We start from the raw sequence: 121896 nt of genomic DNA, 5'->3' as shown, positions 1-121896 counted from the left end.
AGACAGTCTTTCAGCAGGCTGTTCGAAGACATGTGACCACACAAGTATTTCTAAAGCAGTCCGGTTGAATGCAAGTGGTCAAAAGTGGACAAGTATATTTAGTGTTGTCCACTTGCAATCAGATCGATGAAAACGTATCTTAATACCAGGTGTACATGGGGCCTGAGACATTTCTCAAAATATCTTCAGAATTTTGATGAAATCACAATTATCAAATCTTAACAAAAAAAACAAATAATAAACCTGATTCTAGTTGAAATAAATTTATATATTTATTCATATAAAAAATTAGTTTTAACTACTAACTGAGGTTTAGTATGTAAAAAAGAAAAAAGTAAAAATAAAAGTCAGTCAGTAAAAAAGTGACAGTGTCTGTATATATACAGTGCCCTCCATCAGTATTGGAACAGTAAGGACAAAATTGTTCTGTTTGCTGTGGAGTCATGAAATCTGTAAATATGATTAAAAGATGAATATGAGACAAAACTACAGAATGTCACATTTTATTATTGGGTGATTCAACACAAGGATGTTTTACCAGCTAAGAAGATCAGCACTTTTAGGGTTTCATCTCCCTATCTGATGTGAGCATATGTATTGGAACAGTTGCCTCACAGGTCTTTCTAAATGATCAGCTGTGTCCTGTTGCATTAATTCTTCAGATATTAAAAGCAGGGAATGTGTCTTATCAGTTATATCCATCGCTTCTGCATTCTGAGTCTTGCATTCGATGATGACACACACAAACCAGGATGAAGACGAGGAAGCTGACTCTGAAAGAAAAGCAAGCAATTTGGATGCTAAAAGAAAAGAGGAAGTCAATTAGAACTACACTGTAAAAAGTGATTTTTTGAACTTGTAAATAAAGATAGCATCAGTTAAGTAAATTTTACAAACAAATCCTATTTTGTCTTTTTACTTCAAAATATCACGTTTAATTCAATAAGCCACTTGAGGTTTCGTTTTTATTTATTTTACTTAAAATACATAAGTAAATTCAAATGGAACTGCCTAAGTAGAAAATTAAAGTAAAAAAAACTCAAGTATATTTTACTTAGAACCGTTTGTTATGTTTACAAGGACTCTTTAAGTAAATATCAAAGTTATGATCCCATATTTCCCATCATGCAGTGGGGCATGAATAATTAAAAATGTACACTGTTTTATATGGTTGCTTTTTTGTTGTTAGTTGTATAGTTTAGTTGTTAGTTGTTGTTTGTTTTAGGAACATACTGTTTTGTGACACCTGGAGTTCATTTTTTCTACTCAAAATGACCCATTCATACTCAAACACTATTCACTGATTGTTACCGTCATTGTGTGTGATGTACCAAGTATTGAGGTCTCTGTGTTCATTTGACTATTCATTTTATAGAGTAGGTACAGTATATTATCTTAAAAGGATGACAGCCTGTCTACATGCTTACTTGCATGTTTGCAAGTGAATCACATGCTGTAGTAGAATGGTGGTTTTCAAGTGTTGCCTTGTTAAAGTAAATTGTAAAAACTTGCAGATTTTATTTAATTCAATGTTTGAGTTTTACTTAAAATATATGAGTGCAAAAAAAGAAGGAAAAATTTGTTACACTTTTTTACAATGATAAGCATTACATAATGTAAAATTTACAAACAAAGAGTCAACAAAATTAACTGGGAATTTCCAAGTAAACTTAACTTAAATATGTCTAATTAAACCTACTAATAATTATGTTTAGGCTTTTACTTGGCAAATGTTTGTAAATTTTCTTGCCTTTTCTGAGTGAAAAAAATTTGCAAAGATTTTTCAAGTAAATCCTACTCCACATTTTTTACAGTGTATAGGAAAAACAAAGGGCATAGAGAAATCAAGAGTTTGGAAACTACCGGCGACATCAGCAACCAACGACGACGTGATCGGCTGAGAAAACAACAGTAGTTGATGACAGACAAATCATAAAAGCTGTGAAAATGAACCCTAAAATACATGTCTGTAAAATCACCAACAACCTCCAGAAAGCTGGGGGGTAATGCTCTGTCCATCTACAGTCCGCAGGAGAATTTGACACAGAATTACAGAAGCTACACAGCAAGATGCAAACCTCTGATCAGCACCAAAAATAAGGCAAGATTCTTCACAAATGTGAGCCAGTAGAGTTTTGGAACTGAGTTGATGGACCGATGAGACAAAGATTATCTAAGTGATTGGAAACCAAAAGTGTGGAGAAAAAAGAGAACTGCAAATGATCCTAAGCATACAGCCTCATCTGTAAAGCTTGGTGGAGGTGGTGTCATGGCATGGGCATGCATGGCTGTCTCTAGAACATTTTAATGATGACTTAATGTACTGTATGATGGCAGTAGCAGAATGAAATTGGAAGGGTACAAAATCATCTTGGCTACCAATATTCAAGGAAATGCCACCAAACTCATTTGAAACCACTTCATATTGGATCAGGACAATGACCCAAAACACCCTGCCAGTTCAGTCAAGGACTTTATCAGGGCAAAGAAAATGTAAAGTCTTAGATTGCCCAAATCAATCTCCAGATTTAAATCCAATTGAACTTTAATTTCACCAGCTGAAGAGGAGACTAAATACAGAAACTTCCCAAAACAAGCAACAGTTGGAACTGGCTGCATTAAAGGCTGGGGAAAAGCATTTCAAAGCATAAGACCAAGAGTCTGGTGATGTCTATGGGTTGCAGACTCACTGCTCTGATTGCATGCAAGGGTTCTGCAACTAAATATTAGCTTTTAATCTTTTACATCTGCCTTAAATTCAACTGTTCCAATACTTATGCTCACATCAAATAGTGGGATGAACACTACAAGTGCTATTTTATTTGGTAAACATGTATGTGTCGAAAGACCTAATATAAAATGTGAAATTCTGTAGTTTTGCCGCATATTCATCTTTTAATCATATTTGCAAATATATTGACTCCACAGCAGAGAAAGCAATTTTGTCTTTACTGTTCCAATACTTATGGAGGGCACTGTATATGTGACCCTGGACCACAAAACCAGTCATAAGGGTCAAATTTTCGAAATTGAGATGTATACATCATCTGAAAGCTGAATAAATAGATTTCCATTGATGTATGGTTTGTTAGGATAGAATAATATTTGGCCGAGGTACAACTATTTAAAAATCTGGAATCTGAAGGTGCAAAAAAATCTAAATATTGAGAAAATCGCCTTTAAAATTTTCCAAATTAAGTTCTAGCAAGGCATATTACTAATCAAAAATTAAGTTTTAATACAGTATATATACAGAAGGAAATGTACAAAATATCTTCATGGAACGTGATCTTTGCTTAATATCCTAATTTAGCATAAAAGAAAAATCTATAATTTTGACCCATACAATATAGTTTTGGCTATTGCTACAAATATACCCCAGTGACTTAAGACTGGTTTTGTGCTCCAGGATCACATATATTATATATATTCAAAGTTGATTAAAAAATGTGGGTTCAGCAAAAACCTGACAGTAAAGACATTTAAAATGTTACAAAAGTTTGTGATTTTAAATAAATGCTATTCTTTTGAACTTTATATGCATCAAAGAATCCTGAAAAAAAAATTATCACCTATTTTTTTATAAAAATATTAAGCATCACAACTGTTTTTTAACATTGATAATAATACCAAATATTTCTTGAACACCAAGTAAGCATATAAGAATGATTTCTTAAGGATCGTGTGACACCGAACACTGGAAATTCAGTGATGACATCACAGAAATAAGCTACATTTTAAAGTAAATTAAAATAAAAAACAGTTATTTGTAATTGTAATAATATTTCAAAATATTACCGTTACTACTGAATTTATAATCAAACGAATGCAGCCTTGGTCAACAAGAGACTTATTTAAAAAAAAAAAAAAAAAAAAAAAAAATATATATATATATATATATATATATATATATTATATATATATATATATATATACATATTAAAAAGTCTTCACTACCCCAAAACTTTATAATAGTTATATAATAATAATAACAACTATATAATAATAGCTGTTAATATAAAAATGTGCTTTTTGTAGCCATAAGGTTTAGTTTTGGGGACCAGTGGGACATACTAACCAGACAAACCTTGAACTCTTGGTTACAATAAACGGTGTAGTGGTCATATTATGCCTGAAATGTCAGTTACTTAACTTATATATTTATAGAATTGTTGTAGGGAAAGAAATATCACACGAGCAAGAGCACTGTTGTCCTGTAAACCAACGTTTAAATGAATCACGCATGTTCAAACCCCACAATGGGGAGATCTATGAACAGAAAGCATTGTGCTCTTGATCAAAGCACTCCACCTCAGGTTACTCCAGAGGGACTGACCCTGTAATAAGGTTAGGTACTGCAAGTCAGTTTGGATCAAAGCGTCAGCTAAATTACAAAATGTAACATGCCAGTGACTACAATCTGCACTCAGTTTTAAGAATTTATTTGATTGCTGCATTACTCCATTGTGTTCCTGTGGGCCTTAAGTGTTGTTACCCAAAGGAGAGCTCTTAATAACACAGAAAATCTACTGAAACAATGAATCCCATAATGCACTGAACGCATTCCACACTCCATCAGTCTTTTGACCACCGTGGCTCGAATCCAACGCAGCTTCACAGTCTATTTCAGAGCATGTTGCCATGACGAGAACCTACTTGTTACTAAGGATCACTCAGGAAGAGAAGAAAACGAGGAAAAAAGAAAGAAAGAAAGAAAGAAAGAAAGAAAGAAAGAAAGAAAGAAAGAAAGAAAGGAGACAATGAGAGAGAATGGTTGTAATTAAGGGCAAATTACAATGTTGAGTGTCTTTTTCTCTCTTCCTTTTTGTGTGTGAGTGTGCATGTAAATGTGTATTTAAAGGTTGCACTTGAAAGTCCAAGGCTGTAAAATATTCCTCCTCGTTTCATGGACCAAGTTGAAATTGCATAATCTTAATTCAGTCACATAAAATGCAGCTGCACAACTGCAGTTCATGATAAGAACTTGATCTTTACTGTAAAATTCAGAGAATCTTCAGCAGTATTTGGGACAACAGCATTAAAACAAACTTCTAGGCAACCTTCTCTCAGTTGCCAACTGCTCTTGATTAATTAGATATGGCTTTAGAGGATTTCTGCAAAATCATTTCCATCTTTGGTCAACTACAAGTGATCTCTGTGTTGATGAACAGCCTGTGAAGTTGCTTTCAGTGCTGTACGCTGAAGGGAAACAGATTTTTAATTCATGTTTGTGATTAATTAATAATTGCGTGCGCGTTCTTGTGTGTGTTTGTGTGTGTGTGTGTGTGTGTGCGTGCGTGCGTGCGCTTGGAATGGAATGGAATGGAACGAGAAAGGAGGAATTAGAGTTATGACCAGTCAAACAAGTGTGAGGGAAAGTGGAACAAACGAACACACACACACTTAAATGATCCTTCCCCGTCCAACATTCACACACACACATTCATACTCAGAGAGAGAGAGAGAGAGAGAGAGAGAGAGAGAGAGAGAGAGAGAGAGAGAGACAGAGAGAGAGAGAGAGAGAGAGAGAGAGAGAGAGAGAGAGAGAGAGTAAACGTCCTGCAGAGTGATAATTATAATTTTATAGGACTCAGCGCCGCCTAGTGGTTCAGACTTAGTTAATCTGAATACCGCATGTAACTAAACTACTCGAAAATAAATAACAAATAAAAACCACACTGTCTCGGTTACTTTTACATGTATTTTGGGTTAAAAATTAAAATCCCAAATTAAGTAGTACTCAAATGTTTTGTTGTTGTTGGTGTTTTTTTTTTGCTTCGAAATAATACGAAAATCATTTTATTTGACGGTCGTTTTTTTTTTTTCATTCGTTCGTTCGTTTCTTTTTTTGTTATTGTTCATTTTGTTTTTGTCGGTAGATTCGCGAAGTTTTTCTGCCTAGGCGAATCTGCCGTGCGCAAACTCCAGGCATGCGATTGCGGTTTGAGCGTTTGAGACATGGCTGATGATTTGGGAGACGAGTGGTGGACCCAGGGCGACAATTCAGGTAGCAAACATCTACATTATTTGAAATTTCAGCTATACTTTGTAGCGTACTGTTTGTCTCATGTACTTTTTGCTCTGCGCGTGTCGGTTTTAAACTGCCTGCTGTGCCAGTGCGCTCTGAAGTATTCTCCCTAACGAGGTCCTGTTAGATCTGTTAAAATTCAGCTGTAACTTACATGAAACTCCTGCCAGTAAAAGGGCATCATCTGGAACTTGATTAGTTGTTTATTGACAGATCCATGGCTAAACATCTCTTACTAGATTCAGACTACTCCAAACACGTGTTTACCCTGCTCACAGAGCATCATGGGATATGTAGTTTTCTTCCATGTAAATAATTGCAGTTCCTAATTTTTGTATTTTAGTTCCAGAACTGGATAGATTACTTACAAATTGTAGTCCATTATTAATTCCAAATTACATGACAAAAATTGTAGCCTAGTTAGTAATGCACTCCGTTACATTACACCTTTTAGGTGATATATAATCTACTTTTTGATTACTTACTTTTGACCAAATTTATTTATCACATGGTTTTTATTTAGTATAATCTTGTACCATATTCATATAAAAATACAAAAAATAAGGAAATATATTCCATTGATTGTTATTAACAACATGAAAAGCAAGTTTTTCTGAGCAATGTTGCTTGGGCACTTTCCCATTGAGCATGGGTAACACATTTTAATCTGGGATTCTGGATACTTTAGATTGGTCGTGTCTCACCTGGTTGCCTGTTGACGGCAACATTGCCCAAAGTTGCCCCATGTATAATCAGCCTAAAGCCTTCCAAAGACAAAGTGATACATGGTTAAATAACCCGCTGAGTGATTGAATAAAAAGTAATGTGTTTATCAGTACTTGATACAAGGTTTAAACACTTCTTAAACCTGAAATGCTTTTTGTTAGTCCAGTGGTCAAATGCTGTGTAGCCACCTGACTATTGACTGCTCTTTGTGTGAATATCCACAAAACTGGAAGACCTTCTGAGGCTTCATAAGCATTAGGCTATTTTAGAAAGGAGCATTTAAAAGATGAAACAGAGCAATTAGGGAGAATCAATAAATAATAATATGAATAATATGTAGGCTAATCAATAAAAGTAACTGTAGTCTGATTATGAGTATGTTAAAATGTAATTTAATCTAATTACAAGTACTTCATTTTTGGAATCAGATTACGTAACCCAGCTTTGGTTAGTTCTTATATTAATTGGGCGTTATTAATGTGCATTGTGACTTATTTGTAGTCTTCAGTCAGAGACTTTGCTTTCTCACAGGTGTGTCAGAGGTAGAGGAGGACACACAGCCACTTGCAGAAGAACAACCAAAGAAATCTCCAGCAAAGAAAAGGAAGGGTGAAAAACAGGTTCAAGACAACACCAAGAAAAAGAAGAGGAAGAAAACGGAAAAGGTAATACAAACAAATGTACTGGCGGTGATGATTGTGAAGCCATTAAAAATATTTTCTGTCAGAATAGTGTGTGATAGTTTGGTTCCGGAAGTAAAAATCCCATTCATTTTCACCACAGGAGAATTAATTATGAACAATAACTTAGCCAAAAGAAACCCATTTGAAGCACTCTGAATTACATAATCATGTTAGTCTCCTTGTGCTCTCAAACTATTTAAATATTTGTATATATGCATATTTTGCATTAAACTTGCATTTTATATTTTGTATTTGACTGTCAGTTGCAATTGTAGTTTTTTTTCCCCTTATTATAGTCATTAAGTACACTTATTTTCATATAAGTTTGTAATGTTTTGACTTACGTCTTAGTTGGTTAGTATAGTTTATGGCTTATAACCCCTTTAACAGTCTTTTTTTTTTTTTTTAAAATCCCAATAGGAAAAATGAATGGGAAAATTTCAGAATGAAGGCCACTGAAAAAGTGTGGCTTCACCAATGCCGTTGGTTTTGTTGTTGACATATGCAATAAAAATAATAACAAATTGCAATTCTGTTTAGTGATACTAGAGTGACAGAAATGACACCGGAGTTAAAGATTCATAATTCAAGCTTGCTTAAAATGGTTTTGCTTGTAGGTTGCAAATGGAGCTTTTTGCCAAATGAAAAGTCCCTCAAATATGTTCAAATAAAAAGAGCTCACTTTGTCAAGCACTAAAGCTCTATGCAGTTGACCAACCACAACAAAATGGGCCAGCTGACCAATTAGAGCAGACTGGGTATTTTAGAAAGGCAGGCTTTAAAGAGACAGAAACTGAGAAAAACAATGTGTTTTTTGAACTTTAAATCATGTAAATGTATTCTCTCAGACCCCAAAAAAATAAAATTATGAAGTTGTAAATGAGCATAACATGGCATTTCAAGATGTAGAAACCTTGACTTTGTGAGTCATTTTTTTCTTGGGTTGAGGCATTTAAGTTTTTCATCAAAGAGATGTCTTTGAGACAAAAGGTCTTGTGAGCAAAAACAGAACCAGGGCATCTTTAAGTAAAGAGTGTCTTACTTTCCCTGCAGAAAGAATGTTTCATCACACAGGAGAGATCAGAGGAAAAAGGCGATAAGGAGTCCAACAAAAACAAGAAGAGAAGAAAGGTAAGAATTATGATTCACATGTCGGTTAATGTTTCTGTAGATGTCAAACTCTTCTGCCCAGTTCAGTATGCTGCTTCGCAATAGTTTTCACTTTATGCTTGATAAAAAGGGACAAAAAGACATGATAAAACGAGCAAACTTTCTGCAGAAATGCTTTGATTTCACTAAACATCATTTTACTTCTCATTTCTCATTTTGGTTAACATTTACATGCAGACAGAGAAACACGCCTCTTAAATTATATTAGAGGACAAAGCTTATCTGAATTCATTCATACATTTTCTAGTCACTGTCTTTGCCCCTGATGTATGTGCTGTAAAACATGCTATTGTTGCATAATTCTCCTTTGTCTTTAGGAAGAAAACTATCACAGATGTGCTGACGAGCTCCGAGCCTGTGCCAGGCTCTCCAGCTGACCTTGTGAGCCTTTTGAAGAGTCACCACAGCCAGACCCGCTCTGTTATTGAGCAGGAGGAACTGATGCTAAGCGGTGAGTCGATTAATGCATGTTTGTGTGTGGTTGCATTTGAATCTGGATAAGGAAGTTGATTTTGTTTGTCTTCTTTTCTGTTTCAGAGTCTTGTTTCCTCAGCTCTAATGACCTTACACATAGCTTGTCTTCCTACCTCAAAGAAGGTGAAGTGCCTTTTTATGCACTGTTTCAGTTTATGACCCACCCACCCCGCCCCCTTATATAAGGAGATTTCCTTATTGCAGAATTTACAACTACATTAAAAAGTTTGGAAATCTCTTACACAAATATTGTTAAATACAAATAATAATAATGGTAAAAGGTTTTAAATGTAATTTATTCCTGTATTGATAAAGCTGAATTTTCAGCAGATAATACTCCAGTCCATGTCATATGATCCTTCAGAAATCAGTATAATACGCTGATTTGGAGCTCAAGGAACATTTTGGTAACACTTTATTGTAAGGTGTTCTTGTTACATGTTACATGTACTTACTATTATAAAAACAATTAATTATGCATAATTACATGAAAGTAACCCTAAGCCAAACCCTAATCCTAACAAATTATTAAAGGGATGCTTCACCCCAAAATGAAAATTTTGTCATTAATCACCTACCCCCATATCGTTCCAAACCCGTAAAAGCTCTGTTCGTCTTCAGAACTCAATGTAAGATATTTTGGATGAAAACCTGGAGGCTTGAGACTGTCCCATAGACTGCCAAATAAATAACAGTGTCAAGGTCCAGGAAAAGGTATGAAAGTCGTTGTCAGAATACTCCCTCTGCCATCAGACAAGCAATCTGGGTTATATGAAGCGACGGGAACACTTTTTGTAAGCAAAGAAAACAAAAATAATGACTTTATTCAATAATTCCTTTGTCAGCGGTCTCCTCTGTGTCTCTTCACATCACTATATGCTGTGTATGCTCTTCTGTATCATCCATGCCACAAGAATGCACTGTTTTTACGTGTATTTAGCTTTGATTTGAAATAAAACAGCGCATCCTTGTGGCGCGGATGATACAGAAGAGCATACGCAGCACACGGTTATATGGACAGACACAGAGGAGACCGTTGACAAAGGAATTATTGAATAAAGTCATTATTTTAGTTTTCTTCGCTTACAAAAAGTGTATTAAAAAGTGTAATAAATGTTAGTGTTATTTACTTGGCAGTTTATCGGTCAGTCTCAAGCCTCCCAGTTTTCATCCAAAACATCTTAAATTGTGTTCCGAGGACAAACGGAGCTTTTACGGGTTTGGAACGACATGGGGGTAAGTGATTAATAACAAAATTTTCATTTTGTGATGGAGTATCCCTTTAAGAACATGTACATGTTCATATTATTCAGTACTTGAATATATAATTACACCGTAACAAGGACACCACAAAATGAAGTGTAACTAACATTTCTTATTATTATCAATGTCGTCAATGTTGTAGATGGGATAGTTCACACAAATCTGAAAATTCTGTCATTATTTACTCACTCTGTTGAACACAAAAGAAGATATTTTGATGAATGTTTTCAAACTGTTTCTGGTTAGCCATAGACTTCCATAGATTTTATTTTGAATTTTTTATTCAACTGATGAACGAGTTTGGGGCATCTTGAGTGTTAGTAAATGATGACTGAATTTTCAGTTTTGAATGAAGTATACATTTAATATTTTTGTGGTAACTGTGATAAATTTTGTTCAGGATTCGTTCGTGAATAGTAAGTTCAGATAAACAGCATTTGTTTATTTTACTGTCATGTATGGTCAATTTAATTCATTCTTGCTGAATAAAAATAATTATTTATTTCAGAAGAATCCATCTGACCCCAAACTTTTAAATGATATTGTACAGACACCTCAGAGGGCTTTATTATTGTGTAATTGTGTTTTATTGCATTCTTTTTTATTAATTAACACATTAATCAACAATTTTTGAACAATTTGTTCTCTTATTTTTTTTACTAATTTTTTTTCAGTTTGTCCAAAGTGGGCCAAAATACAGAAGCAGCACACCCAGACCCGGTCAGTGGTGTTGCTGATCGTTTGCGGATCTGCTCTAAGGACGATTGATCTCATTAAGTGAGTCTCAGATGTCCCGTTTTGAATAATACAGCGTTGCCTTCTTAACCATTAGACTTTTTTTTTGTTGCTCTCTTTGTGTTTAAGGCAGCTGATAGCATTCAAAGGACAAGCTAAAGTGCTAAAGCTTTTCGCAAAACACATCAAGGTGGATGAACAGATAAAATTACTGAGTAAAGGTGTGACCCATATTGCTGTTGGAACTCCTGGGAGAATTTGTGCTCTGTTAGAGAAAGGTTTGCTTTGATGCACATTTCTTGAAAATCTGTTATTTTAACCTACTTTTACATGTTTTTTATTTTATTTTATTACTTGACTTGACTTGTGATCCTTCTGCTCTAGAGGGTTTGACTACACAAGGACTAAGATATCTGGTTCTGGACTGGAATTACAGAGACCAGAAGCACAGGAGAATGGTGGATATACCAGAGGTAACATTGATATGTGCTGCTTTCAGATGGGACAGACTTGTTTATAATTGAATTACAAAGATATTTTTAAAGAATTGTAATCCTGATAGCAATGAATATGTAATGAACTAATAATGTAATGAGATCTGAGAACTGAATAGTTTTTTTTTTTGTTTCTGTTTAGTTTTTTTTTTTTTAAACACAATACTCATTAGTTTCAAGGAAAAAATGTTTTGCTATTTGTTATTTTTTAGTCGTGTGCACAAGAATATATTTTTTTGTCAATATTCCAGGAAAATAAAGACTAAGTTAAATGTTCATATCTGAAAAACTAAACTTTATTTTGATTTAATTCACCTTACACCTTAACTATTTTGTGATAACTTGGAAAAAAGAAGCTAGAATTATTTTTGTTGTTGTTTCAGGTGAAAGGAGACTTGCTGAAAATGATGGACCATGGTCTTATTCAGAGCTGCAGGCAAGGAACAGTTAAAATAGGACTCTTTTAAACTGATACTCTGTTCTCTGTTACTTACACATTCATGTTCATTTACTTGTTCAACGTGTAATAGAGCTATTGCAAATGTATTGTAGTGCCATATGTCTGCTGCAAGAGAAAAATATTGTGTGTGAATGTTTTTATGATTATAAATAAAACAATCTGATTGGCCAAAAACATATATCCTTTTTTTTTGTCTTGTACACCAGGAGCCCCTCCCATAATAGACTGTTGATATTTTATTCAGGATATAGGTCTACTGCTTTTTGTAATATTCTGTTGAAACACACAAACTCAGGGACCAAGCACACACACATTCACCCAGATGCTGCTCCCACATATTACAGCAGAGTCCAGGAATGAGGAGAGACTCCGTTCTGATGGAAAAGAATGTGTGGAGCGGTGGGGAAGTTTAACAGTCAGAACTAAGGACAGGGAGAACAGCTCTGTGTGTGTATAAGGTGGAGTGGTTGTAGTTAATAAGTAACAGTCACTTCAGGTTCAAAGGTTCAGTCACACTGGGAACTGGGAACACTTACTTCGGTGGCAGTTAAAGATAACACTTGCATATTTGAAGTTGTGTTTTTAGTAGTTCTAGAGAATCTGAGATGGGAAAGAAGCAGGCAGGTACAGGGCCACTGTCGAGGCGTCCGGATAACTCGGCGTTCAAACAGCAGAGGTTACCCGCCTGGTCTCCATCTCTCACGCCACAGACCGTCCTGCCAACCTTCTACATCCTCTCTCTTGTGTGCTTGTTACTGGGCATATGGCTTCTCATCACTGTTGAGTACACTTACGAACTGAAGGTTAGACATGTTTTTATCATCTGCCAGTTTGCAAGACAGCAGGAAGTGGAGAAATAGACCAGGAATATGTGTCCAAATCGACGCGACACACAAATCCATCAGAGAGTGAACCTAGAGTGTTTTTTATCATGTGTTGGTCAAGTTCTTTTGCTATTTTTACTTGTAATAGACCTAACATGTAATTTGATACATTTAACATCTTGTGGTCAAAAGTCAACTTAATAATACACTGATAACAACTAAAGCCATTGCAACCTAAATAATTTGAATTAGTTGTTTAATTTAAGTAGCTGACTCACTACAATAGACCATGAGTTATTTGTATTGTTTGTTATTAGCACTGCTTGCTAGGGAAGCAATATGTTGAGACCAGAATGTCGTAGCTTTGGGGTGAACTTTTTATGAACTATAAAAATATGATAAAAATAGTTTATGAGTCTATAAAAATACAAAAGATAACAAGAAATTATAAATAAATAAATAAACAATATTGAACCCTACCTTGCTAAAGCTTAGCAACTGCATACCAATATAATATACAATACAATATTGTACAATATACAATGACTACAATATTTTACTTTTTATATAGAAATAGTATTACACTGATGAAATATAGGCCTAACTTGTAACCAGTAGTTGTTTTATTGAGAAATATTGTTTTTACACTTTATTACGGATGTGAAATATCCTAAATTAAAGAATGACTCGTATATGAATTATAGAATGACTGAGGGCCGCTCAACATGCTGAAGTATGTGTTGCCACGACTTCAACAAGCCACATTTTACATTCATATTGTATGAATTTTTTTTGCTGGATAGGTAGACTACACCGATGCTGGGACATGTGAACAGTGCTTCAATTTGAGGAAGCATGCCATCGACTCCTCAACACCCTGCAAATGCACAGTCAGCTTCCACGTACCAAAAACCTTTCCGGTGGGTCTGACTGTATACAATACCTTTCAAAGTATTGGGTCAAGATTTTTTTAAAGAATTTAATATTTTTTTTTTTTTATAATAACTTTTATTCAGCAAAGATAAATTTAATTTTCAAAAGTGACAATAAAAACATTTGTAATGTTACTAAACATTTTTATTAAAAGAAATATAGATTTTTTTTTTCAACTTTCTATTCATGAAATCATTCTGAAAAAAATGTGTATCATGGTTTCCACAAAATTATTAAGCAGCACAGCTGTTTTTAACATTAATAATAATGTCCCTTGAGCACCAAATCAGAATATTAGAATGATTTCTGAAGGATCATGTAACACTAAAGACTGGAGTAGCCTAATGGTGCTGCAAATTCAGCTTTCTCTTCAGAGGAATAAATTATATATATATATATATATATATATATATATATATATATATATATATATATATATATATATATATATATATATATATTAAAATAGAAAACAGTTATTTAAAATTGTAATATAATATTTCACAATATTACATATATTTTACAAATAACTTAAATAGAAGAAGAAAAACTTACAGACCCCCAAATTTTGAACGGTAGGCCTATTGTTTGTAAAAAAAAAAAAAAAAAAAAAAACGCATATGCATGTTAACATAAGACCTTGTCTGAGCAAAGCTACATAGGCCTACATTTTATAATATTTTCAGTCTGCCTAGTACAGTACAGCTAAAACCTGATTTACATAAATTCATGTAACACATTGTTTTATTACTGAATACATAAGCATTTAAATAAGAGCTGTATTCTGCCCAGTAGATGTCCATTGTAGTTTTCGTATAAACGATTTCCACCCATCATTTTCTTTGGCAAGTTTGTATGCTTCAGTTTTTAGATCATTCAAAACACAGCTTTTTATGAAATGAAAAGACGTCCTAGATTAAAGTCATCAAAAAAAGTCTGTTGCCTAATTTAAACGAGACAACCTCATGAACCTCATAATTTGTCATCAGCGTGTTTCCTTTCAACATGATGTAGTTCGTCTGAGCGCGCGCTGTCTCCCTCAGGGCGATGTTTTCTTTTACTACGGTCTGAGGAACTTTCATCAGAACCTGCGGAGGTACATGGACTCCCGCGATGATGCACAGATGGTGGGGAGGAAGAACAACCTGAAGGTGCTCGACGTCTCTTTCACTCCCCTTCTGTTTGCACTCCTTTTTCACGCTCTTTCCTCATCCCTCCCACTCACTGATTAAAATAACGTCTGTCTTTATTTGATCTCTCACTACGCTTCACATTAGTAGCGCTGTTGTCACATTCAAGATGCTGTTATTGCTCTCGTAGGCTCCGAGTTCATACTGCGCTCCGTTCGATTATGACGCGAACGGAAAACCCATTGCCCCCTGCGGTGCCGTGGCCAACAGCATGTTCAATGGTAAGACCCATGACACAATTATGCCAATAAGCCGTCCGTTATAATCGCTGTTTGTGCTTGTATATAGACACAACACCTTCACATTTCTCACATTATCACAGTTTATTCGCTATAGTTTAGAAAATGGTAATACAATACGACAATACAAGATCAGTTAAACTGTGTCAGAACAAATTCATTTGATAATGTCAGATAACTTTGATAGAAGTAATGAATTAGGTTGAATAGCTGTCAGCTATCAGATTTTGTTCAGTCTGGTGTAAAAAAGGTCGCATTAGCAGTTAAAGAAAGTACACTTAAGCAAAACATGGTCCGGTCAAAGTGTCTGATTAATTTTTGGTCCCAAATGATCAATTTTACTGCTAGTCCACTGTATGAAGTTTTGAGTATAACATGTCAGTTTATTTTGCTGTCGTCACTTACATAAATGAAATATGGTGTCCTGCACCCACTAGTAAACAAATAAAAATCAATTATATCTGGTGTCTGAATAATTTTTGGTATGTGTGTGTGTGTATATAATATATGTGTGTGTGTGATGTGTGTATGTATATATATATATATATATATATATATATATATATATATATATATATATATTTTTTATTTTAGACTCATTAACAGTGATGTATAATCCAACGGATGGGTCAAAAATACAAGTTCCACTGTATAGGAAGGGCATCGCTTGGTACACAGACAAAAACGTCAAGTTCCGTAACCCTCCGACCAACAACACATTCAGTCTCCAACAAGCCTTTGAAGGTAGGCTACACACCATACACCACATGTTTCTGAACATATGTGTCAGTCTCATTGTTGTCTCTCTGTTTGTTCTCAGGCACGACTAGGCCCTTGTATTGGCAGCGTCCGGTTTATGAGCTGGATGACATAGACTCCAACAACAATGGCTTTATAAATGACGACCTGATTGTTTGGATGAGAGAGGCGGCCTTCCCTAATTTCAAAAAGCTTTATGGGGTTCTCAATCGTGCTCAAGGGCCTTTCACTGAAGGCCTGCCTGCTGGCAACTACACCCTCTCTATAAATTACAGTATCCTTGCTTGATGGAGAACAGAATTGGTTGTAAATGGAAGGAAATTGTTCAGCAGCACTGACAGGCTTTCAGTTTGGTGAAAAAACCTATTTAAACAGCTGACAAATTTACTAAGTCACAATGTGCCTTTTTTTTGTTTAAAGGGATGGTTCCTCAAAAAATTACAATTCTGTTATCATTTACTCACTTTCATGTAATTTTAAACCTCTATGACTTACTTTACTCTGAAGAACACAAAATGTTTTGAAGTATATTGTTATGGTGACCATTGACTTATAATGCATGGAACAAAAACTGAGACATGTCTCAAAATATCTTCTTTTCATATTGCAGAGAAAGTAAGTCACACAGGGTTGGAACAAGAAGACTAAGTAAATGATGACAGAATTGTTATTTTTGGGTGAACTATCTCGTAGGAGATTCAGTTACATTTGTTTGTTTGTTTGTTTGTTTTTCTTGAATTAGGTTTTGCCTTGACCAATAACTCCAGATTTTCCTGTCGAGCCATTTAGAGGTCGGAAGGAGCTGGTGATCTCAATGGTGACCTGGTTTGGTGGGCAGAATTACTTCCTGCCCATAGCATACCTGGTCACCAGTGGACTGATCTTGGTGACGGCTGTCGTACTCACAACGGTGTTTGTGAAAGTGGGCAAAAAGGGCAAGAACATGGAGGAATAAACCAAACGATGGAAATGTACATCAGAAAAACGATGATGTAAACATTGCACTTAAGACGAGTCATTATTAGGCACACTGAAAGCAGTTAAAATGTATTATTTAAGTGAACTTTATATTGGCTTTTCTAATTTTGAGAATAAATTATTTACCAAAACCTATTTGATACGATTCTATAATAATATTTATAGTCGGATACACAGTGGAAAATATACAGTGAAAATCTAAGATTCAGAATACCAGTCAAGTGTGCAATTTGTGGTAATTTTTACTGAAATTATTTTGCTTAAAATATAATCTCTAATTGAAACAAACAAACCTGTATAAAAGCAGAACATTGTAAAATAGAAACATTCTCACAAGTGGATTTTTGAACCCCACTGTACGCTACTTGATTATATCCTGATGAAATGTAAAAACTGGCCTGCATTTCCAGACAGGAAATGAGTAATGGATAATTATAATTTCCAGCTGTCTTGAATCATTGCACTGGGGTCTCTTCTCACATTTGGCATATTCCAAGTTTGGAATAGCATACTACTAATTTATGTATGTTGTATGTATATTGTGCATAGTATGCAAATTTACTTTCTACAGTACATACCCATATGACTTACAATGTGTAAATGTGCAGTAGACAAAGGGCACACTTGACTTGATCTAGTTACAGTGCGATGAATGAGCCAACAGCAACTGTATACTGTTTTAAATCAATTTATTAAAATTAATTATAAATAATAATAGCATTAAGTGTGTCCTGCATATATGCAGTAAGGAGTGTACCAGTAATGTGTACTAACTGCCAGCAAGGGGCGTCTTTGGCAATTTACGAAATCTTGCTCTGTGAACACACAATTACAAACCACCTGTGTTAACTGAACTCTGCTTTTACTTGTTATATACAACATACAACAGTGTGTGGTCATTTTTCATTTAAAAGTTGCAGAAGAATACACTAGTTTACACACTTGGCTTATGTATTTGTTATGCGCTGAATAGTTGCAAAGTGACTCTTTTGTCAGTTTGGTATAATGCAGTGTCACTCAGACGCTAGAATATTATTTGCAGGAAATTTTAGGACTTTTGTCAGTCTAAATGTTTTTGATTGTTTAATAATTGTTACTGATAAAATTATTTAGCAGATGACATACCAAGGTGAGACATAAGTGTTTTCTAGTTCTTTTATAATTATTACACATGTATTATATCCATATATTATTCAGGGACTATGTTGAATTTTTTAATTTAAAAATCTTTTGTCATTGCAAGACTACTTGAATGAACTACAGTGTGTATTTAAAATATTGAAAAATAACATGTCTTTGTGTAAAAATATAATTTTTATATACATTTTAAAATGAAATTTTAATATAGAAAAAAAGAAGAAATTTTAAAGCTCAAATCTGTTAATATGCTTTGGGATTTCAGCTGCTTGGATCACATTAATAGATGTGTTTATATTTAAATATATTAATGTGAATAGTAAAATAAGAAATAGCACTGCTGAATAAATCTGAAGGTTAGGATACAGAGCTATGAATTAATCCAGCTGCCTGATTTTTGTAATTAAATTTTGTTTTTTAATAAAACTTCAATTTAACATTTTAAAATGTTTTTTTTTTTTTTTACAATCAATCTACAGTACCAATCATCATTTAGAGACAGATGTACAGTGAACGGCAGACACACGAACACACACACAGGCTTGTGGATACAGTGCACAGAAACACATTACATAGAACAGATTTCAAGAACTACAAGCAGACATGCACATACACGACTGAATCTGGTACACTTTAAAACACACATAGACACTGAAACATACATGCATGTCCATAGCACCACCACTGTGGACATTTCTTTGCTTTAAGCCAGTAAACTAAGGTAAGTACCGAAATATGTCTTATAATGTTGTAGTAAATGACAAACATAACAGTGTACTATTTTGACTTTGAACATGCAACATCCTGGTATCCAAAATCCATAGCGTGAGGCAATGTTTGGTCTGATAACATTAAATCAAATGGATAATATGCTTGGATTGATTATCCATCAGGTTGTTTGGTCTTCAAGTCAACTATAATAATAATAAAAAAAGATATATAAAAGACAACTTGGCACAGAGTGAATCCTGTTATAGGCAAGAATGTTGGCATCCTGTGTTTTGCTCTTTAACCTTTGACCGCTAAAGGGTCACATTTGGTAAAGTATCCATTAGCACAGTGTTACTATAGAAGCAGTGCATGCTTGGTAGCTTAAACTCGACCTGTTAGTGGTTTGGGAGTATTAATATTAGTATTAAGACACATCAGCAGGAAAAATAAAATGGATTTTTGCGTGGCACAGGTTTTGACGTGCATGACTAATAATATATTTGGCATGAATGTCTATGTGCAGTCATGCATGGATGACTTTTCCATGGAAATTGAAAATGCAGCACCAGCACCATTGCTGTACCATTATTTTTAAGAAAGGCCTTGCTAGTTCCTGCGCTGAATAAATGTTTGTCAGCCTGTCCTACTTAAATTTATTCATACTTAACTGAACAATGCACACAACCATCATCTGTTCCAAAACCTTGTGAGCTACCTAGCAAGACAGCATTTTAAGGCATCAAATGTTCTCCCCCCAAAAGCAGACTGCATTGCAATGAGTTCAGTGAAAAAATTCATCCAAGTGGAGACAAATACTTTGATGATTATAAATAACCACGTCATTCAATAATGAAAACTATAGTCTAGCTAGCTCAATATATATGTAAAAACTGACTGTTTTGCCCAATATTTGTGTAAAATGTATTTTTGTGCTTAGGTGTTAGCTTAGCAACATGCTAACCATTAGCTGGTCACATGCTAGCTGGGTAAGACTATAAGACTTTTCAAATCTAAACAGATTTTTAAACACTAGGCATCATACATTTGCTAACTTCGGTTACAGAGTAAAAACTGTGCATCCCTGGCAGGCTGTGGTCATCGTACACTATGATGTTATGTGAAATCAGTCACCTCAAATCTGCAGGCAGACTTTCAGCAACTAGCATGGATTTGTTCAGACGGTAAATTGGGGCAAAAATTAAGACAAAAGTTTTAAGTCAGTCACTAATGATATGGTGCATCGATGCAACACAGGAAAAAAAAAACATATATATATATATCTATAAGATTTACTAGAAAACTTGTTTGACTTAAAAATACATCAAACTGTATTTTTGACCTTTTTTTCAGTACAAGTACATTGTTTCAACAACTAAGTACCTAATTTAGAATTTAGAACATAATTTCTAATTTGGATTTGCACAGAAGACTGAAAGACTTTCTTGACTGTTGTCATGGTTTACATCATTGCACAAGCCAATGATGAACTGTCATCAGATGACTGATGATCTCATGCGAGACTTGATTTTTTTGTTATAGATACAGAATTGCCATTGTTAGAGTTCAATTATTATATTTTGGCTGCATTTGTGAGAAAATTAAAATGGGCACATAATATCATACTATTGATAGATCACCCGCAGGCCCCTGAATCTATTAAACTGTAACCAGATCAAAAATATTGTATCTCTGGCTAAGAAAACCAATGTCAGATGTGCACCCCTATAAGTTAGTATGCTGCAGGGAGTCTATGTAGGCAGTATCAATAGCAAGTTAACTCACCAGGTTTTGGAACAGAACTAGAGAAACCAGCACAGGCCTGTGTTGCTTTGTCACAAAGAAGGCACCTATGTAACAGCAGAATAAAATACAACAGTGCAAAATGACAGTGAATCACAGTGTTATGAGAGTGTTTGTCTATTCATTTGAAATGCGATCATTTGTTATTCTGCGTTAGGGTGATTTTGTTGAAAATATCTTTGCCTAAAGGGAAAAATGTGCCTTACAACGAGCGATCGAGTCGCATACATCTCCGCTCTCAGAAAAATGCACAGATATCTAAGGACTCACAGTTTGATAGCAGAGCACAGTCACATATATGCACTCGTACAAACACATTTAGACATATGAACACACAAAACACAGTAGTGTAACGAGATCTCTGCTGTTCTCTCTCTCCTGACATTCCTGTGTGTTATTTCAGTGATAGGACTTGCGCGGCATACAATTTGAGACGGCACATTCTGATCTGATCTGCAGATTTCTGGGAAAGGTAATGTTCAGCAGTGGGCTTCCAAAAGGGTCGGCTCTTCTGCGACTGGTCAGTCTTTTTTCTGACATGGTGCATTGTGGGTATTCTGTGGCACTTGGTACAACTGTCCCTCTGTGTGTGTGGCTTGATCAGATGTGCTCTTGGGTGTGTCATAGGCTGAGCCTGCTGATTGGCTGCTGTCTGTCTGAGCCACTAAACCACGCCCCCTGAATGGTAACGTGCCTCCTGATAGGTGGTTAGCCCTGTCAATCATGATTGGCATGGCATATTCAGAGCCAGATGCAGGAAGGGGTTCAGCGTAAGCATGGTAATGTTCAGGGGGAATAGGAGCATCATACTCGGGGGTATCAGCTTCTTCGGGCTTAAACGTTGACCTTTGTCCAAGAGAGGCCATTGTACCGGTGACAAGTGGTTGGGCGTATTCTACACAGATAGGAAAGGCAGAAAATAGATTGTTCAAGTGTTTGCTGGAGAAGATAAAACTAATTTGAACGGTGTGTTTGTATGTGTACCTGCAGGCTCCACCCGGGGTCTCTGGTGGTCTACTCTTGCCGTGGAACTGTAACGAACACAGTCTTCTCCATCCAACTTAGAGGGCAGCAACTGTTTCATACTCTTCCACCACACTAAAGCACACATTCACGCACATTTAATAATTCATGTAGGTGGAAATGCAAAAGAGTAATCAACTGAGAACAGACGCACCTGTGCGCTCCCAGTGTGGAAGGTCATAAGTCACCTCTGGGCTTTTTCTGTAGGTTTGAATACAGACGGTGATCATTATCATCTCAAATGGCTCGTCATTTAAGCCTATTTGCATTAAAGGTCTTTGCACAATGTGTCCGAAATTTTCACACTTTAAAAAAAAAAAAATATTACCTCATGTTGTGTCAATCATTTTTACACACTACCGCCAAAACTTTCGACCGATTCAACCGAGATTTCCTACGTTTTTTCATCTGTAGCAAGCATTTTGACAGGAAAGAATGACGAATACGAAAAAAAAAAAAAAAAAAAAAAAAAAACCTGCATACAAAAATTTCAGACTCAGTGTGCAAGGACCTTTAGTTTAAATTTTCATGAATAACAAGGTTTTAATATTAGGCTAAAATAAAGTAGTCAACGTTTGAATTGGATCAAAACATTTTATCAGAGTTGTCGTAAAACCAAAACAATACCCGTTCTTGACAACTTTGATGAACTTTTTTGATCCACTTCAAATGTTGACTACTTTATTATAGCGTAATGATCTATTGGTGATTTTTTTCAACTATTTGGATCAAACAATTTGTTGAGATATCGAAATGTTTTTACTGACCTGTTCTTCCACAGCCACAAGCACACCATGACTAACACAGACGTTGTCAGAACCACCACCAACACAGGAACCAACACTGCCACCAGCGCCACCTCTGTTACATCCACACAGCACATTAATAACATTAATCTAGTGTCAATTAATACGGTTTTGTCTAAATAAATAAAACATTTAAAACTAAATTCAAAATGCTGCAAATAATACTAATAATAAATACTGTATTCAGTACTAAACAGTAATGAAAGATGGATTAAACTAATTAAAATTTGGCTATTTTTGCATGTGATTTGTATTTTTTAATAATTGTTAACTTAGCAACATGCTAAAATGAGAATCCTAAATGAGTGCACTTCATATGAGAATCAAATGAAAAGAGAGTTTGCTGCCTACATAAAACAAAACAAAAAAAATAATTTATGAGGTTACAGTTCACAAAGATTGTTGCCTGAGGGGCCGTTCACACAGAATATGCTTTAGCCTTCCAGTGTGCTGTTTTTCATTGTTTTTTATGTAAAAGTGCTAAACAGAAGTGTTTGACCATTGCATTCACTGCTTGCTTATGACAGGATTCTAATCTGCCTATATAGACAGCAAGGCTCACTAAGGTTTATAACAAAGCTCATTTGTTAAATAACTGAATGAAGTAAGTTCTTACCATCGTGAGAGTGCGGAGGCATGGTGGTGTTTCGGATGTTGGGTGTGTGTGTCGTCCTCTCCTGTAGGGGGGGCACTGTGCTTTTTCTGCGAGGGGGAGGAGCTGCTGGATGGAAGATTCTTGGCCTCGCTGACCAACAGAAAGAGATCCAATTATGTTTAGCATGGCTAACTGGCCAAATCAGAGTCCGATTTCTCACCTGCATGAGGTTGGCAGCCCAGCAGCTCCATTTTAAGGGCGATCCTCTGGTGCCACTGCAAGGGACATATTCGTATGAAGCGTGCTTCAATTGGAGGAATAAAGTTGTTCCGCACTTCCTGAAGATAGTTGGTGTTGCCTTGGAAAATCTGTTACAGAGACACAAGGACACAATGCCTTGGCAAAAAAGAACATTTGGCCTCAGACCAAGGTCCATCTTATTTACGCCTAATCAATGCGCTTCTCGTTAAGCTCCCTGACAGTCGATGGACATTCATTATTAATGACCACAGAGTGCACTTTAATTTCAGGCCCCTTAAACCTCAGGAATGTAAAATCATTTTTCAGCACCAAATACCCACCAAACACAAAAGAAGAACAGACAGCACAACATATGCTCTGCTTCAAAACCTACAGAGCTGGATATGCTAGTCAATGTATGGTGCCTTTCGAGATGTCTTGTTTTGGCCTAATTCAATTGCAATAAATAAAACTGTATAAAATTACATAGAATATAAATGCATAAAATAAAATAAAAGATGGTGGATAGGGCAAAAGAAATTGTAAACCTAGATTTCATTTAATACTTGAAAAAAAAAAAAAAAAAAAAAACAATTTAATCCAAACTTTTGCACAATATTTGTATTTTTAGGTACTAGGTCTTAGCATCAGGTTAACATCAAACATCATCTTTTGAAATTATTATTATTATGAAATGCTGCTTCCAGTGCAGAGCATTCCAAATCAGTCATTAATAAAGTTAAAGTTGGTTAGAATGCTGTCTTAAAAGATTATGGAACACAGCTAAACAAACACGATACAAACAATCCTCCATACCTTATTTTTATCTGATCCAATGTCTTGATAGGGTTTCCACTGCTGTCCGTCATGGCTATATAATACCTCATAGGCTGAGATGTAAAACTGATATTCTTGGAGGGTGGAGCCAGTGGTGGTAATACCTGAAAAGCAGAGTCAAATGAATGACCAATCAAGATACAGACGCAAACACACTGATGCTTCTTTCTTTCTCACAAACAAACTCTACCTGATATTTTTTTCTCCTTCTTTAAGTCCACTTGAATCCATTCTTTTATGTCACTGTTGGCTGCTGCCCACGGACGTCCTGGTGTTTTGAGGCGAGCCCCCGTGGGGCTCCAGACAGAGGGCTCCTTTCCGTGACCGCCCCATTCCCACTCTGAGGAGGCTGTGATCTGAGAGTCACTGATCACCCCCGACTCCAAACCCAAAGTGCCATAGCAACCGAGAGAGAGAAAATGAAAGCTTCTATTATTAGATCATCAAGGTGTTGGGAATTTCTGTAGAACTGACAGGAATAAAGAACAAACGTCTTTATTAAATCAAGTTATTTTTTTTTTTTTAATTTGTGCAGAACAAAGCATTCTATAAGATACTCCACAACCAAGAGATACTCCAAATAGCAGAGACAATAGGTTTGATACATGACTGATTCACTTACCACTAGTCTTGAAAGTAAAGAGGCTTGGGGAGAGATTTCCACTGTAAGAGGGAGAGAGAAGCAGAGTTATCAATCCGTCTACCAATCAATCAGTTTATTACATAGAAGGAAAAAAAACTCAACCAAAGAGCGGAATCAAATCTAACTAGATTTGCATTTCCAGAAAGATATACCAGTGCTTGCAAGGCAGCAAAATGCTTTAATAAGTTGAAGTTTTGGGCTTTGATTCTGAGTAAATGAAATGCAGCATCAGAGATGTTTTGCACACAGCATGCATCTAGTTTTCCGCCAGCTGCGCATGAGAATCAACACTCAACGCAAGATCATCTTCACAGTGTAGACAATCATAGATAGCTGCAAATAAATGCATCCAGTATGCAAATGTTAAGCTGTCGCTTAAGCTGTGTTCACGTCATGTCGGAATTACCATAATTACCAGATGACAATTTAGAGCAGTTCAGGTCCCGTTTCTATGGCAACACACGATTCATAATGAAAAGACAGATCCATGTGTTGCTTTGTTGTTTATGACAGTACTTAATTCAATACATTAATTCACCTCTGTATGCTCTTGTGAAATACTGAAGAACAAAAAAACAACCATAATAACTATAATATATTTAAGCCAAAGTTCAAGAAAAATAGAGATGGTTTTTACTTGCTGGAAGACTAATTCCATACTTGCTACAAAAACTATAATAAATATGTATAAAAATATACATACATACATACATAAACACTATATATATATATATATATATATATATATATATATATATATATATATATATATATATATATATATATATATATATATATATATATATATAAAACATTTTAGAAATGGTATTCCTTGCAATATTTGGAGGGTCTTTGGCAAAAAAATTGGAAAACCACTGCATTGCACAGTTAAAGGGAATTAATTCGCAGAAAAGACTAAGAAAATGTTATTAAGAGCGATTTCAATACTGCACTGCCTTGAAATCCCTGTAATCAAATGAAATAGATTTTCCCATGAAGAAAGCAAGCAAGAATGTAAATGGGTTACTCACGGCACAGATGTCACATTGTTGGCCAGCGAGCTTTCGTAGTGTGGGATGCCTTTGCTGCTGACCACACTGATTTGCCCCCCCAGAGTGTTGGAGACCACACCCGCATGAACACCGGCCAGACAGAGAGGAGAAGACTGCAGAAAGAGACGGTGAGACATTAAGACAGCTGACACTGACTCACTCACCTAAAACCCACAAGCTGTGACTTGGCATGATGAGGTCACATCCTTGAAGCAGAATTGCAGTGGTATCATTTATGCCACTGTGATAAAGAATGATGGATGACTCATTTGACTAACTTCTTCCAGGGTTTAGACTGAGACAGACACACACACATAGACTTCTCACAGGCCACGTACACATCGCAAATTTTTGGGAAACACAAATGGGTCACTATTCACACTATTCAAAAGTTTGGGCTCAGTAAGATAAAAAAATAAATAAAAAAATACTACTTTTATTCAGCAAGGACACATTAGATATCGGTAATGTTACAAAAGATTTCTATTTTAAATAAGTGCTGTTTTTTCCTAAAACAAAAACTTAAAAAAAAAAAAAAATAATACTATCACTTCTACAAAAAAAGCACAATGTTTTTCACATTATTAAATTAGTAATTGGTCCTGTAATTAATTGTAGCCTTGGTAAGCATAAGAGACTTGTTTCAAAAACACTAAATCTTACTGAAGAGTAATTTATTTGTGGGAATGAATCTCTTAAATGATCTTTTGTGTACAGTCAATCCTATAACCTTAAACTCAGCATATAGTGATAACGTTCCCGGTTACTTAGCTGTAACCTTGTTCCCTGAGAAAGCGGAACGAGATGCTGCGCTGCTCAGCGCATTGGGAAACGTCTTGTTCGTGACCAGCTGTGAATAATGTGTGTAACACGTCGATAGAATTGACCCGGCGGTAATATAGCCTCGGTTGATGACGTCATCTGAGCGCGCCCGCAACACGGGGCTATAAAAAGATACGCCACAGGTGCATCAACAGGACATTTTGTCTGAAGAGCAGTCCTGGGACATATTTCAGTACGGCAATGCAGCGCAGCATCTCGTTCCGCTTTCTCAGGGAACAAGGTTACAGCTAAGTAACCGGGAACGTTCCCTTTCGAAAGCTTCAGTCGATGCTGCGCTGCTCAGCGCATTGGGAACGAGAATACCCACGCCGCCGTGCTTGAAAATGTCTGGACCCCTAAGGTTGTGCAGGTGTGCTACCAAACCACAAGAAGGCCTCAGACATTAGCTTGTGATGTTGACTCAAGGACATGAGAGCCCGGAGTAGCATGGACATCCAAACTATAAAATCTTATGAATGTGTGCGGAGAGGACCAACCTGCCGCATCACAAACCCGTTGTAAGGGGGCACCCCTTGCTAAAGCACTAGAGGAGGCGACCCCCCTTGTGGAGTGAGCTCTAAGACCTATAGGCGAAGCTTGACCGCGCGCCTCATAAGCCAAAGCAATAGCATCCCTGACCCAGTGAGACATGGTCTGCCTGGTGGCAGCTGCTCCTCTGTTACCACCACCATAACAGACGAACAGTCGCTGCCCGACTTACGCCACTGGCTAGTGCGGTGGACGTAAGTCTGAAGAGCACGGACTGGACACAGTCTATAAGATTTCTCCTGCTCCGGCGTTGCGAACGGCGGAGGACAGAAGGCCTCTAGAATGACCGGATGTACAGCCGAAAACGGAACCTTAGGCAGGTAATCAGGATGAGGATGCAGAATCACTTTCACGCTCCCTGGGGCAAAGTCTAAGCATGATGGTGAGATAGACAGAGCCTGCATATCCCCAATCCTCTTCAAAGAAGTTATTGCCATGAGAAAAACCATTTTTAGAGTTAGAAGTCTATCAGACGCTGACTCTAAAGGTTCAAAGGGGGTTTCAACCAGACCCTCGAGAACTATAGCTAAGTCCCAAGAAGGCATCTTGGTCTTTACTGTAGGCCTCAGTCGTCTGGCCCCACGAAGAAAGCGAGAGAGCAGAGGGTGTCTCCCGAGTGGCACCCCCGTCAATCAAGGCGTGGCAAGCCGAAAGAGCGGCCACATAAACCTTAAGAGTAGCAGGGCATGTGCCTGTTGACAACTTCTCTTGCATGAAGTCCAGAACTGAAGCAATATGGCAGTGTACCGGATCTACATTGCGTACCACACACCACCTGTCAAAGACACCCCATTTACTGGCATAACGCCGTCTGGTGGAGGAAGCCCTAGCACTAAGGATGGTATCAATAACACCCGGCGACAGCCCTGTGTTCCTCAGCTGGTACCCTTCAGGGGCCAAACATGAAGATTCCACAGGTCGGGCCTGGGATGGAATATCGTACCCCCTGCCTGAGACAGAAGGTCCCTCCTCTCCGGAATCGCCCAAGGCGAGCCGTCGAGGAGAGAAATTATCTCCGAGAACCATACCCTGTTCGGCCCAACGTGGCGCTATCAGCAAGAGGCAAGACCCTTGTTGGCGAACTCTGGCTAGGACTCCCGGGAGCAGAGAAACTGGAGGAAATGCATACAGGCGCATTCTGGGCCATGTGTGTGCCATCGCATCCAGACCCAGGGGGGCTGGGTGACTCAGAGAGAAGTAGAGGGGACATTGCGCTGTCTGAAGGGAGGCGAAGAGGTCCACCTCTGCTTCGTAAAATTTTTCCCAAATCTGCTCCACTACCTCTGGGTGGAGTTTCCATTCCCCTGTCGGAAGTGTCTGTCTGGACAGTAAATCCGCTCCCACATTCAAACGCCCCGGAATGTAAACTGCCCTGAGTGACAGGAGCTTGTCCTGGGCCCAAAGAAAAATCTGCCTCGCTATCTTGTTCAGATTGCGTGAGCACAGACCCCCCTGGTGATTATATATATGAGACTGTTGCTGTGTTGTCCACCCGTACTAGAACATGACATTCTCTCAAATGATGGAGGAAATATTTCAGAGCCAGAAATACGGCCATCAGCTCGAGGCAATTGATGTGCCAATCGAGCTGACGACCCCCCCATTCCCCTTGAGCTGGGTGGCCATCCAAAACTGCTCCCCAGCCCAACAGGGAGGCATCTGTCGTTAGCAGTCTGCGACGACACGGTGCCCCTAGAGTGGGACCCAAGGCAAGGAACCGGGGTCTGATCCACAGAGATAGTGTACGAAGCCCGCGGCGCGTCACTTTTATTTGCCTTTGAGGATTGGCTCTCGGATGAAATGAACAACTGAAACGGTCTCATGTGCAACAGCCCCAAAGGAATCACCGTGGATGCTGAAGCCATGAAACCTAACATCTTTTGATACTGACAGTGCGATCCTGGCCTAGCCTGACCTTTTTGCTCATGGTCTGCTGAATGGTCTCGATCCGAGCGGGAGACAGTTGTGCCCGCATCGTGATCGAATCCCAAACGATCCCGAGATAAGTCGTTCTCTGAGTCGGACAGAGAACACTCTTCTCGGTGTTGAGTCTCAACCCCAGAGAAACTAGATGAGCTAACACGATGTCCCTGTGTTGTAGCACCATCTCTCGCGATTGCGCTAGTATAAGCCAATCGTCGATATAATTCAAAATGCGAATGCCCTGGAGTCGTAATGGAGCCAGCGCTGCATCCATGCATTTTGTGTATGTGCGGGGTGATAAGGCTAGGCCGAAAGGAAGAACCCAAAACTGGTATGCTTCGCCCCCGAAAGCGAACCTCAGGAATTTCCTGTGTTGTGGCAAAATCTCTATATGAAAATATGCGTCCTTCAGATCGATCGTGATAAACCAATCGCGATGCCGAATTTGCGACACGACCGTCTTGACGGTTAACATCTTGAACTTGAGTGCTCTGATTGTACGGTTTAAGCCTCGAAGATCCAAGATTGGACGCACTCCCCCACCTTTTTTGGGAACTAGGAAGTATCTGCTGTAATAGCCCGACTCTCTCTGTGGAAGAGGAACATGTTCTATGGCCTCTTTGCCCAGTTTGTAGCTCTTGAGACAGTACCTGCATCAGCTCCGGTTTCACGGAAGTGGAAACCACGCCGTTGAAACGTGGAGGATGACGAATAAATTGGATCCTGTATCCTACCCGTACTGTGCTCAATACCCATGCAGAAATGCCTGGCAGAAGTTTCCACGCTGCCAGACTCTCTGAGAGTGGTACCAATTTCAATACTTCCTTTTGAGGGGATGTTAGATGTTCCGTGTCCAGAATGATGGCAGGAAGTACTGGAACATCTAAAATCTCGCTGGAAACCCCCGCCCCCCGAGACACCAGAAGCGGCGGGGATGGAGGGGTTTTGTGAGGGTAACGGGGCGGGGCGAAAAGCTCTCGAGCGCGCCCCACCCCGTGAGGGGACTACCCCCACCAGCACGGGTGCCATGGCGTCAGGACTTCTTCTTCCTATTAATAAAAGTCCTGAGGTCTGGCTTGGGAGGTTGCTGAGCACGGCGAACCTGTCCCCAATCCCTACGAGGGGGAGCACGGTCTGCCACGCTCTGCTTTTTAACCTCCCTGGTTTTTGAAGGACCGGGGCGAGGCTGGGTTGCTGATGGCCCCTCCCCTTGAGTGCGGCGAGGAAGAAACTGAACGAACGCTTCTTCATGTTTCTTTACTTCCCTAAACCTGTCGACGACCGAATTAACTGAATCGCCAAACAGGCCACATGGAGAGATAGGGGAGTCTAAAAGAAACAAACGTTCCTTCTCTTTAATGCCCGTCAAATTAAGCCACAGATGCCTCTCCGTGCTGACTAAAGCTGACATCGACCGGCCAATGGCACGAGCCGTCTGCTTGGTCGCCCGGAGAGACAAATCTGTGGCCCGACGAAGCTCAGCGAATGCTTCCTCGTCGATTGTACTGCCCACACTCAAGTCCTTCAATAGGTCAGCCTGGTATGCCTGTAACACTGCCATAGTGTGCAGCGCAGCACCAGCCTGACCTGCAGCTTGATAAGCTTTACCCACTAGCGATGATGTAATTCTACAAGGTTTAGTGGGGAGAGTAGGTTTCTTCACCGAGGATGCAGATTCAGGTGAGAGATAGCTCGCAAGCGACTCTTCAACCCGAGGCATCTCCGAATATCCCCGCGATTTTGCATCCACGATAGTTGAAAAAGTCAACGTCGAGGGCACAAAGATGCGGGAAGTATATGGTTTGCTCCATGACTTCGACAGTTCATCATGGAGGTCCTCGAAAAAAGGGGAGAGACTGATGTTGCGGTCTCTCTCTCCTACCACCCGACAGAAACCTATCCTCCAGCTTACTACGTTTGGGGGTCTCTTGGTCGCGTGGCCAGTCAAGCTGCAGCCTGTCCACCGCGCGAGTAACCCACCTCGAGCAGCTCCTCGACCGATTTCCTCTCGCGAGAGGAGCGTTCAGAGGCCTGCTCATCGCCCGAAGACTCAAGAGATATATCATCCTCCTCGTGAATCGAAGAAGCACCGGAGCGCGCTTCGAGATCACGAGAGAGGATGCGTGGATCTGGTGACACTGCAAGCGAAAGGGACGGGCCCGTCGCTCGCTCGTCACGCAGACCCGCACGAGAGCCCTCCGACGAAAAGGTGGGTGCGGTCTGAAAATAGTTCAGACGAGCACGAAGCATCTTCACTGAGAACAGTTCACAATGCTCGCACTCGCCCGTCTCTAAAGCCAGAACCGCGTGCTCTTCCCCCAAACAAACAAAACAGTAATCATGCGTATCCAGCTCATACATAGGACGAGAGCATGGAGGAACACAACACTTACTGTTTCGTTGGGTCATCGTACGAAGATCTGTAGTAGACAAAAAGAATCTTCCTGACGCACACATGCACAGAATGATCTGAAGACAAAAGACCTGTTGATGCACCTGTGGCTTATCTATTTATAGCCCCGTGTTGCGGGCGCGCTCAGATGACGTCATCAACCGAGGCTATATTACCGCCGGGTCAATTCTATCGACGTGTTACACACATTATTCACAGCTGGTCACGAACAAGACGTTTCCCAATGCGCTGAGCAGCGCAGCATCGACTGAAGCTTTCGAAAGGGAACCATAGCAACATAAGTTGTGTTTCAAGAAACTAACATTAGCTACCAGAAATGTATTATTATCATCCTGTAAATCTTGGTAAACTACAGCTGACAGACGTCCACCATTTAATTTGCTAATTAAAGGGATAATTTACCCAAAAACGCCCATCCTTTAATCACCCTCATGTTGCTCCAAACTTTGTATGATTTTTTGGTTTGATGAACTGTTTTGGCCATAGAATGAATGTCAAAAGGGTCCAATAAATAAATAAAATATATATATATATATATATATATATATATATATATATATATATATATATATATACATATGTATATATATGTATCTCACTGTAAACACTTTTTCAAAATATCATCTTTTTTCTGAGGAGAGAGTAAGCCATGCAGGTTACGTTTGACACAAGGGTGAAAAAAATTATTACAGATATGCTTCTGCTTTTTCCTGCTCTACTTTTGAACATTTGAAACCAACTCTCAGTGAATTCAGTTGTCAGTTGCAGTTGTCATTCAAATAAATAACCAAATCTGTTTGTGTTCATTAAAAGAATCAGGTCAGATGCAACTTGGTTTTGATTCATTTTCAATTGTGAATGTTGACTATACAACGTTATTCTGCATGCATTCTGTGGACTACTGATGAAGAACAGCGATAAAGCTTGCCAGAAAATACAACTCATTTAGCAGCTTATGAGGTGACAGGAAATGTACCACATTTGCCATCTGCTGTGGCAGCACATAAAGGACGAAACGCAAGTATCATTTACACACCTAATGTGCATCCTACCCTCTATTTTGTTGAATTAAGGCCTTTAAAAGCTCCTTGTCTTTCTTAATACATTCCCTAATGTGTCCAAGAGCTGGACAATTAATCAAATAAACAAATCAAGATTATGTTTACAACAGATATGTCTGCAGTGCATGTGAACGCAACATAATCAGACGCAGTTAAATCAGTCTTATAAGCCTGTCAGCAAGAAAAACAGTCCTAATAAACAAGTTTTAAACAATCTGATCCACAGACGCATGTTTTACAGTGTACTTATATTTGCAGTGGCACTCGAATGCACATCATGCTGAAATCAAGACTTCCAAACTTCCCAGAAGGACTTCAAGCACTCAGGAGAAAATAACAACCATGGTTATTATTTTCTCCTGTGCACATCTAACTGCAATGTGTACATGGCCAGAGCCACTTGGTGCCCAACACTGGAATAATAGCAAAATTGCTAGTTTAAACAGAAAAAAAAATGACAGTTCTGATTAAACATACACACACAGATGGGACTCCAAAACAAAAAGAGACCACAAGCACTAGACAAACTCTCAACACCCACACACATCGACACCGCAAACATATAAAACTTCCTCTGGGCAAAATAAAACACCGCTCTTGCCACAAACTACACGTACACACGCACAATCGTAAAGGCGTCATATGGGCCCCACACTAATTCTGAGGGTGTATCTGAGCTGAGAAACAAGACTGTTGTCAGCTGGTCTGCATTAGAAAACCATTCAGCCAAACCTGATCTAACATCTCCCCGAGAAACACGCTGTCATACATAAAAACACACACACACATACATCCAAACACACAGACGCACATACCAACACGCCCCTAGGAGACCAAGAGCTCCAAAACTGACACGCAGAATCATTTACAATGACTCAACTTCAGAAGAACGTCTGCTTCACGCTCTGTCTTTCCCTCAAACTCATATTCATACACCCTAAAGTTTGAAACACGCTCTCAAGAAAAAAAACTGCCTATTGTTTTCAAACAGACAAAATGAAGCAGAAAGCATTAAAGCGGTGATGAGGTCATCAGCAATGACCTAATGTACAGCTAAGACAGTGTGCGGTCGTGCTAAAAGAAAAATACAGCTGACGACATCTGTGACATGCTTTTCATCACCATGGACAGTCATTTTGACTTATACCTTAATCTGTAAAAACATCAGTTGATGCACTTATACAGTGTTTTAAATATGCTATTGCTTTGAAAACACAAGCAAACAGTTAAACAACATGTGTTAAAAAAATAAAAATAGTAAAAAATAGTATAGCTGAGTGATATAATCATTTATTTGTGAACCTGTGCAATTTCAAGAGCCTGTAAGACAGTTTTCTTTGTTTCTTAATAACCAACTTTCAAAAAAGATGCAATTAACTGAAAAAATGATTTCTGTGTGAATGCCTCCTCTCTTGTATTACATCAGTACATATATATTCCTTATCGAACGAAGTACAGTTTTTATAAACATTTCTTAAGAATGTAAAGTGTTCACATAGAACATCTCAAACATGAAGCCATAAGAGAATATATTCCTTTGAAGAGCTGAATCCCTGCAGTTAAAGAGGATAAACAAATCATATAATGCAGAAGCAACAGCGCCCGCACTTCCTGTGTCCCTGAGCATGTCTGGTTTGTTTGAGTCAGATCTTTTCAGTGATCTCAAGCATTCAGTGTGGTCACAGTGGTTCTCAAGTAGAGAGCTCACTGGAGAAGAAGATAATCAGTGAATAATGACTTAAATGTCGGTCAAATTCTTCATACAGGGTAAAAAGACTTGAAATATATAAGTCATATTGACCACTTTTAAGATGTTTTTGCTTTGTTTTTTTTAAGCTTGAAAGCTTCAGTCCCTGTTCAATGTAACTGCACGGAATAGAGCGACTAAAGCTCAAAGTATGCTTCAGTTTTTATGTGGACATTAGGGTATGTTCACAGTGCACGTGATGTAAATGTTATTATCAGCGTAATATGTGCAGCCTGATTTTTTATAATTGCACATACTCAGTTCCTTAGTTTGCATGTTTACCTTGACATTTTTGCACTAATAGTTAATCCACAAGGTGTCAACGCCTTGGACCTTGCCATTGTTTCACAAATGAAAAAAAAAAAAAATGTTTGCATAATCATGATTTTTAAAGTTCATTACCAAACATATATTTAGAGATGTTTACATTGCTGCTGATAACATAAAATAAATATTCTTTTCATTAGGTTAGATAATGAGTATTAATCACTCAAATCATTTTATCTAAACATTTCTACTTAACAATCTGTCTAGCATATGCGTCATGTTTGTAGTTTTTTAATACTTTTTATTTATGTTAACGCAATGGGTTGTGTGGAATATTAGCCTTTAGAGTGTCTATGGATCTGCACTTCGTCTTTCCACCGGAAACAGTAAACCAAGTCAAGATACTAATTTCAACATAAATTTCTACTATTTAGGACACAATTATTCTATGTGAATATGCAAATGGAGACGCAGCATACGTGTTCGGCTGTATGCTTGCACTGACATTCGCATAAAAATCAAAGTATACCTCGAGCTTAACACATTAGGAACAATGTCTCCTTTTGCATTCTTTAAATAAAGTCATACAAGTTTGGATCAACACGAGGGTGAGTGAATAATAAGAGAATTTTCAATTATGACTAAACTAACCCTTCAATCTAACATCCAGTCAATAGTGGCATACTTACATCTCTGTATCCATGCGGTATGGTTCCCGAAACCTCTCCGAAATCAGTCAGGCATCCAGCAGGACAGAATTTACTGCAAATGCAGGACGGGTATATGAGACACAGACACACATATATGCAAGAACATGAAAACACACACCCCAGACAACTGTAAACGTGAGTACCTGAACTCCGCTTCACTGAAGTGCTCTCCTTTTTCCAGACAGGTGATGAGGTCTGAAGGATGAGAAAGGGGACACGTTTTCTTTGAACCCTCTTGAAACTTATTTACCTCTGGCAGATAAAGCAGCACATCTGATGGTTGCCATGGTGAGACTATTGATTAATGTCCTCCTTCCACACAAAGATAATACACAAGCATGTATGTATGTGTGTGTGTTGTGTGCGCACTGGCCATTCAGTAAGTAAGTGGTGTAACAGACTGGTGTATTGCGTTTCATTTTTGTGGATAAAAGCCTCCATCTGAATGAACAGATCAATACCAACTAGATTTACATCCGCTACTTTTTTCCTTAGTAAATGTGAGTGGTACTCACCCGTGCAAAACTTCCTGCCACAATGCTGGAATGTGTATGACTGTGTGTGCGCATTTCTGGTTCAAGGTATTTTGTGGTGTTATTGTACCCATTACTCACACCCACAGCATGGATTCATCTGTCTCTTTCCTGACTCATGGGAAATATGATCTCTCTCTCTGTCTCTCTCGCTCTCTCTCTCTCACACACACACACACACACACAGTCTCGCAGTACTTGGGTAAACAGGTGCAGCTCCCACATGGCAGAGTGAACTCCTGACCTCAGACAGCTCCAGAGATCAAAGGCCAAATGTCATTGTTAAGACACATCGAACACAGAAGTGCGCAGCTGTGATTCCACAGATTTGGAGGCTCAGGATGTGCCATGGTGTACAGAGCACCTCCACAAATGTGCTTACACTGCAGTTTGAAACTTTCCCTGCAGCATTTGACATTATTACAAAAATAACTAGTACTTTTTCATATGCATTGGGCATTAGAATTAGTTATTTGAACAAACCCCTAACACCATGCAAATAAATTTTTTCTACAAATCTTTTGTACTAATTAGTAAAACTGTCCTGGTTTGTTGTTTCACAGTAGAAAAAGAAATGGAACATCTATGTAATTTAAATCTATGTAACAAACCATGTCATTTGAGTAACCAGACATAACTACAACTAAACAAGCAATGCAAATATATCAATAAGAAACCTGTATTTTATTTAGAGAGACATTAGATAGTTATCGAACTCTGTACTAGCTACATTCAACTGTACTGTATGTCTTTTGGTTAATTTTCCATTATTAAGACATTGGACACTCAACTATATGAATTATTTAACAGAAATATTACAAAATAACTGCTTAACTACATTTTACTGTTGAAGATGCTGTCATTTTGAGTGTTACCACACAGTGATGCAGAGGTCAGGTGATACAAGTCAGAGCTTTCAGAAAATTTAGGTTTACAAGTTGTAATGACAAGTTCCACAAGGATTAATTACCTTGTAATTATGGTCATTTTACATGCCATGAACACATGTATGCATTCATAAGTGTCAAAACTGAAGTATACTTAAGTATCTAGCAATGCTATGTTTATGTTATGGACATGAATGATCATTTTTAATCATGCAGTGTATTTAGCACAGGTATGCTGCTATAACTTAATATGAATAAGCTTCTACAAGTTATTTTTGAAATAGTCACACTGATTTTTACTGTAAAGCTGGTTGGTTGGAAGCAATTTGTTTTGAACAAATCGCTAAATAAATGACTTTGGCTTGACCTTCTAAGCAATCTGACTTGCAATGTAAATCCAACAGACATTGAAGGAGTGGCCCGAGCTACAACTTGGGACAAGAATATAGATTTGGTCCATAAGTGATCACCAAGCATTAGCCCACAACCCTCTAGCAACATGATGTATTTTGAACTCTGTGACATTTTTGTACTGTATGACACAAGAACCAACAGCCATTACATAATTTCCTCTCATTTTAAATGAATTTAAACTATTGACTCATCTGTTAAATGAACTGCCTTTCATGCATAAGCTCTCTGGACACACCCTGGAACCAGGAAAAACCCCTAACACCCTTACTGTCAGAAACATACTCCTGAAATAATCTTTGTAATCAGGTTCACATGTCTTCCTCAGTCTCATCTGAACAAACACACAGTTACCACAGTAGCTCCTTTATGCATCTTGAGACACATCCAACCCTGCTTCAACACTAATTCATACAAACACAAGCTTTCACACATACAGGACAATAAGTACACTACCGTTTAAAAGTTCTTCTATGAAATTAATAATTTTGTTCAGCAAGGATGTGTTAAATTGATCAAAAGTAACAGTAAATACATTTATAATGTCACAAAATACTTCTATTTTAAATGCATGCTGTTCTTTTGAACTGTCTATTTACAGATTCCACTAAAAAAATATAAAGCAGCTGTTTTCAACACTGATAATAGTGAGAAGTGTTTCTTGACTGCTTACCTGTGTGCTGACTTTTGGTGTAGGAGAGGAAGAGGCCTCGGCCGTTGTTGTGTGGTCCACTCATGAACTGCACTGTGACCTGATGCCCCTCCGACGGTATGACAGCGTCTCGCCGTTCTTTCCCTCCACAAAACTTCACTGCAGAAAGAGAAACCGAAATCATTTTCAATTCTTTTCCATTTACTCATCAGCACTCTGTACATTAGTGGGTGGTTTTACTGGCATAAAACGGCATAAAACAGAAATTGCAATGTCTTATCTTCTCATTGTGACATATATACATCACTTCATAACTCACAATTTTGAGTTTATATCTCGCAATTTTGACTTTATATCTAGCAATTGTGAGTGTATTTCTCAGAACTGCAAGTTTATATCTCGCAATTGTGAGTTTATATCTCGCAACTGTGAGTTTATTTCTCAGAATTGCGAGTTTATATCATGCAATTGCGAGAAATAAAAGTCAGATTTGTGAGATTATAAAGTCACAATTATATTTTTTATTCAGTGGCAGAAACGGGCTTCCATAGTTTATAATGTTTATTACTCTTATTTTTAATTCATTTGGTTTATTAGAAATTATTTATAGTTTTTATGGTATTGTGTAAGGGATAATAACTGCTCTCATACAATGACAATAAAGATATTTCATTCAGTGAAACACTGCAGTATAGTGACTTTCACTTTTCACAGTTTTTGGCAACTTTTGGACAACAGATTCTATTAATACCAGGTGTAAATAAGGCCATAGATTACAAAAGTTTTGAAAAGAAAATACTTTTTTGCAAACTTAAAAGTTTTTTCAATTTATATTAGAAGTATAAATGTGACTAAAGTCTAGAGAAAAAAAAGTGCACTGCGTTCAGAAGTGTTTCTCACCAATTTCCGTTCTCCCCGGTCCATGGCCATTATAGAGTCGCAGGTAAGAAACTTGGCAGTTGTTTGTGTCTATATCAAGATCCGCAATGCGCACAAGGATTGTGTGTCCGGTGTTCACGCTGATCTCCCATTCACACACAGAGTTTGAGGGATAGGACAGAGGATACCCCAGAGACGCCAGGCTCCCACTGCCCACACCCAGCACTGTGTGTCCACAGCCGTCCCCTGAAAAACATTCAGAAATAATCATACATTTAACAACATAACAGCATGGAATTCTTTTTAGTTTAATGGAAAGTACAGTCTAAACTGGATGCGGTACACTCACCAAAATTTGATATTTGCATGACCCATTAAGGCAGGGGTTCTGAACTCTGGCCCTTGAGGTCCACTTTCCTGCAGAGATTATCTCCAACCTTGATCAAACTCACCTGCCTTTAACTTTCTAGTTATCCTAAAGACCTTGATTGGCTTGTTCAGTTGTTTGTTAAAAGTTGCATTTAAACTCCGCAGGAAAACGGACCTCAAGGGCCAGAGTTGAGAACTCCAAACAAAGTGCCCAAATTTTTTCTTAATTATGCACAGAATGTTTTGTCACTTAAAATTAAATTTCATTTGGTGAAATGTTTTGCTTAAAAGTTGTGCAAAAGAGCTCCTTGTTGAATCTTTAGAGGTGGAGAAAGAGACAGAGAGAGAGAGAGAGAGAGAGAGAGAGAGAGAGAGAGAGAGAGAGAGAGAGAGAGAGAGAGAGAGAGAGAGAGAGAGAGAGAGAGAGAGAGAGAGATGAGATCGCATTGCATTGCAGCTGCTTGCGCTGCCTGTCACGCGTTTACAGACCGAATGAAACTCAGCTTGCGCTGTTGTTACGTAATCCTTGCTGGACAATATTCAGACCCCCGGAGCAAAAAACAACAGCCCCATCCTAACACACACACACACACACCTCTATTCTCAATGTTTCCCCTAGCTTTACTACACCCACACAAAGCTTACATTTCCAAAGTTTTATGCACAGAAAGTACTGTCAGCTATTTCAGATAACATTCACTATGAGAAACTGGTGCTAGTTTTCACTCGTTTCACTGAATTTTTTCTACTTTTATTCAGAAAGGATGCAGTAAACTGATCAGCAAAAACATTTATAATGTTACAAAAAGATTTATATTTCAAAGCTGTGCTTGTGAACTTTCTATTCTGAAAAGATTACAATTTCTTAAATTAAACTGCATAACTGTTTTTAACATTGATTTTAATAAAAGTTGTTAAATAGGATATTAGAATGATTTCTGAAAGATGAAGTCACACCGAAGACTATTTCAGACACCGTCAGCTATATATTTCAGATAATGATCTGTATCACACACTTTATATTAGGTGGCCTTAACTACTATGTACTTGCATCAAAAATAAGTACAATGGACTTATTGTGTTCATATTGTATTGCAAAACACATTTGCTGCTATTGAGGTTGGATTAAGGGTAGGGACAGGTTTGGTGGTATGGGTAGGTTTAAGGGAGTGTTAAGGTTAAAGGGATGGGTCAACAGTGTAATTATAAATGTAATTACTTGAACTTAAACCTTTTGTGACAACATGCCCCTATAAAATTATACTGGAATTTTTATTATGTCCTTGGAGGATAAAATTCACAATAGGTACTCATTTATGATGATTTTGAACTCATTGGTCATGATATTATCAACATGGCTGCACCCATTGGGGGCACCTTACTTCATGCAGAATCAAATGTTTTTTTTTCTCGTAGACTGACATAGGCCTATATGATGTCTTCATCTCATGTGAGTGGACATAAATTATGTGATATTTCTCAAAAGTGCTGTGTCCTTATGTGTAAAACTACTTTACTGAGTTAAGCTCAGATTGCTTGAGAAATACTATATCCACAATAAGTGTGCTGTTAGTTTCGCTGTTTAGATGCAACAGCTTGACACTGGACAGCACGTGAACTCACGACATATTTGGGAAAGCAGCGTTGCGTCATCACGTTCCACTGCTGATCCAGCTGGAGCACAGCATCAGTGTAAGTATACAACACACACTCCGTTATTGAGCTGAGGTGTCTACCCAGTGAACCAATTACAGATTCACTTCTCGTTACGTGTATTGTTGAGCTGGTGTCTTGATGATGTGTGATATTAATGAACCGAGCCCGGATTTGAACCAATAAACTTTCAATTACCAGTCTGGTCTCTAACCGCTACACCACACCACCCCAAGAGTTTGTTGTGAAACCACAATCAGTCCTGAACCCAAGGGTGGTTAAGCAGTTCACGAGAAGTTTAGCAACTCCTAAAAAGGTTAACCCCCTTTAAAGATAACGTACCCTTCTGCGCCCGCGAGCTTCTGGCACCGAGGAGTAAGATGAAGACGATCAGGATGAAGACCGCAGCCCCTCCGGTCCCTCTGCCCACCATTAGCGACGCGTCCATCCCAGCAGCCTGCAGTCCGAATGCATAATGCAGAAGAGTCCTGATCCAGTCTCGAGTCACAGTCCGGATGAGCGCGTGTGTTTAGTGTCAGGGTGGTTTTATTGAGGCTTCCTGAACTCTGGAGCGGCGCACCGTTGGAACAAACACGGTCTCTTCATTCCACGATCTATTACACGACTTCCTCAACTTCCGCTCCTCCCACCACACAGCGGCCCCTAGATGGGAATTCTGCGGTATTCCATACATTGTTGTGGAAGTGATAAGGAGAAACCAGTGATTTGTTTTTGCCTTACGGGAAGACATGTTTGGAACAAAATGTCAACATGACAGGAAGAAACACGAGTGAAAATATATTATTAATATTATTATTATTATACTAGCTGACGTTTTATAGGCTATTAAGACTGTAAAAGCTGTGCATAATAATGACATTTAATACATTTTCTTCTTTTTCTTCTTCTTCTTCTTATGACAAACAGACTACAGAACTGCAAAAAGGCTATTTATTGTAAATATAGACGAAGGGCGAATCTATTGAACTGTCCCCTCAGTCAGATATAAAATATATCTTAACATATTATGAATATAACACAGCCCACATGAAAAAAAAAAAAAAACTATAGTAATTTATAGTAAATACTATAGTTTTTTTTAACCATACTATAGTAAAGTTCTTGAATTAATTTGTTGTGGTAATTCTATAGTTGCTGTGGTAATATAACAACTAGTAATATAAACAAATTAATTTACCCAATACTGTATTAAGTTTTCTACAACTATAGGGTATAATATACTAAAATACACTACAGTTTACTGTAGTAAAAACTAAAGTATATTACAGTATTTATTAGTTTATCAGTTCACTATAGTTAATACAGTATGCTGTAGCATTCATTTACAAAGTGTTGTAAATACTATAATATATACAGTATTATACACTTTACTATAGTATGGTTCAAAAACACTATAGTATTTACTATAAATTAATATAGTGTTTTTTCATGTGGGTAGCTATTTCATTTTTCTGGTTGATATATAATGTTTGTATGATAAACAAATTTACCTAAAACTTAAAAACTCATCAGACTCTGTGTGGCCTTGTTGAACTCGTTGGTAAGATACAGAACGAGGACCTTCGAGATGAAGGCTGACTTTGAATTAGCTGTTTTTTGAATGAGTTTGTATTTATTAGAAATGTAATTAAAAATGTCCCTTTCAAAGATACTTGTTTATACTTCTGTGTAATGCAGGTCTGTTGAAGCACTGAGCTCAGTCACTTGGCTGGAAGCTTTATAATGTCCAATTTCTCAAAGAACCACTGATGCTCACATCTGTGAATCTGAAATTTTATTCAAATAATTATAAGATCAATTATATATGAAGTCAGTGGTTTGGAGGTTTTATGTCACATTCTCTTGCAGATGAAAACATGTAGGCTAGATGTTATAGAGTTTAACTGAGTGAAAAGCATATTTTACACTACATTTCAAGCTTTCATTTTCTACTAGCCTACCTTTTGGTAGTTTTAATACATGCACATGGACTTTGATTGTTATCACAAGCATAAATTTAGTGCAAATTCTAAGTTACTTTCCACTTTAATATAAAAACTGTCAAACAGCACAGATACAGATACCATAAAGAAGCATATGCTTCTACAAAGACAAGTTAAAAATGTAAGCAAAACTGTCATGAGTATTTGCTGACGATCAATATTTTTTATAATAATAATAATAATAATAAACTGGACTTCTATGATGTAAATAATATTTTTTCTCTGTTAGATGCCTCAGACTAAATTAGCTAATTTTGGTCAAAATATCTAAGAAAGGTTTAGGTTTTGTTTGTTTTTCTCATCTCCCTCCCTCTCTCTCTCTCTCTCTCTCTCTCTCTCTCTCTCATTCAGTGTTTGTCGCTATATCTAATTTCCTTTCTCTCTGTCCTTGGGATAGTTCAGTGGTGAATCAGCGTCCCTCAGCCAAGGCTGTTATCTTTTATCTCGCTACAATGTCTACTCTGCACGTCCACGTTCTCTGTGTGTGGGACTTCAGGAATAGCAGAGAATCATAAATTCTAACGCTATGTCTCCACCTAGTGGTAAAGTACTCCTTGTCGTCTTGTTAAATTAGGAACACGATTGCCACACCGTGGTAATACGAGGTAATGCAATGCCCCAAAATTACTTATTATTATTTTTATTTTTTTTACTAATTAGAACACATGCAGTTATGAATATCGTTGTATAAAATATGAAAAACACACGATATTGATAATAACATGCAATATTGTTTATAATAAGTAATTTCATTAGCATCAAATGATCATATTAGAATGAAGGATCATGTGATACTGGAGACCAGAGTAATTGCTGCTAAAAATTCAGCTTTGCCATTCACCGGAATAAATAACATTTTATGATAGTAAAATAGAAAACAGTTTGAATCTAATTAATCTGATGCAATAATATTTTTAAGTGTGGCGTAAATGTCCAGATATACTTTTTTGGGCACTGTATCAAAGATAAATCTTCCACAGCACCAATCATATACATTGACAGACTGATGCTATAATCGTTGTGCTGTTCAGTAGTCTGTTGGAGGCATATTGTTGGACTTAAAGCTTGTGTTTGAGTCTCTGTTCTTTTAAGTCTGATTTTGGGTTCATGTGGGTCAGAGATGTCTGCTATGAAGTTGAAAAAAGCACAGGCGTGTCACACTATTCTGTCCTGCCGTGTTTGTCAAACACAGATGAACAAACTTCACATCTCATTTTTTCTTTTGTTCTTTCCATCACTTTTTTGTTTGATTTTTTATTTCTTTTTGTCTAGCTTACTAGATATTTCTGCCATTCTTTGACTTCACACTTCAGTAGCTCCAAAAAAAGTACAACGTCACTTTTACATAACATTTTGGAAGTCATGCTGTATTTATGCCATGGTATTCTATGAAGGATCTTATGAGTATCATGTATATTTATTGTTAGAATCTAAAAATGAACCTGCTTATTAATCCAAATTGTTCTGTTTTCTTTCTTCATCTGTTTAAATTGACTTGGCATGGATTTTGACATTGATGGGTTGATGTTTTTTTTTTTTTTTTTTTCTGGGTCCTTAGAAAATCTTAAGCTTGGTCTGGATCTCTAACTCTGATAGCTATATGCATGTGTAATACCATACATATCATATTACTTGTTACTCAAACGGAATTAAAAGATACTGTGTTACCACAATACTGTGGGGTTTTTTTTGCCTTAAAGCACAAGACTTGATAAACTGCTTTCGGATCTGTTTAAGGCACTCCACCTCATTAGCAAAGAAGAGACAGAGTGAATCTCCTCTGCCTCCCTGACCTCTGAGAGTCGACATTGATCATCAGCACCACGGTGGCCAATTCAGACAGTCTATCAAAACAAAGAGCTCAGCAGAGCTGCACAGAAGACGTAGATCACACTGTCTGTGTTTCAGCACTGCTCTGCAGCTGGGAGACATGAGCACATCAGTCACAATACTCAGAGCTTTGAGCGTTTCCTCAAATAGTAGACAGAGGGACCTAGACTATTTAATAGGGTCCTGCTGTGCTCAATACAGTTGACTTTTTGCCCACCTTTAAATATTTTGGTAATATTCTAGATGACAGTTTGCCTTTTAAACCCTATATTAATAATTTAGTTTAAAAAATGAGCAAGGTTTCTATTTTAAAAATAGGTCCCAGCAACAAGGAATTTTGTGGTAATACTGCTTCTTCATTACTGATGCTTGACAAAAGTTATTAGCTGTATTATGATTTATTTCTGACTACAGGTTTAACTCATCTTAATAATGGTATGCGGAGGTGGATTGACCATTTTGGCTGTTTAATTGCTAAATTTATTAAAAATACTAATTGCAGTTCATATCTTACAATATATAAAACTTTTAGTGCAGTTTAAATTGCAACTTACAGTAACATTATGAGCTTTCAGTGCATACGTAGACCTGCTGAGTTTGGAAAGAAATAACCCTTTCTTTTTTAAACAGATTTTTAAAGACATTTAATAGTTAATAGTTTTATGACGTTTTTTTTTTTTTAATGTAGGCTAGTCATTTGAATGTCATTTAAATGTTAATCATGTTTTTTTTTTTGTGTGTGTTTTGTTAATAGTTCTTGGCCCAGTTTCATAGACAGGGCTTAGCCTAAACCAGGATTAGGCCATAGTTCAATTAGGACATTTAAGTAATTTTTATAAACATTATTGGTGTGCATCTTAAGACAAAACAAAGGCACTGACATGTTTTAAGATCAGTCAGTGCTAGTTTCTTTCAGTTGAAACAGCTCAGATTTACATTTTAGTCTAGGACTAGGCTTGTCTGTGAATCCGGGGGCTTATGTTTTATAATGCTATTTTGTTCTATAGACCCATTTTGTGTGTGTGTGAAAATGCATGAGATGTATGCTAATGTATAAGCAATGTGTAAAAAGTTTTCCATGATACTGTAGCAGTGCTGAACAGAACATTGAATCTAGATTTTAATTTGGTTACTGTAGGGCCAGGCTATATGTAGGCTAAACCAATTCACTTTCAATTTCAGCACTTAAAAAAAAAAATCAAATAGATTTTGCAAGCAATTTTTATTATTATTAATAATAATAATAATAGGCTGTAAAAACTACACAAACAAACACCAAAGACCAAATGAAGCATCGCTATTTATCGATTGCGTCACACGTATGAAGTTGAACTGCCAAATGAGAACGAATCAGAAGAATGAATCGGACTCTTCATCGATTAACTGTTTCGTTTTACTAGAATGAAAGCGAGGGAAATGTTTGGAATCAACCAGTTACTTTTAGACTGTAATATGGTCATGGTCACACAGCTCAGTTAGTGATAATGGGATTGATATACTAGTTAACTAGATTAGCTAATTAAATAGCTAAAAAGGTCCAGTCACGTTTGCCTTTGTGCGGCGAATTTTCACGGGCGAAATCAGTCATTTCAACTGGAATCCAAGCAATCTTGAATTTCTCTGGAAGACTTCCCCTCTTAATTTAGTTTCAATTTGATCGAAATGTGATTTTGCCCCTCAGGCCATGTCATAAGGGACAAAATGAAATGAAATGCATCAGCCGCCACCCCGAGCCACCCAATTCCCCCACTCTATACACACCTGTTGGGTGAGGGCAAAGGAAAAAGTTTTTTTTTTACTGCAAATATAGAGAACACATAGGACACTAATATAAATACAAAAACACACACACACACAAATTTCCTGGAAGATCATAAAAAAACAAGCAATATTCTATGATGATATTTTTCTTTTCCAACTGAATGTGTGAGGTATATGGAACAGAATTTACTCCCAACATCATGGCACAGTTGTGTTTGTGTGTGTGTCCCACCTGAATGTGTCCCTGTCACTCACAGCTAAAAATGACTCCTCAACTGTCACTCACTCACTCACAGAGTGTGGTCCAGTGGTCCATCTCATAAGTTCATGTGTCACAGTATCTTCCTGTCCTCTTGAGGAGAATATTTATTGATTCTGTCTGTTCTGGACGATAAACTACAGCATGAGTTCAGATGATGTCTAAAACCCTTTTGTAGATACTCTAACTCAAATGGTATAGATGAGACACCCCACGTGGAGTTAGATGCCATAGTTAATATATGAATTAAAAGTGTGTAAAAGTATTCTATCTTATCCAGACTGTTTGTGACAGATTTTACAGAATAACAGGTCGATTTTTTTTTTCCACCAGTCAACATGCAGGATTGATGGAGAAATGTCCAAATGAAATACCTGAACTGAAGATCTGCCCAGAAAACGGGACAAACTGTCTTAAACCAGGTATGTGGAGCAAATCTAAGATATTCTTAGAATAAAAAAGTGGTAATTTATTTATTTGGTTTTGCTTATGGGCTGATGGGAAAACCATTTTTAAGTATTAAAACATTGTAGAATAATTTGGGAACATACTCCAAGTACTGTACATGCATCTGTGGATTTACAGATAAATGTACAGTTGAGATATAGACCATCTGTGACCCTGGACCACAAAACTGGTCAGATTTATACATCATCTGAATAAATAAGCTTTCCATTGATGTATGGTTTGTTAGGATATGACAATATTTGGCTGAGATACAACTATTTAAAAATCTGGTATCTGAGAGAGTACAAAAAAAAAACAAAAACAATATTGCTTAGCAATATATAAGTCCTTAGCAATGCATATTACTAATAAAAATTAACTATTGATAAATTCAAGGTAGTAAATTCACAAAATATACTCATGGAACATGATCTTTATTTAATTTCCTAATGATGTTTGGCATAAAAGAAAAACAATAATATGATCATTTTGACCCATGCAATGTATAGGTGTTTTTGTGTTTTGTGGTCCAGGGTCACATTTACTCTGAATGCTTGTCCTGCTTAATAAGAATTTTGTATAGACTTGGATGAAGCAAATAGACTTGTTGAAGTCCCCTTGGTCCATCTGGTTTCTCCCCTTCTCTCTTTCTCTGTATGATGTCTCAGTACTCTCTCATTCCTACTTCACGTGTATTTTCCTTTCCAGCTAGCATGGATTCCCACTGTAAACTCAGCCCTCTGAACACACATGTCTTCCTTGATTCCTTCAACTCCAACTCACATATACACATCTATACACACACGTCCCTTCATTCCAATAAACAGTATGCCTGTTTAACCTTAAGGTCAGAGAGTCTCCACCAGTCAGTCACATTCACTGTGGAAGCATTTGTTTAATTTGTGGGGAGATTTGGTTGGATTCAGACTTGGTGGGTTGCAGAAGAGAAGAGCTTGACCATCATGCTGTAACATTTCCTTCACAGCTGAAGTCTAAGCAGACCACAGAGAGGAACTTTATTATATTATATTATATTATATTATATTATATTATATTATATTATATTATATTATATTATGTAAAATGTATGAACAAAAGATCAAACCAAGGGGTGTTTGCAAACACATTTTCTCAGAACTTGATTTTTCACTCTTGTTTGTCAACTACATTGTGTCCACTATGTGTCATTTAAAAAGTAAGATTTGTTTTATAGTTTATCAGTTTGCTGAAAATAGTTTGCTTAAATGTGTATTTGAGTGTGAAACATGAATTATGATCGAGAGAGCACTTATGGTCGATGGTTTATAGCGGTCACAGAGGTTATGTCTGACTGTTTATAGGGACGTGCATATATAAAAGTGTGTATCCAAAAGCCGTTTTCAGGGTGATTAAATTAAAGGCTGAAAAAATAACTAAACTGTACAAAAAGGTCAAAGGTTGTTTCTCTGCAGCACAGTATATCTAGTCTCACAGAGTCAGAATAGTTGCCCGGCAACATTGCTCAAAAAGTTGTCCCATGTCTAAACAGCCCAAGTCTGGTCATGACTGGAAAATGACCAACTGGAGTTTATTTTGTTTTTATGTTAGGTTAACACTATGTCTACATGCTTTCATCCAGTGTGGGATTATATGAAAAAGATTATAATACAATACTGTGGCATACATAAAGGCGAGACAAAATGTTCTAAGCATGTATTGTTTCATATATAACTGACAAAATTCCCTGGTGATCTAAAAACTGTATGATCAACTTTAGTTTTATAGTTCTTACCGGTCTTAATGTACAGTATACCCACAGTTGTCTCTTTTGTGTTTTCATTAAGTTTATGAGAGAAAGTTGATATGTGCTGTAAATGAAATATAACTGAGAACTCTTTGAAAGAGCGACATCTGAGCAAATATTTTTTTCTGGGCAACATTCTCAAGAACTAGAGACAAAGATAACAATTGACCCCGTCATATAAACACACTAACAAAGAGGGCTGATAAGGCCAAACACGTCACTCTCCTTTATATTCTTTACACACACACACACACACACACACACACAGTTGTAAACCAGTTTCGGTATCACAATGTTCGTAACAGGTTCTGTATTTTGATTTGTGGTTATATTGCCATTGCAGTCCAGTATTTTGGTGAAATATTCTGTCAATCACTAATCTTTGACTGTATATTAATCCCACAGATAGGGTGACTGTGTGTATGTGTGCATGTTTGTCCCAGGTAAACATGCTAGACATTCTCCACATTTCTGCACCTCAGTGTTACTCACAATCCTCCTTCTTTTCCAAGTGAACATGTTTATTATCCACTGTATATGTGTGTGTATGTGTGTGTGTGTGTGTGGCACGTGGGTTGGTGGTTGTGTGTATGTGTAAATTAAAATGATTAATAAGTGTGTCATTGAAAATAAATACAATTATTTACAGAAACATATCATTTACTAAACTACGTCCATTTGTTACAATAAAAATATTCTATTTTCAACACTACATATAATGGTTTAATTAGGTCATATATTTATTTATGTACTTTTAAAAAGGTAGACATGCATATTTTATTTTTTATTTTATTTTATGTTTATTATTTATATAAAAAAAATCTTTATGTTTTTTTTTTTTTGTTTATTTTATGTTTTTTTTTTTTTTTTTCAGGGTCACCATCATAAATTGCATCATGTTTTTGGACCAATTGGGCCATTCTGTTTAATTTCCTACTTTCTGCAGTAAAGATTAAGGTAAAGTTGGATTAAATTAATCAAGACATACATGCAGATATATGAATGCACTAGCATTCAGTTCTAATGCCATTCAAGTTTCGTGTCAGTGAGATTTTGTTTTCTGAAAGACACTTTTAATGATGAAAAAACTTTTAATGATAAAAAAACTTTTAATGATACATTGTTACAAAAAAAAGATTAAAAGAAGAAAAAAATTTCCATTTTAGGGCCACTGTATTAAAAAACTTCTACAAAAATATTAAGCAGCATTCATTTTCAGCATTAATCATAATAATAAGAAATGTTTGTTCAGTGCTAAATCAACCTATTAGAATGATTTCTGAAGAATCATGTGAAACTGAAAACTGGAGTAACGGCTGCTGGTTTTAAAGAAACTTTTTACAAAAACATTTTTAAAATCTTACTGAACTCAGAAGTATACAGTCAGGTCCATATATATTTGGACACAGACACAATTTTTATTATTTTAGCTGCTGACCAAAACATATTCAAGTTACAGTTATATAATGAATATGGGCTTAAAGGGCACAGCTTTAATTTGAGGGCATTCTCATCACAATTGTAGGAAAGGGACCATAATTAATTGGACAGTTGACTCAAAAGCTATTTCATGGACAGATGTGGGCTATTCCTTAATTATTTCTCCATCAATTAAGCAGGTAAAAGATCTGGAGTTGATTCTAAGTGTGCCATTTGCATTTGGAAGCTGTTGCTGCGGTCAAAGGATCTCTCCATACAAGTGACACAGAATTGTTAGGTTTCAAAAACAAAACAAATCCATTAGAGAGATAGCAGGAACATTAGGAGTGGCCAAATCAACAATTTGGTACATTCTGAGAAAAAAGAACGCACTGGTGAGCTCAGCAACATAAAAATGCCTGGACGTCCAAGGAGGACAACAGTGATGGAGGATCGGAGAATCATATCCACGGTAAAGATAAACCATTTCACAACATCCAGCCAAGTGAAGAACACTCTCCAGGAGGTAGACATGTCACTGTCAAAGTCTACAATCAAGAGAAGACTTCACGAGAACAAATACAAAGGTTTCACCACAAGGTGCAAACAAGGCCAGATTAGACTTTGCCAAAAAACATCTAAAAAAGCCAGACCATTTCTGGAAATCTTTCTTTAGATGGGTGAAATTAAGATCAACCTGAACCAGAATGATGAGAAGAAAAAAGTATGGAGAAGGCTTAGAGCAGCTCATGATCCAAAGCATACAACATCATCAACATCACGTTTCACACATGGTGGAGCAGTGCGTGGCTTCCAGTAGCACTGGGTTACTGGTGTTTATTGATGGTGTGACAGAGGACAGAAGCAGCCGTAAGAATTCTGAAGTGTGTAGGGATATACTGTCGGCCCAGATTCAGTCAAATGGTGCTTCATAATACAAATAGACAAAGACCCAAAACATACAGAGAAAGCAACCCAGGAATTTAAAGGTAAAGAAGTGGATTATTCTGCAATGACCAAGTCAATCTCCTGATCTCAAGCCAATTGAGCATGCATTTCACTTGCTGAAGACAAACCTAAAGGCAGAAAAACCCACAAACAAACAACAACTGAATTCAGCTGCAGTAAAGGCTTGGCAAAACATCACAAAGGAGGAAACCCAGTCTCTGATGATGTCCATGTGTTCCAGACTTAAGGCAGTCATTGCCTGCAAAGGATTCTCAACATTTTATTTATGATTACATTTATTTGTCCAATTACATTTGAGCCCCTGAAAATGGGGGGCTGTGGATAAAAATGGTTGTAATTCCTAAGCATTTTAAGTTTTATTTTTGTTCAACCCCTTGAATTAAAGCTTAAAGTCTGCACTTCAATCACATCTTGATTGTTTTATTTCAAATCCATTGTAATGGTGTATAAAGGCAAAAGCACATAAACTGTGATTCCTTCCGGAGCTGACTGCGTAAGTCTTAAACTGGGTGTTTCTGCATATTCAAAGTTACTCTCTGTCTATACTGAGAGTAAGTTACACAAGGAAGCCAACCTAGGATGCTCTCATTGTCATCAACAAAGCTGTGTATCACAAACTTGCATTATAGACAGCTTTGTTCATCATAAAAACAAAGGTTTGTTGAAAAACCTTAGATTCCTTGAGAACCGTTCTTGAGTTCTTCAGTTGGTTCTTTTGAGATTCTTGATGTTACATTATGAGTTCTTCTGATCAGTGATTTGGTTGTGTGTTCTTTAAAGCATAAACTTTAAAAGGCTTTCTTTACACTGTAACTTTTACTTTTAAGCATGTAATGGGAGTGTTCTAGTGTGAAACACATTATGTGTGAACTGGGCCTGAGGAAAAGAAAAACATTCTGAGCACATTTAAAAGTCAAATGCATTAGTTAAGACTAAGAGTTCATGAAGGTAAAACTCCCCCGTCACGTCAAAATGCCAGATCTGTCACACACCTACCAAAACAGTGAATCAGAAAAGTTGAGCAAACATTTCACATTTTAAATCTGACATCAACCATGTACTCAGAGACCATAACACCCCCCTCAACAGACATAATGTACAACTAGACAGACGACAAGGAGCCCAAGGTGTACAGGTATAGTTCAGCTTGGGAGAGGTCATTCATGTTGTTGCAAATGGCTATAGGGTGTGAAAGTACAGCAGAGTGTTCTAGCTATAGTTTTGAGCCATATTTAACATCAACAGTCAAAAGGTAACACCATATAGTTTTTACCTCAGCTGCTTCTTCTAACATGCATGAAAATGCATCACACTCACTGACAATGTTTTGCAAGGTCAGTGAACATTAGAGGGAAGCTAAATATTATATCCCTGGATCTACGCTTTAAAATAATGACATCTGTGATTTGTTTTGCTCTGTATTTTTGCAGAAAAGGGACGATTTAAGTGGTTAAAAATATTAATATGTATTATTTTAATGTTAGATTGTAATAGAAATATAAAATCAATATACTGATTATAATTAACATATCAGTTTTAATATTAAAATTATATACATCAAAAGTTCGGGGTCAGTGAAAACAGTACTATTGTGAAATATTACAATTTATAATAACTATTTTATTACGTTTTTTTTTAAATATAATTTATTCCTGCGATGGCAAAGCTGAATTGTCTTCGGTGTCATGCGATCCTTCAGAAATCATTCTAATATACTGATTTGGTTCTCAATAAATATTTCTTACTTCTAATTCAGTGAAAATATGAAAACAGTGAAACATTATATGTTCAGGATTTTTTTGATGAATAGAAAGTTCAAAAGAATAGCTTAGTTGTTTATTTAAAAGAATAGAATAGTTTGTGACTTTTAGATAACATATAATAAATATTAAATATATTACATTAATGAAAAAAAAACATTAACAATATTTGAGAGATTGGTGTTTTGTCTTTAGGTAGCTGTCATTTGTTATCTTTCGTGTTGTTATTCTATATTCACTTGTTGATATTGAATACAACGTCTGGCAGTGTTGCAACTTCACATATTTTTGTCTGTATTTGGGAGGCGTGTGGGGTCGGGGCCCTTATAGAGAGGGGTTTGCCTGTCCACTCTAAATGAAGCTTGCAGCCAGTTCCACGGTTCCCTGAGAACCGTCAGGCCACACACATGCATGCAAACACAAAGTCACAAGCTTAGGAGGTGTGTGCTGCTTTTAACATGAACATGTTATTTGCCTTTCTGGATTTCTTTGTCAAAATATATTCTGATGACTTTGTCATTTATCTTGTGTCGAGCAAAATGGCTCCAGCACTATTAGTAATAGGTTTTCACACATGTGTGAGCACAGACACATGGACAGTAATGTCTCAGAGGCAAAGGTGACAGACTGTCAGCCATCAGCTGAAAAATTCCCGCCAGGTGGTTTATTTTGGCTCCATTTTAGGCCCACTGTATTAAAGCTTTTTTTTAAAATGCAGAAATGCCAGTATTCATAATGCCATCTGACTTTTGCAGAACGATGATGTCATCTTCCCCACGACAGTTCACGGTGCTGGAATGTTACAGGCTGTTGACCGAGGCAAAGGATTGTGGGTATTGTGTACGGAGGAACATGGAGGTGTAAGGGGTGAGCCATCTGCCTCACACACTCATAGTAAACTCCTTCAGCTAAACACACAAGCCACCCACCCACTGCACACACTCTCACACACAGCAGGTCAAACATGATGGCACCCTCAATACTGTATGCAGGACATTTAGACAAGTTCACACACACAGAGTCAGATAGTTTTGCGATAACTTACTGACAAGAAGGTATGCTGGTACTAAACTGACTGTATGTCCACTGCGAGATAGACAGACAGTGAGTATGTGTGCATGGTGGGAGACAGTAACACGGTAATGTGAAGTACACTGCACACATGCACAAATACACACAGTCACACAGACACATTATTACAACATTAATCGTCCACAGTGACCTTTTCTTGTAGCTCTTTCAGACACAACACACAAAAAACATCATTTGTGTGTGTTAGCTCTTTAGTATTTGGTATTGTGTTGGGTTAATTTAAATAAAACTTCCAGTTAGAGTAACTAATAATAAACAAAGAAATCCAGTGAACTGACTATGGATATATTGGTGTTGGAAAAATTAAAACAATTTGTTTGAATTTGAAAATCTTCTCTGTTACAGGGTGATCATTTACAGTAGAATGTAAAGAGACAACCAGAGACATTTTATCTTTTTTTATTTAATATGGGCTTCCATATAACATGCAGAATTTTTCCCTTTCTTCTTCTTCTTCATCTTAATCATCTTCTTCTTCTTATATAATATATAATATAATAATATAATATATATAAAATAGCAGTTTTCTATTTAAATTTTTATTATTTATCCAGTTTGTATTGTTACATGATCCTTAATAAATAAATATTTCTTAAAAATGTTATTTAAAATTAAAGATTCCAAAAGAGAGTTTCCACAGTGATTCCATAGTACAACCATTTTTGGTTCTCCAAAGAACCTTGCGGTGAACAGTTCTTAAAAGAACCAATTTCCCTTAGTGTAAAGAACCCTTTTCCATGATGCCTATAAAGAACCCAAAAGCATTCAAATGGATTATTATTTTTTTAGCTGTACAGCCCACAAACTTTGTACCTAATAGTATCTTAGTATCTAATCTGATGACAACATGTGTACAGTGCAATAAGAAGTTATTTCAGAGAAACAGACTTTTGCTGCCTGCTGTCAGACTGAAACATTTAAACCAACCTCTGGGACCCCTAAATCTTACCGTGACAGGTTTAGGTCTCCATGGCGATGGCTTTACAAGTCCCTGAAGGAACAGCCAATCTGCCGCAGGTCTCCACAGCGAGAACAGATTCCAGTCAGGTCAGCATCTTAGAACCAAGGGGGGGTTCAGACCTCACACACACTCGTTCAAACACACACTTCCACACACACACTGAAAATGTGCCGATGCATGATTAGTAGTTCATTACATTTTTTTCCCAGTAAAAAAAAGGGCCTGAACCACCTGGACTGGAGTGATTTTGATGATGTGTGCAGTGTTTGTACATTAACAAGAATGATTTGAGATACTTTTGATTTGCCCTTTGTGGGTTGGTGTCCCGTGATAGGTTTCCGTAGTAATGATTGCATGCTTTCTGCATTCCAAGGCCTTAATACCGAACAACAGCAGCTGTGGGAATGTAGCATTTTTACTGCCATTGTTGACTATACAATCTACGAAGACCCTGTCACCTAGACAACCCAGCTTACCAACACATTAAACATCGCTAATCGTAAACTGTACAAATATTTACAGATAATATGACGCTAACCAGCTGCAGTGGCAACCTACACCTTTTAAGAATGTTAAAGATTTTTTGTTTGTATAATTGAACATTATGCTTAATAACATCCTTTCAGCATAAAAAGGAATCTTAATTTATTCATTAAAATATTTATTTCAATAATATTATTATTTGTTAAATAATATAATTATTTGTCAAAAACAGGGCAGCGTTATATTTTTTATATACTAGTAAAACTTTTAGCAATATTTTGAATTTGTTTTTATTATTATATTTTCACTTTTAAGTAATTTTGTTATATGTTTTAATAGTATATATATTACTATTTAGGTTTAATGTGTTTAGTAACACTTTACAATAAGATTGCATTAATGAACAATAGTTAATAATGAGCAATACATTTGTTTGAGTATTTATTAATAATTGTTAAAGTTAGTTAATACAAATGCAACTGATTATTGTTATGCTCATGTCCAAAAAATGATATTAACAGATACAACTTTTTAAATAATGTATAAGTAAATTTTGAAATTAGCTAACTAATACTAATATATGGTGTAAAAGTATGTTTTGTTGTTAATTCATTTGAACTAATGAAGTTAATGTTAACAAATGGAACCTTATTGTTTTTTTTTTTCCTGCTTTAGTTTTTATTTATTTCCAGTTAGTAATTTTGGTCACATAAGAGTTCTGACAGATACATCTGTCAGCAAAATACATATTTAATAATGAAAGGCTACAACAGTAGTAATAAGGGAGAGTGCAAATTTATTTTATGTGCAAACATATTTGGTGACTTCTGACTTCTTCTAACAACGGATACTGAGAAACTTTTAATCTTATTCATGTCAGTATTAATTTCCTTTCCAAAACTTTTTTCTTTCCTGGGGGTGGGGGGGGTGACCCTGCAACAGATGCCATGACAGTGTGTGGAATTAGCAAACATGCTTACAGCTAATTGAGTTTTGTGCCTTTGTGAAAAAGTGTGTGAATGCCCACAGCATTAGGGAGAGTCCTATCCTTAGGGTGCTATTTTAGCTAAGTGGTTGTGATAAAACTTTAAGATCATTAGCTTGGGTTAACACAAGATTTGTAATCAGTTTTGATTTTGAAGTCATCCACTTGAATAGACTTGAACATCGATTTCTGAAAGGGTTGTAAATGATCTGTATATCTGATCTTCTGCATGTGCACAACGTCAGCACTTCATAACACATTTCCCTGTGGGTTTGCTTCATACAGCTGTCGCTGCAAAGGTTAATGATGTGTTAGTTGAACACATTCTTGGTACTGAATGACTGGAAAAGCAGGCATGAATGAAATACCCAATGAGTAATTACAGTTGATTTTGTTATAACAGACTAAAGAAACATTTTCGTTTCACATGTTGGCGTCGCAGTGGACACACTCTACCCCCACTTCAGTCCGCAAAGCCCCGTAATTGACTGTTCATTAACACAGGGTTGAGGGCAATATCAGCCTATTTCCCACACTGATTACCAAAGGCTAAGCACACTGATTGTACCTGTCCCCATAGCGACCCTTTACTCCTCTTCTCAAACTAATATGCTTGGGCTGTTATGTCCCAAACTTTCAGATCTCATATCTGCTCTAATGAGCTCTGTTCACTTGAGATTGTGTACAGCATAAGTCTAGTATCAATTTAAATGATAAATCACAATAATATGAAACCATTTTCCTTTTTTTCTATTAAAGCACAATACATAAAATCAGAATTAAAAAAATAAATAAATGGAAGACTGTATAACACTATGTACAGTGTTAGAGTTCAGTATAGTTTTTGTAATTAATACTTTTATCTAGCAAGGATGCATTAAATTGATGAAAAGACAAATATAAAGGTAGTTAAAAAGCTACATAAGATTTCTATTTCTAATAAATGCTGTTCTTTTGAACCTTCTATTCATGAAAGAATCCTGAATAAAATGTATCATGGTTTCTGCAAAAATAATAAGCTGCAGAACTGTTTTAAAAAATGATTATAACATAAAAAACTGATCATTTCTTGAGCACCAAATCAGAATATTTTAATGATTTCTGAAGAATAATGTATCACTGAAGACTGAAAAAAAATGGCTGCTGAAAATTCAGCTTCGCCATCACAAGAATAAAATAAATTTTAAAATATGCTAAAATAGAAAACAGATATCTAAAACCAATAATATTTCACAATATTGCTGTTTTTACTGTACTTTTGATCAAATAAATGCAACCATGGTGCGCATAAGAGGCTTTCAAAAATATATTAAAAGTTTTGCCAACCCCAAACACTCTAAACACTACATATCATATCACATCATATCATCATATCATATCATATCATATCATATCATATCATATCATATCATATCATATCATATCATATTTAATACTTGAAAATATTCAATAAGTTTAAATATAATTTCAGGTTCATTTTTGTGGATTACTATTGTTGATGCACCAAACTCAATATTTAACTTATCTCAAGTGGAAATGTTTTTTTCCCACATTTTGAGTAAGGAGTCTTATAACTTTCCAGTTCTAACCCTAACAGTGCAGCTCTACCTCATTTGAGAATGTGGTGACTAATCAGTGAGCAGGAAAGTCTATAGACATCTTGCACCACAGTACGGGCGTAGCTCCCCATCACTAGACAGCGATTTTGGAAAACCAAACAAATCTCAGTGTCTACTCTGAAAACACTGCACCTTTATACTGTCACATATGTTCATCCATACTGTAGCAATCTCTCTCTATCACTTCTCTTCTCCCTCCCCTGCTCTCTGACTCCACCCTGCTGTGGATAAAAGGTCGCCGTCTTCAGACTGTTTCTTGTTTAAGTCCAGTTCGCATTGGTCAGTTGGTCAAGGTGTGTGTTTCAGGGTCTTTCTGAGTGTGAGCTTGAGAATCTTTGAGATTATCTCCTCCTACGGTTGTTCAAAGGAAAGGTAAGGAAATACACTTATATATTCATCATTTCATTTGTCTGCAAATGCTTTTTGATGCTCACTATAATTTGCAAAACTGTTGCAAAATGATGATCAAGCAGACAAGTAATGACAAATGAGGAAATTGTTGTTTAATGATTATAGATATACACCAAAATACATATTTTGCTTATTTTATTTAGCCTATTTCTGTATCAGTGTCAGGTAGTGAGTGTTGAAAATCAAAATGAAACTTTATTTAGAAGCTGCCTGCACTGATTGTAACAGGCAAAGATATTAAATTGTGTTTCATTTTTGAGGGTAGTAAACTACTTATCTCTGTGTGATATGAAGCTGATGAAGTTTACTTCATGAAATGTGATGTATATAATCTTGTAGCTTGTTAAATCATTTATGGTGGTTAAACACTGCATAAAACACTCATGAATGTGTACAGGAAACAGCTATACAGACAACTTTATATCCATATTTTATTTATCAAATGTATTACAGAAATACTGAGCAGCTTTAGCAAGTTTGGTGGGCAGTTCCTCAGCTAATGTGTGAGCCCCCTCTCCTGGTGGCAGCCATATGGAGTCTTTGCATACATGTGTGATTGTGATGGTGTGTACCTGATAGTGGACTCTTTGTTTAACCCTCAGTTGTGAGAAGAACACAAAGCAGACATCCATTAGACGCACAATGAGATGTGACTTGTGGAGGGCAGCCTGTCATTGTTTCAGAAATAAACTGTGTAATGACAATCTAACAGTTTCAGCTTGTAATAGTAATGCTATGAGTGATTTTTGGCAACTTTATTAAGTTCTGTTGAAGTTAGCAATAGGTTGATGGCAGATTAATCTGCTAATATTTGGCCAGTAACCATTTGTACATGCCTGTTACGTGTTAGCACTGGAGATTAAAACTTTCGAATAATACTAAAAAGAAAAAAAAATTGAAGTTGGCTCCCTTTTTACAAATGTAACCAATCATTGTCGGAGGGAACCATTAAAGCCAATCAGCTTTCACTATCACTTTAGTGTGTCATCAAAACTACATGTGAGACAACAGGTGAAGAGAAACGTTCAAATTTATCCAAAATATCAATCCAAATGAATAAAGGATTGCATAACAAGTGAAACTGAATAAACTTATTTGCCATGAATTTTTCTAGAATTAGGTGAGTGGATGATAGACGAAAAGTGGCTTTCAATTCCATCCTAAATGTTATGAATGGTCATGTGTATAGTATGGCGCAGCATGATTTTTTACAATTTTTTTGCTATTTTGACAAGTGTTTCATTAGTGATTGGAGAGATTTGAACGTGTTATTAATTATTGTAATATATCAGGATTTCTGTACATAGATGGCATAATTATCATTAAATATTTAAATCTAATATATTAATCTAGTAGTGCTAAATTCTTTCTCTTTTACAGACATTCTTCTCTCTCCACACATGCACTTTGAGGCTAGCAGTCCCTTGCTGTGTTTCTCACTCTTATTAACGCTCAGCTGTTAAAATGCTTCTAAGTGACCCAACAGATGCTTAGAGAGAATGACCCTGTTTTACCTCAAAAAGGGCTGTTTGTTTCACAGCTGGGCTGGGAGTTGTGAATCCCATGGCACTATGTAGTAGCGCCTGGCTGCTACATCATACAGTAGATAAAATAAGACATTAATTGCTTACATCACAAGGCCATATTCTGTAGGTTGACTGGAATATGATTTTTTTAAGCACCTTTTGATTGGTCTGCAACAACACAAGCATGTTAGTACAGTCTCTGTCTCATCTATCTGGATTCCCAGAATTCAATTGTTCCTGGATCACAGTTTCATACATCAGTTAATTCAGTTTGGAAATTGAATGCTAATATAAATCCAATATACAATTTTGTTATAGTTACAGTTCATTTGTATTTGATCGTTTCCTAGCTGTGCTAGTTTCTTGTCTCTCATATGAATCCACACTATTCTCTTAATCTTCTGACATATTAAAATAATTGAATGTAAATCAACATTTCATGTATGAAAATTTCTGTTTGAAAACAAGAAGAAAAAAAGATATTAGCCAAGTAGTTCAAAAGATAGTGTGGAATATATTGGCTTACTGCATCATGGCCTCTTGAAATCCTTCCTTGGTTTGCACCAAAAATCACCCCTCTCCTTTCTTCCCATAGAGAACCAGAATAAAGGTGTCTTGTCATTGATGATTTATGTGTTTCTTTGTGAATGCAGCACTCTGTAAAGATGGGAGAAAAGGATGTTAGAGACTGAATGAAATGAAAGACAGAAGGGAAGAATGAGGGACTAGGCGGACAAGAGCAAGGAAGAATTTCTGTAAACACTGCTGGCCATCTGGGTCTCAGTGAGAGGCTGAATGTGAGTGTTTAAATAGACTTATTTGCTGAGGTGTTCATGCATTCAGTTACTGAAGCACTGGGATTCCAGAAGAACATTTCACAAATAGCATGAAGGACTTTCATTTTTACTGGGTTCAGAGGCCACCTTTAAAAGTTTAGGCTAAATTTAGATGCCACATATTTGGCGTCTCATGCTCCAGAGTTGTATAATATCAAATGAAAAAGATTGAAGACTGTGCGATTATGAAAGGTGATGTTAACATTGAAACTGAAATTATACTATTAATTTATTATACATTACTGTTCAAAAATTTAGATTGGTAAGATTTTATTTATTTATTGAACAAATTATCTAATCTTCAACAAGGCTGCTTTTATTTGATAAAAAGTACTGATAAACCTCAATATTATAACATTTTACAATATTAGAATAATTATTTTGTATTTCGACAAAATCTTATGAATCTTGAAAATGGTTGTGCTTCTTAATATTTTTATGGAAACATTTAGAAAAAACATCTAGAATAAAAATCTTGAAAAAGAAATAACATGAATAACAATGAATGTCTTTACAGTAATTTTTCATCAATTTAATGCACCCTTGCTGAATAAAATTCATAAAAGAAAAAATCACATTGACCCCTAACCTTTGAATGGTAGTATTATCTATTGTAAAACACTATAAACTAAAACCAAAAGTTATGATAAATATGTGCCATATTTAACTTATGATATGTGAATTTATTATTATGTGTCAAGGTTTCAGGGCATTAGCTTTTACAGTATATGTTAAGACCATCAAAAAATAAATAAATCTTTTACACTTATCTGTTTATTTCTTTCTTGTTATGTTTTATACTTTAATTATGGCAATATGTTTTTATAATCATCACTGGTATGCAGTGGTCGAATTTAAAAAAAAAAATTCAGGGGGATGGTGTGGTCAGTTTCTTTTTTCGGCGTAAGGGGGTACTAATTCCTGTAGATAATTTTATATAATGATTACAAAATTTGTGTAATTTTTAAAAAAGGTTTTTATTTAATGAAAAATTAGCCTTATTAAATTAACTATTATTTATAAACTTTTTTCTTTCTGGTGCCTGAAAAGGAGGAATTTTGGTCAATATTTTGCTAAATGTGTTTTCGTACTGGTAGTGCTGGCACCTTCTGGTTTAGGCCTTTCATGGATAAATAATGATGACAATAAAACCGCCAGTAGGTGGCAATAAGTCCATGTTTTAATAAATTATTTATTGAATCATTCAAATCAAACAATTTGTTCAAAACGGCTGATTCAATTAGAAACGAAACATGTGAATCCATCTGAATGGACTGTTGAATCACTAGCTCACTCAATTTGTTCAAAATCTGATTCATTCAAGGAACGAAACACTTGTTGCTATTAAGTGGCAACCTTCCGGTCTCTCTAGTGAAACCAACACGGAAGTGACTAAAACTGCAATTCATCGACTGGCCGCTAGAGGCTGGCTCCAAAAGGGAGTCAGTCCCATAGACTCCCCATGTTAAAATGCCCACCTTTACAGCAGAAAAAAAATGTGTTTACAGCCTGGTACAAAAAGTGGTTTGTTCTATATAGCTAATTTTGCCCTTCTTTACAACTGTGAGGGGGGTGAAATTTTTTAAACTCATCCGTTTAAATTATATTAAGCCTTAAAGTTCTGCATAATTAAGGGCGTGGCCACTTGAGTGACAGGTAGATTGCCACTGCTGTCACCGACGTCATGCTAGGTGGGTTTGGTTTCAGCAGCCATCCCCTGCCTTTTTGCCCATTTTTGATGATCCGGGAGTGACGCACGGTGATGCGCTGCCAAGATGGCGACGGACCACTCTGCCCACTTTGAGCTTCAAAAACACTCTTCAGAAATCTACGGGTGACGTCACGTACACTAAATCCATGTTTTTATACAGTCTATGGTTGCTATGCACTGTTGTATAAAATTAATAGCAAATTTGTGCTCACGCACATGCTAATATTCAGAAAAGTACATTGCTTCAATGAATATAAAGCATAAAAGCTCATACATGGGTATTTTTTTCTTTCATTGCTTGAATTATAAAGGCATTCTAACTGAATTCTAACAGGTTTCATCATGCAGTGAATGCTTTTGGACTCTTAAGACCTGTTTTTGTTTGACTTTTCAAAGTCGGTGACTCGATAATGTCAGCTCTACTATCATCTCTCAGTCCCTCATAGTTACACATACAGCACAATGACATAATGTCAGGGAATGTCTTTAAACTATAATCAAGGAAAAATCATACCTTTTCTGTTGTCTTCATTTGAAAGAACTTCAAAAGTTGTGCTTGAACCATTTTGCGTGAAAAATTACACTGTAAAAAATTTCCTGTAGAAATTACAGTAACTTACTGGCAGCAGTTTGCCAGTAACTTACTGTAAATTAAACTTACAGTAAAGATACTGTATTCATATTTACAGCACCACTTAACTTGCTGTAAATTTATTTACAATATAATATATTTTTTACTGTAAAACACAATGTTATGTTCTTTTCTCCATTGATATATTTTAATACAATAAAAAATATTACTTTACACTGTGAAATTGACTGTAATTTGTTGTCCACTTTTACTATTTATTGTAAAACTGTACAAATTATGGTATTTCAACAGGTCTCAGTAGTAAAAACTACAAAAAGAAACAAAATACTGTTTAACTTCTTTTATTGATTTAATTGTTCAATTGTAATACTTGAAATAACATTTTAATATTCTTGCAGATTGTACTTTCAGTTTTCCAAAAACTTGAAAACATTTCATTTATACATAAAAGTTTCATATTAAGAGCATTTTAAAACAACAGACATTAACAGATTCAGTCATAAGAACAATCTTAAAAATGTACAAATTCAACTCCTGTGTAGAACGTATTTGCTCTTAGTAGCTTAATAGTTTTGCCAGCTGAAATCCAGAAACTCCTTAATAAAGGAGGAACAGAAAAAAAAATTGTTAGATCATTTGATGTGTAAAAATGTCTAACAACACAACCAAATACTCACAACACAACCAAATACAGAAATGCACTACAAATGGCACAGAACACAACAAAAATATTTCCAGGGGACCCCAATAAGTGACGAACCTGGATGGGGCATGCTTTTTTTTCTTGTAAAACATACAGAGATGACATGTTTATGACATACAACTTTGTATACAATATACAAAATGTAAAAAGAACAGAGGGTAAGATTAATCTATATATCAGTAACATTTTAAAATAATAATAATAATAATAATAATAATAATAATGTTATGTTTAAATAAGTTTCATAGGTAAGAAATGTAAGGTAATGTAGGGTCCAAAGATGAAACAGCAATTTTTAACGTTGAGACACTCACACACAGATAAATAAAGCATATTATGAAAACTTTTTTGTATAAAATGTATTTATTTGCAACAGTTCTAGACTTAGATGTTCACAAAGACTGGCGAATTTGGTCGACACGAATGTAACTTGCAGCCTTCAACACTGCATCTAGAATTCAGATCATGCTGTTCTAATCTGTTCGGGGTTTTTTGCGGCCTTTCTGTGTTTGCGGTAAATGTGAGACTGAAGGGCGGAGAGGCTTTGGAAAGTGTATGGGCATTCAGGAACTGCACACGAAAACCTGAAGTTCGCCGTGTATTTATGCTCTTTGGCATGATTAATAAAGGCGTATAATGTCTCCACAGACGCCACAGTGTTTGCACACGGTTTTACTCCAGTACTATATGCATGACGTGCATTTATATGAGGTAATCAGTTAACGCAAGCGATAATAGCGGGAAAAAACCGACTGACTTTAAACTAAATCCACAAAAGCTTTGTTGTTCGGCCAACAGTTCAAGTGAACACTCACCAGCTCCTGACGTGGTCAAACCCAAGGCAGAGACCCGTTAATGTCCATATTTTGACGGTGAAACGTTCAGAAAAGGGAAAGAAAGGAAAGAAATATGAATGTTTGCACAGTGTCACCACAACTCTATCTAGTTCTCTTCACAGCATAAATGTGAGGTGACTGCGCGCCGTTAAGTGGCAGCGTTTATTTTTTTTTTTTAGTTAAACCAAATATATAATGTATGTAAAGTAAAAGGAGGAATATTTGTACACACCTTTGCATCTGACTGCTTCTCCTCGCATCTGTGTGTCTTCGTCTTCTTTCTCCAAGCGGGAAATAAAAGCTTTTCTGTGATTGGTCAGGTTTCGCGCTCTTTTTTTTTTATTTTTTTTTTACTGTATTTAGATTTACAGTAAATCAAAAATACTGTATTTTAGTGGCGCCAAGGGGATATTTCCCAAAACGTAACTTTAAAATACAGTAACATGCTGTATAACTGTCCTACAGTAAAATACAGTTCATTTTACAGTTAAATACTGTTCAATTTACAGACATTTCTAACAGTGTACGAAAACTTGCTTCCACTTGTGAGCAGCTTGTTACAGAACCGAGTTCTGATTGGCCAATCGCCACTATTTAGTTTGTGAATTATCATAAGTAGAGAATTTTAACATTTCATTTGCATGATAAGTTTTACATAATACACATTATTAATCTAAAGGGGGTGCTAAGATAATATACTTCAATAATTTTTTTCATCCGGGGGATGCCACCCCCCCTCAATTTGAGCGCCATACAACATAAATCAAAGCCCTGGTGGTACAGTATGTGTTGTTCTAGTCATTGCAGTAATCCCAATCTAATCAAAATACTAATGTTAGCGCTTATGTTACTGAGTGCCTTTCCTGCTCATCACATTGTACTTGTTTACTGATTTGATTTTGCTTTTATTTATTTATTTATTGTGAGTGAGAGACTCTGTGTCCAACCTTTTTAAAAATTGAAAGTCCAAAAAAAAAAAGGTCTAGGAGAGAATGTGAGAGAGTGAAGAAGAGAAAAGAGGCCAGCTGAAAAGGTCTACATCAGTGTTTCACTCAATGTTTTTCATGTCAGATTTTGTTGCTGATTTGAAATATGTTATTTAAAAGGGGCAAACAGTTTTTGAGATTTGGTACTTCCCCATTCAGGTAGATAGGACTTAGATCCCCAAAATACCTGGAGACATTGCAGATATGGCCGCTGAGTGAACTAAAACATTTTTGAAAGGGAATTTGGCTTACATTCATCACTTTGTTCTTTTTCTTCTCTTCTGCATTTTCATTTTTCTTTTGGACATAAGAAAACTATGTTAGTTACATTAGTGTTTGCATTTGAGAATGTGTGTGATTTGATTATATGCTCTTATAGTTGTAGCCAACAATAAATGTGTGTATTTGGATAAAACTGTATGCCTTATACCACATAAATTGATAAATGTTGTCATTACACTTTATTAATGTGTAATGGAAATACATTACACTTAAATAATTGTTTAATGGCACATATACATGTTAATGGTTTTTTAACAAGCTTTTGATATATATGGGACATTATTATTAGCATTACATGATGCTAAATCAGATTAAAAATTATTTATGACAGTGTAAAGCTCATCCTGATCGGTCTTTGACCAGAAATTATACATCTCAACTATACTATTAAATTTCAAAATCCCAAAGAGTGGAAAACCCAGATGGCCCATAGCATATCTGTGTGAAAAAGCGAAAGGTCAGCTCCAACACTTCCGTCATTTTGAGGCCATCTTTGTTTCATTCACATCTTGTTGGTATTGTTTTTGTTTTTGTTTTTTTTTATATAAAAAATGAAGCATCAGTGTGTTATGAAAGCTTATTTTATCATGTAACTACAGACAAGCAAAACATTAAATAGAAATAGAACAATGTAAGCATACATGAACACCCACTGTTTACTGTCTGGGATTTCTGCAGTGTGAAAGGTAAATTACTGAAAGTTCCTTTCTAGTTACTTAGAACTTCACTAGAGATGCTTAGAAGTGAGAAATTCCAATAAACGGGTTGCTTCCTGTCCTCTGACTTGCTTTTACAATTTAAAAGCAAGGTCATTATTAAGAGTATAGGCTAAATTTAAATAACTGAGAAAGTCATGTCTAATCTCAAATCAAACATTTGAAGATGGTATGATTGCATAATTATAGGAGGTGATGTTAACATTGAAATGTATTATTAAATTATTAATTACACACTAAGTTAAAAAGTCTGGGGTCAGTATAGGTTTTGTCATGTTTTTTGAAAGAGGTCTCTTTTGTTCTAAGACATTTACACTTAGCATTTTAAACTAAATGTCCTGGATCTGTGGATTTGGAAATGATCATAAAATAGGTATGATTAAATTGCAAGGTAAAACTATTGTTGATGTTTTTTGTTTTGTTTTTAGCTAAAATAATATTAAATTTATAATGAATAGTTGCATAATCTTCTTTCTGTGAAGGAAAAGGTGTATTGTGCTTGTATGTGATCTCTCAGTAGGCACTGGTTTTGGTAGTTCAATGTGTCTTAACATGGTATTCAATATTTGTTGTTTGTTATGTTTTTATTACATAGCAGACAACAGAGTGTGCTGCAGAGATTAGAATTAATTGCTACTGCTAGCAATATATATTATACATTATTTGTTAGGTCCTTTTACTAACTTTTTATTTAGTTATGTTTAAAATTAATTGTTGATGGATTGCGATACATTTAAATAATATATGTTTAATTTAATTAACTGTTAATTAGATGATTAACACTTATTGATGTATGACTACATTGGATAATTCAACTGATCATTAATTGAATTATTATTTTTATTTTTTTTCACAGGCCATGGCCATGGCTTCTTTCCTAGTAGCTTTGGTGCATTTGGCTTTATTGCCATCAGTGTTTGGAGGTGCATATTATGGACACAAACCACATCCTCAACAACATCAACCCTTACCACAGATGCCTCACATGGGCATGGGAAAGGATATGTCACATATGCCATATCCACACTACAGAAAAGACCTACCAATGCACCTAAACAAAGGCAAAGATATCAAAGGTATGAAAACTTGTGTATCTTACCACTTATAGTCACATTATATATGGTATACATGGCAATTTAGTACTGAACCTTCCTTTCCCTTACAAAGGTGAGACCATTCCCAGAGGTGAGCAGGGTGTTCAAGGAGAGACTGGACCGCAAGGGCCCCCTGGTCCACCTGGGCCGCAAGGACCTCCTGGGCCTCAAGGTATTGGTGTACAAGGCCCTCTTGGAAAGCCAGGACCTCCTGGTCCTCCAGGATTTCCAGGAGTTGGTAAGCCAGGAATGCCAGGTATACCCGGGAAACCAGGAGGTATTGGGCAGCCTGGACAGCAAGGTGAACAGGGACCCAGAGGTGAAGAGGGACAACCAGGCATGACTGGGCCCCCCGGCCATCCTGGATCCCCCGGCCTGCCAGGAATAGGAAAGCCTGGTGGACAAGGATTACCAGGACAGCCAGGGGCAAAGGGAGAGCCAGGACATAAAGGTTTCCCTGGTCTCCCAGGATTACCTGGGCCTAAAGGAGACAGAGGAATTGGACAACCAGGCTCACAAGGGCCAAAAGGGCCGATTGGGCCACCTGGCCCCCCAGGGCAGGCAGGATTACCGGGGGTCGGTAAGCCTGGCCTTCCTGGTGTAGCAGGTCCACCTGGTATGCCAGGAAAACCTGGAGAGTCTGGGGAGCCGGGTCCAGAGGGTCCACCTGGTGGACAAGGCCTGCAAGGACCACATGGAGCCCCTGGTATTGGAGTTCCAGGAGAAAAAGGATTACCAGGACAGCCAGGTGCACCTGGCCACAAAGGATTACAAGGACCACCAGGGTTGCCTGGAAAACCTGGATTACCTGGATTTGGCAAACCTGGATACCCTGGCCCAAAAGGTGACAAAGGGATGGGAGGGCTTCCTGGTCCTCAAGGACCAAAAGGAGACAAAGGTTATGCTGGTCAACCAGGCATGACAGGTCCCCCTGGTCAAACTGGTCCTCCGGGCCCTCCAGGAACAATGGGGGCACCAGGAGGAATTGGTTCCCCAGGACTAAAAGGAGAGGGAGGGGCAGAAGGAGCCAAGGGAGATCCTGGACTTATGGGGCAGCCAGGTCCTCCAGGATTTCCTGGTCAACCGGGCCTCCAAGGTGAAGATGGAGAACCTGGGCCAAGAGGACCACCAGGAACCATAGGTCCCAAAGGAGAAGGAGGAAGCAGAGGTCTGCCTGGTCTCCCAGGTCCATCGGGCTTACCTGGTCTTAAAGGAGAACCTGGTCAGACTGGCCCTGAAGGACCACAGGGTCCTAAAGGTATTCCAGGACTTGCAGGGCCAGGAGGACCAATTGGGCCTCCTGGACCTTCTGGGCCAAAAGGAGAAGCTGGTCCACCAGGTCAAGCTGGTCCGCCTGGTGAAGGCATTGCTGGAATCCCTGGTCCTGTTGGTCCAGCAGGTCCACCTGGTCCAAATGGATCCCCAGGTCAGCCAGGACTCCCAGGTCCACGGGGGCCTCCTGGACCCCCATGCCCCCCTCCTTCTCCTGACCTGATGGGTGTTCTTCCTGAGATGGGCCCTGCCATAGACGGTATAAAAACTGGTGGGTACAAGAAAGGGAAGTCTGCAGGTGGGGGTGATATGATGGGTGCCAGTGGTCTGGAGATGCCTGCTTTCACTGCCCAATTGACCACACCATTCCCTCCAGTTGGCACGCCAATAGTGCTTGACAAATTACTGTATAATGGGCGTCAGAATTACAACCCTCAGACCGGTGTGTTCACCTGTGACCTCCCAGGCATGTACTATTTTGCCTATCATGTGCACTGCAAGGGTGCTAATGTATGGGTTGGGCTCTACAGAAATGGGGAGCCACTTATGTATACATATGATGAGTACAAGAAGGGATACCTGGATCAAGCATCTGGGAGTGCTGTGATTCCATTACAACCAGGAGACACAGTTTATTTACAGTTACCATCTGACCAGGCAGCTGGATTTTATGCAGGACAGTATGTCCACTCCTCCTTCTCTGGCTTTTTACTGTACCCAATGTAGACCGCAAGAATAAGTGAAATAATTTTAAGGAAAAAGAGGGGAAGAAAGAACTGACATTAAAATGTTTGACTTTTAAAAAATGTCAGTATTTTCAGTGGGAAGAAAGAAGACTCATAGAAACAGCTCCTTTAAACACAACCAAACAATATCATTCTACAGACTGTATGAGTATATGCAATGCTAAATTACAGAATACTGTGTCTGTAAAAGATACAACCTGCACAAAGACTCTCACAGATTGTAGTAAGAATATTCAATTCCACACCACATTTAAACAGATTTTTGTATCGTATTTATGTATTTGTTTAATTTGTGGTATCCAACATGAGTATACATGCTTTAAAATGTTTAGAACACTATTTTAATAACATTTGCATGATAACTAAGGTATTCGCTTTGAATGAGATGAGAAAAGCCATTCCGTTTTTCAAAAATATCACATATCATGTTTCTTTCATCAATGATTTTAAAAATTGTTAAAGGTTTTGCACACTTGTAATATTATAACACAACCTTTGTGTGAACTGCAACCAAAGAATGAATTTGTTTGTATGTGTGTGTGTGTGTGTGTGTGTGTGTATGTGTGTGTACACGAGCATGAGAGAGCATGTGTGTATGTGCTAGATTTTTTTTTTGCCAAACTCACCGCCCAACAAAAAGATTAGTTTTAAACTTTAAATATTAATTTGTCTGAAAACCACTTCTGTTTCTATAATGAACTTTCATCAAAATTATATTACTTACAATACTTTAAATCTCACGATCATCAATCATATATATTACATCACTTTATTTCCACCCTATTCTGAATTCAACTGCTGGCTTTTCAACTGTTGGACAAACATTTTACCCTTTTTTGACTACTGATTGTATAATAACCTTTGTTTTTTATGTCAGTCACTTTCAATGACAGTGCAAAAAAAAAAAAACAAAAAAACAATCAGTTTGAGTATCTCCCACCCCCTTTTATTTTCATTTGATTGTGACTTTTTCTTTGAATTTTTTAATAAAGATGATTTACATCCATAAATGTATGTGCATCAAATTCTTGTAATCTAATTTTGTTACAATGACATGAAACAAAATCTTATTACCATGTATGAAAATATCTAGGCTACTCGTGATGGCTTGCAGTTAACCTCTGCACCTAAATGTAAATGTAAATTACTGTGATTAACAGGCCTACTATTCAATACTAGTAATTATTGTGGTAACTCTGTCTCTTAGTCATCAAAAACAGAGAGAAAAAAAGATTGTAAAATATTCTTTGAACTTTAATTTTATTATGCTCACGTTCTATGATAACCTCCCTGGACATGTCCTAATTAATATTCATAAGCCTAGCCTTCACCATAGTATGATGGATTATCATACATCCTCTTCTTTCAGGAAATCAGAATGTTCAGGAACCTCTTCAATATTCATGAGCCAAAACCGGCTCAGTACTCGGTGATGCTGAGGATGCGCAGACCGGGATGCTGCTGTCACAGCACATTGCGCGGAGGGGCGGAGAGATTCTTTACTGCCCCGTTTGTGCGCATGAGCAACATATTATTGCCTTCATTGATAAAAATCCTTTGTGTTTACATTTCCACATCTAATCTCACTGTCGCTTTCGGCGCGTTTCATCACTTCATACGGTAAGTCATTTATTAAAATTCGTATCGCATGAAATAATTAGGTATACATTGAATTTATAGTGATCCGTCTGTCAGTTCAAACAGTCAAATTATCGTTCATCCGGAAACCGGTCGCTAGATGTGCCTATGCTCTTAGACCATTTTTTGATACTTTAATTTCATTATTGTAATAGACATATATCATTATGCTTCGCCTTTTATGTTTATAAACGTGAAATTCCCACGCCTTGCTTGGGCTATATATCGGGTTTAATTTTTTATTAAGGTTGGGCAGATGTTCAGATATTACAGGACTATGTCATTTATCTATACTGGGACCCTGTATTAGATATTTCAGTAGTTATTATGTGGCTTGATGCATTACATTTTGAATACTTCATTTTAGCATTTCTAAATATGCTCTGCTCATTAAAAGTTGCAATTTGCAAAATTAATGTCATGTATTGGGGTCTGTGAATAGCAGATATATTTACATGTTCTTACAGTCATCTGGAAATCAGCAATGGCATCACGTGCAGGCCCAAGAGCTGCAGGGACTGATGGGAGTGATTTTAAACATAGAGAGAAAGTGGCTTCTCACTATCAGATGAGGTAACTAACACCTATACTCGCACAGCTATATAACATAACCAATAACTGCATCTATGTAGCCTATATATCAGAATATGTATCTGAACTTTGAATATGTCTTTCAGTGCTTCGCTGAAATCAGAGATGAAGAAGCTCACCGTAGTGCATTTCTTCATATGGATACTGGTGGCTGCTCAGGTGGCTGTTAGTCATCTCAATCTGGTGTCACATGATCTGGTGGCCATGCCCTATCAGTGGGAGTATCCATATCTTTTGAGTCTCCTGCCCTTGTTTATTGGAGCCCTGGCTATGCCAAAGAACAACATCAGCTATCTGGTGATCTCCATGATCAGTGCTGGTTTGTTCTCAGTGGCACCCTTGATTTTTGGTGCAATGGAAATGTTTCCACTGGCCCAGCAGCTGTACCGACACGGAAAAGCTTACCGGTTTATCTTTGGTTTCTCTGCCGTATCTGTGATGTATCTACTCATGGTGATCGCTATTCAGGTGCACGCATGGCAAATCTACTACAGCAAGAAGCTTCTAGATGCCTGGTTCAACTCAACACAAGAGAAGAAGAAGAAATAAACATACTCTTGTATACTTGAATTTATCCACCCTCTTTTTCTGTCTCAGTTGTTACAATGCATGCAATTATTATAAATGTTTAAATATTTACAATTTAAATATACATTTGTAAGCTAACAAATCTTAATATCTGGATTTTTTTTTACATTTATTCACATATGTTAAAATTATGTTTACCTTTTTAAATTGTTTACCTTGTTATTTTAAACCTGAAATTCTGTTTGTTTACAAAATGTTTAGTCCATGTCAAGAATACAGAGCCATTCACATCATTTTTATTACTTTATAATGAAATCAAAATAAAATATTTTCTTGTAATTTATTTCAAACTTATTATTTCATTTTAAGCTTGAATTAAAAAAAAAATCTAGCATGATCTATATCTTAGTTTTTTTGTTTTGTTTTTGGCTTGCATTATCAATACTTTCTTTTATTATTTTGGTTGTAAATTGTTTTGGTTTGGCTATTCAGTAGAAATCTACTTCTGACAACATTTTCACAAATTATTTTTATAGACTTGGGGGTGCTACAGCAGTATCTGCTGAGAGGGAAGAGAAATCTAGAATATTTTACCTTACACGAACAGTGGCTTCAATAAACCTATAAAGCTTAATGTCTAATTGATCATATTTCTTTTAAATTTTTGAAAAACTGTAGATTATTGGTCATGATCCCTCTAGCCGGGTTAGATCAATAAAAATTCTTCTTACTCAAACACAACAGACTACAGAGAAGAAAAAAAAGAAAAAAAAATTGAATTAAAAAAAACTGATTAGACCCCATTATATCTTTGGCAAACACTATGGTTAAATTCATATTAAACACATTGCCACAGTCGTAGGCCTATCACTTTACAAGAATCAGGCTCAGATAAATTCATTGAAACTTCAATCAGGTTTATGTGTTTAAAAGAACATATTAGTTTAATATTAAATACATTTATATTATTTTGGTTAACAAAATGCATTCAGACGCAATATAGGCCACCTCATGATGAGTAGTAATTAAATTTACATGACAGTGCAAGCTGTGTCCGGATAGCGCGCATGCGCGGTTGTGGTTTTGCCACGTACAGGTCGCTGTGAGGCGTTTCCGAGTCCGATCATCAGTCAGTCAGACATCGTTCAGCTAAAGTCCAGGACACACAGGCTGCTGCTGGGATTGACACGTCCAAACCACCAGGTAGAGACGCGGGGCTTCTCTTACAAACATTTACATACCTTTATATAGTCACTTTAGAGTTTTTTTAAGGCGCCTCTGAAAATGAACCATTAGTGGTTAGCCAGTTGTCACGCAAACTAGCATTAGCTTAGCTTAGCATGTGAGAAACTAGGGCAAGCTTAAAAATAAAACAAGAGAGACGTTTTGTACAAAACTCAGTGTTTTGAAGCCACTATATGGCGTCATTAAATAATCGTATTTAAAACACAGGAATAATTGTTGCCGTAATTCAGTAGAGATTTGATCACAGTTTTTTATTTTTCCGCCGGGAGAATTGTCACGTTCAGAGCGTTATTTGGCAGGAAGTTGCTGCATCATCAGGTGAACAAGGCCAGATGAGATCATTTAAATGGATCATTCTTTGGCAAGACATTTAAACGTCTTGCTGGTGCGATGATGGGAGGTGGCCTGATATGTGTTGTGATCCAGAAACCACATATTTTGATCTTCTAAACGATGGTTAATAAGAATTTTCGAGTAAGCTGATGACTCTTCATATTTACTTTACATTTAGTCATTAAGCAGACGCTTGACAAATAAGACACGAGTAACAAATGCATTTGCCATGCATTGACAGTTTTCATTCAGAATCGTCATTTTCTTGATCCAGCGGGCATCAAGTCAAGAGTTTCAGTCATGAAGGCTGTCATTAAGTTCTGTATGAGATAAATACAGAGTACCAGGATGAATGCTGGGTAAACTAATCAGAGTTGATCACACACACACACACACACACACACACAGACTGTTTGCATTGTGATCTAAATCCCAAAATGTTTCTCCCAGTAATCATGCTTGAGGCCAGAGTCTGAGTTAACAGTGATTGTAGGCCATCTGCATGTGCCAAATCATCTTATATCTCATGACCCTTAGACTTTTATCGTATGTCCCAATAATATACAGTAGCACTTGTTCAGATATAACCTCATAGATGAGACATTAAACTATGGGTTTCCAAGTAAGACATGAGTCATTCACTGATGTTTTACTATTCATATTAAAAGCAGGGTAGTTAGCGGTGAGTGAAGACACTCACTGGGTTGCGAATATCAGATTTCATGGTTAACTGTTGCGTTGCGAGTGGAATTCTGTGCTTGTGAACGTAATAATTGTGCCTTCACAGATCATGTCATTGGTTTTACTCTGGTCTGTTAGCTCTGCATATGCCGACATTTAATGTTGGGCTAGTTATCACTGCTGCAGCTCTGATGGTGTGTTTGGTTTCAGTTTGTTCCTGTCCTATCAAATGACGTCTGATGGGCATGTGATGTATTAAATAGTGATAAATATGCTGCTTCTTTAATAAACTTCCTAATAGTAAAAGAGTAGTTTTGGCTGTAGAAACTGGACGTTTTTTCTTCAGTGTATTTTGAGTATTGTAGATTCAATTTTAATGTTACTCTCAATTTTGTGTTTCATTTGCCACTGTACTAAATTGGATAATAAACTCTTTAGCCAATGGTATTGGTCTTGGCTGATAAAAAGCATATTTTTAGTTTGTCTATAAATATATTAGACAGTATTTTAGATAGAATTGTACTTTTTTTCCAGCAGTATGAATGGGCAGCTGGACTTGAGTGGGAAGCTGATCATTAAAGCTCAGCTGGGCGATGATATCCGCCGTATCCCCATCCACAATGAAGACATCACCTACGACGAGCTCCTGCTGATGATGCAGCGAGTCTTCCGTGGGAAGCTACAGAGCAGCGATGAAGTTGCCATCAAATATAAGGATGAAGGTCAGTTTTGGACTTCAAAACTTGCATGTATCATAAATGTACCAACTTAAAAGGTTTTAGTAACTGGACACCATGCATATGTATATTTAACCATTTTTTTTATCAGTCATGTAGTATAAAACTATAAGATCTGTACACCTATAGATGTTCTGAATAAACTCCCTTAGGGGGTTTTGGTATAGATCTCATAACTCTCTACTGATTTTACATGTGGTACAGTTTTATTTTAGGTTCAACTGCAGCTCTTCAAGTACTGCATTTATTTTCTGGTGTTCTTTTTATCATAAATTGTTTTGCTCTCTTCCAGATGATGACCTTATCACCATCTTTGACAGTTCTGATTTGTCCTTTGCAATCCAGTGCAGTAGAATATTGAAGCTCACTCTTTTTGGTAAGAAATCAGCACTGTTTAAGGGTTTTCACTCATCCTGATGTTAAGGAATATATCTGCACAAAGGTAACAGGAAGGAGCATTAAATGAATGTGTTGTATCTCTTTGTAGAGCACAGCTTACATGTAGCAGTATTCAAATACAAAATTATGTAATGCATAACCAGAAGTTTATCAGTGTAAAAAGTAGTCCCACCTTAAAAGTGCAATGTAGAACAACGTAGTTTAAGTGATGTGCTTTAAAAGCTGAAATGTGAAGCACAGCCCACTTGCCTGTTAGGTTTCAGTTGTAAATTTATTTCTGATGTTTGTCCCACAGTTTGTAAAATACACAAGTTATTTTCTGTTATAAATGACAACAAGCACAACTGCACTGTTCTCGTCAGTGCTAATCATTCCTTGAGTTTAGGTCAGTGAGCATGTGTAGGTTTGTGTTACCTGCAGGGAGATCATATTCCAAAATCGCTTCAGTGCTCACAGTGTCCCTTTACAGAATAACAAAAAGGCTCACAGGACTCTAAGAACCAAGCAGCTCATTTCAGCTACATACCTTTTTATAGTTGCAGCTCTAAAATATTTTATCGGGCAGAATGTAGTCAAAGCCTGTAGTTGTTTTATGCTCTTTAAATGGTGTTTTATATACTAAAATAAAAGAGGCATATCAAGTTAAAGCTTCTTGATTTCTCATTGTGTCTTTGTGACCCAGAAAACAGTGTTGTTCTGTAACCTTTGGGTTAAAAAGGACTCTCTGTTAAGAACATAATCCCACATTGCATGGGCGGTGTAATATTGCGGAGTTAAGCTCTTTTAATCTTAAAAATGCTGAACTTGGTAATATTTCATCTAACCAGGAGATGTCGTTTTTCTCTTGTGGGATAAACACAGCTGCAGCTTTTAATGTCCAGCAGAGGGCACAATAGAACAAGATTTGAACCGGTAATGAGTCCATGTGTTTGGCTTTGTAAGGTTATCAGCAGGGGTTTGAAATTTGAATTTTGGAGCCAGTGGAACATTAAAATCTGGTGGTGACCCCTTTAAGTGTGATTTGGGTGTCCAAATATTTGTTGGGCTGCTAACACGGTTTAACAGAACATGGATTTTAAACATATCTCAGATGTTAACCGATATAATGCACTACTCCAAACAGAAAGGATATTTGTTCTCTAAGAACATAAATTATGACCAGTGGCCATGAATATTTGAACAAGGAAAGTTTACATAAAGCAGTGGTTCTCAAACAGGAGGCTAGAGGCCTCATGATGATTTAAAGTAATTTCAATAAAGATAAAACAAGCATTAAAATAAAACAACTACAAATATAGATATTTTGTATATTAATTCATCCACTGTTTGTTTTATTTAAAGAAAACCTGGATTAATGAGGAAGTGTCCTGAAAAGTCATGTAAATATATTACTAAATTCTTAAAATTTTTATAAAGAAAAAAAATACATATAACTATTTATACCAAGCTCTAAAATATTTTATTGGGTAGAAACTGCAAAAATTAAATAAGTAAAATTCATTATCCAATGAATCACCAATGACTTTGTTCGGAGAATGACTGTAAATTAATTGGTTAAAATGAGTGGGAACACTAAAGAACATTCATCTCCTGAACCTTTGTTTTAATTTACAGAAATCGAATGCCCATAAATTAAAAAGAAGTTTTGAAAGCAAAACTAGGACCTTTGAATAAATATTGTTGTGGACAACTGAGGGACTTGGAGTCAAAAAGTTTGAGAACCACTGACTGAAGTGAAAGTTCACCCAAAACTTTACAGTTAAGGTCAGTGGGATCCAGTGTTTCCAGTTTTTCAAAATATCGTCTTTTGTGTTCTGCACAAAAAAATAAAGTCATACAGGTGAGTAAATATTAGTGATAGCAATTTTCATTTTTGGGTGAACTATTCCTTTAAGATAAATTAGGTCATCTTACAGACTTTAAGTCTGTTCTCGATCACGTGAGCTGTGCTGAAAAGCCACTCTTTTTAACTGGTACATGGCACAAACAAATATTCTCAAGAGAGGAAAATCGGTCCCGGTTACTTGCCAGTAACGTCATGCTCTGTTCTAACGAAGTTTGGCTCACGCCGGTACATCTGCACTGCAGTGTCAGTGCCAGTTCTGAGCATGTGCCGACTACTCTTCAAATGTGTCATCATAAATGCTGCAGAGGCTGTCGATTTGGGCTGTTTGATTCATACACTATATTACACTGTGATTTATTTATCAAGTCTAGCCAAAATCAAAGGTTGCTGTCTGTGTGGGTTTAACTAAATCCACTATTTATGACAACGAAAGAGCTGATTTAAGTACCAACTTAAAATACATGTTTCTTTTCCTAATAAAAAGAAATGAATAACTTTTGGTCAGGTCTGCACTCTGCACTGTCCAATGCCTCCATGCTCCAGCCAGATGATGTCATGTCTTGAACTTGTGTCAGCAAATGTAGCCCTGCCCTTTGTTGGATGCCTGTTTTAACCAGTTAAAGAATTTTGGGAAGATTTTAAGAGGTCAAATGTGCTGGTTCATGGTTGTATAATATCACGTGCGTGTATGCATCCCAAACGTGTGACTGGTGCCCAGAGACTGGGTTGGACGCCTGCTAGAGCTCCTGTGATCTCTGAAGAGTCTGGACCGGTTCAAGCGGCTGCCGGTATCACACATATGGACTCAGGAAAAAACATTCCTGACTCACACACAGTGCCAAACCTCTGGATTACCTCATCATATAGACAGTCTGGCTATCTAAATGATCTAATTTTGTTGTTCACTTGTTGACATTCTGACCAGGCGAATTGGGACAGGCTTCCAGCATTGATTTTTTTTTAGTCAAATGACAAAATCACAGCAAATTAGAACATGTTTGATGTTTAATATGTTATGATGGGGTTTTGGATAAATGAAAACATGACAAAAATAGAAAGAAAGCAGCTGGTTAGGATAAAAACTAACATGGACAGATGCATTTTGACTCGTCTGAACAAAGTTTTAGACAGTGCCGTCAAAAATAATGTTTGTGTTTTCACAGTGAATGGGCAGCCTCGGCCACTTGAGTCGTCTCAGGTGAAGCATCTGCGTAGAGAACTGATCCATTTGAGGAATAAAGTCAACAGCCTGCTGGACAGCCTGGAGCCCCCCTCAGAGTCTGTCCCAGAGAGCACCAACCCAGAAACCGGTACATGAACTCTCCCAGAGTGATTCTCATATTCTTCATATCCAGTACTGTAGCCAAAGCATTTGAAGCACATAAAGTCTCTCTTAAAAGCTTATTTAGATATAAAAAGCTGGAAAAGTAAAAATGTTGTCATTTACACATCCTTGTATCATTCCAAACCCACAAGACTTTATTCCTACTGTGGAACACCAAAGGAGATCTTTTGGTAAATGTTCATGCTCTTCTTTACCATACACTCAAAAGCATACAGTGACCAGAAGCTGCCAAATTTCAAAAAGCAACTCAAAAATAGTCAATGTGTCAATAAGACATTTTTATTTATTTAAAAGGCTGATTTTTAAGGTGTGAAGTGATAATTTGGCATCAAAATTGACACATTTGAATGGATGCATCCACATTTATTGCACGGGTTTGGAACAGAATGAGGATGATGACAGAGTTTTCATTCTTTTTATCTCTTTACCTCGTAAATGTTCCTTGAGAGGTGAGGACAGGCGATACTAAAGCTGTCTTGTTCTGATGTCTCTGGGTGACAGAATGTGTGAATGAGGCAGTAGATTCAACAGTGAAGCAGGCCCCTCCAGTCAGTGCTGCTAGCATGTCTGCTTTTGACCCCCTGAAGAATCAGGAAGTGGTCAACAAGAATGTAATTTCTGCATTTGGCCTGTCTGAGGAACCTGCCCAAGGTACCATATACATGTACAGCCGTCATAGTGCTTATTTGTGGCTTTTTAATCTTTTTTTTTTTCAGTCATAGCATTGATCATTGTGATAAATTACTTGATTATCGACATAGATCATGCTATTTAACGGTTTATAGCCTTTTGCTGCATTAATACAGATTTCATTTAATGTGCTGTCACAGGTGCTATTTTGTGGCTTCTAGTGTAACTCATCCATTCATATTTAAGATCTTGAACCACCTTTACACTTCCCTGTGTTCCAGTTCCAGCTGTAGCCGCCACCGCCGCTGCAGAGGAGCGCTCTGCAACTCCAGACAGTATTGCCTCTTCATCTTCTGCAGCGCCCCCTTCTGCTGTGGCTCCCCAGGCTCCTCCAGCTTACTCAGGGGTCCAACAACCTCACTCTGCTACTATGGATGGTAAATCTACCACTTTTAAAACTTGTACCGAAAGTCTGAAATGGGAATTGATGTAGAGTGTGATCTAGAATGATGTGGCTTATAAGCAGTGTGTCTTACGTAAAGCCCACTAACAAACACGCCTGATCAGGGTCGAGTGACCCTGTTTAATCATACAACTTGAAAACCGTCTATAGAGACTGGCCAGTCGATTTAGAGAATAGCAGTTTTGCACATCCTTATTTCAGATGTCTGCTTCTGATGTTTACGGGAAAGAGTCCAGCGAAAGAAAGATGAACAAGAAATCATGTGGCTCAGAAGTCTTTGTAGTGAATTCAGAGCATGATGTTGTTCTCCACTTGAAATATCTCCCCTAGTTTTCTTTCCAAAAAAACACCCACATCAGTCCAGTGGACTTGAGAAATGCAGGACGAGTCCCGATTTGGCAGGTCATGCTGCTTTGGCAGGAAGGTTACACACCTGTACTTACATATGTTCTCTCACAAACACAAACCCACACAAAACGTATTTGTTTGCAGCAAAAAAAACATCACCTTGCAGATGTTGTCTCTTGGGAAGGTGTACAGCGGAAGAAAAATGAACCAGAATGGCCTTCAAGTCAAGAGCGTAATGTTATTCTCCACCCGTCCATTGGATTTGTTTTCCCCCTCACTCTTTCCAAAGAAGTTCTTCCACATAGACGCGGCGCACATGAGAAATTGCAGAGCTATTCTAGATTTGGCAGATTGTGTGGATGGTCTCCATGGTTGCATAGAGTTATGGAGCTGTGATGCTTTTCTCTGCTTTATTGTTCCCATCATCCGCTGCACAGGGACACACACACACACACGCAGCCTTTTCTCATTAGTTTCTTGGTGCGATACACAAACATTCATGAACTTTGGATAATCTGTTTGTGTTCTTTGTCTCAGCAATGTCGGTTATCTTTACCCATTGTGATTTTCACAACGTGGACTTTGTGGTCTGATTTTAAATCGACTTAATTTGGATTCCAAATAAAGCATTTAAAATGTTGGTCAGACACCTCTCCTCATCTTCAATCAGGAGCTGTGCTCTACACAGATGGTCGGGCTGTCACCGACTGCCAGCGTTTGGGCAATCCATCATCTGCTCAGTTTTATGTGGCTCTCCTATTTGTATGTTCTCAATCAGCCTCTCTGTATTGGCTCTTTATTTGTTGATATTCCAGAGTTACATGCCAGATATCCCACATTAAAATATATTCCAACACAGAGTGAGAGAGATCAGTTCTTAATATTTATGGCCCTCTGGTGTCCCAGATATTTCTCAGATGTTTGATGATGAAACCGAGTAACAGTGGGATATCCTCACTAGGATCCACAAGCTGCTTGCTGATGTCCTGGATTTTTGTGGGAATTCCCTCCCTTAACCGTGTGAATCTTAATCCTGGACAAAAACATAAACTGATGTTGTCTTAATCACAGAAAACATGTTTATTGTTTTAAACAGGTCAGATGTATCAGCAGTATCAGGCTCCAGGTGGATACCCTCCACCAGCTGGACCCCAGCAGCAGTACGGGATGCAGTACCCTGGTAATTCTTCAAAACACATGCTAATGATGCCTTTAAGCTCTGTTCCTAACAAATGTGATGCAGGCGTTTGAAACAACTATTCAAAGTAGTGTGATGCTGGATTTTCTCTGAAAAGTGTGAACAAAATTATATGAATTCGGTATTACAGAATATAGAAAAAAAACAGTAATTTCGAGAAATATTATTACAGTTTTAACTATTACTATTTTAATATACTGTAAAATATAACTTATTCATGTAATGCAAAGCTGAATTTTCATCATCCATTTCTCCAGTTTTCAGTGTCACATGATCCTTAAGAAATCATTCTGATTTTTTTAACAGTATTCGGAATTATCAATGTTGAAAATAGTTGTGCTGCTTAATATTTTTTGGATACTTTCTTCTGGATTCTTTCATGAATAAAAAGTTAAAAAGAACTGCATTTATTCAAACTGTAAGTCTTTACCATCACTTTTTTTTAACAACACATCCTTACACATTATTAAAAAAAAAATAATAATAATAAAAAAAGTACCAAACATTTAAAAGGTAGTGTATGTTATTACAGAAGATATTTTTTTTTAAATAAATGCTGTTCTCATTTTAATTTTTATTGATCAAAAAATCCAAAAACACACACACATATATAAAGAATATTATATATATAATTTATTTAATCCTCTTTTTCAGCTGGTTATACTCCTCAGTCTGGTGTTCCTCAGGCTCCACTTCCTCAGCAGCAGTTCCAGAATTACCCCGCCCCTACTTCTCAGGCTGCTGGTGCTCCTGGCTCCGCCCAAGGGTTTTCTGGCCAATCACAGCCTCCTGCTCCCCAAGGACCCACCCAGTACCCGCCTGGAGCATTTCCGCCTCAAAACTACACATCCCAGGCCTCTCAGCAGCCAGCTAACTACAGCCTGCCTCCAACCTCCCAGGCCACAGGGGGTTATCAGCCCCATCCTGGATACACCCCGCCGCCTGGTGCCACCCCTCCCCCCGGGGGTGCCAATCCCTATGCCCGAAACCGCCCCCCTTTTGGCCAGGGTTACACCCAGCCGGGCCCTGGCTATCGGTAAAAGGCCTTTAGTCTCCCCACAGCACCTCGCTACAAGTTTTCTGTCTCCAACACATCAGCCCCCAAAATCTGTGTTTGTGTTTGTTGTGCTTTGCGCGATTGAATGAATGCGTGTGAGAATGAGACTGTGAGGTTGTATGTGTGTGTGTTTGCACACATGGGAGACCAAATGGTGTGAGAGTGGACAGCTGTGTTGTGTGTGTGCATTTTATTTTATCACGGTCTCCCCAATGGTGTTATTTTGTCATAAACCACAAGTCTGTTTAAACACTAGAAAATGATCATAATCAAAGTAAGTGATATTTGTTTAGTTTTCTTTACCTGTTTTCTTTACTTTTTCCAATGTCCTGGTTTTTACTAACCCCTGACTGGCCCTCTGCAGTGAAGCCTGTCATTTCTGTATAAACTGTAACATTGTTTTCAGGAGGTGAATAAAGACTTTGAGACTGAATGAGGGGATCATTGTTCATTTGTTCATGGATTTAACATTTATCTCTGATTTAGGTCTTTCTTTAACTGATCAGGATTGCGTAAAAAAACAAAACGAAAACTTGTATCTTTTCATGTCAGATTCAGAAACAATTTTAAACTAGCCACCAAAAAAAAAGATCATAAAAAAAACTGCTTGTGCTTTTATTATTAAAGCAGATTCATTATAAACCTTATAAAATATATCAAAGTTTCAATGTAAAAACATGTTACATAAAATCTGGCATTTAAAAGCTTTTTCTGGAAATCATGAGTCACTGAACTTCTGTACAAAACAATAGACTTCCTTGTTAAAGAGGTGTTGCATTTCTGACATTCATACATAGTATAATTATAACAATTACTTGAAAAACTGCATGTCTTGAACAATAGTTTATATGATCTAGTCTTTAAATTCCTTGTTTAGCATTGCGCTTGAGCTGTTAAAGGAATGTTTCAGGTTTGTTACCAGCATCTGTGACATAGTGACAAAAAAAAATAAAGCACCACCAATAAAAGTCTATGGGGCAAAGCATTGCACCCGGATAAACGTTAAAATACACAGTATTTCATGAAGCCAAAAGATTTAATTAGGATATTCACATGAGACTAGTGTACTAACTGTACAGATGTACACTGTCCAATTTTTCAACTACAATGACCATATAAAGCCAGTAAACCTGCTAACTTTTGCACGATACTTGCAAGGTCCAAAAAAGGACTGTTGACAGTGAAAAATCCACCTTTAGGAATTACATTGCTAGTGCATAGTCAAAAGTTCATCATCCCACCAAAAGTATAGAAGAATATAAAATGTCTAATTATAAATATGTATATATATTACATAAATTATATTTATATAATACAAATATAATTTGTGTTAGTAAAAATAATTTTCTGTGATGACAATGTTATAGATGATGTCTACAAAACCTGTTTTGAACCTGGAACATTCCTTTAAGTTGGCCGTGGTCATTTTAGTTTCAGTGGCATATTTAACATTTTGATAAATAATATACACATTCATTTTGCCTTTAAGGGAGCCTGCTTCCCTATATTCTCTAAAGGTAAAATTCTTAATCTCAACAGAACATTCATTCAGCTCTCTTTACGTTTGCTGCACTACTTCGGTATATAAATAATTTTATATGTGCCCGATACCTGAAAATACAGATACATACTTCCAAGAAATCATTCTCTCTCCACAAACATCCCATAAAAAGGCAGCGGATGTCTCTTATCCATCACGTCTTCCATCTGCTCCTCGGGGTCCTACCACTTCCCAGGAATGGGTATCCCACACTCATACCAGGCCACGTAGTTGATCATGGAATTTCCTCCGATGTCGCCAAACTTGACAGGCTCTTGACGCATGGCCCGGTAAAAGCCGATAAGACAGGAGAAATCGTCATATCTGGCGTACTAGTGTTAGATTACTGTGTTTTAGTTCAATAAAACCTGTTTTTATTAGATACCTTTTTTGGGTGGTAACTGATTTGGTGGAAGAGGACCACCGGTTCGTCCGTCCAGGAATGAGTCAACAAATTGGCAGTGATCCTCTCCATACCCAGTCTGATCTCCTATGCTGTAAAACTTTCCTGGAGAAAGAAAGAACTAAAAAGTAACTAAGTGACTAAATGGCAGAAATATCTGTCGAGTTGGTAAATGGTTAATACAGACCTTTGAGAGAGTCGCTCAGGTAGATCTTGTATCTAAGAGAGTTGCACAATTGGATACCCACAAACTTGCGGTACCAGGTCCGCTTTATGAACTGCTGCCCATTGCACTCGGAATACGAGTCAGACTTGAATGGAAACGATGACCAGATGGCATTTTTACCTATGAGAGCCAATATAAATTATTAGGCACACATGTACAGTTGGTATAGGCATATTGTGTCTTTCGGTTTTGAATATTGTATGCTTGAGGTGACTGGCGCTCTTACCGGTTTGGACCTCACTCACACGAGGATCAGCTGCAATGCAGAAGAACATTATGTCACTGTAACTTAATGCACGGTTGATGTGACATTTTGGGGTCAGTAAGATTTTGTTTCTGTTTTTGAAAGAAGTCTCTTACGCTCACCAAGGCTGCATTTTTTTCTTTTATCACAAACAGTAAAAAGTTTGCTCTTTCATATTTTTGTGGAAACTGTGATGCATTTTTTCAGGATTCACTGATAGATAGAAAAAAAAAAAATTTAAATGCATCATTGATGAATGAAAGTATGGATCTCTTTCAAAAACAAAAATCGTACTCACCCTGAACTTTTGAACATAGCGTATATGCAAATTTTTAAAAGTTAATGAAATAAACAATTTTTATCATATACCTACTATGAAACTATACATACATAAATTGGGCTGATCCAAACATAGCTGTCAAAGGTAAACATAAGAAAGACAATATGCCATTCAGGTAATCCTCACTATCATGATGTACAGTTTTCCAGAGCTTGTGTCAGATATCCTCATGTATATTATTATTTTCTGGCAGTCTATCAGAGCCCCTTTACCTACAGTAAATAAGTGCAATGGACCCAGAAGAGTGAACACATTGGAACTATTAGTTGAACATTAGGCACATTACTCTCACTGCTGACAGTAATGTTTATATGCTAATTATACATATACATTACACCAGACGTTCACTGCCAGTTACACACACCTGTGAGCTTGATGTCTCACTCTCAAGTTACCTTGGCCATCAGGACTCTTCTATCATATGAGTGCCAGTTTCTTTCAATTGTTCAGTGATGTCATACATAATCAGTTTTCACACAACTTGTGACTAATGACAATGCTTTCGAATGTTTTAAAGCTTGAATGAGATTTAACTGAATACTGATTTATGTTTAGGTCACACAAGGTTCTTGTATGGCTTAAGATGAATTTAAACAAAGTGCAAAAACTCTAAAAGTAAAAACCATTAAAGCTTCTCTTGTTGATACAATTGGCCCAGTGACACTTCTGGAACAAACAGAGCTCAGATTCACTGGATGAGCCAAATGATTTCACAATGACCTCACTCAGACCACGTTGTGGTTTCAGATCTGGGACTTTTAGCTGAGACTCTTACACGTATTCTGAACACACAATGTATTCATAATGAATTCATTTAGCATTTCTTCTCCGCTTACCTGACTCAGTACTGAAGGTGACCGGTTTAGTGGCTGGACCAGAACCCAGCTCATTCTTGGGTGTAACTATGAACTCATAACTACAAGACAAAATAGAGCTGTTGATGTTGATCAGACAACCAAACATTACTAATCAGGTGTATTTTCTTGTAACAAACATTAAGTGCACTTTTACGGCCCCACAGAGAAGACAGCTTCATAACAGCACTAAACGATATACTATTTCATAAGTTGTCTGTAAGGGCAGGACTATGAGTTAGTGTGTAACTATTAGCTTAATGTAATAACTATTGAAGTCCATGACATGGTGTGTGTCTTCATACCTGCTCTCTGGTTTCAGGTTCTCCACAGCTGTATGTGTTTGATTTGTTGTCTGGACAGACACCTCCTCTCCATCCGGACCCTTGGTGGAGGAAACTACCTCATATTCTATTGATACAACAGAAACATAATTTGTTGTTTAAAATCTTTAATGGAACATCAAAGGAGATTCCCAGAATGTCTGAGCTGCTTTATTCTATTCAATGGACTACATTAATGGTGTTTTTCAATACGAGTTTGGGGATAAGTAAGTAAGTACTGTAAGCAAGCAAATAAGTAAATAAATAAATAAAAACACTACTGTTACTGTACTGTACTTTTTTTTACTTTTCAAATTATGATGATAATAATAATAGGGTTCTTTCAAAAAACATTAAAATATCACACTTTTGAACAGTAGTCTATCTCCTTTATTGCATGGAAGAAAGTAATACAGGTTTGGAATGACCTAATTTTGAAATGAGCAAATAATGACAATTTTCATTTTTGTATCTCGTATATCTCGTATATCTTGTTAAACCCAACTAATGTAAGTTTAACCAAAGTCCACTCAAGGCAAGCCAGTTCACTTGGCAGCCATCTTGGCAGCTATTTTCTATGCTGGTTTTGGACATAAAGTATAACTTTATGCATCTGCTGGAATGGAGAAAGACTAAAAATCTGTTAAGATTTGTCAAAAGAACTTTTCAAAGCCATATTTCAAATTGGCAATAAAGTCTGACAACTATGGTATCATAAATTTAGATTCTTAAGCTCAAACCAACGCTAAAAACCAATATCTTTCAGGCTTGCCCAGCTAATGCACATTCCAGAGGTAAAAAACAGACTTCACATCCATCAGGAAGGCAGTTGGCTCTTTTAACTTTCTTTCCAACAGCTGCCTTATTGGGCATTGCAACTTTTCCCATTCATTTCTCAAGTTGTCCATCAACTCCTTCAGTACTGTGACTAGTTTAAGCCAGCAAAGACAGTAAACAAATGTTCTGTCTACCTCTGGTCTCATTGTCTGTTTTGTCCCAGTCAAGGATAATGAAGGAGGGGCATCCTTCCACTGTGAGCACGGTAAGGTTGGATGGAGGGGTCTTGGGTGGGCCAGTGACATTCAAGTATCCGATCTCCTCATCAGGAAAGGAGCTCAGAGATTGAGTGACAGAGCATGGCTCCTCCGGACGTTTGTCGGTTCTGTAGATCACGTGAGGTGCTGCAAGTAGAGGCCAGCCAATCAGAGGTCCAACACTCATAATAATTCAGACACAGTTCTGTCTGACCGTGCTGTAGGTCCAAAATAATAATGCTTTTAGCCCATATTCTTACCTATGAAACGTTTCTTCCCCGTGGCATCCACCTCAGAGAGGGGTTGAGATCTGAATACAGAGGAGTTGTCACCGGTGTCAAAACGATTCCCTAAGATTCAAAGGCAAGCATGAAACGCCACAAGAACAGAAATTCAAGACTCAAGCTACTCCAATTGTTAGAGGCACTGATTCTCTCATTCTCAACAGATTGTCTCGCATGTTTCCAGTACTTTAGAAGAAATAGGCACAGAAACACTCTAACTGTGTTGTATTCATCATAGTTCTTGTACAAATGACAAATCTTGCAATATAGCATACCCTCAAAAACAGAATGTGGTGTTGTTGTCGAAGATGGCCGTTGTTTGGCTGGTCTTTCAGTAGTGGGTGGAGCTAGAGGTTTTAAATCTGGTACTGGCTCCATCTGCTTCAGATCAATAATGTTTTCTAAAAGTTAACATGGAAAATGTTTCATTAACTGGGAAGAAACACATGCATGTCCAACAAGAATGTCACCATATGGACTGTCAGTGTCCTCACCCTTTTCTTTAGTCTCTGAGACCTGGTTCATCTTTGTTTTCTCTGTAAAAGAAGGTGGCAGATTAGTAGGAGATACAGGGTAATTGTTTGTGGTTAATCAAGGAGTCACTGAAAAGTTTGACCACAATAACAATAACAATAATAATAAAACATAAATTAAATTATGCTGTAGCTGAGATTAATCTGAATAAAAAACACAGCTGGAGTTACTATGGCCTGCTAATAAGTTCAAAGTAAGACTCTTTTTCTTTGTGTTGCTCCTTTTAATTTTGTTTTCACTTTAAAAATTAGATCAGCATAAAGAAACAGCTATATCACATTATTATAAAAAAAAAAAACACTGCACACTGACTATCATTTAGAAGTAAAGGTAAAGTATGTTCTGAACAACATTCACATGGTTGGAATTTAAAAAAAATAATGCATGACATCAGGTTAATTTCCGCACAGTCAGAGTATTGTGGGAGCCAAATGGGATCTTTTAATGCTGTCCAGACTCTTAGGACTGCGGCTTCTCCAAGAACAGCTCTGAGGGACCAATGCTATGATGGAGTGCAGAACTATACAGCTATAATGCTGGGTATTCACTCAAAATAGAAGTGCGGGATAATATTGACCAAAGCCTGTCAATGAATCAATTTCCAAACGTAATTATTTCCAACAGCCATCTCTCTGATGGTCTATTATTCCAATATGTGATTCGTAAAACATTCCAGATTATTTTCCGGAACCTAATTTAGTATGAATAGAAGGTTTTTAAGAAAAGTTGTATGAAGAACAGTTTCACATTTTCCTCAAGTAATCATATGTCTGCCAAATGTGTTCAAGCTGACTTTCTAATATGAGTCGGATTGGATGGATGGGATGAGAAATTGGGTAAGGACAGAGTGGCTTGATTCTCTATAATTCAGTTTCAATGTTGTCTTTGGTTGGGAGAGGCTGACGGAGAAAGTGAGAGAGGGTCCTGGGTTCTCATCAATGGCTGATCAGTCATGCTTTTCCAAAGAATCATAAGCTCTGAAAATCCTTCATGACATGAACAGGACATAAATATTTTTCTTTGGCCCAGAATGGTCATGAAATCCAGCTGCAAGGGAATCATTCTTTAGACAGGAGATGTTTTCTACCAAACAAAGGGACATCTATCTCAGACCTCATGTTAAAACTGTATCCAAACTAACACTATGCACAATTGGATTCACAGATTTCTGGGACAGGGACCACAAAATCACTCAATAAACTAAAGAGCACAACACCAGGATTTAGAACGACAGTAAAATCACATGGATTGTAATGGAAATATGATATTGCAACACCCATATGAGATAAAACTAAGATAACTTCTAATATATGCATTCATATCCATAAAGGGGTTTACCAAATTGCTTTCTGGGTCTCTTTTGAGATTTGGACAAATGTCCTTGATGTTGCTCACCATTGGGCCCTGTCATGATAGAAAAAAATCATGTCATTAAATGTGAACGTTGAAGGGACATGACAAAAAAGCACATCAGAAACAACAATATAAATACAAGAATGTTTGTATTTCACCATATTTGATAGATATTAGAGTAAGAGACCAGATGTATAAAAGAGGACATATATGACAAACAAAGTTGAACTGTACAGTTTGAGCTGTAATATCAGGTGTCACAGGCGTCATCAGCTGTTGTGCAGAATTAAATGACAGCGTGAAGAGGATAAGATGGGAAACAGACTTTTGGCAGAAAGAGGTAGATTGTGTGTTTGTCTTTTCCCTGCAGATAAAACATAAATCTTGTCAACAGGTCCGAAGAGTCCCTTAAATAAATGAATTTAAAACCCACCCGAGAAACCATGTGCAAAGAAGAATGTCCATATACAGGTCCTTCTCAAAAAATTAGCATATTGTGAAAAAGTTCATTATTTTCCATAATGTAATGATAAAAATTAAACTTTCATATATTTTAGATTCATTGCACACCAACTGAAATATTTCAGGTCTTTTATTGTTTTAATACTGATGATTTTGGCATACAGCTCATGAAAACCCAAAATTCCTATCTCAAAAAATTTGCATAATTCATCCGACCAATAAAAGAAAAGTGTTTTTAATACAAAAAAAGTCAGCCTTCAAATAATTATGTTCAGTTATGCACTCAATACTTGGTCGGGAATCCTTTTGCAGAAATGACTGCTTCAATGCGGCGTGGCATGGAGGCAATCAGCCTGTGGCACTGCTGAGGTGTTATGGAGGCCCAGGATGCTTCGATAGCGGCCTTAAGCTCATCCAGAGTGTTGGGTCTTGCGTCTCTCAACTTTCTCTTCACAATATCCCACAGATTCTCTATGGGGTTCAGGTCAGGAGAGTTGGCAGGCCAATTGAGCACAGTAATACCATGGTCAGTAAACCATTTACCAGTGGTTTTGGCACTGTGAGCAGGTGCCAGGTCGTGCTGAAAAACGAAATCTTCATCTCCATAAAGCTTTTCAGCAGATGGAAGCATGAAGTGCTCCAAAATCTCCTGATAGCTAGCTGCATTGACCCTGCCCTTGATAAAACACAGTGGACCAACACCAGCAGCTGACATGGCACCCCAGACCATCACTGACTGTGGGTACTTGACACTGGACTTCAGGCATTTTGCCATTTCCTTCTCCCCAGTCTTCCTCCAGACTCTGGCACCTTGATTTCCGAATGACATGCAAAATTTGCTTTCATCCGAAAAAAGTACTTTGGACCACTGAGCAACAGTCCAGTGCTGCTTCTCTGTAGCCCAGGTCAGGCGCTTCTGCCGCTGTTTCTGGTTCAAAAGCACAAGCCTGTGCACGGTGCCTCTGGATGTTTCTACTCCAGACTCAGTCCACTGCTTCCGCAGGTCCCCCAAGGTCTGGAATCGGTCCTTCTCCACAATCTTCCTCAGGGTCCGGTCACCTCTTCTCGTTGTGCAGCGTTTTTTGCCACACTTTTTCCTTCCCATAGACTTCCCACTGAGGTGCCTTGATACAGCACTCTGGGAACAGCCTATTCGTTCAGAAATTTCTTTCTGTGTCTTACCCTCTCGCTTGAGGGTGTCAATGATGGCCTTCTGGACAGCAGTCAGGTCGGCAGTCTTACCCATGATTGCGGTTTTGAGTAATGAACCAGGCTGGGAGTTTTTAAAAAAGCCTCAGGAATCTTTTGCAGGTGTTAAGAGTTAATTAGTTGATTCAGATGATTAGGTTAAAAGCTCGTTTAGAGAACCTTTTCATGATATGCTAATTTTTTGAGATAGGAATTTTGGGTTTTCATGAGCTGTATGCCAAAATCATCAGTATTAAAACAATAAAAGACCTGAAATATTTCAGTTGGTGTGCAATGAATCTAAAATATATGAAAGTTTAATTTTTATCATTACATTATGGAAAATAATGAACTTTTTCACAATATGCTAATTTTTTGAGAAGGACCTGTACATTACATACTGTACAGTCGTGGCCAAAAGTTTTGAGAATTACATAAATATTGGAAATTGGAAAAGTTGCTGCTGAAGTTTTTATAATAGCAATTTGCATAGTACTCCAGAATGTTATGAAGAGTGATCAGATGAATTGCATAGTCCTTCTTTGCCATGAAAATTAACTTAATCCCAAAAAAACCTTTCCACTGCATTTCATTGCTGTCATTAAAGGACCTGCTGAGATCATTTCAGTAATCATCTTGTTAACTCAGGTGAGAATGTTGACGAGCACAGGGCTGGAGATCATTATGTCAGGCTGATTGGGTTAGAATGGCAGACTTGACATGTTAAAAGGAGGGTGATGCTTGAAATCATTGTTCTTCCATTGTTAACCATGGTGACCTGCAAAGAAACATGTGCAGCCATCATTGCGGTGCATAAAAATGGCTTCACAGGCAAGGATATTGTGGCTACTAAGATTGCACCTAAATCAACAATTTGTAGGTTCATCAAGAACTTCAAGGAAAGAGGTTCAATTCTTGTAAAGAAGGCTTCAGGGCGTCCAAGAAAGTCCAGCAAGTGACAGGATCGTCTCCTAAAGAGGATTCAGCTGCGGGATCGGAGTGCCACCAGTGCAGAGCTTGCTCAGGAATGGCAGCAGGCAGGTGTGAGCGCATCTGCATGCACAGTGAGGCGAAGACTTTTGGAAGATGGCATGGTGTCAAGAAGGGCAGCAAAGAAGCCACTTCTCTCCAAAAAAAAACATCAGGGACAGATTGATCTTCTGCAGAAAGTATAGTGAATGGACTGCCGAGGACTGGGGCAAAGTCATATTTTCCGATGAAGCCCCTTTCCGATTGTTTGGGGCATCTGGAAAAAGGCTTGTCCGGAGAAGAAAAGGTGAGCGCTACCATCAGTCCTGTGACAGTAAAGCATCCTGACACCATTCATGTGTGGGGTTGCTTCTCATCCAAGGGAGTGGGCTCACTCACAATTCTGCCCAAAAACACAGCCATGAATAAAGAATGGTACCAAAACACCCTCCAACAGCAACTTCTTCCAACAACCCAACAACAGTTTGGTGAAGAACAATGCATTTTCCAGCACGATGGAGCACCGTGCCATAAGGCAAAAGTGATAACTAAGGGGCTCGGGGACCAGAATGTTGAAATTTTGGGTCCATGGCCTGGAAACTCCCCAGATCTTAATCCCATTGAGAACTTGTGGTCAATCCTCAAGAGGCGGGAAGACAAACAAAAACCCACTAATTCTGACAAACTCCAAGAAGTTATTATGAAAGAATGGGTTGCTATCAGTCAGGATTTGGCCCAGAAGTTGATTGAGAGCATGCCCAGTCAAATTGCAGAGGTCCTGAAAAAGAAGGGCCAACACGGCAAATACTGACTCTCTGCATAAATGTAATGTAATTGTCGATAAAAGCCTTTGAAACATATGAAGTGCTTGTAATTCTATTTCAGTCCATCACAGAAACAACTGAAACAAAGATCTAAAAGCAGTTTAGCAGCAAACTTTTTGAAAACTAATATTTATGTAATTCTCAAAACTTTTGGCCACGACTGTACATAAGCCTATGCACTCAACCAAACATACTCATAAAACTTTATACACAGGGAGCATAATTAAGTTTTTGCCATGTCTAACAATGCCAGGTTAACTGAGAATGTTAAATAAACATAATAACGAAAGAAGGGACTGTATAGGATTTATAAAAAACTTTTTTTTTTTTTTTTTTTGTCAGATGCATAAAAGCATACCATTTGTTCTTACATTGCATCTAAAAAAGGTAATGTCCAACCATTTTATTTACTTCCCCTTTGTCAAAGGTTTATTTTGGACCCCGGTTAATATAAGCATTTGTGCATAAGCATTGTTTGCAATATACTGATTCATGAAGCAAAAATAAGAGAATAAAAATAATATATAAACAAATGAATGGATATTAAATAAATATGGCTTAATTACTTAAATGCCAATAATTAGAATACACCGCCCGTCCAAAAAAAAAGTCACACACTCTAATATTTCGTTGGACTGCCTTTAGCTTTGATTATGGCATGCATTCGCCATGGCATCATTTCGATAAACTTCTGCAATGTCACAACATTTATTCCCGTCCAGAGTTGCATTCATTTTTCACCAGGATCTTGTATTGATGATGGGAGAGTCAGACCGCTGCGCAAAGTCTTCTCCAGCACATCCCAAAGATTCTCATTGGGGTAAAGGTCTGACTCTGGACTCTGTGGTGGCCAATCCATGTGTGAAAATAATGTTGCATGCTCACTGAACCACTCTTTCACAATTTGAGCCCGATGAATCCTGGCATTGTCATCTTTCAATATGCCCGTGCCATCAGGTAAGAAAAAAATAAGTGATGGAATAACCTGGTCATTCAGTATATTCAGATAGTCAGCTGACCTCATTCTTTGGGCACATAACATAATCATCCATGCAGTAATTATCCAATGGGAGGATCTTAACTATTTTCTTAGTTAAATCCAGGTGGTGACATTTTTTTTGGACTGGCAGTGTATATACACACTGCAGTAACCTAAAAAAATATTTTATCTTTTCTCTTTAGCAACATTACAGTGTACACTACAGCTGAACTTCATTCATGTGGTGTGAAACAGCCCCAGTGCTACACATTTATGAATTTGCACACTACATAACATTTAAAGTCTAATAAAATAGTTAGACAGACAGAATGAATGAATAAATGAAAGTAAGGATGGCTGCATACATTAATGGAAGCATGAAAGGAAAGCTGAACGGCCAAAAGCCCCTATTAAAAGAAAATGATGTCTGTGTCAGTGTGAAGACCTCAAAAACCTTACTCTTTTTATTGTTGCCAGTTGAGTTATGATACAAAGAGCGTGGCCTGGAAAACTTTGGATGGTCAACTGGAGGGACATGACTGCGAGACCTCTGTCTCTGTGTAGTATTTCGTGCCAAGAGGTGGGACACAGAAGAGTTGCGGAGGATACCTCTGCCTAGATAAAAAAAAAAAAACACAGTCAGCAATGGGAAGGAGACAATGATTAAAGATTATTGCAACAGATCTGTTGACTGACTGGATGGGGATGAGTCTGGGAAGCTCTCAAAAGAGCACCAGCTATCCAGAAACAGAAGCCAACAGATCTAGAAGAGAGGATGGTGGAAATGGTGTGCATAGCATTATGACAGTGCAAGTGTTGAACATTAAGAGTGGATGAAGTAGTAAGACACTTGAGGTGAATGAATGGCATAGTAATGTGAGAGCTGGTGCTGTTGGTGATGGTTTAAAGACGATTGGGGGCTGTGCTAGTCAAGTGGTAATGGCATTGCCCAGCAGGATGATGTTTGGAAGTGAAGTGGTGGTGATGTTTGGTGGTGATAATCACAACGCTACTGTGTACAATGAAGATTTATGTGGTTAATATATGGACAGGTGACAAACAGCACATTTAGGAGAAAAAAAAACTGGAGCTGATATCATTACCCTCATTCCTATTGGCCACCTCATTTGTAAGTGTTGGCTGTGACAGAAGCTGTTCGTCCTTTGGCTGGGAAATAGCTGACATACAGAGGCAGAACATATTGTAATGATAATGTTCTCAGAAGATCCCTGCCCAATACCTTTTAGTCTGTCTAGATTATCTATGACTGTTAAAGGAATATCTGGCACCAGTTATTTAAAAAAAAAAAAAAAATGGCATAACAATGAATAAAAAACATCAAAGAACTTCATAAACTGGAATTGGCCAATCCTGCTTCTAGAAAGATGCCCTGCAAAATTTAGCTCCAATCTGCCCCAACACACTTGACTGGAAATTTCTAGCAATCCAGATTAGTTGATTCAGGTGTTTAATTAGGATTGGAGATAAACTCTGCAGGATAGCAGCCCTCCAGGAATAGGACTTGACACTTCTGTCTTAAAGGGATAGATCACAGAAAAAATCAAATTACCTCATGATTTACTCACCCTCAAGCCATTTTAGGTGCATATGACTTTATTCTTTCAGACGAATACAACTGGAGTCGTTTGCTGGAACGCTACTTTCTCTTGAATGTGCATAAGTTAGTGGATGCTATAGATTACGGTTTCTTAAGTTTTAAATATGGATATTTTTCTCACACAAATGCACCGATTTGCTTTAGAAGGCCTTTATTAATCGCCCGAAGCCATGTGGAGTACTTTTTATGATGGATGGATGCACTTTATTGGACTTCAAAATCTCTGCCATTACAAAGTTTGGAAGAGCCAGGAAAGTTAAAAATATAACTCTGTATTTGTCTGAAAGAATAAAGTCATATACACCTAGGAACTATCCTTTTAAGGGAAAAAATATAAGTTGTTGGATTGCTTCAAATTACGGAAACTAGCCTGTTTCTAAATCATACTGTATGTCTAGGGGAGAAGTTACCCGCTGGTCGACTTGGATGACTCGTCCCCACTGTTACCCTCTCCGCCACAGGTGAGTTTTGAATGGCATCGGATTTGGTGAAAGCTGTTTCAGGTGTGAGGTTTAGTAGGTTTTTTGGGGTACCTGACAACCATTCTTCAGGGGTAGGTTGTCGATTTACAACTTGGGAGTCTGTTTTTGGGTTGTATTTATCAGTGCTAGCTTGCTGTTTAGTGGTGCTGGGTCTGGGCTGGTACCAAAAGGTTATGGGTAGATATGTAGGATGTGGTGTCAGTTCCTGTATGTTCTCAGTAAGAGGTGGATTTTTAGTTGTGGGGATATGGGATGTAGAATATTCTTCATGGATGGATGGATTAGTGCTAAATACCGGATGTTTGCTAACATCGGTTTTCAGCTGTGATACTAAGACATCTGTTTGTTGTTCTGTTACTAAGACAATATTTGCTAAAGTAGTGGGTGAAGTCAAAGCTGTGTTTGTCAGTGAATGGCTATTTGTGGACCAATCCTGTGTTGTTGGTGGTGGTTTGGTGTTTGGCTGTTCAGAATGTGCAATTGTGCTGGACTGGTAGTGAGAAGTGGTTTCTGGAAAATAAGTGTGAGTGGTTGGGTGTTTTGACGTGCCTCGTGAACGCTGGGTTGTGCTCAGTCGATGCAGCTTGGTGCTGGGCTGAATTTTTCTTGTATGGAGACTTTCTTGTTTCTTAGTTGGGTGGGGATGTTCCTGGACAGTGCTTGTGGTGCGTTGTTGGGTTTGTTGAATTGGTGGTTTGGTTGTAGGTGGATTAGGGGAAGATGTTTCATCTAACTGTTGTGGGGCTGTATTCAGCAGCTGTTTGGCTGTATTTGGTTGATCTTTGACTGAGATTTGCATTGTGCTGGTATATTGTTGGATTGTAGTGGATGGTGGTTGGGTTGTGCTGACTTGTTGTTGGGTTCTGGAAGGTTGTGGCTGAGATGTTGTAGGTTGTTGTGGGGTTATGCTAGTATGTTGCTCTGTGAGAAGATCTGCTTGGGTTGTACTGGGATGACTGGTGGGGTTTCGAGGTCGAACTGTGCTTGTGGTCGTTGGCGTGGGCAGAATGATAGATGTGTGAGAGGAAGGAAGGGCCTCGGTCGAGCTAGGTGGATTGTCAGGAACTGTGGTGGGATTTTCTGCTCCTGTTGATGAAACTGTAGAAAAAGACATTTTCTATCACAGACATTCAAAGAAACACTAAAAAAGAACAGAAATAAAAAGGCATTGATTTAAATTAGTTGATAATGAGACATGTAGCTCTGGTGTTACAGAAGTTAATGGGCCATTTTTAGGTTTTAATAAAATCCTTTAAACTCTCAGAAAAAAAGGTACAAAAGTTGCAACTGGGGCAGTACTTTTTCAAAAGGCACACCTTTGTACCTAAAGAGTCCATATTGGTACCTTAAAGGTAAATATTAGTACCTAAAGTGTACATATTAGTACCTAAAAGCTACAAAAGTGGACCTTTTGAGTGTAGCAGGAATTAAATTGTATTGAAGAAAAGTGATTATAATCATTTGATGAATTTTAAATGTTTCATAAGGGTATGTTTTTTTCTTCAACAGTTCCTCCAGCTTGTGCGTCTTTCAGAAAATTCACATCTGGCACATGGAATTATGATACACATGAAGGACATTTATTTGGAATTTATCTTAAAAATGAGTGTGACGGGGGACCTACTACATGTGCAGTATGAGCGGTTCAATTTAAAACACAGTTTAGGTCACAGACATAAAACAGAAGAATCGTTTAGTCTGTTTTACATAGATGGATAATTAATTTGAGTACAAGCAGGTGTACTTGGTTTGTTTAGTGTTTAAAGATGTCTAAACATTAAAAGCTGGAAACTTAGCAAAAAAGATTGTCATTTTAGTTATAATGTCGATTCAGACTCTCTATTTTATGAAGAAAGCCAGGTGTGTGTGGTCATAAAAAAACAATTAATTGTTTTCTATCTAGAGAAAGGTAGAAATGTGACTTTTTCACATGCAAGAAGTGTTCTGAAAGTATATGGGAGAAAAATAGGTAAAAGTTTACAGAGTAAGAGACAATGTGTTTGTTAAGAATGGCAAACTACTGTGGCATACTTAAACTATTTTTGTAGTTTGCATATGTATACAGTATATCGCTCAGTTTTTAAATTTTTAATTCATTTATTTTTTTAGCAAATTTTTGACATTTTTACAACAAATAAATAAGGATGCAAAATAACCACATTTCTTTTCGAGATGACTGGAGGTCAATATACTAAAGTAAGTATTTTGCTAATGTGGCAATAAAAGCAGCATACAAGTTTTTCAAATGTTGCATACTGTTTTACATGCAACTTAAAAAATGGTAAGCAGTATGCAGTGAACACTGTCCAGTATGCGGTGTGCATTATGCTTGCATTCCATTCTGCTAATGTAATATTTTTCTTGGCTTCAAAAGGTGAGAGAATGTCATTAACGTGATGTTTTGCTTGGCTTTGGAAAGCTAGGGTATTTGAATAGAGGGGCTGCTCTGGTCGGGTTAATGTTGTTTAAGAACCGAAAGGCAGAAGCAGCAGTAAAGTCATTAAATCAACACTATGTAAATGTTGGCGCTCTAGCTGTTAATAAACAGAACTGCACGCATCCCGCAGAAGAACATTCTATCCGGAGCTACTTCTCCAAGTTTATGTCTATGGTGATTCACGCAGATATGTGTTATACAGCAGCGGTGACGACCCGAACAGGCTCCAAGAGTCCAAAAATAATCACTTATTATAAATGTACCGTAGTGATTTGGGATAAGACAAAAGGGCAGTTTGGTAGATTAATTTATGATATAATTGCTCAATATATACTTTTTGCATATTTTGAACACAGAAAAAGTTAAATAGAGTTGCTTTAAATATTTTATATTCATTATTACTATCAGCGACTGTGTTTAGGAAGGAAAAAGATGTCTTTTACCTGGCACTGGTGGCAAGAATGTTTGCTGGCTTGCTAAGACTGGCTTCTGTTCAGAAAGCAATATCCAAATTAAATAAAAGTTCAAGCGAGAAAACAAACGTGTTGTCCTTAAACTCTTAAGTTTACCTCAAACTTGTTCTGTTCCGTAAATGGCTCTATTATTTGATCTGTAAAAGAAAAATCAATAAAGTTTTGTAAACCTCTTAGTTACAATAGGTTTCATTTAAATATCAGTTTTGTGTCAGATATTTATTCTAAACATTCATAGGAGAAATCCAAAACAAACAAGACAATTGTTAACTATGATTCGTTGCAAAATGGAAGATTTGTAGTGGGACACACCAGCTGTGTTATGGATGACCGGTGGACTCCAGACTCCACTGTTTGTGTCACTGTCTGCTCGGACTGCAAACTCATACAGAGCATCTGGTTTGAGGTTGTCGATGACTGTGCTTGTGGATGGACAAGTCTGGTAGTTCCAGGTATTGCTGGGTTCCTTCTCTCTGTAGCGCACTGTGAACTGTCTGAGAGGAGACAAAACGGCAAACCAGAATCTATAAACTAGATTTAAAATGGCAATCAAATCACAAAAAAATAGATCTCTGGTTTGAATAACTCACACTTGTAGGTAATATATCAGCACGATATGGCACTAATGGGCTAAACTCAGATATTATTTATGTGTACAGATGCCCCTGCTTACCCTTTTTTCTATTTTTCCAGCATCTCTCTCTCTCCTTTTGGCATTTATAAGGTTTTTATGGTTCAGAGGGATCAAAATAGTTGTTTTGTAGAGGGCTGAGGTCAAGCTTTCCACTAACACGTCCAAGGACAGTGTGTGTGGGTCACATTGTGCCTACACTGCGGGGACCACATGTCCCCACAAGGACAGTAAAAACTGAAATTAGCTGCATTGCAGCGAGCATCCAACAGTCTCTATGAGCAAAATAACTTCATAAGGATGTCTTAACAAAAATATAAACATGCAGGAGATCATTAGTTCAGAAAAATAATAACCAATATATGGAAAATCCCAAACAACGATATAAAAATAAATGTGTATTCGTCAGTGCATACATACACACACACCCAAATTCTTTTTTCCACCCAAACATCTGTTCATTTTATTACTGTGTTTTACGGTTTCCTTTTTCTTTTCTTTTTTTACTTTTTCTAATACGGTTTAGTTTATTAAAGTCAGTTTTTTTGCTCATAAATGTGTGTGATCAGAGTGTCTGGTTGTTTCTGGAACACATGGGCATCTGCACACATGATCCTGTCCCTGCTCTGTGTCTTCTGTCAGTGTAATAATTGCACATCTTGAGAGAAGGTCAACAACAAACTGATTCAGTCCAGATTAACACCCACACAGTACATGGATTTGCACACATAGACGCTTAAGGACACATACTCTTCATCAAAACAGTCTTCCACAACGGTATCCATGAAGGGGCTGGTCAGTAGTGTCCCCCAGGACAGCAGCACTGAGGACTCTGTTATCGAGCCAATCACAACGTTCAATGGTTTGTCTAGATCCACTTTTCCTGGAGGTCACAAGTCAGTAATTAAATTCATTACACAGTTTTCACTCAGAAACAATTACACAATTAATTACAAAGAAATGGCAAGTAACACACTGAATTAAATGTGAAATTTTCAAGTACAAAGACTTTAATAGTATTTTCTAGTAAAACATCATGTCCAAGATAGATTCCATCAATAATCTTTATTTACAACTAAAAAAAAAAATCATATTTTACAGTGTACTGAAGGCCAACAACGGCATTCTTTTTAAGTATGGTTCAAATGTCCAAATACTTTTTGGGATCAGTGTATATGCATATCTAATTTCATTTGCTTACCTGCACACTTTTTCTTAGGTTCCTCAGGAAACTTCGACTGTACTGCAATCAGATATTTGGGCTCAGCATCTAGAAAATAGAGAATAAACTGTTAAATAAACAACAACTCTATGAAAGAAGGTTAGAATTAAAGACAGTACCTATCTCAGTCTCATAGGGCTGTCCATCCTCGGGTAGCTGGATAAATTGTTTGGAGAACATGCTGCTGCCATAGCCCAGGATATATCCCTCCAGTCTGGTGTCAACATGGGGCCGGATGAACTTCAATACAATGGTGTCTCCAACAGCGCTGATACGCACCCTCATGTTTTGACTTTGCACTGGAATTCAAATACACAGGAAAAGTAATGTCTGTTTGACTTCAGTCTCTTGCATTTACATCATGACTGCAGCTAGGGATATTAGAAATCATGTGACTGTATCTACAACATTTTTGCCAAGAGATTTGGAATAACAATCAGTCCAGTGTAATATTTTCCTTTCTGAAAGCTACACTTCTACAGTCTAAACGAAAGTGGTTTGGTCATGCACCCATGCAACTTGCCAGCAGCGCTGCTTCCCTCACAAACATCACGTTCTGCCGTTATAATTACTTAGTTTTGCAAACTATGACAACAAAACACAAACATGTAAAAGAATCCCTGGGCGAGACCCCTGTGGTTTGTTTCTCATAAATGTGTGCGTTTGCCGTTTCTGAAGACTGAATGATGAAACAGTGTCCTATGCCAGAGAGAGTTGTTTCTGCTTTGAGGGAAACCCCTGGCATTGAGCACTGAGCTCCAGATCACACAAACAGCCCATTTATTACATCAGAGCTGGTTTCTGTATGACTCCCAGAGGAATCAGCAGATAAACTGCTGTGTTGCAGAGATATGTCAGAAATCATGTGTGGATGTAACGTGAGAAAACACTTGTTGCATGCGTGTTTGTTTACGGTTAAACATAGTCACCCACTGAATCTGACACTTTGAGAAAAGTGATTTCTCCCAGACAGCAGTGAGATTGATTGATTGATAAACAACTGGAGACATTTCCTGCTTGTTGCATTTTTCTCCTTTAGAGTTTCAGAAGAGATCTGCAATCAAAAGTCTGAGATTTCAGTACGAGCTTAAATCATTTTAAAATCTTAAATTTAAATTATCGGAGCTACATACTTTATGTTCACCAAGACTGCATTTAATTGATACTATGAAACATTACTGTCATTTTAAATAACTGTTTTCTGTTTTAATATATTTTACTTGAAAAACTGGCAATGCTCCAGCCTTCAGTGTCACATGATCCTTCAGAAATCATTGTAATATGCTGATTTAGTGCTCAAGACACATTCTTATTATTAGTAATGTTGACAGTTGTTCTGCTTAATATTTTTCGTGGAAATCATGAAATATTTCAATAGAATTTCAAAAGAATTTTCAGCTTTTTCATTTTGTTTTATTATAATTTTTTAATGATCTAATGGAAATTGAAAGTCTTTACTGAAAATTTTCATAAAATTAATTCAACAATAAACAACAAAAACATTAATTTCTTAAGTAAAAAAAAAAAACCTTGACCTTAAACTAAAAATTTTCATTTAAGAAATTTCAGAAGAAACATCTGAGACAAAGTTAACAAAATGAAAGGGCATTTGCTACTCATTTTATTTCCATAATATGATGTATTTCTGAGTAAATCAGGATATTGTGAAATTCTTTGGATCATGGAAAGTGGGTGCTCCACAATAGAACGGAGAAAAATTTAAATGCAAGATCTTATTGTCTCAAGGACTTATCCAATCCCGCATCCATTGCCTGCACCCATATCTGAGAAAGAAAGAAAAAACTTTTAAACTGAGATGTGGAGGACAAAGTTGATGTTCATATTCAAATTCAAGTTGGCAACAGTAACTTAAAACAATGTCTAAAAAACACAAAAGCCTACTTGTAGTCATTCAAGTTGTTTCAGAGGTGGCAAAATATTTTTAATTTTGTTAAAAGTTATAAAATACAAACTAATTTTCCTTTAATGAAACATGCACTGATTAATCATGCACTATGTGACCAAGAATGTGTATGAAAGTGTGTGAAATTTAAATTTACGACTTGAAACGTATTTGAGAACTGCTTAAATCTCCTGAGCTATGAAGCAGCAACCTCTGAGAAAAACAAATTTCCTCTGGGAGAGTGTGTGCAACACATGACAATGAAGAATTGATAAACAGTGGTTTCCATGAGAACTAAGGATTTAGAGATGTTCAGTGACCGAACAGATGGGTGGCCTGGGATAAATTAGTCAAGGCTGAGGTGGGTTGCAATAAGACAGTGTCATAGGATGAAGAGGTCATTGCTTAATGGCAGTTGTTGATGCTTACTTCTTTCAGTATATGATTTATGTCCGTTTGCACAACCTGGGTCTGCTCTTACATGCACCTTACACGTGACACAGGAGAAGGGGAGTGTTGAGGCCAAAACAAATCCAGGCACAGGCACATTAAGTACACACTCAGTGTGTGAAGTCATTTTTGATATTGCACACTAAAGCAACATAAAAATAAACTAAATTAATCCACATTCAACCAACGCCCATGCACTCAGCTTTCATCCACTCAAATATTTCTAACAATCTCACTTCAGAGATTCGAGCTTTAACAGGAAACGGATAATAAACACACACAAACAGACCTGCCTCCTGATGTGACCTTGTATTTGCTGCCAATAAAGTCATCAACACACAATATTTGTTTTGAAATTTCAACAGAATCCATTACTGACATCCAATAAAAATCCATTTTAATGACCTGTAAGGCTTTCGAAATATTCGTTGTTGATATAATACAAATTATTTACTGTGTAATCATAAACATCATTAATGAATTCTTTTAATGCACTCTTTAAAATGGTCACAATTACAGGAAATTATTGCACTATCCCTACCCCAAAAAGAAAACAGATATATTATGTTTATCTGTATATGCAGACAACATATACAACATTGACAACAGCTGAGCTTGCATCCTTTAACTGGCACCATGCATCCACAGCATACCAGACTAATGACTTCAATAGTATTGCATTACAATAGGCATACTGCATGCAGGATTTTCCTTCTGCATAGAATTAATTTCATAAACTGCATGCATATGGATTGGAACTACAGCTGGAAAGAGCTAAAACTGTAAAGTGATATATATATATAGGCAGTCAGATTTGCTTATAAATATTCATGATTGAATATTTATGATCCTAGAACATGTAAGATTGAATTGCTTTGTGTTGGTACCTTTCATGGTGGTTGCGGAGGTCAGTCTCAGCAGCAAGATCTCGCTGAGGAAGAGGAGGAGGAAGGCTCGCATGTTGTCCTTTTTTCTCAGAGAAAACAATACAGAGCTCATATAGTCCACTCAAACCTCTTCTATCTAAACTTCTACAGTTGTTCTTTCTTGAATCATATGTTTTCTCCTTGTCGTTTAAAGTGACCTCTGATCAGGTGTCAGTGCACACTGTGTGTGAGAGAAACTGTGTTTGAAAATGGGTGTGTGATTGTACGACCATCTAAGCTGGATTATTAACAAGAGGGAGGTACTCTATGATGTCACACTGTAGTTGTTAAACCTTTAGCTTATCTTTGTCTCTCTCTCGCTACACCATTTCAGCACACTTTATTTCTTCGTAAGCTGCATCTTTTCTTCTGCCTCACTTCAGTGTTTGGGATCAACTTTGGAACAGCAGTATTTGGGACCCTCATTAGAAAGGACAAATACATTTGTGGTGTTACGAATTTTTTTTTTTTATTGTGTTTATATTACAACATAGAGCATAAAGCAACTCCAAGATAAACAAATGTATTACAACTTAATTAAATAAATCATCTTGAATTTCACATCATAGCATAACAAGGTTTTCAAAAAACTACATAAAATGTAGTGGTTTTTGTTAATGAATCCAAATAATAAATGAATATAGGATGTAAGAATTTAACCAAGATCAAACGATACATAATTACACACACACACACACACACACACACACACACACACACACACACACACACACATATATACTTCAGTACTTTTTAAAACAATTTTCTCAACAGGTCTTATTAGTCACAAATCCTAAGAAATGTGAACTACTTTGACTAAATACACATGGTACAATTCATATTAGAAATATGAAACCCTATGTAAGAATACAATAAATATTTGCTGAAAAATCAATCTTCAGATTTCACAAGAATGAAGAAATTCAAGCAGGTTAAACAAATTACTGTTTAGTTACTGAGGATAATTGTTTTTGAGAGAAAACGAATGCATCATATTGCCTTGCCTTTTTAATCCTTTCCCAGCACAGTGTGGCTGTTCAAAATATAATGTAATACCATATGTTATCCATTTCTCTGACTAAATCTATTTAACCAAAGCTAAAGGAGAAAAACATGAAGAAATGTTTGAAGACTGATTGGAATCCATTCATTAATAATGAACATGTTCAAAATCTACAAAAGCATGATATTTATAGCATTTATATCAGTGTTCCAGGTTTCTGACTAAACATAATTGTTTCCAGTTGATTACCAGAAAATGATTTTATATTTGTTTGTACTTACGGTCAATTGTCTAGAAGAACTTTGAACATGTCATTGTGTATCAGGAGTCTCCTGTCTCCTATTAGCCCTGCAATAATAAATTATGGGTCAGACAAACTTCAAATCATCTTTACAGTTGACAAATCATTGTGACTAAACAAATGAACTGCTGGAGTTTGTTAAGTTTGAAACGGTCTAACTACTGAGATCTTTGCAATCAGATTGGGAAAGCAATGAGATTTTGACTCCAGGTTATAAATTCAAGGCCTTATTTACCAACTGTAATATTTTAAAGGGTTCATCAGATGCCAATTTTCCATAAGTTGATATGATTCTTTAGGGTCTTAATGAAAAGTTTGGTTAAAATTTCTCAATGGTAGTGTAAAAAACAAATTTTTTACCCTGTCAAAAACAGCTTTTTTTTAGAGCAATCCATTTTGTAGCATTTACCTTTAAATGTTAGTGAGCTCTGTTGACCCCGCCCCTCTCTTCCAAGCCTCTCTTAGAGAGACTGTTTACTTTAGCCGCATTCATCGTGAAACTTGCTAATTAGCACATTATTAGGAAAGGCTATTTGCAAAGATTCATTAAAAAAACCTTAAACTCACTTTTTCTGTAGATGAAGCTGGATCACGAATGATTCGTGTGAAAATAGATGCATTTAGGAAGATCGGAGGCGCATTTCCTTCAGAAACAAGCGTAATCCACTGCGTCTTCAGCAGCTCAGATGTCGGTAGTAAATGACGACTGCTATGTTCATTATTACATCCAACAACAGAACACCTCAATCGCTTAGGAGACATTCTTGTCTACATCTGCTTCGGTGGTGAAACAAAGGCGGACGGACTGATGACAGCTCACTCAGGGCGGGTCTAAGGTAAGACACCAGTCCAGTCTGTGCTGAAATGCCACTGTCAATCAAACTATTGTGGGAGGGGCCTGTCTGTGTGATGTCACAAAGACAGACATCTGAGATCGGCTCGATTTGAGAAAGGGGTAAAGATTTTAGTAGATTTAAAAAACACTGGGTGGATTTTTATCATTATAAGGTGGTTGTGTACACACACTTCCAACACACATTTCAGTTCAAACAGCTTGTAAAAGTACATGTATCCGATAACCCCTTTAAGAATTGTCCATTGAAAAACTTATACTTGCAACCCTAATAAAAGTTTGGGGTTGGTCAAATTTTTAAATCTGATCAAAAACACAGTCAAACAGTAGTATTTCCAATTACTATTACCTTTTAAAATAACTGCTTTGTATTTGAATATATTTTAAAATGTAATTTAATCCTGTTTTGGCTAAGCTGAATTTTCAGCAGCCATTACTCCAGCCTTCAGTGTCACATCATCCTTCAGAAATCATTCTAACATGCTGATTTGTTTGTAAAGTGACACTCTTTTCGTTTATTCAAACAATATGAAATGACTTGACAGGGAATTGTCATAATGCATACAGCATAGAAGTCTATAGTGTTTTTATGATTTGCACGTTATAAGAGGTAGGTCTATTTTAAACAGAACTTGGACTGCATGACAGCATTTTACTATTTTACATAGTTACTGCTGTTTCTATCTGTAGTAACCAGGAGTTTGATTTAATTTTTTTTTCCACTCCTCACACTTGGAGGTGTTTCAGGATAAATAATTTAAAATACAGCGCAGATGTTTCATTACAAAAATGCCAACTACATCACAAACACAAATCCCCAGCCTTCAGCATCAGAAGACCATGAATATGAATTATATATTTGTGAATTTTACTCTGTACATATACAGCGAAAGCAGGCCAGGGACTTTCAGTCACTAAATCGTATGTGTGACAGGTCACCTGACGGATCTTTCCTCATTGTTTTCAGGACTGGCGTGTCTCTGCTGTTGGCAGTAGTCTCATGTTTAAGAGTCGTGTTTCTGAGATGTCAGGGAAACAGGGATCACCACTCTTCTTCTCTCTGTCTGTTTTCTATTTGCTCTCTGTCATTGTTTGTTTGACGTCCCAGTGTCTAAGGCAGATGTACAGCACTGCATCTTTCAGACTCTAATAGAGATGAAGTTGCATTCATGATGGAAATTGAATGCACTCATTCTCTCTGGGGTGAAGGTATCCTGATCTTGGGCCCCCTGGCAGCGGACAAAATTCTCTGTTAATGAATCACACCGCTGTTTTTTTCTTGGGCACAGCGATAAAGCAATGTGCCAAGAGGTGTCTAAGAGATGGATTAATATTAGTCATCTATAAATTTCTGAGGTAGTTGGATGTCTGTGCATGTCAAACTGCACTGCCAGTATAAATCTGAGCTCCAGCAGGTCAGGTACCACATGAGACATAGATTTGCCTAGTGATTCCCTACCTGGAGATTTAGATTTTTTAAACTTGTCCTTGTAACCAGTCTTAATTTGTCATTCAAATTGGTACAGATTATTATAGTGTATTCTCTTTGGTCATGCTTCATACTTGTGCTTATATCCACTTCCACTGTCGGCCGCCTCCAGTTAGTGTAGCTGTATAAAAATAGTCATTAACATGTATTATTTATGTCACATGATCATGGTGGAGGGTCACAGGATTACGTGGGAATGGGGAAATCAGTTAGCTGTTCAATGACCGATGCTAGGGAGAGGTTGACTATATAAAGTCAATGAAATATCAATGCAATAGTAAAAATATAGTAGAAAGTACTTTCTACCTTACCAATATTTATTTTGGTAATATTTTCAACATTTATTCATTTCACAAATGCATAGATTCCTTGACTTGGTCTCTCAGCGGCTTTAAGTCAAGACAAAGTAGCCGCTATACATTATTATCATAATCATACACATACTGGTTCATTGCGCACATAGTTTTACCGTTGACTGCACTTTGTTATTCTTTTTTAAGCAGCTAATCAATCAAAATTCTATCATATTCAAAAATATGCTAAAGCTTACTTCCTCGCTGAAAAATAAGGCAGAAACTTAAATTTCACATTCTGCAGTTTTCATCAGTGTGCCAGTAGGTGCCGACAAGTGACTGTCTTTATGACAGAATTACTGAATCATTCGCTCATTTGTTCAAAACATTGAATCAAAACCATATGTAACTACTGACTTCCTGCATCTGAATATAACTACTTCTATATTATATAGTATGTGAAAAACAGTATGTGAGTCAATAATTGAGCCAGTAATTGACATTAATTGAGCGTGTAGATCACATTTCAGTAAATAAACGAATTTCACTCACAGGTAACTACACACATTCATATACAGCTTTTTAACAGTCATACAAGTTTTAAACAAATGTATTACCTATACACTAATTTCGGACACAGCAACAGTCTTTATGAGTGAGTCACAGAATAAAGTAATTATTAAAGAAATGCATACTCAGAGAATATGCATTTTAGTGAGTCATTTAATTATTTACTAAAATGATTCGTTCAAAAACACGATTAGTCACAAACAGACTAATTCAGGAACTAAACTGAATGTCTTTTTAGATGAGTCATTGACTTTGGCTTCATTTGCAACAATTTCTTATTATCAGAGCAAACATTTATAAAGTAACTGGGCATTTTGTGTCCTTCCTGTTTATTGAACTGTCACATGAAAACATGTTCCTCTTTTGTAAGTCACTTTGGACAAAAGTGCCTGCTAAATGCATATATGTAAATGGAAACAATATCATGTGCTGTTGGTTTGAATATAAATATGTTTAAATAATATTCAAAATAATGCTAAATGATATCTAGTACAATATGAATTATTAGGGACACATTTCTAGTTTAATCATTGAAGGGTTGCTTAGGTAACTTAATGGGGCCATGGTGATGGCATGTATGTTTTGGTACAGATGATTGTGTGTGCTTTGCTCCGCAGCTGTGACTGGCTCCAAGGGAGAGTCGTGTTGAACCAAATGAACTTCACGCACATGTTCCTGCAGAAGAAATTTTGGTCACGACACAAATATAAACAGACACGCATACCAATTAACAAACAGACGAAAACACAAGCAGAAAAAAAGGCAAAGGTGTGGACAAAATGTGCTTGCATAAAACACTAAAGTAACAAGCACTTGACGCCCTACACAGAGGACTAAAGTGTCCACAGAGTTCATTGGTGGCCCTTGACATCAGCGATCAGTGGTGTTAAATGTGAAAATTTTTATGTGTTTGTGTTTCTTTAGAGGAAGAAAAAGTGACTAAATGCAGCTGTTGGCAGGATGTGTGTGTGGGGGGAACTGATGAATTCTACTCAGGAGGGTGATTCATTATAAACAACGCCAGAAAAGTTGAAGCACACAGAACCATTAGGACTGTAACATTGACAAATAATGTACAAATGTGCCCTGCAGCAGGATGTTTGTCAAATTTATCACACCAATAACAGTTAGAATCTCTTTCTGTGTCTGTGTCCAACACTTATCTCAAATACATAGTATGTAAGTCTGTCTCAGATCTAGCATATTATACTTTCACATTCTGTCATGGTCATGTTCTAATTCTGTTGCTGTTGTTTTATTAAGCAAATCCATTAAGAAGAATCAGATATAGGCCCAGGCATAAAATGTTTCTATGCAAGAAAAATAACCATTAAGAAGGGGAGCTGCACAGTGACATGATGAACAGGTGTTTTGCGCTGTAAGTAACACTGTCTCCGCTTTCTACGCCTGTTTCTCTCAACTACTGTACTGTCCAAAAATTAGTACGTCAAAAACAGTATGCAGAGGAAGCAAAGAGCACCTGAATTAACTACTTCCACTAGACTCTGAAGTATACCTTACTATTCCATAAGACCTCAGTCATCGTTAAATGTGACGCGGCTGACGTCGTATTTCAAAAGACAATTTCAATATGGCGCTGTTGTCCTTTAAATTTATATAAAACAATAAATACTTTACCGGATAAAAAAAAAAAACACCTAACCAGATAAAAACAAACAAACAAAACAAACAAACAAAAAACATTAATGCCTTAAATTACATAAAATAAAGTGATGTGACACTACTCTTTCCGAAGCATGGAAATCTTTCACTGAATCACTGGTGGTTTGAAACTTAAGTGCGTGAAAATTCCCTACGTCACGTGATTTCAGAAAATGAGGCTATCCACCTTATTTTTCCATAAGAGTGGGCAAGGCCATTTGTAAATTTAATGTGTCTGGCTTCCAGCGTCATCCGTTTCCAGTTCTTTTTAGTTGTACAAAACAGCTCATTTTGCAGCTTGATATTTTAAACTGTGTCTTTACATATTATTTTAATGTATTATCTTAATTATGAACATACTGGTTTGTAGTGCAAAGTGTACCGTTTATTGCACGTTGTTATTTTTCTCATTATTTCCCTACAGTGGCTAATGAACCACTGAATCTCACAAAATCTCACACATTTACAGAAAATGGTTCACTTCAGTGTTGAAAAATAAGGTGAATATTATGTCAGACTGATTAGAACATTGGTTTCAAAATATATGGGCCATTCTACAGAATTGGTACAAACTGTTCTCCCACAACCAAAAATACATTTAAAAAGCATTTTTAAAAAAGTATTCAAATCTTAGATGTTTATTAAGATCCTTCTATTACCTATTGAAACCCACAAAAATATTTAAAGTATTAGTAAGCTTAATATATATAAAATCATCATTTATTGGGTACAACTGGGAGGTGGCTGTCCTGAACCAAGCCCTAAATTTTAACTCATGAAAATATTGAAATCATTCTTTTTGATTCTTGCTAGACTGATTTTAACTAAACCCAAAAATTTATGATCAGGAAATATTCCTGTGTCTCTCATAGCTACAAGGTGAGATAGGTAAGTAGATATGTCACATCATTTTGAGGAAAATGTTCAAAAGTCTGAAAAATCTGTGTAACTTTGAGGAACGTCACTACCGAACACCTTTTTTTCTGCAAGTAAGCACACTTTTTGGGAGTTATTCCATAACAGTAGTGACATCTTTGTTTTTTTACTACCATTGATACTCCTAATTGAGATTGTACTGTAGATAGAGTGTCAATGGTCCACTTGAGAGATAGGTGGCGGTAATGCACTTAAGTCTGCAATCCGTCATAAAGCAAGAAGAAGAAGAAGACGTCTCACGTGCCTGCTGCTGAGGACGCGCTCAGAAAGACACGCTCAGGAGAGTTCTAACAGTTCGGACATTGCGTGAATCAGAGTGTTTTTTCAGTTTTATATATGTTTTAGCCATGATTTCCATCCACTTCCATTATAAGACTGACAGAAACAAAGTCACCTACATCTTGGATGCCCTGGGGGTAAGCAGATAAACATCAAATTTTCATTTTTGAGTGAACTGTCCCTTTAAGACTTTTACTCAAGTCATTTTCTGGTAAGATATCTGTACTTTTACTTCAGTATGGCTTTCATGTACTTTATACACCACTGGTCATTTATCATCTGTTGTTTTATGATGTATTGATCACACTTTGAAATATTAAAAACACAAACACCGCTCCCTAGAGGTTAAACTGTGAAGTGTACCTGCAACAGGTTTTTCAGTTACACTTGAAATGTGGACAAAATCATTGGACCATCAGTTCTTTCGCTACTGACATTAAGTAGAGGAAAAACACCCCTTTCTCTGTGGCTCAGGCACTTCGCCTGGTTCTGATTGTAGTCGTTTCTCATGCTCTCTCTACTTAAAACACTAGCAAACAAATAATGGATAATTGTGTCTTTCATATGTTACACATTACCACATTCGTTTCTCATAATATCAACAAAAGGAAGTATGTGACTCTGCAGATCTTTCCATTATCATTAAATGATCAATACAACCAAACTTGAAATTTTATCATAGATCAATCACACTCATGTCATTCCAAACCCACATGCACATATGGAGCCTGTCTCAGACTTACGGACCTCACTATGTTGTATAACACATATTAAAGCCATTTACATTTTTATGCTATAAACTGGAAAACACAATCACATATCACACTTTCAGCACAGGCTATAGTAGGTAATGCTCTGTAATCAGGGCTGTAATCTCTACTTTGACTAATTGTAGTGAGCTCTCTATTCTCTTAAATTAGCTCTGATACATGGAAGGCCATCAGCCCAAAACACATTGTATTGCTTTGACAACTCACACTGCAATAACACACACAGGTAAACATGCAATACAAACCATACATAACTGTCAACAATTCCTTAGTGCCTGTAATAAAACTTGTAAATAAAAGTCTCCTGTATAACAAAGTTTTATTTCTCACAAAAAAACTCAAAGGCATCATTTACACAAATTTGAAAATTCTGCCAAATCATTTCCTCACTTAATGACGTAGGTAAATGATGACAGTATTTTCAGTTTTTACTGTAAGTGAACTATACCCTTTAACTGATACAATTTTAAATACAGTAAATAATGTAAAAAATACATACAAATGACCATTATTGCAACAATCACTGATGGAAGGATTCCAAGATGGCCACCAAATGTGAGCTTACTTGTCTTAAAAATAAATCAAATTAGCAGTCTGATTTGTCTTAATACAGAAGAGCTTGAAATCTCTGACAAGCAGTGAAACCATAAAAGGTAATGTATTAAGAGGGTAATACAAGATTAATGGTCTGTGATTCAAGTAACTTTCAGGTTTAATGCATCAGGGATCTTTTTTTGAACACCAAAGATTGATTGTCTGAGAAACGGGCCACAGATAAAATTAGAAGGCACAAACAAAACATTTCAATCAATGACAAGGATATTGTCTGTGACCAAGATCCCGTTCTATGACAGAAAATTGTCTTTAACCAAAAAAAAAAAAAAAAAAAAAGAAAGAAAGAAAAAGGAACAAAAAATAGCCTTTTCTTTCTTGAATCTTATTTTAAGAAGTATCCATAGGTAGCCATTTTAATTTGCTTTGGCAAAGTCTCAAAGAGGCTGAAGAGAAATTGCTCTGGAATCACTAAGATGCCATTTCCCGAAAGATAACGCAAGTTTCTGGAAGAGGAACATATGACGCAAATCAATACAAACACTGTATTTAGAATAATAAAATAATTATAATAATAAAAGTCTGAAAATCACTAAAGATCCATTGATGTTTACACTAGATCCAACACTGGAGACACAAAACATACTGTTACATTGTAACATGCTGTTCTCATAACACTGTTTACTAACCTTCATTGTTTTGCACTCAGCAGGCTATTGGACACTGGACAGCTATTGACTATTGGAGGAACTTTCTCTTTGATTATCCATTGCTCTGATACAATAAAAATAAAATTACATGAAGGATGAAAATAAGCAAAGCTATAGGTTATTAATAAGACATTGAAAAGAAAAAAAAACTCACATTTGATGCTGCTTCAAAAAATCAGCAAACTGACGATCTCTTGCGTAGAGTTCAAGGATGCGGATGCGATCTTGAATATCCTATGGAATGGACAGGAAGAGAAATTCCCAGAAACATGTTTCACATACTTATATGTTCACACAAAATTTTATTTGCTCACCTAAAGTGGTGTATACAAAATAATTTGTTGCAAACATACGCATGTGCAAACCCATACCTCCTTAGTGAGTTCACTGTTTTCATAAATATGCCGTATCTCTTCGCTGCTGAACTCTGTGGATGCCTCTGCACTGGTGCTGCTGTGGACTGGAGGCGGGGTACCGCTGGTAGTAATGGCTGTAGCCTGTAGTTAAATCGCTCTCAAACATGGGGTTATACTTAGTGGCCATGTCTAGAAATGGTGGACTGTCTTCTCTCCTGCATACAAACATGGATACACACAAAAAAGGTTGCAACAGACATCCGCAAGGTTAAGAAGCCATGACTTAAAGAGTCAAGGGATCAAAGATCAGCCTTGTTGATGATTTAATGATAATCTCATAATGGAATTACTGGAGATGGAAGCTTCTTCCTAGGTGCTGCACACGCAGTAATTAAAGAGATCGTGGCCTAGTGGTTAGAGAGTTTGACTCCTAACCTTAAGGTTGTGGGTTCTAGTCTCGGGCCAGCAATACCACGACTGAGGTGCCCTTGAGCAACGAACCACCAATTGCTCCCCGGGCGCCGCAGCATAAATGGCTGCCCACTGCTCCGGGTGTGTGTTCACTGCTCTTGCACTTTGGATGGGTTAAATGCAGAGCACGAGTTCTGAGTATAGGTCACCATACTTGGCTGTATGTCACTTCACTTCAGATGCAAGTAATAAATGAGCTCCTAAGTGACAGTTCTTATATATTTGTTCAAACAATTATTTACATGCCAAAGCTACTTGGCAAAATATTTATATATAATGTAATAATACAATAGATTTGATCCTGTTTAGTGTGTAATGCAAAATTGAAACCTTAGTTTTATTTTTACATACTTTTTATTAAACAATTTGCATATTCTCATTCATCACTGTTACAATTGAATGGTTACGTTTTTCTTTGATTGTATTATAATGTTTTCATGCGTAAGGCTGCTTTACTTCACTCAAGGTCAAACTCTAATCAAGGGTTTGTGTCAGGTGATCGGCTCTAAAGGCTCGGACTTCTGAGGTAAATCTTTCATGAACTGGAGTTCCCTTACATTAGACAAAGTCTGTATTAGAAAGAATATTATAATGCACAGTAAAAGTATGCGAGTTGGGATGAAGCTGTGATTTACCAGATTGACTGTAATACAGTATGTGTCTTACCGTACTGGGTCCTCCGTCTCATCCTTGTCATATTGGTCTCTCAGAGTTCTTGCTAGGAAGAAAATTACTCCTGACGCCACCAGAAGGAACCCCGCAACAGATGCTATGGCAATGCCAACTACGAGTGGCTCAGAAACATATTCTTCACAATGTTCTCCTCTGTACCACCAGTTTTCCCCAACACGGCATCTACAGTGCAGACAAACATACAAACAAACAGCTACTTACGTTGAAATTAATGAATATGCCATTCTCTAGGTAGAACGCACTTCAATGTATAGGATTTGATCTGTAATTAATTTTCTTAAATGTGCAGATATGCATTCAAAATTTCTTGAATATCATATAATCAAATAAACAAACCTGCAGATGGCTCCTTGGCCTGGAATGACATCACATTTCCCATCATTCAAGCAGAAGTCATGTTGAAGGTCGCAGATGCTTTGGCAAGGTAGTCCGTCCATGCTGAAGTAACCAGCATTACACACACATTCAGCTTCACCTGACCATTGGTTCACTGTACATTCAGCAAACTCATTACATGCTTGAAACTTGCACGGGTCTGCCTGTTCCCCTAAAACAAATAAAGATATACCCACATAGATTAGCCACAGCATTAAGGTGGCATGTGATGAGGTACCTAAACACATAATATATAGGATGTAGGACCAAACTGACTAAAGTTTTCTGATGTTGTCTGACCTGATTCGACATCCAACGAATATTTGTCAATGGCGAGGTTCATGGTCTGGTAAGCCGTGTTGCAGAAATCCTCTAGAATGAGGTAAACAGCAGTACTGACTCCACGAGGAACAGGCTTCCAAAACTTCATACGGCTGTTCACCACAATACTTCCATTCCTGAAGTTCAAGATCTCCAGGTTTTCGAAGTGACTGAGGTTTGACTGCAGATATGGCACCAGCTAAGGGACATACAATAACAATAATGAGCTAATGAACTCAGAAACATAACAGAAGTCTTCAATTCCAGTCCTGGAGGGCCAGTGCCCTGCAGACGATATCAACAATCCCAATCTAACCCCCCAGTCTGTAATTTGCAATCAATTCTGATATTCCGATAAGATCAAACACCTTAATAAGGTTGTTTGTTTGTGTTTGCCACAATAGGACTCGACTCGAGTTGAAGTGGTTCCCGACCTTGATCCTAGAGTACCCCCAATATTTTTTAAGTCACTCTTATCTGACACACTCATTTCAGGTCTCAGAGTATCTACTAATGAGCTGATGCATAAAATTAGGTGAGTTTGATTAAGGAAACATTCAAAATGTGCAGAGCTGGGGGTACTCCCTGACCAGCATTGGGAACCACTGGCATATAATATAAAATATTGTAGGGGTTCTCAACTCTGGTGCTTGAGGTCCACTTTCCTGCAGCGTTTAGCTCCAGCCTTGATCAAACTGGAAAGTGGACCTCGAGGGCTGGAGCTGAAGGAAGAGGAAAAACAGTAGGAGCAAATGTACTTTAGAGGAGGTACACTACCAGTTCAAGGAACCGTTGCTCCAAGGCTTTGTACTCTGCAGAGCTCCTATTAAACAGATCCTCAGAGAATATCATGTTAGTTACGCGAAGACTGAAAAACACTATAAGACCGCCCAGGGTTAGTTGGCAAGGCTATGCTGGAAACTTCATCACCCTGGATGACACCAGAGATGCCACTACCCTCTTCCTCTTTGTAATGAATCACATTTAGAGATGTAGTCATGACTTTTGAATTTAAGGTATGCACCAACTCCACCTCCGCTGGGGTAACAGTGGTGATGAGGGAGAAGGGTGATTCTTTCTCAGTTGAAAAAGGAGTTGAGTAGACTGGGCTTGCTGGTTCAGTGGTGACCAATAGGATCTCATCCTCTGTTAGAACTTCCTCTGAAAACTGTATTGCTGAAGCATCCGTTATTACAAAATCATCTTGCTGTGTCATTGTGGTACTGTCAACAGATTCTTCCTGTTCTTCTTCAAACTCCTCTGATTCTTCCTTTATGATCACAGCAACTTCAGTTTTCTCATCCCCTCGCATTTCTGTTAAAACAGTTTCTCTCTCAATGTCTTCATCTGTCCTCTCTTCTTCTGCAGGCAGTATAATGTCTTCATCAGGTTTTAGGATAGATTCTGATTCTGCCACTTTGACTGGGGGCATTGTGGGCACTTCGCTACCAACCTGTAAATTTCCATCTTCTCCAGCTTTAACAGTAATCAGTTCAGGAGTTTCCTCAGGCAAGATCTGGTCCTCTTCAACAACTGTTGTAATTGTGGAGAATTCATAGTCCTCGATCTGTGGTGTGTCTACACCAATCAAAACCTCTTCCTCACCTTCTGTCTCTCCAACTGGCTCTTGAGCCCTAGTAAGTACAGTTACCTGATCGTCTTCTGCACCAGATCCAGAGGCGGGATTAAAATCATCAATTGTCAAGCCACTGTCTTGCTTGGCATCAATAATGGGACCTACAGCTTCACTATCCACAGCAAGAGTCTGGTTGGGAAGAAACTGTGACACCAAGTCCTTTTCTTGAAGGTCTGAAAGTAGGAATAAAGAAGCATCTTGAGTCTTGGGTCTTTCACCACCATGTTGATGTAAATGTTGGTGTCCAATCCTGGTACTGGAGGGCCACTGTCCTGCAGAATTTAGAAACATTCCAGTGTTTCCGAATGTTGGAACAAAACTCTGCAGGATGATAGCCTCCCAGGAGCAGGATTGTACAACACTGCCATAAATCATTGTACACATGAATGTTGGTCCTTATCCTCTGAGGAACTACAGCTGGCATGGTCTATAAGGTATGATGACATTCTGCTCTCCCATACCTTCTTCTTCTGGCATTGTAGAATCCAAAAGGTCACCAATAGTAAAGACCTCCTTCATCACCTCTCCAGGCAGCTCAGATGGTTTTTCTACTGCTAAAATATCATCCTAGACAATAATCAAAATAAAACAGTTGATTCCTAGACTTTTTTGAAGTTATTGGTAGTGCTTGCAAAGGTAGTCAACAATTTTATTGTTCCTGTTTTTCCATTCTTAGAGTAAGGGTTTTGTTTAAATTGTTAAAACATGAAACTTTGGTACAAAACTCACCCACATTTCTTGTTCTCTGTGTCAAGAATACTATCTGAAATTGTGCACCTTGTTGAATATATATGTAAATATCTAGTTGGTATACTGTAGTTGGTGACTTCACTACTACTGTGACAGAAATGTAATTCACCTTGTGGTCAGGGTCTAGAGATTCTTCTGCAGGATGGGTTTCCTCTGTAGAGGTTTCCACTGACAAGAGAACATCACACCATGACAGAATGCTGAGATGTACAGTAGAGGATTAATAGCTACAAGCAGATAGAGCAGTACCATGCAGAGCCTCAGTGATGTCAGGATGGATGTCAACAATGGTGTACTGAACAGTGGGCCCTTCTGAGTAACTAAAGGTGCCCTCTACCATGTTGGATTGAAGATTGATGAAGTCCAGTGTCTCCCTGCTGATCTCTTCACTGCTGGTCTGGAGGGACACAGCATATTCCACCAATACTGCCTTATCACCACTGCAGAGAGAAGACAACAACTGCACTTACAATGTTTGTCCATGGGTTTGTATTGGATAAAACTTTGCACAGAAAAAAATTAACAAGTGACAATCACAATAGTCTCACATGATCAGTTGTAATGTTAGAGTCAATTTTTTCTAGACACTGTATATTTTAAAGTGTTTATGTCAGAATAATTTCTTGCCCCACTGACTTCCATAGTAGTTGCATGACTATAAAAATTATTCTTGCTTGTTTATTGTAACTTAAAGAACTAACCTGCATTCATGCATGCAATCAAGTCTAATTTACCTTGAGGGATCCATCTGTGGCCTACAGAAAAAAGATAAAGTTAATATTTTTAGCACAATTACCACTGCAGCAGGTCATAGGCTAAAGCTGCATATTGTCTAATTATTCATTAACTATGGCATGTTCCAATCTGACAGCCGGGAAGTGTTTCAATTCTTGTATTTTATTATTTAAAATCTAAAACAATTCTTTCTATTAATAAACAAAACAAAAACATTTTTTGCTTGAACTGTATGCTTGACGTCATTTTTAAAATGCTACTTGGTTTCGTATGTTGTAATCAAATGCAGTGATATTCATTCAATATTTAAATGCAACTATAATAACAAAATTGAACATGCACTAACACACCTGATATTCAATACTGATACACTCTTGAATTCTGTCAGTTTCTTCAATGCAGCTGAAATCTGAATGAAATTACAAACAGGCAACACAAAACCAAAATGATACAGTAATTAAGGTTGGTACAGAACAACCATTATACATAAATTTTGTGTAAAAATTAAAGCAAGTATGTGAGTGTGTTGTACCTTCGTTGTGATCTTGTGAGTGAGTCTGCCATGCTCACTGCTGGTGGAGTTGAACAGCTCTTCACTCCATGGTTCTCCAGTCAATAACATAGCCAGCTCCACCCTCTGCTCAACCAGAGGACGTGAAGGCAAAGCAACTGCTTCCTGCTCAATCTCATTAGTGATCTACCACAGACAACACACACACACACACACACACACACACACACACACTTTTGTTTAGCAGGTGTTCAGTATTCATAATTCAGTTATATGTGTATTTTTGTATGTATCATGACTCATGAGTGCATCAGATTAGAAACAGACTTGACTTTTTTATCAGTATGAACAGTACGTTTCAGCCTGCCAAATACCTACCTCAGTATCCATTTCCGTTGTCATGACAGCAGATGGTGCTTCTGCAGTAACTTCCTTCACAGTCTCTGAGACAACCTCATGTGGAAGCGCCGTGGTCACCACCACAGTGGTCTCTGCTGCAAGCGCATCACCTACCAAGTTTTGAGGATAAATATTTCTCTCCTGTGTCACCTGTGCTACTTTTATGGTCCAGGGTCACACTTTTTATTACCTTATATGTCCAAAACTGTTATTTTTCACAATAAAAAAACAGCTTTTACAAATTAATGTTTTAATATTAAATAGTTTAATGATTAATAATGCAAAATTAAATCATATAATATTAATGGTTGTGAAAGTTTTGGCACAATGCCAAAAAAAAAAAAAAAAATCATAGTGAACACCTGCCAATTAAGCTCTTTCTGATTCTGAACATCTAAAATATGCAGACATGTTCTTCACAGTTTTCATGAGATTTGACCAAGAAGATTTTTTTTGTAAGGGTTTTATACATTTATTCATGAAACTGTTAGCAACAACAATCATAATAGACAGACCTGGTGGCACATTGTCTTGCTCTTGGGAAGACTCCTCAGGTCTGCATAAAAAAGTGAAAATGAAAAAGGGCAGTCATAAATGATACAAAAACCTTCAAATGTATGAGTTAACTATTCAGCTACACACACAAGTTCTCTAATGCATAGTACATTTAATGAAAAAAAAAACAGGTATAAAGGGTGTATACCTGCATACTGAGTATGTAGGTGTTTTACTGAGAAAAAAGAGGAAGACGAAAACAGACTCAGTAAGACTATTACAAAAAAAATAAACGGCTGAGGGGAAGGGGGTATTTGTAAAAGGTTGGGCGGGGGGGATAGGGGGGTGAAAACGGGTTTTTAAAATGTTATTGCACCTTTTCAGCCCCATCTGCGCAAATCTCTGTAATGGACCATAAAGATTCAAAAGACAGATGTCAGATATGCACATGCACCAGTCACCAGTGATATTCTATCCATACCAAAAGTATCAGCCAACATAATTAGTACCACGTTAATGATACAGGTCTTATGCTACATACTCTGTGGATAAGTGCTAAGTGTTCTTCTGATTGGCTAAAGGCAGCGCCAATCTCCTGTATAGAGAGTCTTTCTGTCTGGCACTGGCTCATCCAGCTCTTGTATTCCTCCTGACTGGGGAGGCGATCCAAAAAGATTTTGAAAGCCTCCCACACAATTTCCTGACATGCTGATGTAAAAACAACAACAACAACATTGTATTAGTGCAACAAAAGAAACAAAAAATGGAAGTTGAGGAGAAACCCCCCCACATGATTGTAAAGCACTTTGGGTGTACAACAATACACAATAAAGCACTATATAAATGCATCATTCGTTCATTTATTCATCTATCCAAAACACATCAGAACAGTAAGTAATACAATCAGACTGATTTTTTTCTTTTTTTTTTGCGTGAGTAACATTAACGTTCTTGTCTGAATAAATGAACATGTCTTTCATCTCAAAAGTTAAAGCTCAGCTACCAGCGTTACAGTTGAAACCAGACCAGAGCGAAGTCAGACAAGATCGCTCACACCCTTGATCTCAGTCATGGATATAAAGGCTTTGACCTTACTGGCCCCAATCCAACGTGTTAACTGGCTTTTAACCCCACCGTACTGCCTTCTTATTTGTTAAAGGAGAAATCACGCATGAACTATGAAAGATTGTCTTGAGGTACTTCAACACTAACCCGAGACCTCAGAGTGGATCCGACTGCC

General features: G+C 37.2%; 8 protein-coding genes across 11 annotated transcripts in view; 5 read left to right on the top strand and 3 right to left on the bottom strand.

Annotated features, from left to right (window-relative positions):
* The first annotated feature begins 5860 nt into the window (after window positions 1-5860).
* On the top strand, window positions 5861-12207 carry cmss1 (cms1 ribosomal small subunit homolog). Its single transcript, XM_042731081.1, has 9 exons — window positions 5861-6007; window positions 7286-7419; window positions 8491-8568; window positions 8923-9058; window positions 9145-9204; window positions 11019-11121; window positions 11209-11357; window positions 11464-11552; window positions 11957-12207. Exons 1-9 carry the CDS (start codon window positions 5959-5961, stop codon window positions 12038-12040), a joined length of 882 nt encoding a protein of 293 aa, XP_042587015.1. The 5' UTR covers window positions 5861-5958; the 3' UTR covers window positions 12041-12207.
* Window positions 12208-12445: 238 nt separating this feature from the next.
* Window positions 12446-17091, top strand: LOC109067572 (cell cycle control protein 50A-like). Of its 2 annotated transcripts, none has more exons than XM_042731079.1 (7): window positions 12446-12836; window positions 13661-13777; window positions 14780-14941; window positions 15111-15201; window positions 15814-15963; window positions 16040-16252; window positions 16746-17091. In XM_042731079.1, exons 1-7 carry the CDS (start codon window positions 12639-12641, stop codon window positions 16931-16933), a joined length of 1119 nt encoding a protein of 372 aa, XP_042587013.1. In that variant the 5' UTR covers window positions 12446-12638; the 3' UTR covers window positions 16934-17091. The 2 variants fall into 2 exon arrangements, with proteins under 2 accessions (XP_042587013.1, XP_042587014.1); XM_042731080.1 differs by having other exon boundaries at window positions 12455-12836; window positions 14834-14941.
* A 2986-nt stretch (window positions 17092-20077) lies between these two features.
* Window positions 20078-41321, bottom strand: dcbld2 (discoidin, CUB and LCCL domain containing 2). The gene is made up of 15 exons (XM_042731078.1): window positions 41019-41321; window positions 38676-38900; window positions 37797-37934; window positions 35436-35487; window positions 35272-35344; window positions 25780-25913; window positions 24729-24768; window positions 24296-24512; window positions 24085-24209; window positions 23249-23396; window positions 23050-23178; window positions 22395-22488; window positions 21782-21828; window positions 21589-21702; window positions 20078-21499 (listed from the first exon to the last, which is right to left on the bottom strand). Exons 1-15 carry the CDS (start codon window positions 41122-41124, stop codon window positions 21126-21128), a joined length of 2016 nt encoding a protein of 671 aa, XP_042587012.1. The 5' UTR covers window positions 41125-41321; the 3' UTR covers window positions 20078-21125.
* A 16962-nt stretch (window positions 41322-58283) lies between these two features.
* col8a1a (collagen, type VIII, alpha 1a) lies at window positions 58284-70742 on the top strand. The gene is made up of 3 exons (XM_042731077.1): window positions 58284-58419; window positions 67503-67722; window positions 67814-70742. Exons 2-3 carry the CDS (start codon window positions 67506-67508, stop codon window positions 69736-69738), a joined length of 2142 nt encoding a protein of 713 aa, XP_042587011.1. The 5' UTR covers window positions 58284-58419; window positions 67503-67505; the 3' UTR covers window positions 69739-70742.
* Window positions 70743-70923: 181 nt separating this feature from the next.
* On the top strand, window positions 70924-72827 carry jagn1a (jagunal homolog 1a). The gene is made up of 3 exons (XM_019084489.2): window positions 70924-71378; window positions 71864-71969; window positions 72074-72827. Exons 2-3 carry the CDS (start codon window positions 71881-71883, stop codon window positions 72534-72536), a joined length of 552 nt encoding a protein of 183 aa, XP_018940034.1. The 5' UTR covers window positions 70924-71378; window positions 71864-71880; the 3' UTR covers window positions 72537-72827.
* A 742-nt stretch (window positions 72828-73569) lies between these two features.
* LOC109067570 (protein TFG-like) lies at window positions 73570-83230 on the top strand. 2 transcript variants are annotated; one of them, XM_019084493.2, is made up of 8 exons: window positions 73570-73718; window positions 75312-75496; window positions 75804-75887; window positions 78920-79066; window positions 79603-79752; window positions 80013-80168; window positions 81639-81722; window positions 82395-83230. In XM_019084493.2, exons 2-8 carry the CDS (start codon window positions 75313-75315, stop codon window positions 82778-82780), a joined length of 1191 nt encoding a protein of 396 aa, XP_018940038.2. In that variant the 5' UTR covers window positions 73570-73718; window position 75312; the 3' UTR covers window positions 82781-83230. The 2 variants fall into 2 exon arrangements, with proteins under 2 accessions (XP_018940038.2, XP_018940037.2); XM_019084492.2 differs by having other exon boundaries at window positions 73572-73718; window positions 75309-75496.
* A 165-nt stretch (window positions 83231-83395) lies between these two features.
* Window positions 83396-104719, bottom strand: LOC109067569 (target of Nesh-SH3). 2 transcript variants are annotated; one of them, XM_042731074.1, is made up of 21 exons: window positions 104458-104719; window positions 101337-101516; window positions 101197-101265; window positions 100746-100878; window positions 99677-99858; window positions 99461-99501; window positions 99335-99380; window positions 96383-97552; window positions 95458-95532; window positions 94814-94969; window positions 89918-89983; window positions 88540-88581; window positions 88321-88446; window positions 88022-88111; window positions 87699-87908; window positions 86710-86815; window positions 86387-86466; window positions 85193-85222; window positions 84928-85086; window positions 84724-84845; window positions 83396-84636 (listed from the first exon to the last, which is right to left on the bottom strand). In XM_042731074.1, the coding sequence occupies exons 1-21, from the start codon at window positions 104567-104569 to the stop codon at window positions 84520-84522; spliced, it is 3312 nt and encodes a 1103-aa protein (XP_042587008.1). In that variant the 5' UTR covers window positions 104570-104719; the 3' UTR covers window positions 83396-84519. The 2 variants fall into 2 exon arrangements, with proteins under 2 accessions (XP_042587008.1, XP_042587010.1); XM_042731076.1 differs by lacking the exon at window positions 95458-95532 and having other exon boundaries at window positions 97004-97552; window positions 104458-104718.
* Window positions 104720-112954: 8235 nt separating this feature from the next.
* impg2a (interphotoreceptor matrix proteoglycan 2a) overlaps window positions 112955-121896 on the bottom strand; it is an 11302-nt gene continuing 2360 nt past the window's right edge. The window contains 18 exon segments of the mRNA XM_042731073.1: window positions 112955-113710; window positions 113894-113978; window positions 114069-114148; window positions 114286-114382; window positions 114384-114485; window positions 115408-115596; window positions 115771-115981; window positions 116110-116329; window positions 116908-117016; window positions 117018-117939; window positions 118228-118333; window positions 118626-118684; window positions 118766-118956; window positions 119251-119271; window positions 119602-119660; window positions 119784-119948; window positions 120141-120271; window positions 120677-121364. Coding sequence (XP_042587007.1) covers window positions 113936-113978; window positions 114069-114148; window positions 114286-114382; window positions 114384-114485; window positions 115408-115596; window positions 115771-115981; window positions 116110-116329; window positions 116908-117016; window positions 117018-117939; window positions 118228-118333; window positions 118626-118684; window positions 118766-118956; window positions 119251-119271; window positions 119602-119660; window positions 119784-119948; window positions 120141-120164 — 2598 coding nt within the window. The 5' untranslated portion in view covers window positions 120165-120271; window positions 120677-121364 and the 3' untranslated portion in view covers window positions 112955-113710; window positions 113894-113935.

Source organism: Cyprinus carpio, chromosome B9, assembly GCF_018340385.1.
Source record: "Cyprinus carpio isolate SPL01 chromosome B9, ASM1834038v1, whole genome shotgun sequence".
Lineage (NCBI taxonomy): Eukaryota > Metazoa > Chordata > Actinopteri > Cypriniformes > Cyprinidae > Cyprinus > Cyprinus carpio.
This window is presented reverse-complemented; position numbering and strand designations above follow the sequence as displayed.

Bases quoted from the DNA above. Each gene is read 5' to 3' on its own strand.
- jagn1a (XM_019084489.2), top strand. From the start codon at position 71,881: ATGGCATCACGTGCAGGCCCAAGAGCTGCAGGGACTGATGGGAGTGAT. The intron at 71,970-72,073 runs GTAACTAACACC...TATGTCTTTCAG, and splicing joins GCTTCTCACTATCAGATGAG to TGCTTCGCTGAAATCAGAGA.
- cmss1 (XM_042731081.1), top strand. From the start codon at position 5,959: ATGGCTGATGATTTGGGAGACGAGTGGTGGACCCAGGGCGACAATTCA. The intron at 6,008-7,285 runs GTAGCAAACATC...GCTTTCTCACAG, and splicing joins GACCCAGGGCGACAATTCAG to GTGTGTCAGAGGTAGAGGAG. The intron at 11,122-11,208 runs GTGAGTCTCAGA...TTTGTGTTTAAG, and splicing joins AGGACGATTGATCTCATTAA to GCAGCTGATAGCATTCAAAG.
- LOC109067570 (XM_019084493.2), top strand. From the start codon at position 75,313: ATGAATGGGCAGCTGGACTTGAGTGGGAAGCTGATCATTAAAGCTCAG. The intron at 79,753-80,012 runs GTACCATATACA...CCTGTGTTCCAG, and splicing joins GTCTGAGGAACCTGCCCAAG to TTCCAGCTGTAGCCGCCACC. The intron at 80,169-81,638 runs GTAAATCTACCA...TGTTTTAAACAG, and splicing joins TCACTCTGCTACTATGGATG to GTCAGATGTATCAGCAGTAT.
- LOC109067569 (XM_042731074.1), bottom strand. From the start codon at position 104,569: ATGAGCTCTGTATTGTTTTCTCTGAGAAAAAAGGACAACATGCGAGCC. The intron at 86,816-87,698 runs GTAGACAGAACA...TTGTATCAATAG, and splicing joins AACAGACAATGAGACCAGAG to AATATGAGGTAGTTTCCTCC. The intron at 85,223-86,386 runs GTAAGCGGAGAA...TCTGCATTGCAG, and splicing joins CACCTTCAGTACTGAGTCAG to CTGATCCTCGTGTGAGTGAG.
- col8a1a (XM_042731077.1), top strand. From the start codon at position 67,506: ATGGCCATGGCTTCTTTCCTAGTAGCTTTGGTGCATTTGGCTTTATTG. The intron at 67,723-67,813 runs GTATGAAAACTT...TCCCTTACAAAG, and splicing joins CAAAGGCAAAGATATCAAAG to GTGAGACCATTCCCAGAGGT.
- LOC109067572 (XM_042731079.1), top strand. From the start codon at position 12,639: ATGGGAAAGAAGCAGGCAGGTACAGGGCCACTGTCGAGGCGTCCGGAT. The intron at 12,837-13,660 runs GTTAGACATGTT...TTTGCTGGATAG, and splicing joins AGTACACTTACGAACTGAAG to GTAGACTACACCGATGCTGG. The intron at 14,942-15,110 runs GTGCTCGACGTC...TTGCTCTCGTAG, and splicing joins GGAGGAAGAACAACCTGAAG to GCTCCGAGTTCATACTGCGC.
- dcbld2 (XM_042731078.1), bottom strand. From the start codon at position 41,124: ATGGACGCGTCGCTAATGGTGGGCAGAGGGACCGGAGGGGCTGCGGTC. The intron at 23,397-24,084 runs GTATGGAGGATT...TCTCTGTAACAG, and splicing joins TTGGATCAGATAAAAATAAG to ATTTTCCAAGGCAACACCAA. The intron at 21,500-21,588 runs GTACACATACAA...CTATCTGTGTAG, and splicing joins ACCCCGGGTGGAGCCTGCAG to AATACGCCCAACCACTTGTC.